Source organism: Colius striatus, chromosome 12 (assembly GCF_028858725.1).
Source record: "Colius striatus isolate bColStr4 chromosome 12, bColStr4.1.hap1, whole genome shotgun sequence".
Lineage (NCBI taxonomy): Eukaryota > Metazoa > Chordata > Aves > Coliiformes > Coliidae > Colius > Colius striatus.
This window is the reverse complement of record NC_084770.1, coordinates 3,820,490-3,964,668: the sequence shown is the minus strand read 5'-3', so window position 1 is coordinate 3,964,668 and position 144,179 is coordinate 3,820,490. Positions and strand designations below refer to the sequence as shown.

At 38.7% G+C, this 144,179-nt stretch overlaps 1 protein-coding gene across 1 annotated transcript; it reads left to right on the top strand.

Moving 5' to 3' along the window:
• The first annotated feature begins 43,118 nt into the window (after positions 1–43,118).
• SPSB4 (splA/ryanodine receptor domain and SOCS box containing 4) lies at positions 43,119–129,123 on the top strand. The gene is made up of 3 exons (XM_062005864.1): positions 43,119–43,324; positions 65,981–66,834; positions 127,839–129,123. Exons 2-3 carry the CDS (start codon positions 66,141–66,143, stop codon positions 127,964–127,966), a joined length of 822 nt encoding a protein of 273 aa, XP_061861848.1. The 5' UTR covers positions 43,119–43,324; positions 65,981–66,140; the 3' UTR covers positions 127,967–129,123.
• Positions 129,124–144,179: the final 15,056 nt, after the last annotated feature.

Genomic DNA, 144,179 nt, shown 5'->3' with positions numbered 1-144,179 from the left:
TTTTACTCTCTCACACATAAGGACAGCTCTTCTCATTCAATCCCTCTTCTGTCCTGAAATTTTTGAAGGCAAAAGTCAATTTCTTCTGTTTGACTATAAGGTAGGACAGTGATTGTTTCTGAGATGTATAAGTGTTGCAGTGTAAATTGGGGGTGATCACAATAGCTCCAAACTGGCTATATAGATACCGGAGGTTAATCGTATTTGAGGTATTTGTTCTTCCCCCTCTGTACTTGTGTTGAAAGGATGACATACTCAGCATTTGTTCACTGTGCCAGTTTCAGCTTTTTGAAAGCCCATTTCTCTCTGGTCTCTTCCTCTCCAGTCTGACCCTTTGCTAGTTGTGACAGCAGCACACAAGGGCTGCCAATCCCCAGAACCTAAATTCATTGATATTTTCCACAGTGGATTGACTTCTGCTAAGCTATATTAGGAATTCAGGATCGTCCCTAATTATCCAAAGTACATTTACCTATGACTAAGAAAGGTGACCAGTATACATTACCTGTAGATAAATATGAAACATTTGGCCAACTCAACTCACCATTTCATATCTATAAAAAAGTAATATATTAGTCATTTTATTTTATGGACATTTGCATAGATATATTTGCATGTATACATTTGTAATTTTTCTTCTTTCTTACAGTAGAATTGCTAGAAAAAATAATTTATTTGCTTTTTTAAAAAAGAAAATTAATGAAGAAAACTCTAGAAAACTGGAAATATTTGATTGGCTTTCAGCTAGAATAAACATGTCAAGTTAAACACCCTAATCTAGGCAATTTAGTTCAGCTCTGACATTTTTGCCTTAGGCAGTGATTGGAAAGTTGTGGTTTATGTCACAATCAACCAGCTAAGCTGCCTAATTTTGATCTTGAAATTTCCATGATCAACATACTTTACTTTGTTTTGCCCTTGAAATTGAAACCTCTTTACTCTGCCTATTTTTTAGCTAATTACTATTTTCCACTCTTCCAAAAACATTTATACTTACCATGAAGTAATGAGGAATTGGCCTTTCTGTAAGATGAATGTAGTTTACAGTGAAGTCTTTGAGATATTTGTATAAGTGCTGTAGGTTTTATTCATGATTCCTCTTCTCAGTTCAAGAACTATTCTGAAAATCTCTCACATATTTTACTAAGCAGTCACAAAGTTCCAAGAAAAACAGTATGCCATCCCTTATGAAGCACCAGGTTTTTCACTGTGGAAGGATGAGAGAGAACAGACATAAATTGAATTTTTAAAAAGTTCAGATTGGAGAAAATAATTTATTTCTCTTATTAAAAATATATGAGGTTAGTGAGGCAGTGGAGTAGGATACTTAGAGAGACTGTGCAGCCTCCATCCGTTGAGGGTTTCAAGATCTGACTTTATAAACCTTGAGTGACCCAATCTGACCTCATAACTTACCCTCCTTGGAGCAGGAGTTTGGACTAGAGACTTCCTGAGGTCCCTCAGTTCCCTTTGAGGGTGATTATTGTGACAAGTCATCCAATTGCTCTGACAAATATGCAGAACAGGCCTTTTTTGTATGCAAGGAATCTGTATGTATGTTAGACATGAAGCATTTGGTCTGAAAATCAAAATCTCTGAAAACAAGGCTGTGCCTAAGATACTTCAATAGAACGAGCAGTTAAAATCATAGCTATTTTAAAAATACTCCTATTAGGCACTTTTTACCCTCTACTGCTGTCTATTATTGGGAGCTTTTCTGCTTTTTTTCCTGCCTTAAAGACCAGCTGTCTTCATCCTCTCTTGTTTGCTTAATCAGATGTGGAAGCACCTGCCTCAGAATTGGTTGCTGTTTGACATCACATTACAACTTGAGGCTCCTTTTTCATTGTATGAATATGTTAAAATTTATATTCTGGAATATGCCTGAGGAATTACATTTATGCATTGAAGCTGTTTCTGTTTTTTTCTGTGAATGTCTCTAAAGGCCTGTTCAGGGTAAAAGAAAGCAGAAGGGAGATTTGACAGTTGTTTGTACAACGCACTGCAACATTTATTGATATAGGACTTACTGAGACATACAGTTATATGCACTCTTTAAGAATGTCCTTTAGTCTCATTTAAGGTTAAACATGTGGAATGAGGAAGAATTTAAGTGTGTACAGACCATTTACCCTGCCATACAAAGCCTGTATCATACGTAAAGCCACTAAATGCTTTGGGGCTTCTGTTAGTGTGAATTGGTTGAAAGCAACAGCAAAAGTCCAACTGAGAATAATCTCATGGGTTGAGTGGTATCCTGCAGGACAGAACTGCTACTGTCTTCCAGCAGCATTTTTCTCCCTTTGCTTTCTTATTTCTTCTCTCCTTTACCAGGCCTCTGGCACAGATCTGAGAACCTGCTGCTTCTGGCACAAGGGTGTCTAAAAAAGAGAGACGGTAGTGTCATGCTGCAGATACATGCGGTGAGGACACCAACATGTGGGAGTGTGATGTGGGGACCAAAAAAGTGAGTCTGAATGTGTGTAAACTAACAAATTGCACACATTATTTGGGGCTCTGAGTGGTCACCAAAATACTGAAAGGAGAGGAATGTAAAGGAGAGGAGTAAAATGTCATTACTTTTGTAGCTGCACGTAATCTCTTGGCATTATAAGTGCAAACAGAGACAATATTTCAGGTTTTTATACTTTGGACACATTTTACTTTCTACACAGGCCATCTGATAACAGTCTTCTCTTTGTTAGTGAACTGTGCAACCAGTAAGGAAAGAATTACCAAACTCAAAGAGAAAGATGAAAGATAAAATTGCTTGGTAGAATGATTACAGAGCAGGAAAGGAAACCAATTGAAACTGAAGAAAGAGCATCTCTTTACTACAAAGGATGTGGTATCACTAGTGTAGAAAGGTTTATTTCTAACTCTCAAAGCTTAGCACTTCTCACCTAGCTTGGAAGAGAATCATATTCTGTTCATATAGACTTTTTTCCCCCCTCCTAACTGGGGATTTGTTCAATCCTTTATCTGTTCATCTGACTGCTGTGTTACTTAAAGTCGGGCTTGTGATTTAAGTTGCACAAAGAAAGTTCAGAGATTTCACTGAGCTTTTAACTTCAACTGGCAAGACAAAAAAAGTGTAGACAGACCAGTTCTTCCCTCATCATTTAATCAGGTGACATAGAGTTTGAAATAAATTTATTCTTGCCTTCTTAAAATTTCATTTAAAAAAAGCCCCAAACACACCTATTCTCTGTTTTGCCCTAGGATCTTTTGGAAAGCTGTGATAATGGTGTTAAAACAGACTAAACTTAATCTGCAGCTTTCTCAGCTCACAGTCAAGGATACAGAATATTTAGTTATGAAAATATACACATGCAAATATATGTATATACACTTTCTTTAAAATATTTTTTCTGAAAAAAAAACCAGTTTCTTTTTATTACTTCTATTTACCAAAGGAAAGAGCTGAAATAAATTACAGTTTACTTACTGGTAAGGTTTCCTGAAAGGGCTTCAGGTGGGTGATGTTATTTTAGGCATTACATATCTCTGATCATTATCTAACAAGTTCTTACTAACTTATTGTTTAGTTGTCTTGATTTTGCTGCTACTAGGAGAGTAGGCTAAGGAGAGTTAAGGAATACTGCTTAAAACTTTCCTATAGGGAAAACTCGTGCATTTGGTAGTAGAAAAGTGATGTTTAAAGCCCCAGAATTTGGTTATTTGCAGTGCATGCTTGACAACATTCTAGTCTCCTAAAAACAAACAAAAAAGTCTGAAAACAATGATTTCTCCAGCAGCCAACACAAAGCCAAGTATCCAAACAACAAGAAAAAAAGACTAATTGAAAACAAGCTGACATTTCTTAGTGCTCATTTGACCCAGAGCAGCTGCAGTGGTAATGGGACAGTTCTGTGGAGGCTTGGCCTCTGATTTGCATGAATGTCATGCTGTACAGGGGGTAGTATCTTGGAGGAAAGTTGTCCTACTTTCTGTTTTGGAGATCTATTGTTTAACTTTACACTAGAGTTTCTTATTTAGATATATATGTCATTTCAAACTCAAAATTCATCCCAAAAAAAAGATGACTCGCCTGGACGTGTTCCTATGCGACCTGATGTAGGTGAACCTGCTTCTGCAGGGGGGTTGGACTAGATGATCTCTAAAGGTCCCTTCCAACCCCTACCACTCTATGATTCTATGATATGGCTCCAAGAATACCCTCAAACAGTGTTGGGATTTTCAGGCAGAGACCCCTGTGTGAGCTGTGTATGGTTCAATTTATATTTACAAGAAGAAAGCATAGAATTTTTATGAGAAGAGTCTCTGTTTATTCACTGTAACTAATGTTTAGGATCTAAACATAGTGACATGTTTTGTAAGTTCAGTTATTACTCTGTCTCCTTCAGATCTAGCACTGGAAAGGAAACATGAACATGTCTTTATTTGTCAGATATGCATGTTCTCATTAACATACACCACGTGGAAATTTATGTTTTAGGACCCAATGCTGTCAAATCAGTCTCACTATAAAATAAAATCATATTATCTATATTAAATAACTGAAGGAGAGAAAATATAATGGGAGATGATCAGAAAAATACCTTCAACTTCATTCTGTGCAGATTACCATCTTTTTAAAAATGTTGTGGTAAATAATGAAAACATAGAACACCTGCAAAAGTAACAGATTTAAAGTGCTTAACCAGATGCTGATAAAAACATTTTTAATTGATTTCAACAAATACGAAAGTCAACCTGTGAAAGGAAGATTAAAGCTTGTGGGAGAACATTCTTTGTGCTCACATTTAACTTGTCAGTAGTGATCAGATGTCTGATGGGATCTGAGCCACACCTTCCATATTTCTGTCACTACTGTGAATGTAACTACATGGAAGTGTGAAGGTAAAAAAAAAATCTTGTGGTGTTTGGTTTGAGAATGACTTGATGAAAACTGATTAAAACACAACTGATGCTGCATTTTTTGTTGAAAACTTCTGTGAAGTGCCCATGATGTTATTTGGGAAACAGAATGCAATGCTGAGTGTGCCTGAAAAAGAAATACAGAAAGGAAATAAACTAATAATCCCAGAAAACTGAGAGAAAAGGACAGAAAACAGACACATTTTTCCATGCCACATCTTCAAAGTGATTTTTCTTTATGCCATCTCTATACCATCTGATATAATTTCTAGCAAACCACTTCATTCTTTGTTTTGTTTCCCTCTTTTTCATAGCTGATTGACAGTCCCACCAAGAAACAACAATGATAAATTCATGAGGTCAATCCCCAAGTGATTCAGAAAGGACTTTCATGGGATTAGACAGAGGCAGTTAAATTTCCTGGGGCACAAGTGTGTTTTGAGGAAAGGGATAAAAGTGTATTATTCTCTGAATAATCCTGGCTGAAATATAAAGATCCTGGCTGAAATATAAAGATCCTGGCTGAAATATAAAGGACCTCTTTTGGTGAATAATTAGAGAAAATGTCCCAAAACTGTTTTTAATTGGTATAGCATAAAAACCTCAGTATTAACAAAAGGGAGAGAAATATCTCGCTTTGACTCCAGATAAGTGAACAGTCTGTCATCTTTTACTCGTATTGCATCATAACTTATGCTATCGATTTGTTTGCATTTCTTTAAAGAGCTGACATCAGAGGTAGAGACTTATTTTGATAATGACCCTGAATCAGAGGCAGAAACTCATTTGGCTAAGAACCCTGAGCCAGGGGCAGTGATCCACTTTAAAGGCCCTGTGCAAGCGACAGTGACCATGGCCAGAGGAGTCTGGGGGAGGGACTCAACCACTTCACTACAGACCCCGAGCCAGGGGCAGTGATTTTCTTCATTAAAACTATGGCTGGAAGAGGCCGTGTCCCAAGGAAGGGACTCAATATTCACAGAGTTGTAACTGTGGGAAAGAACCCATGACAAAGAAGCTCATTAAACTTATGCCCAGAAGAGGCCAAGGGAGGGACCTTGTATCTGCAGAAACTGCAACCATGGTAAGGAATCCGCACCAGAGATATTCACTAAAGACTGTCCTGTGTGAGGGACCCTGTATGGGCAGAAGCTGGAGATATTGGGAACAACCCACACCAGAGAAGTTCGTTAAGGACTGTGGCCCGGGAGAGGGATCCCATGTTGGAGCAGGGGAAGAATGCCAGGAATCATCCTCATCTGAGCAGAGAGAAGAGAGATCTTAAGTGCTGGTTGTAATTTTCTCATCATCCTACTCCCTTTTTGCTTTTATTCCATTCTGTTTCTTGTAGAACAAGCTTTCCTACTTTCCTCTCTAAGTCGAGCACTGGAGTCTGTTTTGCCCAGAACTGCAATTGACAGTGAGCCCTCCCTGCCCTTGTCTTAATCCACAGCAACCTTGCTTATCTTTTTCCTCCCATTTTACTGCAGCCTCTGCCATCCTAATGAGGGTGGAGGTGAATGGGGGCACCAAGTGAGAGACTGTCATGGTGCTTCTTTGCTAGCTGGGCCAAACCACAACAATATATCAAAATAATATGTATGACTGACATGAATTTGTATTTGTGATCTGAATTGCTAGGAGACTAAAAGCTTGGATAGAATTGTTAGGTATCTGTTCCTATCTGCAGAAGTATAGCTACACAAAAACTGAGCAGCATTCACTTCCATCTTATAGCTCAGTATTGTGTGCTGGGAATTAACCATAGGGCTTGACCTAGTAGAAGGTAAACACACTTCAGGAATGGAATACTTCTCTGTGGTGATCTGCTGATACTTTTAGAGGGACTTTGTGAAGATGATGGAGGCAGAATTTCAACTCTTGTGATGACAACCCTGAGAAAAGCTAGTTCATGAGCTCTGAAAATAACCACACTACTTTTTATGATGCATGGGAAAATCGGTTTGTTTTCAGCATCTTAGGATATTGAGAGAACACTAGCACCAAACTATGTATGCCCAAGGCATCTGGTTAGGATCCTTGTGTGCAGCCCACAGGACAAGGGTGCTGGATGTTGAATCCTCACTATATCTTTTGGATTTCACTTGGACTGTGGTACTGAGCTGAGTTTTGGACAGGTCTTTTATGTCCTTTATATGGCAGTAGTTATGGCATAAGACTTGTCTCAATCTTCCTTACATTATCCTGTATGCATGTTAAGCTGCCCATTTTCTTTGTTTCTCTGGTTTGTGGTAACTTTATGACTGCAATATGGCCTGTTGGGTAAGAGAAAGAGAAGTTACATAGTCTGCCTGTTGTTGATGGAAGCAACATGCTCTGATACTTACCAGTTTGATTGCTGCCAGTCAAATCGTGAGCATATGTCACTGTTCTCTCACCCTGTTGTTTCTTCTGGTGCTTTTAAACACGGAGATCCAATATTAATGTCTCTGTTATAGATCTTTACATCAATGTTTGTTGCCCATTGAAGCTATGTTCAACTTTCTGTGATAAAAATACCATTTTTCTCTCAGATGCAGTCACTGGAAGACGGCAAATTAGTAACAATGATTTAGTTGTTATCTTAAGAAGGCATTTTCCTCTTTGGGCATGATCTGTGTTCTTAGTACCTGTTAGAGAAATTGTATTAATTATTAGTATCAGTAGCTTTAGAGAAACTTTTTCCAAACTCTGTTGTTAATGATTTGAGCAACTGCCACCCTGTAGTCTCAGGGGTGTATTTGCGTCTTTAGCTGTAAGCTGCCAATGATAGTAATGCTAGAAGAGGGAAGGAGTGTTAGTAACTGTGAAGAATCACTTCACTGCTGACAAGTTCTTCTTCATCTTCCTTCCTTCATTTATCTCAGTGTCATATTTCATTTTTTACAGTGTGGGTAAGAGCTTTTTGAACAGGAGATTGAGTTTGGTTCTTCAGAATCATTATGCTTGGATAGTTTGTTACCATGATAGCAGTAAACCCTTCACAAACTGCTTTGCCCAAAGCAAAAACAACATTTATATGGAGAATTCGTATGGAAAATTGGTATTTAAAAAAAAACAACCCTGTAATTTTTATGACAGTTGTTTAAAGTAATTTTGGGCAGTCTAGACATGTCGTGGCAAAGTAATTACCTGAAAGTTAGTGCTTTCTTTATGTTTTACTTCTGTGTATATATACATTTACCTATGTGGTTGTTACAACTGAAATAGGTTTTATGTCTTTAAAGGTTTTGTTTGATTAAAGAAAAAATATCTCCCTCTGAAAAAAAGATGTAAATACTGTCACTTCTTCTGATGTTTCAGCAGTGCACATTCTCTATGCATCTGCTTCTCACTGTGAATTTTCCTTGTTCTTCATAGAATCATAGAATGGTAGGGATTGGAAGGGATCCTTAGAGATCATCTAGTCCAATTACTCCTAGTCCTATCACTGGATATGACAGAACAAAGTGTTGCCCCATTCTCTTGACATATACCTTTTAAATACTTGTAAGTGTTAATGAGATTCCCCCTCATTCTCCTCTTGTCTAGAGCTGAGGAGCCCAGAACTGGACACAGAACTGGACTCCAGATGAGGCCTCACCAGGGCAGAGTAGAGTGAGATAAGAACCAACCTCGACCTGCTGGCCACACTCTTCTTGATGCATCCCAGAATGCCATTGGCCTTCTTGGCCACGAGGGCACTTTGGTGCCTCATGTTTAGTTTATTATCAATCAGCACTCCCAGGTCTCTCTCTGCAGAGCTACTCTTCAGTATGTCAACCCCCAGCCTGTACTGGTGCTATGGTGGCTATTTTGGTTCTGCTGAAATTGCCTTACTCTAGTGAATGATTCACAAATAACACAGACCAAGTTTGAAGGATTTAACTTGTTTGGGGAAAATTTTTTAGTTATACTGAAAGAAAAAATTGCTTTGTATTGTCCTTGTTACCACTAACGTGGCACTTAGTATGCACCATTGCTAAATTTAATCAGCTCTACATGTACAGAAAATGATTCATTAGCTCATGATTCTTTAGTGCTCTCAGAATTTTTGGGTTGCCTGTTGCTGTTTTACCCAAGTTAATTTTTTACCTTTCGTCTCGTGCTTCAGCTCATTCATAACAGGGAAGAGCTGAATACATTTACCTTGCTTTAAAACGAAAGGAGGCTGACAGTATGTGTGCTTTGAGAGTATGAGAGCTTTGGTACTTTGAGTATTAACTCAGCAACTTCACAGAAACCCTCTGGAGAGGTGTTGGAGGGACTCTGAGTCTGCAAGGTTCCACAGTTGGGTGGTCTTCAAAACAGCCCACCTAGAGCCTGGGTGAGGTAGGAAAGGAAAGAATGCAATTACAGCCTAATTACAAATCCAGATTCTCTTCTGCAAAATCTGAAGCTTCCTTTTCTGCTGCAAAAGCGAAACAGACTTTTCAAGCACTTGAAAACAAACTCACCAGCAAAGAAATTACACAGTCCAAAATAGCCAGTAACCACTGGTTGGGTTTTTTGCTTGATTCACGTCTGCAATCTCCAACCACTCACTCGCCTGTTGGCTACTCTGATCGGAAAAAAAGCCCAGTCATGACAAATCTCTCCCACAAAACCTCTTTGAGATGGGTATGTTCCAAGAAAAAGGTTATTTTTTCCCCTTTCTCCTCCCTCACCCCTCAAATGAGCATATTCTGACTAATTTTTTGTTCATACCTCTAACACCTATACCTAATGCCTGCTGAGTACTTTTTTTTTTACTGATTTTGCTACACTGCTGAGGGGTGAAATTGTGTGTTCTGTGAAATATGGCAACTGGCCTTTCTAGAGAAAAACCAGTCACTTATGAGTGTGATTAATGACAAATCCATGCTGTGATGGTGACTTGGTACTTGCTTTGGGTGGTGTCTAAGGAATTTATTAGTGGGTAAAAACAGTTTGCAGAAAGATCAGTTTACTAAATGGGTCTAGCAGAGGTTTTTCTTCAAATTTATTACACATTTTAGGATTGTAGGAAAGCACCTCTGTTCAAATGTGTCACTAGATCCCTAGTAGAAATTCTCATCAGATGTTCACAGTCAGATTTCATACTCGATTTAACGTCTATATAAATGTTAACCAAATTGTATTGATTATCTATGTCAATTATGCCATCAATAACCTTTTAAAATGTCAGTTCTCCAACTGCACAGTTCTCATATTATCTAGAAGCTATATTGTTGTCCCATTAAGTTGCAATTTTTTTCCCTTGACTTAGTCGTCTCTGTTGAATCTAACTGAGGAAAGCAGAAAGCAGCAGTATTGCATGGAGCTGTGTGAATCACAAAGACCAACAATATTTGACCTTGGGGTATCTTTCTTTCCCTTGCAATGTCTATTTCACTCTCAAGAGATGAATTATCTATGAGTCCTGTTAGAACCAGGTTGCAGATAATGAATTTCCAGAGCAGAGAATGACTCAATATTTTCCAGTGGCTGATACAAGAAAGGACAAAACAAATGAGAAAGATGTGCTGTAAGGCCCAGTCTCTCAAATCTGAGTCAGATATGTCTGGCTAGGGCTTCAATTTCAGTATCTTTTTAAAGCATCTGCTGAGCACCATTCAGTTGAGATTGTTTAGAGTAATGCAAGCAGATTTTGTGAGCTGGGTTCTCTGAACTAAGCTGAGATGGGGAAAGGTTGCAGATTAATCTGGGATAGGGGTTCCATTTACATCTGTTTCCTTCATAGGTGGTTTTGCAGGAGATAACGGGGATGAAATGAAGTTAAAATATTTTTTACAAAGACAGAGGTGTTTTGCCACCTTGTTGGTAATTGACTGGTTTTGGGGGGAAAAAAAGAAAAGAAGGAAAAAAAAAAAAAGAACAGTTTAACATATTTTAAGGTGGTTAACACACCACAAAAATGAGGATGTCAGCTGAATGCCTCTGGGACAGGTGGGAACAGAGTAGGCAGCAATAGCAGAATCATGAGAAACAGGGCTGTACAGGATTTGCAAGGTGATCTAATCTACTTCTCTGCCCTAGGGCAGCATTAATTTAATCTTGTGGAGTTTTGGACCAAAAGGTCTATAAAATGTTCATTTACACTTCCAGGCAGAACTTCAGTTTGCCTGGATTACTGGTGAATATAGTCTCAAGGAATAGAGAAACTTCTGCTCAGAGTACTAATTTGGGATGTGATACCTGCAAACCTAATTCTGTGATCCATGAAATACTTTTGGCTATTCTTTCCCTGTTGGACTGCAGGCAGTGCTATGAAAAGGACTGAGACATCTGTGGGCACCTCTTGGGTTCACATAGATCAATGGGGCCATACAAAGATACTGGTTTTCATTCTTTGAAAGACAATATAGACTCCTTGGCAAAGTATGTGACTTCCTAAGCTCTGCTGATATGACTGTACTGCTTTCGTTTACATGTTACTTGACACTCCAGTGTCTTTTTACTTTACTACATGAGGCAGGTATATTCTGTGCAGTCTCAGGAAACTCGGTAGGACAAAGTTTATGAAGGATCTTAAGTTAGTTCATACATATAGGCACTTACATGCACAACTATTTGTTCAGCATGTAGATACAGCCCACAGATATATATATGTTATATGTTTTTATATGAAAGAAAAATAGCTTTCTCCTTTCTTACTGTGGTGATTGTGAGGTACATGGTGACAGGGTGTGTAAAATACCTACAGCAGATGAAAGTTCAGAAAGTCTAACAGTGTAAGAAGTCTCTTGTGTTGTTTGTCCTTTTGCTTCTGTGAAGATATTCTCAGTTTTTATTAACATGATAGAATAATCAAGTGTTAACTGAAGAGGTGAATCTATTATGACAGAGTCTTGGAAATTGGAGTTGTGTACACCAACTCTCACAGTTAAATCATAGGCATAATAATACAGATTATGCACAATGTCAGTGTCCTATTTCACTGTTACTTCTAAACGCCATCACTGGTTTTACATTTTGAAATCTCACAGTCAGCTTTGAGGAGTGTTTGATCTTTATTTTTCAATGCTGACACTTTTCCTAAGGCTATCACTAGAAATACATAAAGGCATCTGCTCATCCATAACACACCTGAGCACAGCATGCTGCCTTGCTAGTTAGCACCTGTTAGCAAGGACAAGGCTTATTTGCATTTCTAAGGAAATATGAACAGCTTTGTTTGATGGGTTTTTTTGTGGATTGGGGTAGTTTGTTTTATTTTGAAATCTCTGGACATAGTAGTCTGATTTAGCTTCTTTATGTTGACTTTTTGGCAAAGAAACTAAACCAATATCAAACTATCCACCAGAGTATTTAAACCACTAAGCATCCTTGACTCCTTTTATTGAAGTCTGCTTAATTTGATCTGAATCTGAGGACCTGTATTCATTTGGTTTAGCTTCTTGCTGTTGAAGCATGTTTATATATGTGCTATGTGAGACCCTATAAAAACCTCCTTTTAGAGAGTTTCAGAGTACAGTATAAAATTGTTACCTATAGTATGGCTTAATCACATTTTTCCCTTCTCTTCTTAATCAGCTGTTATGGGTTCTGTCAGATGGCCAGCTTAGTGTCACCATTCATCTGGGAATCTGTCTGTGTTCTTTATCCTCTCTTCCCAAATCAGAGCACCCTAATGGAAGAGCTCCTCTTCTTTTTCATATTTCTATAATGGATGTCCTTTAGAGGTCCTTCATTTTCTGGCATTGTTGTCTGTCTTAAAAACAAACAGAAAAACCCACCAGTGATACTGATGACCCATTAAGCAGTGTGAACACCAGTGAATTCAGTATATGCCAGCAGTTTGCTGCAGTTATTCCTCACTTGCCAGCCTAGTCGATAGATACATTACAGAAAGTCTTCCTGTTACTCACTAGTGCTGAATCTTTTCTCTCCAGCTGAATTTAGCCAAGTTCTTGTGTCTTCTCTCCTTTCATCCTTTTTAAACTGGCATCATAGGGTACATTAGTAAATGGCTCACTTTACCACTTCCATTGTTAATGAGTACAGGGCAGATCAGTGGGTCTTCTAAAAGCTCAGTGGTGAATTGATTGATTTCCATCCTGAGTGAAAAAGACTATTTCATTACTATGCTAAGGAAGGCTTCTCATTCTGACAAATGTGCTGAAGTCTTGTGTGGTTCATGCAAGAGACATATGGACACATTCTCAGCTGGGTATAGATTGGTACTGGCAATAATATCGGTAGGTTCATTTGAAGTAACTTAGATTTGAAGTGGACAGACAAGGATTATGTGTTGCAGCAGTAATTACTGTGGTCTCTTGGGTTTTAAGAAAATATCCTTAGACAGTGGGTATGATTTCTTTTTTTTTACTCGGGAGCAACACATCAACTCCCCCTTACCCCCACCCCCCCCCCCCCAAAAAAAAACCAAACCAAAAAACCCCCAACCAATCTGAAACAACAAAAAAAACCCCAACACCACTAAATAAACAACAAACAAAGACAGAGTTTCAAGATGTTTTATAGGTCTTCAAAAGGTGTGAAAGTTGGATTGTGGTGGGTTTCAGGGGTTTTTTTCCTATTTGATTGGGGCGTTTTTGTTTGTTTAGTTGGAGTCTAGTTTGAAGCCTATCTGAAAACTAGGATGATAACAGCACTTTTTTTAACTATATACCAAAAGCAAATTTTTAAACTGAAAATTTAAGGATTCCCACTGATTTTGCTAGTTGCCTTTGCATTCTAGGAGTTAAACTAATCAGAGTAAGACAAGGAAACCTATAGAGAGCACTGTGCAAATCCTGGCTCTTAATGTTTCTGAGTGAGATTTAAAATATTAAACCTGATTTTTTTTTTCATTGCTGAGTGAAACTTCAAGACTAGTTTACAACAGAAGAAGCTTTGTTTTCTTCTATAGTAATAATATCTTTATTTCTTATATTGTCAGTTTCTTAATTTTCTTCCCCCCTTAACTCAGTATTGGCAATTCATATCTCATTTGTTTGCTTGCAAACCTGAAGAATATACATCCTTTTCTGGAAAACAAGCAAACAAACAAAAAGCTCCAGGCTAATAAGAGTTCTTGGACCTTATCATTAATGTAAAAATAGATTGTAGAAAATAAAAGAACAACTTGCCTGTTTCTCCCTAAGATCTCATGGAATTTGTGACCTGACTTATCATCTCTAAACACTTGGATTTGGTAGTCCTGCATCATCTAAAACTTGTCAGTGAATCAAAAGATAAAAGAAACAAACAAATGAGCCCCTATAAGCTGTTCATTTAGTTTGCAGTCTAAGTTCAAATTTTAAAAGTCACTTTAGTAGTGGTAAAGAAATTGGTCAGGAAAGTTGAGAGAATAGTGGGTCTTGGCAAAAATTGTACTGCTTTCTCTTTCTAATAGACATTGATCCCCAAAAAGGCTAAAACCAACGTAAGCAGTTTTAGAGGATGATCAGCATTCTCGCTGTCCTTATAGCATCTATTATTAGAATGCATATTGCCATTCCATGGAAATTCTCCAGCAATATTCAGATTAGTAAAGAATTTAATAAAAGATGATCTGTCATTCCTAGAAGGCAATGTGTTAGCAGTTAAAATTTCAGCTGTAGCAAATATTTAGGAAATTTTAATTCATGCAAACATATGGAGCAGGTAAAAATATGTTAGTTTGTTTTTTTCATGTGGTGTTCTTTTCATGATATGATATAGTTTTTCATGAACAATTTCTGTAATTCTTACACTTATTTTTAAAAGGAGAAAAAATAGAGACTTTTTCCCTTCAAATTTCTACCCTGAACATTTTGATGTGCAGTTTACTATAGTTTAAACCCCAGTAGCCACCCTTTGTGTGAACTTTTTCATTGGACTCAGATGCAATCATGGAGGAACAATTAAATTCCTGTAAACTACAGATTAATTGTTATTGATTGCTCTAATTTGAGAGTCCCTAAGCATTTACAGTCTTATCCTACAGATGGTTACATCCATGGCTATCTTCACTTTCTGTGAGAAGTCATTTTGTCCTGTGGCTGCAAACAACAGTGATGCTCCTCACCAGCATCACTGGATGGATTCATTTTATCTATATATTTTTTTAAATCTATGTATTTAGCAGAGTGTAGGTTCTGCCCTCTGAACAGGCAAAAAAAATGAGGTTTAAGGGGGCCACACACAAACTGTAAGCATTCACACCTCCCTGTTAATCTGATCCAGATAATGAAGAGACAGGGAGCGGTGTTAGCCTCCTGCCAGAGCTAAACCACAACATACTCCCTCCCCTTGTTGACAGGCTTCAAAGTTGGCTGAGCTGCCAAAGCCAAGAGAGCACAAAAAGACAAACTGCAAACCTGTTGTGGGCAAAGTGGAGGAAATTTGAAGTTAAGGTTTAGGCTTAATTACATTGAGAGCTGTGGAGCAGAATAAAAAGGTTTGGGTGTACTGAGTCAGATCTTACTAATTGGTATTTCTTGATCACATTCTTTCAATTATTCTAATATTGCAAGGTGAGAAAGTAAAGTATCAATAATGTAACCATCTGTGTTACAGCAAATCATCTTACTCATCCCTTTTCAGCATGTTACACCTGCAGACTGCTGCTAGTGGTGGCTGTAGTATGGTTAGTTAGCAAATTGGCTGTCCATATGCTGTTCTGTTTGACTACATGCTGGTCACTGAAGGAATGTTACCATGAACTGTTCATGTGTCACAGGAAAATATATATATTTCATGGAAAGGGTTCAGAGTTACAAAATGTTATCATAATATATAGGGAGATTTTGAATCCCTCACAGGTTTTGCAGTTGTTACTTTCCAGAAAATTGTACATACAGTTCATGACATGTATAAACTAAAGAAAGAAAATAAATAGGTGAGAAGGTACCAATTCTTCAAGTAAGAGAAAAATTGTCCTATTTTTCCTTGTTTACAAACTCTTTTATATTTTTTTCCAGTCCTTTTTGTGACAAGCAGTTTTATAAGGAGTTTATCAGTGACATGTTGCATTGCAGAAACTGAGATGCTCAAGATGTTAGTAAGTAATGAAACACAGTGCAGCTTTGCAGCTGAAATCTTACTGAGCTGAGTAAAAAAAACTGAGCTGTATGCTTTTCTTGGTCTGGCCAGGTGGATGGTTTGGTAGTTATTAACACCAGCCACCAGATAGGACATGCCACATAGCTTGTTTCTTGTTTATAAAGCTTTTCTCCATCAAACAATGTAGTGTCTGTAGTGGTGAATAATGACTTCCCAATTAATTCCACTGGCCAGTTTATCCAGATGTGTATCTGAAAAAAGTTCTAACGCTTCTGTAATTTTTGTGTTACTAAAGCACAGCATCAGCTGGTTCCAGCTGCACCCCCTCCATTTACTCAGTGTTCTTCTGCTTGCAGAATTTTCCATGCAGAAGGAATTCAAGGAAGTGGTGGGTTTTTTTCCTTTTACTAACAGCTGTCTTAAGAGCCTTTTATGCTTAGGAACCACATATTAATTGGAAAGGGAAACAAATACAAGTTTAAAATTGTTTTCGGTAACACTTTTGCAGACACTGGGAATAAACACAAATTCTCCTTGAAAGAGTTTTAAATCTTCATGTTAAATTACTTGGGAAATCTAATTGCTGTAAATGCATAATTGCAGTTGGCTGTGCAATCTGCAACTGATTGACAGAGCATTTAAAGGGACTCTGAAACTGGTAATGGCCACATGCACCTCTTTATGAATGTAAAAGAGGTCTATAATTTTCAACAGGTAGTAGAACACTAGGCTTCTTGCTTTCTGAGAGGACTTAAGAATAAATTTGATGGTAAACTTATGATGTTACTGTGAATTTTCCCAGTAACTGTTAATAAGATATTAAATACAACTAAATAACGTTTGAAATACAAAAACTGATAATTTGTATGTCCTTCAATACAAATTTCTATACTCTTAGTGTTTGCACTTAAGTGGTACACATGTTCTCAGTTTCCTTCTTAATTCCTTTTTCTTCATGCATTGATTGATTGTGTGTAAGATGGTGAGATATGCCATGAGAAACTAATTCTTATGCAGGTTTCTTACAGAGAAATCCTACTGAAAGCAGGGTTTTTTTTTAATTAAATCATTAAAATGAGATTCACATTTAGTAAGAATATCTTATGATTTTAGGAGTCTTTATCTCATAGAAATTTTAAGCTTTTCTGAAGAAAATGCGTTCATGCAGCAAAATCAATTATATTCCACAGGATAGTGTTGAAGTAATAAAAACTACTGTATTTTGAAATTATACTATTCATTAAGTTTTGATAACATAACAACCCTCCAGGATTTCCTGCTGAAAAATTAAGAGAGTTCAGAATTAACCATGTATATGATTGGTCTGCTTGTCTTTTGAATTCAATTTGCTGTTTGATGTCTTTCTTGCTCTTTCACAAAAGAGAATGTTGCTTCAGCCTTAATTTCAGCTGATATTAACAGAAAGGAAGGATTCTGTAAATATCTATACACTTGAGTCCCGCTGGAAATTAATTTGTGTAGAATTACTCAAGTAATGTTAATGCATAAAAAATTCAATGGAAGTGGAAAACAAGTTACCTCCAGGCAGCAATTGTGCCAACAGTGTGATCTTTTTTTAACAGTGCATGATGACCTTAAAAATTGTGGGTGTGGAGTACATGACATCATTTATTGATTAAAGTATATTTTTTAATGAATCTTGTATATTTTTTGTTTTGTGCAATGAGCTTTTTAATTTGTTTATGCAAATGTTGAAGGTTCAGGCTTAGTTCAGCTCAGTTCACCTGGAAGTCATGAAAGTTGTGGGTCTCATAAAGCACTTCCTTAATGGGCTCCTTTTTTGTATGAAGTAGTTACCTTTAAATTATTTAGGAATTTAATTTTAAATGTTTCTTTAAAAAATTGCAAATGATACACTGTGGCACTGATTGTCTAATCTGGGATACTATTGATTGTACACTCATGCTGACAGAACTGTTTTTCTTCCCTTCGTGGCTTTTTCACCTTCAGAGCTTGCACAAGGTGACTCTGATACTGACAGCCACATTCAGTGATATGTAAAATGGATGAATTAAACATCTCCAAGCAGACTATTAACTTCTAATTAAAAATATATGGGTGTTTTTTTTCACCCCAAGTTTGTAGATATTCACAGGCAGTCAAATATGTAGAAATTAAGTTCTCTGAGGTTTGAAGACTCAAAGTCCTGTCTGTGCTGTTAAGAGACCACAAAATAGAATCTCTTCTTTTGTTATTAAGATTCTAAATGAATATTAAAAAAATCAATCACATTTTGCTAAGTCTCACTGAACCCAGTTTTCCCATGTCTCCATCATCTTCTTTTGTACAAGATGAATATCTTAACCTGCTTCCAAGTTTTATAGTGGGACGTTGCGATCCGTGTTCTATGATTCTGTTACTTACCACCACCCTGGCTGGAATAATCCTATCCATTTCCTTGTGTTTAAAGAATAAGAGAGGAAGTAAGCAAATATTCAAACTTTTTCTTAGCCTGGGAGCAAATAGAGATACTACTCCCTGAAAAGTCTTCATTTGGATTTCTTAATAAGTCAAAAGTGGGAAGAGTTCTTTTTAGCCGCATGTTCTGTATTTCCATGATTCCTACACTGTTACAGACACTGAGCGGGTGTTTTACCCAGCAAAATGGCGTATGTCTGTCAGGCCATTTTTATACCATTGACATCATGTCAGCAGTATTTCTTGACTCTGTACTGGCCCCTACAAAGAGATGGAGAAGGAGGACATACTGCATATTGCATCCAGTCCTGGAGGTGCAGAGCTGGATCTGCCCAGACTCACATTTGCCCTTGTGAGCTGGCCAAGGGTGCTGCTCCTCAACGCATGGTAATGGGACCTGCTGCTGCCACAGTTGCCATAGGTAACCAGCCCTGCTGCCCTATTTCAGAACTTTTGCCTCGTATATGAAGATTATTCCACTAGTTTAGCTGTGTGCTTAGACTGTTTTATTAACTGCCCTTCAAGACACAACTCCTTCTAATTCTTTCTTTGTTTTATTTCATTTTGGTTTTTAATCTCTCTTGGATTTTACAGTAACTTGCAATTCACAGAAATGCCAGGTATGGCATGGTATAGAGTATACATAACTTAAAAAAACCCCAAGGTCCAATGGTTCTTTTGAGGCATATGCCAATTACTATGACATAAATACATGCAGTTATTAGCAGACTGTAAGTACACAACTGAAAATGCCTTATCAGGTTGTACTTTTGTGCTTGATTAGGAGTTCATCCAAATTTAAATACAGTGGAATACTATACTTGAAATCTATGTAATTGGAACCACTGGTATTTGCTTTTCAGACTAAAATGCCTTTTAAAGGCAGTGAATAAATTAGTAGTTTTGGATTAGTTAATGAATTGTGACACTTTTTTTTACCTTTCTTTTTATCTTTTTGTTTATTTTTGTGGGATTTTTGTTATTCATGGGTTATTTCAACAAATAATTTGAGTTCTTTGCTGGGAAAATTTGCTGTTCACTTTATGATGGTTTGGTATTCTGTTCCACAGTACATGATATGTATGGAGTCTTCTTTAGTTTGGTGCTCTTAAGGGAAAATTTAGGATGAGTCATATACTAAAGTGAGAATACTAACAAAAATTAACATCTCAAACTGTCTGGACTTAAGTATATTTTAATGTATGTTATGGGACCTTATATACCTATATATGTACCTCTCTACCTATACATGGTTCTGGAAAGAACTGTAGTTCATGTAGCCTGTACAAAATCAGAGGCAGAAGTTGTTAGAACAAAGAAAATGCTGCAATAATTTTTTCTATGCATCATTTTCATTCACTTTTAGTCTGAACACTTTGGAATCATAGGTTATTCGTAACCTTTTTATTTGTAACCTGATAACTTTCACTTCAGGAATGACAAGGGAAGTCTTTGCATTGCTGTTACACAGATTTTACCCATAAGGTTGGCAAAAGGTGGGGCAATTGGTACTACAGGTGTTGAAACATAATGCTCAATATTTTGTAGCTACCACTGCACATTTGGGGATTTGGAAGGAGAAAGTTTGTATAGCATGATGAAGCCTTAGTAACCCTTACTCTCTATATTTCATACTGCACTTACAATCAATGGCTTCCCTTTTTTTTAATTTTTTCTGTAGCAGGTGATGCAGATGTTTAAATTTTCTTTCTCTCTTTCAGGAATTTGTATTTCATGTTTTGATTTGCTTTCTGTTTGCATGAAGCAGAGGAGTTTCACTCACTTTTTTAGATAGAAAAATCAGATCGAAATACTGTGTTGGGTTTTTTCCCCTTTTTAGAGGAGGTACAAATTTTGTTTGGTTAAGATTTGCTTGTTCTAAGGTTTTTACCAACTTATTGCCACCACTTTCAAAAATCATCTGAATTTCTGATGCTTAGGAAAAGTCTTTTAAATTCATAGAGGCATTATATTCCATGCACTAGAAATGATAGGGAAAACACCAGTGTTACAGTGCAGTGGGACTTGATGGAAGGCTTATTGGTTATACATGAAATGTCAAATGAAAAAAATAGAACTTGATTTTCTCACTGCTTTGAAACTATTTTTAGACTTCTACATCCTATACTCAGAGTCTGATACAGAGCATTCTACTCACAGGATGTTTTTAGTGTGGAGGTGGCTGTGTAAATTGCTTGTAATTGTCCTCCGATTAGGCTCTGCAGAGCTGGCGTACTATTTGTTTTACTGCCTGAGTTGTCGTAGGCCTAAATCCTGTGTTTACTTTTCTCAACCAACCAGTGTTATGACATCCTCTGCATGATGTCCTCTCTTGCAGAGGTTTCACACTCCTATCTAGGTGTAACTGGTAGCAGAGTTTTCATGCAAACTATGAAAATGTTTATTTTTCAGGGGATTAAAAAAATGCTTAAGATAAAGTGACAGAAAATAGTCCTCTATGCTTTCTAAACATTTGAGAAATCAGGGTTGTCAGCACTTGCACAGCTGTTAAATAACACATATGATTCATTTGAAGATCAGTGTCAGAGGCAAGGCAGAAACTCAGTTGTTCAGCTAGTCCTTTGCTCTGCCCTTTAGACTCATCTGTTCAGCTAGAGCAGCCAACGAATCCTTCATCTCTGATATTCACACTCACTTACAAATATGAAATTTGTTTCCTTAATATGATTCTATGAAGATGAAGCATCTTGGTAACGTTTTAGAATCTTTTCTTGTTATATATAGTCTTAGTGGTCAGTAGTTAACAGTTATTACTCCTACTTCTTAGTAATAAGCCTTACAATCTTAGTGTATGTGTGCTTTTTTTTTTACAGTATGCATATTTAACACATGATCCAGAACTAAAATTTATTAAATTTATTTACACTAGCAAGTAGCTTCTCTGGAGAACAGCAAACACACAATAATTTCCCATTCCACATAGAACTGCCGTAGCATCAGGTTCTAAGAAATATTTTGGAGCAGAAGTAATCCTCTTTCTCTGACTTGATATTATGAAAGGTAGCTTACTTGGAGCTTGCTTTGCATTTAAAAAAAACAAAGCCTTTAGTCTGCTAGAAATGCCTGTTATTTGTATACATGGACCCTTTCTCATGGAAACACAAATACCTGACTGTCACTAGTTCATGAATTTGAGATGGTGAAGGTGAAACATTTTCAATAGTATCTGGAAATGTTTCCCTTGCCTGCAGGTTATGTTACCATCACCAGATGTGTCCAAATACTTTGTTTCCTCTTCTTTTAGTGTTGATTTTGTATCCCTCTCATGTGTGAGAAGTATCTATCAGCAGTAGAATCATAGAATCATTATGGTTGGAAAAGACCTTTAAAATCGTGGAGTCCAACCACTAACCTCACACTGCCAAGCTCATCACTAAACTAAACCATATCCATCAGCACCTCATCTATGTGTCTTTTGAATGTCTCTAGTGATGGTGACTCCACCACCTTCCTGGGCAGCCTGTTATGCTTAACAACACTATAAGTAAAAAAGTTCTTCCAAATGTCCAATCTAAACCTTCCCTGGCACAACTTGAGCCCATTTCCTCATGTCTTCTCTTTCATAACTGGAGAGAAGAGATTGACCCCACTTCACTATCACTCCCCTTCAGGTAGTTGTAGAGAGTGATCATATCTCCTTTCAGCCTCCTCTATCACAGAATCACAGAAACATAGAAAGGTAGGGGTTGGAAGGGACCTTTAGAGATCATCTAGTCCAATCTCTTTGCCAAAACAGGTCCACCTAGATCAGGTCACACAGGAACGCATCCAAGTGGGTCTTGAAGACCTCCAAGGAAGGAGACTCCCCAACCTCCCTGGGCAGCCTGTTCCAGTGCTCTGTCATCCCTCTAAGCTAAACATCTCCAGCTCCTTCAGCTGCTCCTCATCAGATTTGTTCTCTAGACTCTTCACTAGCTTTGTTGCCTGTCTCTGGATGTGCTCCAGCACCTCCGTGTCCTTCCTGAAATGAGAGGCCCAGAACCGGACACGATATTTGAGGTCCAGCCTCACCAGTGCCGAGTATAGGGGGACAATGACTGTTGGCTCATATTTAGCTGGCTATCAATTAACTTCTTTTCTGCAGGATAGCTTTCCAGCCACTCTGCCCCAAGTCTCTAGCATTGCAAATGTGATATACAGAGGCCTCAGCTACTTCTCAAGTAAACAAGATTGCCAGGTGTCATCTACCTGTGACTTCTATTGGATATGTCAGTTGCACGTGTTAGATTCTCAAACTCTTGTGTGATTATGTGTTTTTGAGCAGAGGGTTAGATTAAGATTAGGGAGAACATCAAAGCTGCAGTTAAAATGAGGAAAGATGAGTTAAAGACAAGTCATTAGAGATCCCTTTGAAGAGTTTACAGATTAAGCCTTGTCTGTTTTAAGTGGGATACTTATCAGCCTTTCAATATTTGAATAATAAGAAATGACAGGCAGTGCTTTCCTCAAGGATTATTGTATGCCTGTGCTGTGCTGTAAGGCATCAGGCCAAGTGAGTTCAGTTGCAAAAAAACTGTAGTAATCCTTTAAATTCACTGCTGGAATATCTTTCTGCTGATATTTAGCAGACTTTTTGAAGGTGAGAAAATCTCACAGTAACTTCCAGATGAGTGTTGTAGATGATAGTATGACATTGGCACTGGCTAGAGTTGCATTTGGCTTTGAATGTGATGTTTATGTTTTAGGATAGGTAATAGATCTTCCTGTAAGATGTTTTCATGGCATTTTACAGGAAACAAATCTATTGCTCGATCAAATTGAAACTACTGATTCTTGCTGCCTGTGCTAATCTAGTTGGGCCTGTCAATGTTAGTACAATAGTTAGAAGAAGCACAGGAGACCTGGTGGACGTATAACCATGTATATGTTAACGCAATCGAAGGCAAACTGAGTCAGAGAGTGCTTTTCTGCATAGAAAATGACAGCTGGCTTTTTGATTCTGCGGGTCATCTGATCTAGCTTCCTAAGATGAAGTATAACAAGAGAGAAAAAAGGGAGACAGAGATGGAATACTTATATATAAATACAAAAAGTGTACCATTTTCAGCCAGGTCAAAATAGGTCCAGTCACTGCCTTTGAGCCAGTGAAAATGACCATGTATCTGAGTATTAGCAAATAGTGGTGAGTTTTGCCAAGTTCTTTGAGGGACAGTTTGATGGGTAGGTGCACTGATAAATGAATTACACTGCTGGAGAAGGTGAGAGAAGTTAGGCCTGTTTCTGCTTTCCACTCTTTCATAAAGTCACATTTACACTCTGTTGAAAGGTTTACATTTACATTCTATTGAAAGATTTCTGTGCTTGGTTTTAAAAGCAAGATGCTACCTGGATTGAGATACACAGTTCTGTGAAGTGATTACATTTATTGGGAAAAAAATATTAATAATAATGGATTTTCATAACTGCAACTACATTTCATGTGAACTTGGAACCCTAGACAAATATCTTCTCTGCAGTCTTATTACAGCATGTGTACTCATCATTTCCCTTGAGAGCTTTTGCCTATAATTTCTACTGAGTCTCTTCACAGACTGGTGTGGGTGTGAGTGTAATAATGACTGCTACTAGTTGGTCTGTCAGTAGGAGACTGGCACTAGATAGGATGTTTTTTTAATCTGACAGTGGAGGGAACAGGTTTCAAAAATAGTAATTGTAAAGTAAAGCTTCCTCTGAAAGAATCTTGAATATGTACACATGCCTATGTACCCATCCTGGACGCTTGTCAGCAGAAACTTGTTGTCTTTCCCATCAGCTCAGTCCTGGTGAGGCCTGTGTCCAGATCTGGGTTTCCCAGCTCAAGAGGGACAGGGAACTGCTGCAGAGAGTCCAGTGCAGGGCCATCAAGATGATCAGGGGAATGGAGCATTTTCCTTGCGAGGAACGGCTGCTGGAACTGAGGCTATTTAGTCTGGAGAAGTCTGGAGAAGAGGAGACTGAGGGGGGATCTCATTAATATTTACAACTATCTAAATGGTGGATGTCAGGAGGTTGAGGCACCACTTTTTTTCCATTGTATCCAGTGACAGGACAAGAGATAATGCAATGAGGCTGGAACACAAGAAGTTCCATTCAAACACAAGGAAAAATTGTTTTATTGTGAGGGTGAGGGAGACCTGGCACAGGCTGCCCAGGGAGATTGTGGAGTCTCCTTCTCTGGAGAGTTTCAAGAGCCACCTGGATAAGTTCCAGTGTGACCTGATCTGTGTGGACCTGCTTTGGCCCATTGCATACATACAGGTTAACTCAGCCCCACTGAAGCAGGACCAGTGGTACCAGTCCCACTCAGGGACTCTCTCCCTAGGGATGTGTCAGTCTCCCTGTGTATGTAGAAGCTGTTCTATAGCACACGTGTATGTTTCTGCTTGTGCTGGAGCTCTGAGCCTGCATGGCTGTAGCCATGGCAGTGTGGGTGTTTTTAGGGTTTTTTGAATATATTTCACTTTTGCTTACAAGTAATGTCTTCAATGTAGCAAATACTCTTTGCTGAAAAATCTCAAATTAAATTCCAAACAAAATTACTGTATCATGATGAAATCCCCTGTGGTTTGTGCTGGCATAACAGGAACTGTACAACTGGAAAATACTTTGTAAGGAAGGTCATTTTTTGATAGTGTGCACATGACAATTTTCAAGTTATTGCAGTTTTCTACATGCAACAATTAAAGGCACACTATTTGGCAGTATTCCTGGTAAGAAACACAACCTTAGAAGAAGACTGTTTGTCAATGATTTTTTATTTTTAATTCAAAGATGTCTTTGGATCACAAGTTAAACAAAATAGTAACTTTATAACATACCTTTGTGATCTATACCCAGACACAAACTGCTAGCTTCTCCCTGTCAAACACAAAGGTGCCATGCAAGAGATTCTGTTACTTGAGGGAAGCAGATACAAGGAAATTACAGAATTCTCACAGATGTTTGAAGGGGAATTGAAAAGTCTCTGCCTTTTCAGAGCCCTATGTGTTTTGGATGTTGGATTGTATCTTGTAGAAAATGTTTTCCCCTAACATGGAGGTAACTATCTGTATCTCATAATATGACGGCTTATTAATCATTCATGAATCTTGTATTGACTATTTCTAAATGTACCTTAATGTATTATCAAGAAGATACAGGATTTGAGAAAAAGCTGTAGACTGACTGAGGCTGATACACTTAGTTGATACAAAAACCTCAAAAAAAATGTCCCAAACCTCCAAGCCCAATCATTTTTATATGCTTTGCTCTTTTTTTTTTCTGAAGTATTTTCTCTTTCTTTTAAAATGTCACTTCTTGTCATCTCTCTGAAAAAAAAAAATCTCCATGATGCTTTACACATAAGAGGATCTCAAAAGAAAATATGACAACAATCTAGTCCTTGTGTCAGACTATCGCAAAAAAAAGGCATGAGAAAATTTAAAGTCAAAGGGTAATTCTTAGCACATAGAAATTTTAATCACATTTTATAAGTCAAGCTTTGTTATAGAAGCACAGCAACACAGATGTCTTTGTTCTAAGTAAATTGAGTGCTCTCTCTAAAATCAACAAACATGAAAACTATTTTTGTACTAATAAAGAAACCTAGATTTGAGATGCTGTGTTAAATCAAGCAGAGCTTGGATCCAAATTCCTAAGCTTGTTTCAGAATTTTTACCACCCCCTTACCTCCACCCTTCTGTCCCAATTGAAACAATGGTAGAGAATATGTCAGTAGCTTTTGTGCTAGAGTGTTACCATTAACATTATCAATCTGCCTTTCTAAGTCCAGTGAACACAGAGTTAAAGGAATTTGAAAGGATATACCAGTCACAAGTGGTATGGTATCACACGAGGTTCCCAACAAATCTCCAACTCTTCTGCAGAGGTGGCATGTCATAACTATGCACTTATGAGTAAAGGCATTCAAATATGTGTTCCAAGATTGTATTAATCTGATTTTATCAAAGATCTTAGACGAATTTGAAACCTCCAAGGGTGTAATTCTTGGAAAGTCTGTTAACTATAGGATGGGCTTTTCCCTTACTTTGTAACCCTTCCATGAGTGGTAGTAGACAAGCAAAACCTTTTGTCATATTTTTGGTAGTAATATAACTTAAAAAAAAAAAATGGGAGGAGGATAGAATCCTTTAAAAACTCCTTTCTGTAAGTTTTTGCTTTTCTTCAGGTACAGAAGGCATCAGTGGTGGTGGAGATAGAAGGCACTGGTGGCAAGCAGAGAGAATAGCCTTTAGGGATTTGGGTTGGTGTTTCTGCATTGTGATGTAAGAGTTTTTATTTCACTCAGCTGTAGAATTTGGTCTGATGAGCAAGTGTGTGTCAAAGACGCATGTTTTGATTGTACACAGCTTGAATTCAGCGTGCTACCAGCAAAACAAAAGAGTTTTGTTGCCTTACTCTTGAGAAACGTATTGTAGAGAACATGGATAAGCGTAGTCTGGTGTCTGCTGAGCACTCATACTCAGGGCTGGATATTAGGCAAGGCTGAATTGCTCCAAGAGATGAGGCTTCTGCTTCTTGCTCTGTCTCTGACCTACATCGGTGAAAGAATTAGTGTAGACTGGTGGGTATGGAACTTAAAAAATGACATTAGAAATGTTTCCATGTAGAACCTGTTATGGTAAAGAATAATACGTTTCCATGTACTTCATTGTTTAGACCTGTGCAGATGGCTAGTCCTTCCACTGATCCTGTGCATGAAGCTAAGGACAGATGTTGCAATTTGTTATCTTGACAGTACAATGAGTGTTGCAGTCTAATTTGCAGCTTTCTGAATTAATGTTGAAGTGATAAGAGATGATAAAGATCATAATCTGTGTGAACTATCAAGGACCAGGACAGAGTTGTGTCATTTGCTTTGATGCAAATCAGTTATTTGTTTAACATAGCTCTGGTACTTCAAACTAGGTTAAACTAGAGAAAAAATCTGGGAAAATATGTTTATAAACAACAAGAATATTTACCATAGATGTCAATTCATCACCAAGTTATGCTAGAGACCAATATATATTTTTTGGTCTGGTTTATATCTTTATATTTGGATATTTCTACAATAACAAAATGAAAATTATTAACTAAAGAAAACGATAGTTATGTAACTTGTTTTCTTTTTTGCTTTCTTCTTTGAAACTTCAAGGTATTTAATGAACCATTATCACAATGACCTTTAGGTTCACAAGTTTGTGTTCATATTAGTGGTAATTAAAAAATACAAGGTGACAGGTTTGTGGCTGCTGTGGTGGTGGCTTGAAAATGAGAAATGCAGCCTTTTTTTTTTAACAAGGAAAGAGTAAAAGCAAACCAAACTCCTGATCATGTGTAAATAATCTAAAACTGGCAGCAATTCCTACAAGAACTTCTCAAATTGTTAAGCATGGATTACAGCCATTTGGCATGTTTTTCCCAGTTGTGCATTATCATGTAGTACAGTAGCTGGATGATTTTACCATATTTTCAGAGACTATGTAAGTACTTGAAAGCTTTCATGTAGTGACTTCAGTCTTTTCAGCCTCTCAGGAAATAGTTCTATTTTTGAGCACTTGAGTTTAATCAGTGTCTGTGAAAATCATTAAGGATTAAAAGTTCTCTGGGTTATGGATTTGGTTCCTTAGTATCTGCAAGGCTGGTGGTGCATTTTGGGACATATTCTGACTTCTTCGGGGGAATGACTGTTCCATAGGTTGAGGATGAAATTACAGAGTATTCATGCTGTTGTACAGAGCTTCTAACTGAGGCTCAGATGTAGCTAAAAGTAAAGCATAGGTACCACCAGTAAATAATTTGTAACTGTAATTGCTCTGTATAGGAGTATGCTCAAATCCTTATAGGAGACACCGTACCTGTGTGGTGTTTTGAGGAGAGGAGACTCCTAAAGATAAACAGCTGAAGTAAGCACTGTGACTACCTCCCTTTGTGCCTAATGGGTATGGTTATACAGGGGCATACAAATCTGGTGCCATGCTGAAAATTCACACCTTTGCTTATTATGCGCTGTCTTCCATGGTGAACACTCAGTAAAAGGACAGGAGTGCTGACTTTCCTGGTTTAGAACACACTCAAACATTGTGGGCTCTGAACTTTCAACCACACCTCTGCAGTTGGGCATCTTCAGAATTTCAGAGCTTTTGATGACCTCATTTTATAAACATAGCTGTTGACGCCTCTCTATCGCGACAATCTGAGAACTTGTTGATGTGGAAAGGTTGCTCCATACAAGATTTTAATCTCAGTGGCATGTTTTAATGTAGATTTTATTTATTCAGTGGTAGCTGGTTGCCCCATGTGTGGTGAGTTATGACTAACTTATGTTTTCTGTGGAACAGAATTTTAATTACGTAATGTTTGAAGAACAATATTTGTGCAAACAAATGTTCCTGGTATTCATTTGCAAATCTGCCACTCATTTCAAAGTCAGCCTACTTATAAAACAAGTCAAGGTGTAATTAAGCAAATAGGTTTAAAAATACTGGTCCTGACAGTTCATAATAGTTTTGTAAACTTCTGCCAAAACTTGAAAATTTGACAGGGAAAACTTGAGTAGGGCATCAGTAGAGCATTTAATCTGGATGTATGTTTGCATGATGGATGTGTGAAAGTGCATGCAAATCTCATTTTTAAAACCCCAAGCAACTTAAAATAACAGATCTTAATCTAAGAGGAAACTTTTCCTGAATATTACTAAAATTAATCTATTTTAGAGTAGGTTCACCAGAATGCTGAATTGTTTTAGTAAATTGATCCTTTTTGCTATTCTAGAAGAAAATCTATGTGGTGAGTTGCTTAAAAAATTGTAGTTAACTCATACATTGAGGATTATTCTAGAAAGAAACTAATCATGCATTTAACCAGTTTCAGGACCATTGCCTTATTTAGAGCAGAACTTTGCTTTTGCAGAAGAGGTCTGGAGGGACAGACTGCAAGGGAAACGGGGAGAGCTTCCTCTAGGTTGTTTTGTTAAGATGTTTTTTCCCTTACAAGACTTTCTCCTCTCAATTGGCTCAAGGTCAGCAGTGACTTTCCTGGCTCCCTTGAAGCACAGTGGTAATGAGAGCACTCTTCTGGAAATGTCTTTGTTGTCTGTTGCCCTTGGAACTGGTCCTTAAAGAGGATTTTGTCCTTAAAAGTGTGGAGGAGCAATATTCAGCCTTAGCAAAATTGTATATCATTAGATTCACAGTTTAGAAGATGGGAGACTGCATATGTTACCTCTGCTCCCTGGTTTCTTCCTCCTCTGTCCTTTCCCATGCTGACCTTGCTGAGGTATTTGGCTGGAGCCAGAGCTGCAGTGGTGCTGGCTGACATACAGGAATGGAAGAGAGGGAGATCCAAGCCTGAGCTGTACAACTATTAAAGCTGCTCTTCAGTTTTTGCCAACTGTAATTCCACTGGAGTTTTACATTAATTAAGACCTTGGCACATTGTCTTGAAGATGAGTTAATCCTGTCATTGTTTTAGTGCTTTTTACTGATACAATTAACAGATATTAATCCCCATGCCTTTCAAGAAATGAACAATAGTAAAATTTCCATATCTGCTCATTTTTTGCAAGCATCTTTCTTGAGCTTTACCTTTATGGCTGCTGTCTGCAGTTCTAAGAAGTTTAAAAAGTCCACCATTTACTTTGAAATGGCTTACAAGGCTCTAAAAATACGTTTATCATCAGTTTCTTAACTTATTTCAGGTAACAGTACAAAATATCAACTTCTTTATTTAATTTTTTAAATATTTCCATATTCTCAAAGCAACACTACTTCAAATTAAAAGTTCAGGTATCAGCAGCATGCAATAATGTTAGCAATCTATCTTCCTTCCTCCAGATATTCATTTCATAGAGCCTGCATTTTGCTATGTTGTAATCAAAATAAAGCTGATGCCTTGTTTGGCTGAATGATGGTTTAGATTTTGTTGTGTACATGGATTGGCTGTTTTTCTGTTTCTTGTGGCTCAAATTGGTTATAATGGGTTCTACAGTTTATGTTTTTTAATTGTTTCCCATCAACATTTTAAGCTACATGTCTCGTTATCTCAGTGTTACATAACCAAATCAGATCTTAATAATAAATTTGATCTTAAAATGATTTAATTCAGTTTTTAATAGGTATGTTTAGCGTCTTCCTTTTAGTAAACTCATAAAGAGATTATCTTTCACTGAGGAATCAAAAATGTTTCTGTTATATTATTTTTAAAAGTCTGTAGATTTGAATTGGACTTTTTCCTTAGCTGGAATTTTTAAGGATGTAATTTTTCATTCTTAGGATATATTTGCTTTTAATGTGGAGAAATATCAACACTTTATGTCGTGACCAAACTTTTTTCTGTAGAGAAAAATCTGTAAATATATGTAGTTGAACTAACATTTCAAAATGTTGGTTGAATTGTATTTCATTTTTGCTATTGTCTGGACCCACTTTCAAGGAAAAAAAGAGAGAATGTTCTCAAAAGTTCCTTATTCAAAGTCCAGTGTAACTATCTGGCAGTCCAGACAGAGAAGCACATTCATGTGGAACCAAGTCTCAATAGCAAGATTGCAAATGTTTCAAAAGCAAACAAGCAATTATTTAAATAACAAAACAAACACCTGCTCCTTACAAGACAAAAGCAAAGAAAATCCAACCCTTTCTGCAAAAGCCCAAATGCAGAAGCAAACTCTTTGGAAGAAAATAAGTTACTGATGTGAAAGATGATTCTAAGCTCGCCAGTTGAACCATGTAGTCATGTTTATGGTGTTTTCTTTAAAGAAATGTTCTTTGGTGAGTACCTTTTTTAGTCAACATGCTTTTTGTTGTTTTTAGTTTTTCTGTAGCATCCTCCTCATATCATCTTCTAGACTTTGAATAATTTTTTTGACAAAGTGTGATTTATTTAAGAAAGAAAAGAAAAAAGCTTTATGCATCTTGTATGTAGGACTTTTTTAACCTAAGAAAATTGCAAAGGATCTTGTCAAAGTTGATTTCTTTGTGTTGATCTAAGAAAACTCAAGTTAAAAGATTTTGAAGTGTGTAGCAACTGCAGCAGCAATTTGTACAGATGCTATATAATAAACAGCTAGCTGCATATATATCATTTCTAAAAGCCTGCTATTTTGGCCATTAAGTAACTTTTTCTTAATTAAAAAACCTCTAAGTAACCATGTGGTAATACCATGGTATGACTAAGAGAAGTTTCATTTGAACTTAGAATTCATTTGCCAACGCAAATAGTTTGGCAACATACTGTTGAACTCCATCTCTGAATTGAGCTTTCTGCATGGTATTAATGTTGTTACAGTTTAGTGATAGAGCTGGCAACTTACAATTTAACTAGCATGCAATTAGAAAGCTTCTTGAGCAGCCTGTTCTCATCCTCAGCTCTGCTATTGAAGATTTCCATGGATGACTGCCCAAGAGATGGCTGTCACTCTGTGGTCATGGGTAACTTCAGCATCCCACAGGAAAATATCTGGGGGAGAGAGGCCTATGTTCCTGAATTATTTCTGGAGAAAAGGATCGAATATTCCACTTCTGCTGTAGTGTATGAGGTTTTAACAGAGGACACTCGGTTCTAAAACTAACAGGTAACAATAAAATCCTCCTCTGCATGATCCACCATTGCCTCCTGTGACTGTGTGCCCAAGCTTTCCTCCTGCACGGCTTAGGGAAAAGGTAACCATGTGACATCATTCCCCTCTCTAGGAACGGGTGGGTGATGAATGTGGTTTCACACTCCTCTGACTTTCCTCAGTGGGCTCTCTCAAGCAACAGTCACCCAACAACGTATCTTTAGTGAGGATGACATGGTTGGGTTTCCTTTTTGTTTCAGTTTCTCTGGGCTGGTGGAATGGAGAAGCTGCACTGATCTGCTGAAGCCCACTGGAGGTTAGTGTCTCATCGACATCAAGTGCCTGCTCCTGCTGGAGACGTTTGGATGTTCCAGGGAGCTTATGCCCTGCCTGTACCAGAAATATTGACTATGTGCTGCTAGAACAATCCCTCAAACTGTCTCTGATGTATAATGTTATGCTACTGAACGTGATGATTTCAAGTCAGATTGAAACATGAGCTGATTTTGTGATAAAGTACCGATGTAGTAAACCTCTGAGCACCATCTGAAATTCAGAGTCACAGTAATTATTTTATGTCTTTTGGAATTGGACTGATTGCTTCAGGATATGAGAGGAAAGCAAATGAAATTAGAATCCTTTTTCTATAAGGTTTGATGCTAAACTTCAATATTCTAGCCCATGATTGAAATAATTGTCTTTAATGCTCTCTTAACGTGAAAGATCTATGGCAAATGTAGTTAAGCATATGATCTCCAGTAATATACAGGCAATATAATTTGATTTGGCTCATGTTGATGATATTCTATCTGCTGTGTGAAAACAAGGAGAAGTGACAAGATGATAATCTGTCCATACGTTTTTCTGAACAAAGAAGATAGTTTTTGCATATGTTTCGTGCTAAACTTTTTAGTTCTCATATCTTTCTCATCAAATGTTTAGTCCTGCTTGTTTTGCATACCTGAAATAGGCTACATCTTTCATTTCTAAGGGATGCCACTGACTATATAGAAGGAGTAAATGACAGAAAATATTTCTGTCAAAAATGCCCTAGAGATTTGGTTTAAAACAGGAAAGTGAAGTTTTAGATGTCCGTATATGTATATATATATATATATATATGTGGTATCATCAGTGATGTATATCTATGCTTTGAAAGATCTCCTATTTTGTTTTGTGTACAATATAGTGGGTAGCTAATGGAGGAGACAGAGATGGCCTTGCTGGCAGAGAGATCCAATGGCAGGCCAAGGCAGAGCCAGGTAAATCAGCACCTTCTATGTGCTGAGATTTTTTTCTAAATAGCCCTTTGTACCCTTCTAATAACAGAAAAAGAGATGGTAAGTAGTATCAGTTATCCCCAAATATGTAGCAGAATGAGTACATTTGCTCTTTTGGAAGGTGGTTCTGATGAGTTTTAGTATTATGCATGTATTCAAGACAGATTTTATTGTTCTGGCAAACTGACAGTATGTCTGACTGCTCGAATATGCTATTATTATCAGTTAACTTTCTGAATTCAGGCACTAAACAACACGAAATTGCAGTTACATTCTTTCTTTCTTTCTTGGCCAAATTGTTGTTCTGTCATGTGACAGAATTGGGAAGAAGTTACTGTTCAAACATATGCATTTTTCTTCACAGAACAATCTGCAAGTGTAGATATTAAATGTTCTATCTTATAACATGTAGAAAGAATGCATAAGATATTTTATGATATATTTTGGAGTACACCCTGAGGTCATAGCATATAAATAGAGTTCAACACTGGCTAATTTGTTTCCATTAAAGATGTCTTTTGACAAGTTTCTGATTAAAAGAAAAAAACCAAAAAAAAGTAGCTTTCTCTGAGAAAGTGCAAAAAGCTGAAATGCATGCTGTTCATCATCATGAAATGCATAATATTATGCAATTTAGATGCATTTTAGATACAAACCAGTTAATCTTTTGAAGGAAAGGAGTTCTTGGCATATCCAATTTCACACCCTGGCTGCACTTCCTTGTGTCATCAAGTGACGCGCGTAACAGCACTTCTTCCAAACAAGTAGTTTTCCTGTTAAATATCTGAATCACAGCATCCGGGAAGAAATCAATTAGAATAGCTGTGTTGCATACAAGGTGTTGATCCAATTAACTGAGGCAGGGGGAAGAAGAAAATCAGAATTTATGAATTCCTTGTTTAACTTTCAGCATAGAAAAGTTTTTCCTCTCTCAGTCTCCACAGTTTCCATTAAATGTCCTTTCCTCTCAGTGAATTCAAGGAAACTCGAGCTGTTAACTACCTTGTAGAATGATGTTTGTTGTAGCAATATTGGAACTAAATGCAGGCTGCAATTTGGGAAGGAGATTCACCTTAGAGAAGAAACAAAGAGTAGCTTTAACTCCTAAGAAAATTAGGTCAATCTAATGGAAATTCTGCCTAGCTCTTAGCTACATCATTATGAACAGGAACATTTGATTTATGGCTTCATGTATAACTCCAAAAGTGAAAAAACAAAGCACATCTCCCACTGCACACACACTTCATTTTAATTTTTGAGGGTTGAAGCTCTGCTGTCATAGAGACAACAGAAATCCTGGGTCTCTGTATGTGCTTTTACACCAAAATTGCAGATTAGAAAAGGGGCTCTATATTAGTCTTGAATAGTTTTTCCTTCGTTCCCTAAATAATCATAGTCTTATTTGATTTCTTTTTTATATCTTCAGACTTACATTTTGTCACCTCTGTGCTGATACAGCAATGACACATTTTTCTATTTGTTTATTTTGATCACATTCAAAATTCACACACTTCCTGAATATTAGGTCTCATTGCTTTACTCCCCATCCTTATTCTTCTGTGACCTGCTATGTTTGTTAGAGCGGCTGTTACTGTGATACTACCTTTTCCCCCATCTGGAAGGCAGATGGGCTAATCCACAAAGAGCCACTATTTGTTCATGGATCAGTTTTCAGAGAGTCTAAAATGAACAACTGACAACCTTCCCAAAGATGCTGAACATGTCCATGCCTGGGCAATGTTCCACAAAACAAGAACATTCTTTCAAGACTTTTCTATATTCCTCTATTTATAGGAATAGGAAGAAAGACAGGCCATGGTATTTTATTATTTTTTTTCATTTAGGAGATTGTTTTGCATTCCTTCTTATGCAAGTGTCTCTGCATTTTAACTACAGTATCTACAGTAAAGTATTTAACAACATCAGCAAGGATTATGTCAAATCAGAAGACTAATACTTGTTTGTATTGACCTATGATCTCTTAGATTTTTCAGTTTTCCTGCTGTTATCCTGCTCTTTAAATATTTGGGCTTTGTTGCCTGGAGAATCACTATACCCTTGCAATTTAAATATAATGTAAGACTATTTACCTCTGGTTTTGGAAATTTTGGAGAAGTACAAGTGGGGCTAGGAGTACACTTAAGTCTTTCAGAGTTTAGTTAGCAGTGGGATGTATGCCATGGTATATCTGACATCATATAAACTGCAGTTATATCACCATGAGAAAAAGCTCTGTTGGAGGGCACCTTATTACTTTATGAATCCTATTTTTAAATCAATCACAGTAGTTTGAAAAACAAGCTAATAATGGTTTTCAGGTGTATTTTTTGGCTGAGTTAAAGGATGAGATTGTTTTCTTTGTCTTCTCAGACCTTGAGTTTCTGTTCTAAAATAGTGACGTGCGTTCTCCTTGACAACTAATTATTCCAGACCAGTATCTCTATGCAGTCAAGGTTGTTTTCCTTCACAGATATTGTATCTCCCATGTAAGCCCTGTGCATTGTCCCAGGTAAGGTAGGCAATACTTGAGAGAAAATATTAGCAGTCTGCATATAATGTAAGTTGCTGCAAAGTGGAACTGTAGATGTTTCAGTCCCATAAAGAAAATGATAAATTTTCACTTCACAAGACAGGATGTTACAAGAATTGTAACACATTTTCATTGAGGAGTGGAACTGCTTTCTTGTATAAGCTGGCCCACGTGTATTGTATACTTCTCACCTTTGTTCACCATCTGTCCTTGCTGGAGCTGACGGCTGCCATCTGAGGGCTGCCTCCCTGATGCTTAATTCTCTGATTAGATGCTTATGGCACCCTCAAAAAAAACCCTCAGAAAACCAAAGACAATTGGTTGTCTTTGTATAGTGCACACTTCCATATCCCCATGGTGCTATTGTGCATACACCCTTACGAACAGCCTTTTGTATGTCCATACCCCAGATGGTTGCCTGCAGTCATAGCCTTTAGTAGAAGAATCATATTTAAATTGTCTAATGGATAATAAACTGTCTGACTTTGCTTTTGATGTGAATGGATGTTTTCAAGTTGAGGAAACAAAAGATCTCCTGGGGAAAATTGCTGAAGATATGTATCATTGTAAATCTTGAAGAGGGGGGGGTGCGGCTGAATAGATTACATCTACTTCTTGCTTTGCTGAGGAAGCAAACACTGCAGAATTTGAAAATTAAAACCCACAAAATGTGATAGAATTAGCAGCATATCTTTGAAATTCTGATGTCTAGATCATTTCAGCTAAGCAACTAACTTTTTTGCATGTTCTGAATACACACAAGCCTTATTTGATACCTGGAATGCCAAGCAGTTTGAAACAAAATGCTTTCAAGAAGAAAACTTTACAGTTGCTAGAGTATTCCCCAAATTTTTCCATGGCAATAACTGAAAACCTTTGAGGCTTTCTTCCCTCCCCTCTGCTGTTCAAATCAAGGAACAGAAAAACATGGCACATACTGGAAGTTTCAAGTATTGGTAATCAGTCTTGGCCAAAAAGAACCAATATGCATACTAATCAGGGTTCATCTTTGAGCAGGTATCCTAGAGCTGGGAAAACAAAATTGTGGGGTTGTTTGTTTGTTTTAATATGATGAAAAATGTATTAGATAATGAAATTTTTTTTTAGCTCTCTGAGGCACGTTGCTAAAAATGTTTTTCTAACAATTAAACAGTTTAAAAACATTTCTTTAGAAGTTTTAATTAGCACCAGGCTCTTTTTTTTTAAACACAGAAAGTAAGACTATGAAACAGTAAACCTCTTAGATATAGCTAATAGTCCTGGATATTATATATATATATATATATATTTAAACCCTGTCAACCAAAGGTGAATGTCTGGAATATGCTGGGTAGCAGTAGTGTATTTATGTAGGGAGGATGTGAGTAAATCCATCTTTGATACAGTTTCCACAAGCTTTGGAAAATGCAGGATTTTTCTTCCAGAAGCAAAGTAGAACGCAGGGTATATTCTGCCTTTTCAAAGAGAAAGATATTTTTTGGATCTAATTCTTCATTTGTCTGATATTGAAACTGAAATTTCATGGAAATTATCCACTAAGCAGTTTAAGAAAACAGTTTGAAAATAAAACCCACTCTGTTTCAGTGACAAAATTTCTACTCACTGTGTATGAGACACATTATTACTTTTATTTCCAGCAATACATCGTGGGGAAATCTGGGTGACAGATCTACCCACATTAGCTCCTCATGACAGGATTTGAAGGAAGTATGGTTTTGCATGCTTAAGTTGACAGTGATCCAAACTACGTGTCTTTCCACAAGAAATTATTTTGTGATGTTGTATTCACATTAAAAGAAAAAGGTAGGAGAGAAAGATATCACAGTCACTTCTTCCTATCTATAAAGTAAACCTTTTCCCACATCAGGCCATAAAGAGCTATTCTGTCCCTTGAATGGCTCAATTGGGCAAGTTCCTAGAATCATAGAATCAGAGAATGGTCAGGTTGGGAGGGACCTTTAGAGATCATCTAGTCCAACCCCCCTGCAGAAGCAGGTTCACCTACATCAGGTCGCATAGGAACATGTTGTAATATCTAATTTGAGTTTTCCTCATGTATGGTAGCTGATATTAACATCAAAAATACACAGTGACATAATGGTCCAGGGCAGTCAGATCAGTCATGATTCAGTCTAAATCAAGCTAAGATGATATTGATGCATTGAAGAGACTTAAGTGAGCTCACGAAGATCCATTTGCACCCCAGACTCATCAGCTTTGCAGAACAAGCACATTATGCACTGCAGTATCATCAGTCTTGTGTTCTGACTTGGATTGAGATGTTCTGTGGCAGTCATCATTCCAGACTCTATATCCACTTCTTCCTACTGAAAATACTGTGTTTGATTTCTCTTCTGAAATGGACCTATCCTATATTTGCATTTGATTGCTGTAATGTACTCTGGGAAGTGCTATGTAGTAATATCTCTTGAAAATTAAAGCTAGTGCAAAATATGATTATATTTGTTATTAGATTTCAAAGCAGAGACCACAGTACCAGTCTTGTGATGCGAAAGAGCTGGCAGTCAAGTTCTGATGGGGTTTGTGGCATTGTAATGACTTGAAAGGGTCTAATGTAGTTTCAAAGCAAGTTCTAGGAAAATGCTTCTTTGTACCAGACTGCAGCAACCAGTGCAGGTATGGGCTCTCTGCTTCCCAAACAGGAACTAGCTCCTCAGAGACTGCTCTCAGATGGAGGTTTCTGTGTTGGAATTTAACCACTGGAATTTGCCCTTTCGGTTGTGCAGAACTCAAAATAAAGAGGCAGAATGAGTTTTGGATTGTTTTTGGTGTGGTAATAACTATTATCATTGCTTAACAATTGATTCTATTGCATTCTCTGAGATGTCTCTACCTTGTTTCTTACTGGTAAAGGCCACGTCATCATTACAGTGTTTTAAGAAAAAGCCCTTTCTTAGAACTTCAAATTTGGCAAGAAGGAAATCCTTGAATGCCAGTTCCACAGAAAAATGAGTTACTTCTGATAATCTTTGAGACCATGAGCTCTGATGACAATAATTACAATAAGTAAAATGAAAGGGGACTTAGCTGCTTTCTTCCTACCTAGGAGTACTGTGTGTGATAGTCTGAGTACCTTTTTCCTTGTCTGGCATGTTTGAGGAAGAGACTTGGCTATGTTATAGGGTATGAAGTATACAGTAAGAGTTGGAAATACATCTGAGAGTGTGGGTAGCTCAGCTTTTGGATAGATGGACTTTCAAAATTTTAAAATAAGCTGCTTTTGCAATTTTAAATATTTCTGAATGTCATCCTTATTTCTCAAATGAGGCATGTAGTATCTTCATCCTCTGTATGGAATCTTTGAACTAATGAAACATTTATGCAAGTACAGATTTCCTAATCTCTGTGGGTTTTCCTCGTTGTGGTTGTAGTGGGATATACTCTTAAGAAAGTAAATTCTAACTTCTAATTCTAACAGCCTATGGGAGCAGGTCTCAGTCTTGGTAGCAATTTCTCCATTCATTAAGAGATGCATGTATTCCTAGTTTCTTGAGTAATGCTTTTGGTAGACTCCAGGTAGCAGTGGTAAAGTTTGAATTTACTGTTATGTGTCCAAGTCAGACTGAAAACACTTGTATAGAGGAGCTCTGTCACCACATAGTGCTTTTTGATGGTTAGAGAAAAGTGCTTCCATATTCCTTTGGGTCCTTTGATACAAACGTTCAGCAGTTATGGAAGCAGAGCTTCAAAACTGGAGTACTTTTAAGGATTAAACATCCTATGTGGGAATTTTGTGAACTTTAGACTATTTTAGATAAGTTTTTGTCTTTTCATGTGGATATCAAAAATTTGTGACAACAGGTTTTTGTCATAATTCTCAACTTTGGTTCCTATATAGGAATGATGATTCTAGTATTGCTGTTCCTAAGAGGGCAGCTGTAAATAATATAGGTTGATCAAGTACTTGAAATAGAAAATACGGTGCAATGAAACATAGTTCTTACAGTCCATAAATCTCAATTGTGTATTTGTTCTGTCTTGTGAACAAGATGGGCTTTGTCCAAACTGTCCATTCTGCCGATGACCTTATGTTTGCAGTCCGACCTTATGTTTGCAGTCCTTCTCAACTCTCTCCTCTGCCCTTTTCTAGAGCTTGCCCAAAATTCAGACCTGCATCCAATCAGGAAGAATTCCAGGGATGTAGATACACAGAATATAGAAGCAGTGCCTAAATGGTCCCTTGTTATAAGCTGCTCTTACTGAAGAACTGGGCAGCTGCAGGGCAGGCAGCCCAGACGTCAGCACAGCAGCTCAGCCTGGTACTGAGAGCCAGAGTAGATGTTGCCACGTCAAGTACAGCAATGCCCAGAAACTGAGTGAATAAAATAATAGTGAATTGATTTGTTCTTTAGATGAATTGTATGGTCAGGGCTCAGTACTTTGTGTAAGAAATGTTTCCTGATTACTTGAGTGGAGTTGAGAGTGGATGAAGGTTCACCATGTGCTAAGCATGGAACTTACCTTGAAGATGAGTCTGTACAAGAAGAGCAAAGTTGGGCAGTTGAAGTAAAATTATTGCTTTCTGTCTTTACACCCCTTACTCTTTCATGGGCAATTTACTCTCAACTGTCTGTCCAGCAATTCCAAGCAGATAGGAGAGGCAGAAGGTTTCTTACCAACACTGGGTGGTGTTTCCCAGTCACGTAGGGAAATGTATATTATTCCTAAGCTTTCTCTTCCGACTGTGATTTTGGTTTCATGAGGTAAACCAAACCAGTGGAAGCTCCAGTGAATTCAAGTGATGCACAATGCTTATGATACAGTCTGGGCTTGGCCTTTTGTGGTGAGCACCTCCAGGAACTGTACCAAATGGTTAGTTTTACTGATTGTACATGTTGCTGAGTTTATCTGAAAGGTTCATAATGTTGTTATTTAAACATGTGCCTCTTTCTCACCTCCTCAGGTATTGTATGAGATCAGCTTGAAAAATCTGCCAGCATCTATACTATGTTTTAAGTATGTTTTAGAATTGTGTAAATATTTTAAAACACATTTGACTCCTGTTCTTTTAATGAGCCCTGTGGAGAGGTGTACACATTCTCAGATATACACAAATAGCAGGTTCTAGCCCTCATTAATCAAAATGATGTTTTTATACCCTCAACTGCTCTCACATTTGCACATGAAATGTGTTCCCAAAACTGTGCTGCCTGAATGATCTCTGCATTGTTCAATTTTTAGACTTAGGTGACTAAAGCTGACTGGAAAGCTACAAAAGTTGACTTCTAATGTGCTTTCTTTAATCTTCTTGTGTGGAATTAGTATTACAGACCATATAGAAAGTCTTTCCAAGTTCTCTTTTTGCATCAAGCTTGGCAGAGGCATGAAGAAGCACATCCCATCTTACACTGAAAAACCTGCCACTTACTGCCAGAAAAAGTGTTAGGAGACACTGCTGCATTGGGAAAGTGTGTAAGAGAAATGAGCCTGTTAAAAACTGAGGAAAAGAAAGTAAAACACCCTTGAAGGCACAGGCTTGTTCAGCCTTAACTCTATTCAAACATTGCCTGTTCTGGGGCTCCTCTCCCAAAGGAGTGCTGTGGAACAGATATTAACTGGTGCTCACATCCAAGAGGAGGATTTAGATTCAGTAACTTGTCTGCTAGTAAAGACACACAGACAACTACTCATTTCAAGACTTCCACATGTATGTATAAACCAGACAAAGACTGCCTGAGGGAATGGGAAGCAGTGGAAAGCTTTTTCTAGGCTTAAAGAATGGTGAAAGGTATAGAAAACTCCCATTCATCCTTTGTTTTCTATTTACTGTACTTTTTTCTACTGGTTATCCCCAAGGCTGGGGGCTGGGTGCAGGGCCTGGAGGGGAATTGTAGTTTAGGTCTGCTTTCTGAAATGTTTCAGTAGAGTTCAGGAGTGTTTGACACCCAGAGGCACCTCTATGTGCCCACTGAAGGGGTGCTGTCATTATCTTTGGCTTTTCTTGCCCACATGGCACGTGTGAAGCACGTGGGAAGTTTTGGTGCAACTTCTGAGGATTTCTGAAGACTCTTAAAAGAATTTGCAGGATTTCCTCCCCATATTCTTTTAACAGTCTAACTGTGGGTATTTCTCTTGTCTGGCTTAGTGCTTTGCTGAAAGCCTGTCTGAAGATTTTAGTAAAATAAATAAAAATAATGTAGAAGTAAATATTGCCATGAAAGTGTGTGTATGAAATCTTGCCCTCTCCATCCTCTGAACTATAAGGTCTATGGAGAGCTGCAGAATTTGAGGAAAAAAGTTACTAAGTTCGTCACCTGTGTCAGTTTTCATTGTCTGGTTTTATAACAGACTTCTAAGGACTAAAGTCTCTGAGAGAGGTCAGTCTAATTTTGGAGTGGGAAGTGCATAGACTGTGAGAAGCAGTATCTGACATTTCTTGCCTTGAATGTGGACCTCAGGACTGTGTGTTGAGAGGGAAAATGCAACATCTGTGTAAACCTATGCTGGTGTTCGTGATGATGGGGGATTTAGAGCTAGGGATTATTAGGATTAGAAAGCACTGTTTTTCAGGTTGGTATTTACTGGTATCAATGAGTAGAGATGTAAGCACTCTCCATTTGACTCTCTTATAATCTGCACTGGTTTGACAGGACTTGCCTTGCCTGTGGCCTTGTAGAAGACTTGAAGCTTACCTAGAAGTGTGGGTTTAGTTTTGGCATCTGAAACTGTAATTACAGCTTCATTTGCATGTGTCTTAGAAATAATGCAACACACCCCCAACTGCCAAGAAAAGATACCCTCAGTTTTTACAGCTGTGTGCCATGCTCAGCCCATGTGCAATCTGTGCCCAAGCCCCCAGGTCCGGCTCCTGGTTGCAGACCATGAGATGCGTGGCGTTTCGCTGGTGCTTCCTCTCCGGAGCGGCAGGCTGGAAGACCGCTTTTGGCGCTACCTTTTCCCGGAGCTGCTGAGCTGCCTCTCGGCCCCCTCACCCGCTCCCTCTCGCCAGAAGGGCTTCGGCTCGGGTACGGAGGGCCACGGCGCCGCGTGCTGTCTTGCCTTAAAAGTTTGTAGGTGCCCGCGGGCGAGTTCCACGCGTGAGCGGCGGGGCGGCCCGAGCGCTCTGCCGCCGCGGGGGCCGGGCCGGGGTGGGGGGAAGGGGCGTCGCCATCTGTTGTTAATTCCCCGGTCATTGGATTAGTAACCCGCGGTGATGAGATCAGCGGGATCGGCTTTCTCGAGGGGGCACGGCGTTCGCCGCGCTCCCCAGCCGCGGCGGCTCTCGCATGAGGCGGTGGCGGACGGCCCAGGGGCAGGCAGCGCGCACACAGCCCGGTAGCCGCCGCAGGCCTCCTCGCCGCCGCCCCCGGGTCACCGGCCACCGGGCGGGGCTCCCGGGCGGCTCAGCCCAGCCGAGCGGAGCGGGGCTGCGCCGCGCCGAGCGCCGGAGCCGCCCGCAGCCCCCGGGCGGCGGCGCCGGCATCGGTGCCGGGCCGCGGCGCCTCCGGCTCTCCCCCCACCCCGCCTCCTCGGGACAGCGGCTCGCCCCGGCGCGGCCGCAGTTGCTGGAAGTCGGCGGCCGGGAGCAGCCGCTCTCCCGGGAGCGCTGCGCGAAGGGGAGACTTGCGCGAGTCACGACGACGCGGGGTACTGGAGTTTATTTACTGGTGATCCGCGTCTCTGCCTCGGGATTCTCCGTGTGCTTGCCTAACGGATCGATAGAGGTGCTCTGGGGGGAGGTTTATGGTAAGTTTGCGAGGAGTGGGTGGTTCTGTTCGTGGGAATTTTGTGTTTTGCTGCACAATGTGTAGAAACGAGTTCGGGTGGGTTTTTTATTATTTTTGTGTTAGGTGAGGGTTTTTTTAAGCAATGCTGGTTGTCGAGCTGATGTTTAAAGAAATACACTTCTCAGTCATTTTCTGTCTTACGATGAAATGTTTTACGATACAAATTAATTTCATGAGTTCTAAAATAGGGTAGCTACCTACAGATTTACGTTTCTTATAAACAGAGTTTGTTTGACTTTGTACTGGTAAAAGCAAAAGGTCTTACCTAAGTGATTGCCGCAAGCCGATGTTTTACAGTGGTTACTTCGTGTTTTCTCAGGCAGTAAAAGCCAGACCTCAGTTCATCTGTTTAGATAGAACTGAAATACTAAACTATCGCCTCAGCGAGGATAAGAGGCAAGCTGAACCTTTGTGAAGTCAAGCCTGAATTTGTATGCGAGACTTGGGTTTCAACAAAGAAAGGTATTGACTGAATTTGCCCTCACGTTACTTGTGAAAGCTCCCAGCCAGGCAGTTGGATTTGCAGCCGCTGGTAGGGAGCGGTTCCTGCAGGAAGACCAAGGGCTGGGGAGTCGAACGCTGCTGCCTTCGGTGTCCCGTTCGTCCCCGAAGAGAGGGCTTCGGCTTCATGCCAGCGAAGGAAGTGGATGTGGCAGCGTCCATGCTGGCAGCAAATCGGTTTTATTTCTTTGCTTGCGTCTAGGATTTAGAGCGTGCACTGATGCAGGGCGAAAGTGTCTTACACAGAGAAATATACTCTTTCAGTTGCTGGCTTGATGTTGGCTCCAGCCCTTCCGTGCCTAAGTCATACCTGATATTTTTGCAGAGCTCTGTTTGCCTTTGGTGACAGAAGCAACCCCTGATAAAGTATCTCCACGTTGCAAAAGAGCTTATTCTCCGGGGGGGGTGAGAAAACAGCCTCAAAGAGTTACTCTTGATGCTAGTAGCTGAAACTGGCCTGGTTTGTGCAGCATATCTCGAAGGATGCTACATTTTTAATGTCGTTTCTGTAACTAAAGCAGCTTGTCAAAGATGTGAATATCAAATTGCCGTGAGATTATTTGGTGGTACTGACAGAGCAATGCCAGATACCATATGTTCCCTCAACAACCAGCGGAAGTTTATAACAGACTTTGGTAATGGAAGTCTGATTTTTTTTTTCTTGATAGCTAATGTGCCTCAGTGTCTTGCTGCTGATTCTGGATGTCCTTGGATGACTGACTGTCGTGTGCCTCAGTGTCCCTGTCAGGGCTGAAGGGAGGGCTGGTGCTTCCCTGCATCATAAGGATGATAAAACTCCTCAGCTATTGCCTTGCTGGGGCCCTTATGTGGGTGTTGCTCTGGAAGTACATATTGGTTCTGTTAGACTATGAGAACCCCGTGTTCACACCGATACCACCTGACCAATGTGCTCCTTAGGCTTCTGTTTGTCTTTGCATATGTCACTTCAGACAGCTTTGAAACACCAGGCTTCCTGCTCAACAGGCTTTGAGGCTTGGGAGTAATGAAGCAGTGCCACCTTTTTGCAAGGAGCTTTTCAGAGTTGTGGGTTTTTACAAGGAAGCATAAACAAACTCTAGTGAAGTACAAATCTCGTGTCTTACTTGTTGAAAGAACTAGAACTTGTGGTTTTTAGTTTGATCAAATCACGGTCACCTTTTACTCATGTTCGTGTAGCACAGAAATTTCTGAATGATGAGCCATCTCTCCTGTGACTCTCCAAGCAGCAGCTCTTTAACTTGTCAGGCTTCATTGCTGCTGTGTAAACTTCTGTAATGGACTTTCCATGTACCAAAGAAGATCAAGCAAGCTATTTTTATATTGTTTTCCTTCACAATCACTGTTTGCCTCTCTTCTGTGTATAGGTCAGCTTCTTTTTGCCTATGCATTTGAGGCATAATGGCATGTTTTTTCAAGATATTAATTGTTAGGAATACTTCATTAAAGTGGTTTAGCAACATAATGTTAGATACTGAGCTGTCCCCAGAATTTTTCTTTGAGTCCTGGGGACTTTGGAGTATTTATTAAGCCAGTATAGATCCATACTCTGTGATGAAGGCAATGCTTAAGACTGGTCACTGAATGGTTAACCTTTTTTTTCTTTATATTTTAAAAACTCACTGTAGGGTTACTATGCATAGCTACAATATTTGCTAATAATTCGGGAAGTTAGTGTTGTTGGACTTACTGTTTGAAAATAAACATGTGCTGTGGGTTGAAACTTGCCAGACCAGATAGCTACCTCACCCATGTGTATTTTTTGTGGGATTGTGTACTCATGTGTACACACAAGTGAATCTGTGTCACTCGCTGCAGCACACACATCCTTCAGGGATGGCTTTAAGCTGTCCTTGTAACATGCAATTTAGGCACCAAGAACTCTGTTAACTGGAGTATCATTGTGCTGTAGGATAAGATGTTAATGAATCACATGCTTCCTGGAAGAGTAGTTTATGTCTTCAGACTTCTTTGACTAGCCTATGCTCAGGTTGTGGGGCATTTTGCCTGTTTGCTTTTTGTTTTGAAAAGATGCATGTAGATCACTAATATGATTGCTAGACCATATCCTACAAATACACTGCAAATACAAATACCCTCTTGGAGTCTGCCACTCCAAGAGGGCTGAATTCAGAGGTTTTTGATGTACAATTGATTATTGTCCTTTGAGAAAGTTATTTTTATTATGCTGTCCAAGTTACTGTGGCTTGAAGACAGCTGTGTGCTTGACCTGTGCATTGTCCTGCATAAAAATACATGAAATCGTGAGTGCTGTCTTGAATCTCAGATGATGTCCAGTATGATGTCAGGAAATGGCTTTGCTTTGCCTCAGCTGCTTGTACAGCTTCACAGACAACATGCCTTTAGACTATATGGTGATAAAATTTGGTTTGGGGTTGTTTTTATGTGTTTGGAAAGCCCACAGCATAATGGGTGGTATTCACAACCTATCAAGGAAAAATCCTTGCCCTGAAGAGATTTCCTTTTAAAGCAAAGCTTAAAGGAAACAGTGTGCTTCAGTAGCCTTGGTGGCAGTGGAAAAATGCATCAAAGAGGAGAGGAAGAAAACGTGGATTATGTTTTGGGAGCAGTGCTGCATAAGAAGGAGGAGTGCTCTTGAAGTATCACAATTTCAGGCTAAGAACTGGAATTGCAATTTGACTGGCAATATTTGATTAAAACCTAGTGGCTATATTTCAGCTACGTCTGCTCCACTAAAGGCTAGGCTTGCCCATCAGGAGTGGTTGGTGGAGCTCGCTACTTTCCTTCCTTTGACTGCCTTTCTTCCAAAAAACGGAGCAGTGAGAGGTACTAGCCTACTTTAAATTTACATGTATGTGTATTTGTATTTTTTGGGGGGTATTTTTAAAAAAATGAATGTTATGTTTGCCTCAGAGTCCAATGTAGTGCAGCTCCTAATTTGTGTAGGAATGAAAATGTAGAAATTTCATGTAACTTACTCTGTTTTGGCCATAGCAAAAAAACACATGAAGGATAGTTTTTATATCTGTTTTCTTCCACGATAAGAGGTGAAGTGCCTAGGCTAAATATGGATGCTCACCTGTGACCTAAATCTGTTTGTACCGAAGTCCCTTGAACTTAGACCAACACTGAGCAGTGTTTTGTATAACTTTTTGCCTCTGTCTGCTTATTTTATGTATATTTGGGTTGAACATCATATAGTAATCCTGCTCATGACTGCTCATGGTGTCAGATGACAAGTTTTATTGTGTTGCACTGCGGAGCGTGGGTGACTTGGCAACTTTATCTTTGAGGATTTGTCAGAGGCTGAAGTGACAAGTAAGCTTTGGTGTGCAGCATGAGGCAAAGCACAGCAGTGTGTGAAATCCATCTATGAAGTGACTGCAAACTAATTCTTTCAGAGCTGTACAGCAGACTCTTTTGTTGAGCTCCCTTTCTTGATTTAAATATATGCATTTCCAAAAGCTTGTTTTAATACTGCTTTTCTCATTTTACCCTGTTGCCGACGTCTGGCATGTCCTTGTCTTCTGTTAAACTGACTTGTTGCTTTCTATGTTAACAATTCCCAAAGAAGAGCTCGCAAAGGGATTTTCAGAGAAAGAAAAGATTGCCAATGTTTACACTGTCTTGTCAGAAGAATGAGAATTTCTTTCCTGCAGAAGTAAGTCTGTGCCTTGGGACCTAACCAGGGTCTGAACTGCAGTAGCTCTGTCTGCCCAAACCTCCCCTCGGTTGGGGTAGCTGCTGAAGCTTCCTGCTAGTGGGCTAGATAGACAGCCTGCAACTCCTCTGTCTTAAGGCTTCAATAAGGGCTACAGTAAGAACTGAAAAAGGTGGGACTTCTCAAAACTGCTGAAAGGTTCTCAGTTGTCATTTAATTTTAGCTGCTCCCCTATCTTCTTCAATGAATGAATGAATGAATGTTGTCTTTAGTAGAAGGACACTTTTTTCCCATTGGGTATACCTCTGGTATATTTCATGCTGAGAATGGGCTGACCATAGCAATCCCTAAGTGGTGAGTGTAGGCATACTCCCGATCCATGTGTTTGGTTTTTCTGGTTTGTTTGTTTGTTTGTTTTTCTTGAAGAGTGTTCTGAAAAATAGTTTTATTAGGGAAGGACAAAAATGGCTTGGAAGAAAGTTGGCTGTTGTTTTTGAACACTGATAATTCCTTAAAATCTTTATTTCTTAGTTAAAGCAACTATTTGTGATAGAAGCCACACAAAATTAAACAATAAATGCACAATATTGTCAAAGGTGACTGTTACTTCACAGATATAAAATGCTGTGACAGTCAAATCTATGTTTAGCCAAGGAAGTAGCAGGATTAAGCATTAGGTATAAGGCATTCTGAATTTGGAGCTTAAAGTATTTTTTAAATTAGTTCAAGAAACCTTGAACAATTAAGCTAATTTAAGCATAGCTTGGACATGCAGAATAGTCTGTTGGCCAGTACTGATGCTTTTGAAACTTTGTTTTCTGAATGTAATATTTTTTACTCCATTTCCAAAATAAGCTCTACTATGTTTCTTGTCAAAGGCTGTCATGAGCTTTTGACAGCAGAATTGTTGTAGTGTTTTGAAGTGAATGGTTGCTTTAAACTTGAAATATTAAAGTATTCCTTGCTCAATGATGTCACTACGTACAATTTAGTAGTGTATCATGTAATTGACTTCATTTACGTGAGTTCTTGGCTAAAGTTAAGAATTATCTCAAAGTTAAGTGTAGATGATCTGGGGATTTAAGAGTTAAGATTGAAACCTGGTATCTGTTGCATTGTTTGTGTTGTATTATTTACTTTTCTGACTGAGACACTTGGTTGAGGTTAGAAAAAAATTAAAGTTTAACTATTCAATTTATTTGCTTAAGAGTTTGTCCTTATTTAACCTATGAAAAGATGTACTTATAGATTTTTTTTTTTAAGGTTGTGTAATATATTTGCCTGGGAAATTGACTGTCTATTGCCCATAGTTTGTCACTAGTCTACTTGGACTTAAACTGAGGATCACAGTGTTTGATAGTAGCATGTGATTAAACATTTTTCAAGGCCCAGGGACTAATTTGGCAGTTCAGCTCATTCACTTGGACAGAGACATTATTATGGAAGCAGCAGCAGTCCACATGTTAAACCTGAGACTATTGATAAATTCTGTGCTTTGATAGCTTCATCTCACGCTTTATTGAGCTCTTTGGTTGTGAGGCACAGCAGCTAGGTGATTATTTTGAACATATGACCCTGCAAGGAGGTTTAGGTGCATCTTGCATAAATGATGATGCAGTATAAAGAAGCCAAAATACTATTTTCCTTGTTGTCATTGGAAACTGTTGTCAAGCATTTCAGAGGTGATTGAAGTTTTTTGAACTGAAATTATGACCTATTAAAGTGTATAAAAGATGGCAAATGCTGCCACTTTGACCTCATTTGGACTGCACTGCTACATATTAGTGTTACACCTTGTTTGTGCTGGCAATTGGCTGTGTCATTGGATTTGGGTATTGTTAGTCTCTGATGCTGTTAACATCTAGGTGATACTGTGATATTGTCACTTCTAATTCAGAGTGTACTGATCATTCACTAAATGTTTACCTAGTCCTTTGGTTTTGATGTTGTAAGATAAAAAGAGTGTGTTTTCTGTCATCTTTTGTATTCAAAGGCAAATAAGACATTGAGGCTGCTGATTATTCGAAATGATACAGATGTACAGTGAAGAAGTTCCTTTGTACTTTGGTCAGTGCTGATTTAGCTGTTTCCAGTAGTCTAGAAAGTTTCACACATAGTTCTTTGATGGTTTGTTTAGACTGAGGTTTAGTCAGTGTTATTAAGTGTGATGATGATATACCAAAGATGCGAGAATGTGCTAGGGAAGGATTTGTTACAACATGTATCTTATCTTTTGAGGTTTAAATATTACAAGATATATCAAACAAGCATGAGCTTGTTTGTACATGGAATATGTACTGATTGTTCTCAGGTTTCCTAGCATTCATATTAAGAGTATTTGAAGCAAAAGATGTGGGTGGAGAAAAGGTAAGGAATCTCGCCTGCACAATGACTTAGAGTAGCTGAATAGTGAAGCAAGTATATAACAGGAGAAGGGAGGAGAGGAACATTCAATAGCACAAGTATTTGGAGGTGCACCTGGAGAAAAGGCGATTAATTTATCTTCTGCAGGGGGGTTGGACTAGATGATCTCTAAAGGTCCCTTCCAACCCTACCATTCTATGATTCTATGAATAAGCTGAAGTATCTGTCAGGAGTTAAAAAAAAAAAAGAAACAGAGAAGTGAAAATAGAATTCATAGGATGCACAGATGAAATTATTGCTGCAACATACTCCTATGATGCTCAAAGTCCTGTAGGGAGTTAGAACTGATGTGGTAGCATACCTTCCCTCAATAAGCTGCATTGGGATGGGTGAAAGTGCCTGAAGCTGCTGTCTTGGAAGTGGTCTTTTTGGTTACTTTATTTTTTTTCCTAGTGAGCCACTTAAAACTTCTGTAATTGGTTTTCATTTTCTACTGTTAGACCATGTAACAAGAGTTAGCAGCTTATTTTTACTTATGTACACCTCTTTCTAATGATGTTGAATGCTAGTGCAAGAGAAGAAAAAAAATCCATATGTGGCAGTCCATCACAGTTTCATTGCTGGAAAAGAGACCAAAGGGAAATTCAAGCTGAAATGTAGCAACACTTCAGGGATGTGAGTGCAACTGATAAGCCAGCCTGTACTGCTGTACTCCATCCACATCCTGCTAATAGAGGACAGTGGAGAAGGTGGTCTTAAGTAATACAGAAGGCAACACTCTCCCTTTACTCCCTTTAGTTTTAGATTTTGTTTTCCCTGTGATAAAATAGTTTGGAACCTGGGGGAGCTATGCTGAAGGTTTGGCAGAAATGTGACTTGATAGCAAATACTGGCTGGTGTACAATTACTTGGGAGATGAGGGGAGGTTATTTCCCTTTCCTTGTAGCTAAATGTTGCTGCCACAGATTGGTTGATTGTTGATGTAACACAATTCCAGAGTGTGGAGGCCTGACATCCTGTTTGCTCCTGTAAATGGATGAAGATAGTTAATGTAGAAGTGTTTTTCTTCTCATTTTGGCTATTGGAAAGATTGAGATAAACCACTGCCTAAATCTGGCATCTAAATTTAGATGTCTGAATTAGCAATTCAGGAAACATAGTAGTGTGTATAGCAAGAAACTCAGTTCCTCTGGGGCACTGCTGACAGTATAGACAACTTGGGCACTTAACTCATGTAGGCATCTAAACTATGCAGAGCAAACACCTCTTTAGACCCATTGTGAAAAATGTATGGGATGCTTCCTCTGGATACCCTTACACCAAGGCTTGATTTTCATCAGAGTTCCCACTGAAGTGGTCTTCACAGGGGATTTTTGGTGTGTACTTGGTTTGATCTGAATATTTGCATGTGGTGGGTTTTGCTTCCACAGCTGTTCTGTATTTGGTTTCCTAAGTGGTGAGAAATGTGGTATGCTGAAATCAAAGCTGAGCCTGATAGTCTATTGTGTAAATATTTTTGTTAGGAAAAAAATCGAACATTTACTGTATTACAGCAAAGATGTGTGGGTTGATGATCTTGGTAGAATTCAATTCTTGCATTTCAGTCTCTAATGATACAAGAAGAAATTTTTATTACATCTAATAATCAGCTTTTGAAATAAAGGGGATTGTCTTTCATTTTAATCACTCTGCCTTAGTAGCAGAGAAGAAAAATCATCATTTTGTGAGAGTCAAAACTTTGTTCTCAGTGTTTTCCTAGAATGACATTTTAATTGAATTTTATCTTTATGGGACTGATACTTCAGACCTGTCATTTGCATGGGTTCTTACCTGTTCCCTCACTGTGTATTAATCAGTTGTACTTTTAAAAAGTCTAAGCTGCTGTCCTGTTCATATTACCAAACAAAAGTTCAGTAAACAATTGTTTATTAAGAGAATTATTGCTTCCATTGCTTATTTTAAAGGTGTAGCTCTAGTGTTCAGCTACACTTCTCTTGTTAACACAAAACATTGCATATCTGCTTCATATCCAGTGTGTGACTAGCTTGTAAACAAATAACAAAAGTAGGTATAAACTTAGTACCTTTACTTAGCAAAAGTAATGGTAGTCAGCATAACAGCTGATGATTGTGCTGTGCCATGGTGGGAACTTGTGCCCAGAAAAAGTAACACAGCATCAGGAATGGCTAGAGACTGGTTGATGAGGGTGTTCTTATCCAGGTGCTTTCTTAATTCCTTCAATTAACTTGATTAAGCAGCTTAGCTTAAATAAGCAGAATTTGTGTCTTGGAAGTTCTTCCATGTAGTGTTTTCTCAGTGCCTTAGGAATTAATTCCTTCAATGTTTTGTCTGTATAAAGCAGGCAGCCTTGGTTTCTCCTGTGTCTTTCATAGGCGTGAGACGGTATATGCTTAGTATGAGAGACACACACAGGAGTGGGAGGAGTTTCCTCTCTGCAATTGGATCTAGGCAGAAGTAATGAATCATAGTGATTTCTGCATGGTGCAATCGAATGGAGACTGACTACCTTGTTTTTTATTAGTATTAAAAGTTGTCCCCTGCTTAGATCACTATGAATCCTTTGTCCATAGAGAAAAGCAAACCCTCTTTTCCTGTTGCCTTTTACTGTGCTTTGGAGCTGTGCTTTGTAGTGCAAAGTTAGCTCCTAATGCCATCCTCTGATGCTAGGTAGCTAGTGTATCTGTGGTAGAGCCTGGCCAAAGCAGTGACAGAGATTTTATATGTGGGATTCTTTATTCAGAGTGCAATGCTCCATGTTCTGATTATAGCATCTTAAGGTGTGTTTTATCGCTGCTCTTGGATGTCTGTGTTGTCTGCAGCAGTTGCAGTTCACCAAATATGTCTCTTCCTACACTCACCACTCAAGTGGCTGCTCTTGTATTCTTCTGATCATTTTAAGGCAGTGGTTCCCAAGCAATGGAATTGCTCTCAGGGAACACTTTGGAGTACAATTAAATTTCCTGATTGTACAACTGTTGTTCTTACCAAACATACCTGGTACATCCCTGTTCCTACCCAAAGGCTGTATCTTCAGTGTGTGTCATTAGGTAGGGAAGAGGAGTAGGTTGTTAGGGAAGTTAGGTGGCAGCACAGGGTTCCTGTCCATCTTTTTCTACTTGCTTTTCTTGGTGATGTCTTCTCCCTTTCCAGTTGTAGTGATTTCATGGGAGCAGGTTTTGGTAGCGGGGGCTACAAACAGAGGTGACTTCTTTAAAGCAGAAAAAAAGCTGTTAGATCCCCCTGTAGCTGACAGGGCTGTTGCTAGTTGAGTCTGAGATGGAGTTACCACTGACCAAGACTGAGACAATTTGTGATGGAGATGATGACCCTGTAAATAACGTATTTGAGAAGGGGAAGAAGTTGCAGCACGGTTGCTAAATGGTAGCAGCAGCAAAAGGGAATGAGAACATCTCCACAGACACCAAGGTCAGTGGAGAAGGAGGTGCCCAGGCACTGGAAGATAAATTCCCCCGTGACCTGTGGTCACTGCCCATGGTGATGCAGCTGTCCCCCTGCAGTCCATGGAGGCCACAGTGGAGCAGAGATCCACTTTCAGCCCATGGAGGACCCCATGCCATAGTAGGTGGATGCCTGAAGGAGACTGTGACCTTGTGGGAAGCCCACACTGGAGCAAGTTCCTGGCAGGACTTGGGAGTCTATGGGGAGAGAGGAGCCCATGCCAGAGCAGGTTTACAGTCAGGACTTGTGATCCCATGGGGAACCCATGCTGGAGCTGTGCATTCCTGAAGGACTGTTTTCCCCATGGATGAGACCCATACTGGGGCAGTGTGTGAAGAGCTGCACCTGGTGGGAAGGACCCATGTTGGGGAAGTTTAAGGAAGACTGTCTTCCATGAGGAGGGACCCCACACTGTAGCAGGGGGAGGTGTGAGGAGGTCTCCCCATGAAAGGAAGCAGCAGCAAAGTCCATCTGTAATGAACTGACCATAACCCCCATTCCCCATCCCCTGCACCGCTGAGAGGGAGGAGGGAGCGTCCCTGGAAGAAGAAAGGGTGGGGGGAGGTGTTTTTAAGATTGTTTTTATTTCTCACTTCCCTACTCTGTTCTGATTGTTCATTAAGAAATCAAACCATGTCTCCCCAAGTTGAATCTCTTTTGCATATAACAGTAATTGCTGAGTGATCTCCCTGTCTTTGACTTATGAGCTCTTTGTTGTATTTCTTTCTCCCCTGTGCCGTTTAGGAGAGGAGTGATAGAATGACTTGGTGGGCGCATGTTACCCAGCCAGGGCTGAACCACCACTCCATTAAGGATGGTGGTTATGTTATAGTATCCTATATTTTTTTTGGAGTACACAAAAGTAGCCTCAGATGGAACAAATTTCTGTGTATCCTATGGACCCTGATGATATTGGGGAATTCACCCACTAGAATCTACTGCAGTGCAAAAAGGATTGACTTCTGGAAATTGTAACCTATAGCACTGTGCCATGTATCTCGTTTTCAAGCTGCTGACCTGGTCCAGCAAATGGTTTATTTTGGAATTATAGGTCTTTCAGTCTGGTTCTGGCCTGCCTTATGAACAGGAATATGTCCCTGGTTCCACTGGTACATTGGAAGTGATGACATGTTTTGATAATTAGTGGTGAGTCTAGATTGAATGTGCTTCCATGATCTTTTTCTTTCCAGCAGGTGGACTGAACTAGCCTTGAGCCTCAGCTGTGGAGCTGGAGGTAAATGTCTTAAAAGGCTAAGACAGAATGGGAGAAATACTAGTGTCTTTTGTGCTCCTCATGCACTTTGGTTTCTTCCTCTTTTTCTGTGGTCATTATGAGGGGAACACTAAGTCAGCGTATGGATTCTGGAAACATCTAAGATGTATTCCTTCCTCTTATTTCTCTTCTAATTTTGGACAATGCTCACTTTTATGTCTATTGCAAAAATGAGTATTTGATGGCCTTAGGTTTATCCCAGTGATGAGCTCATCTGTGTCTTAGAACCTAAATTTAGTCAGGTGAATCCCACCTGTGGGGTCTGGTTAATATTTGTAGCTAGTTTTTATACTTCAGAAATGTGGTCTTTCAAGGATCCAGGAGAGCTAGTGCCCGTGGAGAAAACAGGAGCAGCATCTGCTGGTGATCCGTTGCAATAAGCGAGGCCAAGAAGACTCACCTGGAAAAGGGCTCTAAAAGTGAGGAAGAGTCAAAGCCTCAGTTCTTAAGGGAAAAGCCAACAGGGACACACGAATAAGATCTTTACACATTGTGTCTCAATGACTAATGAAACCCATTAGCTTTTATAAACCTAAGCCTTGCCTAACTAATTATTTTGGGGATGTTTCAGCTGTTTGTGAATAGTTGAATCCTAACATGAGCAGATTTAAGTCTGTCAGGAAGGCTGGATGACTAAGCAAGCCACGTGTGTTTTCCTGGTATTAAAAAGAAGCTGACAATAGGATGTACAGGGAAAGGAGCAGGGGGAGGGGTGGAGACACATACTGGAAAGATCAGGATTGGAACAGAAAGCCTTTTGCTATAAATCAATCTGTAGTGTGATGATGATGTGCAGGAAAATTGAAAATACCTGGTTTTCATTCTCTCCCTTGCTATGGAGGAAGATAGCTGTTCCTGAGAGATTCTTCAGGTAGTTAGAAGCATTAATAAACTTCTGGATGTCAACATTCCATTTACCTTCTGCTCTTCATAAATTTGTTTCTTCTTTGGCTTTATTTTTGACCCATCTTAAAAGAAAATGGTAACAGTTAATGATAAATGTAAAACTGCACAACTGCTCTTGATCCCATGATTCTAGGAGCAATTTCTACACAATGCTTCCAGGACAAGTACCTGTCAGTTTGTCTTTTGAAAGAATGGTTGGAACTTAAAACCTCCCTTATTTCTACTATCATTAGATACTATTTCTTAACCTGTTAACTAAAGGGCTTGCTTTCTTGTACTGAAACAATTTGTGCTGTTTGCGCAGTATCTGACATGGTTTTGCATTCAACAGAGTGGTGTGGTGCACATCTTCTAAGTCTTTTGCAGTAGCAAACCATAGCTTGCTTGATAAATGCAAATTTGCATTTATGTTCATGTGAATACCTTCTTTAGATGTCAGATTATTCTGGAAGGATGTTTATATATATATATTAACAGAATCAATTCTATCCTGCTTATGCTGTGTGGTAATAAAAAGAAGTCTAGCTCTGATAAATTTGAAAAAAAAGAGAAGACTTATTTTCCTAGTGTGTTTTTGGGAATGCAGGCCATATTGAGGGTGTTATGGTTTTATAACTTAATGGCAAAATGATTGATTTAACTTTTTTTTTCCTGGAGGTAGTCCCTTACTTTTAAAGGTATTTCTAAACACTGCTTATATTCTTTATTTAACTGCAAATCGGGGTCACCTGATATCCCAATGCAATCTAGCATTTCTCTTGTTTTTCCCAAATGAAAAACTCTGAGCAATTTTTTAATGTGTATTACGCCTGTTGATGGAGCTCAGCCTGTGTTTACTGATGTGCATTCTCTTTGTGCGTAGTGTTGCTGATCCAAATTTAGACTGAATATATTTTCCTCTAGGGCAAAGCCGGGACCTGCCTGTGTTACGGGAGAATCAGTGACTGGCAAATTTACATGATGTCTTGAAGATTCTTAATATCACATGTGGGGTTTTTTTGGTGTGTGCAAAGAGTAATTAAAGCACGCTCATTTTTATAAAGCATTTGCAAGTCTTCCAAAATGTTGATGGTAGTTACTTTATTGCAGTGACAGTATACCTAGAGATTGAGTATTAATATCTTTTTACTACGATCAAAACTTTCATTCTGGTATGATTTCCTTCCACATAGCCTAATTTTTTTTTCCCTTCCCCACCATTGCATTAAACTGTAAAATATTTGATAACTATTTAGTAGTTATAAAATACTGCTTGAAAGAAAATTCTCTGTGGAAGACTGCTTAGCAGTGGGAACGAAAGTGTGAAGTTAATTTTGTGGAAGACAACTTCTTTCACTATAGCTTTTCCTAGGTGAGAACCCTATCTGGTTCTACACTGGAAACAATCTGGACTACTCTTTCTCTACAGAACAGTATTTGTTTGAAGAGGCAGCCTTTTTTCTTCATTCATTTCTAGGACAGTGAAAGATCCATGATGAAAATGACGTTCCATGTAGCCTTCAGCACTGAGACACCCATCCTGGGCTCTCACTAAGGTATCTCCTGTGTCTTCAGGAGGAGTCACACTTTAACTCCTTAAAGCCCTTGGCAGTGCCAAGTGCCCTATTTCTTAAATTAATAGCAAACACAAATGGAAATACTGTTTTGTAAAATGAGAAAGATTTTATGTGCATAAGGGAAAGCAATTTTGTTGCTTAGAGCTCAGGCGACTCGTTTCTATGATATTACTGTCTTCATTTGTCTGTGCAATCACTCTCTGCTGACAGATGGGCTCTAGCACAGGCGTATGTTTAAGGCAGATGAAATTCATTGCTGTTGTTTAAAAAAATGTGTTGAGTGTTTTTGAGAAAACATTTATTTAAAAGGAAGTTGTTTTGTCTTTTTGTAAATGCTCAAAAGCTGTATGCAACTTAATTTGTCACCTCACCTGGGAAATACAAAATCATCTGCACAATCTGAATTTGTGATGGTGCTTCCTTAACATATGTAGAGTATATTTACTTCATTTCTGTTCCTTAGAAGAAGTCACTTCAGAGAACTACTGATGAAGCATTGCTTCCTGGATTTGTTGTGTCTTGTGACTGACTTGATGTGAAATCTTAAGAACTCTTTGTCTGCAGTTACAGCTTTGAAGTGAGCTCATTCTCTTCTGGGTTCTTTGGCAAGATGTGAACTCGCAGCCCAGCCTCATCTTCCATGTGGTCACTTCCAGGATGCCTGTTCTCTCCCCAGTTGCCTCTCCTGTAGCAACATACTTATCTTCAGGCCTGTTGCTGTTCTGTCAGATTTGACTGATGGTGGCTATTGGCTGAAATAGTTAAGGGGGAAGGGTTAGGAGGGATGCAGATGGTGTGATTGTGTAAGACTATTTTCCTATTAAGTAAAAGAATACGCTTTTGTTCAGGATCAAACTTGTTCTCATGTATTCATCTCCTACATGTTTGTGCAAGTACAATGGCTGGGTTTCCTCCAACCCTGCCCTCCCCCTCTCCCAGTGCTATCCTGATTGGAGGGATTGGGCCTGAGCCCCATGTGCCTTGGTGGCTTCCCTAGAACAGATCACCCATGGTTTGCCCAAGACAGCCTTATTGGGTATCTCTTTTGCATCAGTCTGTTCAACTCGCTATGGGGAAGAATAGCTTCTGTTCTTGTCTGTTGTGTTTGGCCAGAGGCATGGTAAACTGTCATCACTGGAATTTGGAAACCCTATTGGTAGTAAAGTCATCCAGGTCAGATTAGGAGCTGCCTCTACTGGACTGCTTCAGCAAGAGCATCTGATGGATTTGCTTCTGGCTCACCAACAGTGAGAGCATCTGATAGATATTGTCTGTGTGCTGCTGCTTCAGTTGAAATAAGAAGTAGACAAAGTAAGGCTTAGAAGCAAAAGACGACAACAAAATTATATTAGCTGTTTGAGGAGCACTGCAAATGTTAAGCCATTAGTGAATGTCTTTTCATAAAAATGTCATAGAGGCTAAGTGCTAGAATCATCCATTGCAAAATGTGTATATAGACACTGTGAGAATGGAACCATCTTTTATGGAGTCTGGTAAGTCTACAACAGCCTTGTGATGATGTAGATGCCTAGAGAGCTGCTATTAGTGTTCCTCCTTATCACCATCCTAGAGAGCTGGTTGAAGACCTGGACTCTGTCACAATTTATGAAGGCTCACCAGGACTGGAAAACTGACACATGTGAAATACTAAGACTGAAGCTTGAGCTAAGGGCCAGATTTTCACTGGAGAATGTCATTACAGTTTCCACAGTTGCAGTAAAGTTCTGATGAGCAATTGTGTCAAGGTAGAGGAGCTCTTGTCTATCTGATTGTCACTTCATGTTACCTTTAGACCTTTCCTCAGTCCAGTGAGAGGTCATCTTTGACATGTCCCTTGAGATCTGCTGATGGCTGGACTGAGGAGTGATATTTCTCAGGAGTCTTCTCGTCTATGTTTTTCTCACTTTTTGCTTTTTAAAGACCTCCTGGTCCCCTGTAGATTACAGCAAAAAAAGAATTGCAGAGAAGGAAAGGTAGTGGGAAGGTGTTCAGACACATGTGAGGTCATTGTTAAATGAATGTTCTGGTTTTGAAATTGAAGCTGTAGGGGTATTGATCCTCTACAAATTTGTAGAGGTAGAAAGTAAAATAAATTGTCTGGAAAAAAAAAGTGTTAGGCTGGTGAAAAGTAATGATGACTGGAGAGAAATGGCAATATCACAACTTAATTAGTCCTTTGGCTTTAGGTCTGATGTGATCTGACACCTATTGATATTACTGACTTGGTGAAGCATGGCTTAGTAGAAATCTGAAATGGCAAATGATCCAGAAAAAAAAGCAAAGTGGAGCTGAAAACATAGTTCTTAATGTTAAGCCTTTTTCATGTGTTAATTTGCTCTTTTAATATAATCCTGATGCTTGAATGTTCAAAATGGCTAAGTCAGTCATTCAGGAAAGACAGGAAGGTATTCACTGCAACAGAAGGATGGCTGAAGAATTAAACGTGTGGGTTTGTGCCAGAAGAGTGAGGAAAGTTTTAAGCAGAAGCTCATAACTACTGAATTTAGACATGAAGTTCACCTGTGCCCCTTGAAGTGACCATGGAAATTTGTTCCACAATTTGGGCTACTGCCTAAATAAATGGTTCTGCCTTTCAGCTTTGTGTTGTTTTTCTCTCTTTCATTATGCCAGAGCAAGTGTTTACCTGACTGTCTGATGTGCCAGATCAGAGGGCTTATCCGCTTGAAAATAACCTGGCAAAAATTTTATCTGAGTTACTTTTCCAAGGCAGACCCATCTCAAACCCATTTGAGTGCAAGTGGCTTCAAGATAAAAGACATGAATGAATAGGAAGGAGTGGCAGGAGTGATATAGGAGCTTGAACATCTATAAGTTTATGGTAATTGTGGAGTCACATGGGTATTCCTGCTAAGTACTCTGAAAAGAAAGTAAATGCTTCCTTTCAGAAACTTTAGAACTCCAATGTAGTCGTTTTAAAACCTACTTGCATAGTAAAAAAGTAGTTTTTATTGTATTATGCTAATATATTTGTTTTTCAAACTATATTGCTGTATTCTGAAATTGTTACACAAAAACCCCCTGTTTATGGAAATAGTGTGGCACTTTTTTGGGTCAGATTTCATGTTTTTTCAAAATGTAAATACTTGCATCTGAAACCAACTTTTAAGTATCACAGGGCCAAATTCCAGAAACACATGCAGAGCCATGGAGGGCATAAAATCAACCCCAAACCCCACATCAGCTCAGTTCCAAAGTACAGTAAATGGAAGTATTTAAAAATATACATTCCACTGTGTTCATAGCTACTCAAGATTCTTTCTGAATTCTTCATCATATGACTAAACTGCTTCAAACTCTGGTGGTACAGATGGTATGGTATTTTAGATTATTCTAATTCCAAGCAGCTAAATGCACAGTCTATTCGAATAACAAGATTATCTTGAATTTTGAAACAATTACATTTTTGTAACATTACAAAACAAGTTACTCTTTACAGAGGAATGTCCTTGGGATTTTCAGGATTTGCATTCCTTTCAGGAATTGAAGAATTCATAACTTAGTGCTGCATTGTTCATCCTACATATTAAATGTCATTTGCTAAGTGTGCATGCAGCATAATTTATTTCTCTGTAGTACAGGATAATTTAGAGTATCCAAGCATTTTTGTCTGCTTGCATTGTTACTGTATATTCCCAGTTTGACAAAGGAAGCCAACATTGTTCAAAATAGTCTATAAATCAGCAACGTTGGATACCAGGATCTATAGTTGAATCCAAGCTGGCCAGTCTCTTTAGGGTGCCAAAAATGTGCTTAATTCATTATCACCCTCAAACAGTGTTGTCATGGTTATATAGCTGTTTGCATGCTGGGAGCATATTTGACAGACAGTGGGCCTCATGCCTTTATATTGTCTGGAGGTAAATGTTCTAGCTCTTGAACTTCTAAACTCTTTCAACATCTTAGCACAGCTGCTGTTTTACTTCTTCCTATTCCTCCTGTGGAGATGTTAGGATCAAGGTTAGATTCAGGATACTGAAGCACTAAGCATTCATTTATCTGGGAACAAACAGTTTTGATGCCCATGGAAAGGAGACTTTGGTTCAGTCTCCTGTTGCAATTTTCGTTACTGTTCAAGAGTCCTTGCTTGCTGGTGACAAAGCCCAGGTTGGCAGGTGAGGTGACAGTGAAGTCTGGCTGTGGGAAGGAAAAAACCACCAAAACTAGGATCAATAGCAAAAAGAGTGTACGAACTGCTGTGTGGAAGTTGGAAGTGCTGGTAGATAGAGGCATCACCTTCTCTGCTTTTTCTCTCAGACAGTTTCACTGATCACTATCATTAGTTGGGACTCAGCTTCTCACTTTTTTTTGTGTCAATTTGTCAGGATTAACCTAAGCCTTAACAAGTTTTTACTGTAGTTTTGAATTGTGTTCATGTGGTGTCATTTATTATGAATATTTTTGAAGCTTTCATAACTATAAATGTTGGAAGCTGACTTTGCAGAAAGCATATTTCTTTTATCAGTGTTTATGTTCTACCGATGATAATGTACTAAATTGTTAAAAAATGCACCCTATTTAATTACAGCAAAGGGATATCCCAGCAAGCCCTTCTCTGGTAAGTATAATTTGTGTTTTTATTGTGAATAATTTCCCTAAGTATTTTAGCAGTCTGCATGAGGACACTGTGAAGCAATGTCGACACCCTTTTCCTGTTTGGACTTGGCTTGTCCTTGTACAGTATGTTTAATCTATATCATCATATTCTGACAGTGTGGCATGAATGTGAAACTGAGACAAATCATTGAAGTTACAAAGACTAACAGTCTTATCAACAAGAGATTTCCATTTGCTGAAGGAGTGTACTAATGCAGTTCCTCTCTTTTCATGAAAACAGTGCTTTATTTTCCACAAAATAACTTTTATAACAGGAATAACTGAAATTTAGTGTTCCAGTTGTAGAATGTGTACAATATACATACAATATACAATATTGTATAGGTCATATATTAAGCCAGACTTAAATATTTTCTTATTTCCTAACTCTTGTAGTGTTTTGGAATTACTGGAAAAGCAAAGCTTTGGGAAACCCTTCAGAGCTGTACAGTGAAAATGCTTACTCCTTTAATTTCAGAATATTTATGTGTCTAGTGAGAAGATACAGGCAAGGAAATCTAAGTTTCTCTAAGTACTATAAGATTACAGAAAGTCACAGCAGTTGGATGATGGTGCTGTCTTTTGGCAAGTTCTTATTAGTTCAGGAGACGTTAAGAAGGCTTTAGAACCCAATATTTCTGTAAATGGTTTCAATGGTACATAATCTGAAAGGAATAATCCTCTGTCCTTTCAGATTGGCCCACAGCTTTTATTGACCCCATGTGGTGTGACCATCCAGTGCTGCAGAGAGGAAGCCAGTTTGAGGTGCTGTTGCCAGATGACTTAATAGTCCAATTCCCCTTATGAGCATTGTGCTTGGCTTTCCCAATGGCCTCTGGTGTGCAATAGTTGCACAACTCCAAGGAGAGAAGCTGCCTGGAGATGCTGACAGTAACAATGTGTTATTCCTGAGGCTTCTGCGTCGGAAGTTTGATGTTACCTGTGGAAGCAGGGAGGGGATGTATGTCAGTGGAAATGGGCTGGGCCCTGGTGAGCTGTGCTCCTCCAACAGCAGCTTCTGACAAAGTGAAGGACAGGGTGATGCCTCTTCTGCCATTCCTCACCTAAATGTGGATCTCTGCCATCAGTTTGGTGCAAACGGACAGGATACAGACAAGAAAAGGGAATAGATGACCTTGGCTTTGAGACATGTTCCTCCTGCAAGCAACCAATGAGACTGTTTTGAAGTTACCAGGAGGACTTTCTGCATGAGTCACTCCCTGTGGAGCTCAAGTTAATGTTTCATGGGTTGTGATCAGGAGGCATGCATTGCAACCCCTCACTGCCTCCTCACATAGAGTTTTTATGTCTGCTATTACTAAGCACCAGCAATCAGAGCTGTTAGATCATAGCAGCACAGGGCTACACCTTTATTGCTATACTGGTACAAATTATTAAATGTTGACTTTCTTTTTCATTTGCTTGTTCAAGTCTACTGATGTTTGAATGAAATTAGTAGGGCTATAGTTGGCCTTCTAGTAGAAACAGAGAACAGCTATCAGCTACAAAGAACTAGAATGAGAGAGTATGGTATGATGGATGGGAGAAAAACTGGATGAAAGGCAGTTTTTGAGCAGTACTGCTGCTTAGGAACTACTACATCTTGAACACATCAGAGTATGATTTTTACACTATTGTTCAGTCCTATGCCCATGCAATGCTATTTTGCAAAATGTTAGTTATGTAATTAAATTCCATGGTAATGTCTGTATGTGGACAAAGACCTAATATTGTAAGATTGAGTTTCAAACAAAAGTACTTAGTGAGCACACCTCAGAATGAAGGCACAGTTGTGCCTATAGCAAGGTACTTAAAATGATGCATTTTACTCCTCTGAATTACTGATCTATTTATTTGCAGCCTATTTATGTTACAGTTTGGGGCATATTAGGAAGAATATCTGTAGCTTGCCAAGAGAGTCGCTTCAGTGTTTATAATATCTTGGTGTTTTGCCAGGTAAACATCTGTGCCAAGTTTAGTTTCTCATCTGATCAGGAAGTGATACAAGAGGATGCAGTGAGGACTTCCCCAGCTGTCTCCCCATAGCACCCTGACAGGAATGTGCAATTGTCTTGTGCTTTAAAGAGAAATTTTCAAAGGCACGTAGAGCAAAATCTCTGAGGTTCCCTTTGAACATCTGACGTTTCCCCTTTTCATATCCTGTCAAGATCAAATAATCAAGCACCTTTTTAAAAGGAGCTACCCAATTCTTGAGCATGTATCCTCCTAGGCAAGCTTGCTTACCTGATTACATTCACTCCCTGTTGCTTTGTTGTGTGTGTATTGGCATCACTATTTCATTCCCCCAGGATTATTAGTGTGGAATGAAGTATTGAACTTGCTTCAGTGAGCCAAATTTGCCATCATAGCTTTGAAACAATTTAGGAGTGCTGCGACAGTGGATGTGACAAGTGTCAACTTTTAATGTAGTTACTGTTTCAACTTTCAGGTTCTTTTTATATGGCTTGGAAACAAAGAGAGGAGATTGTTCAAGCTGATGTCATGGGGAGCTGCTGTGAATTGCTCTGAATCCTGCAAGCATGATACGAGGGGCTTGAGGGCTTATGTTTAATTTAGATTTTTAAAGAAGATTAGTTGCAAAATTGTGGTTGTTTTATGCTCAGGTATGTGCATATACCCACATGGCACCACCCACCAGAACGTAATATTTTTGTACAGTACCTTAACTATCATATGGATTTGAAAATAAACTTTTAAATTTTGTTTGGAAAGGAAACTTTAACGTAACACAGGTGTTATTTTATTTCTGTATTTAATACACACAGAAAACACTTTACATGATATTAGCCACTGTAAATAACATAAGACTTCATGCACTTTGAAAACGTGGTTGGATGGTAAATTTTGTAGTTGTTCTTTTCCTAGATTTCTCTTTTTATTTCCTTATTTTGTCCATACATGTTTCTTACTCGTGTTCTCCCAGAAAGAATCTTTGCAGTGAGACAGTCTATCTGGGGTAGATGTTCTTTAAAAGGAAGAAGATGGACATGTGACTTAACAAGTAAAGTCTTGCAGGATGTTTTTTTGCAAGACATTTATGCCCATGTCTTCTGTTTGGTGCTTTATGAAAACCAGCTGTCACCTAGGCTCTTCAGACTTTTGAGAGTGTGGTGATTTTTGCTGCTTCTTGGAACACTTCATCACTCCCAGTACATACGCAGAGCGGGTATACTCAGCTCTATTTGAGCGTTCCCGGGCTTGGTACTTATTTTGCTAGAAGACAGAGGTATGTCTCCTGGTGCAGATACTTTATTTAATCCCATGTCAATCATGTACTTGAGTTTATAGGTCTTTGTTTTGATTCCTCTAGTATATCTACAGGTTCTGACTTTCCTTATACACTCTACCTGAGTTCTAAAATGTGATTTAATCTAACTTATACAGGCTGCAAAGAATCTTTCCTGGGTGCTTTTTACCACTTCAAGCTAAATTACAATAATGACTATGGAAGCACAGGAAAAAAAACATTTCAAAATCATATATTTCTCTGAATGTCTATTACTGTTTTAAATATATAAAACATGGTTTAGGCTGCCATCCAGTAGCATGAAGAACATACCTAGTGGTGGTAGCTACCCATTAGCAGGCTTTTCAGAAGAACTGAAATTGACAGTCTTTTTGTCCTTCCATGATTTCTCTTCCCTCATTCCCACTTTCTTTAGAACCTTTCTAAAAAGCTAAAGCTTGATGAAATTTTGTGTTTTCTCATCTTTAAGAACAGGGTGTATTAAAAGGAAACATTTAATTTTTGCAGCCCTTTGGTGTTGGCTGCATTTGTTTTAATAATGGCACAGAAGCTGGAAGCCCTCTGTCGTACCCCTCTGCTCAGGGAAGAGAACAGCTAGAAATAAAAGGAGGTTCTGACATAATACATAATGCTGGCATACTACAAAACAAAAGCCTAAGTGAAAGTGAAGCTACCACTGGACATAAAGTTTGTCACTGTTGCTGGGGAATAGCGTATGCCTTCTTCAGGACTGCTGTGAACTTGGCCAGACAAAATAGGTGGAAGGGCAGAAGGTGGGGAATGTCTGCATCCTATTATGAATTGGAGGAAATGACTGTCTGTACTCTGTACACTGGTGGGCTCAGTATCCTGCCGGCAGGCTGGTTAGCACTGTAGGATACTGAAAAAAAAGTGGTGAATTGTCAGCTTTCGTGTTTAAAATAACTACTAGCGATGAGAAGTTCTTTAAAAATGTGCTGTGGGTTTTTTGTTGGCTTTCTTAAACTAACTGGAAACTTTCTGTTTTCTTTCAGGAGTTTATTCTCTGAAAACGTTGCTGCTAAAAAGCTCCAAACAGGACACGTAAATCCACTCAGCTTGTCAGGTCACTGGCTCAGTGTAAAAGTGCTTTCATGAGGTAACATTGGGCCAAAGACAACTTTTCTTTCTCCTTTGTAAATCTGAAGCCAAGCAATGGGCCAGAAAATCTCAGGGAGCATAAAGTCTGTGGATGTGAGGGAGCCGCCTTATAGACCTGTTAAACGAGAGCTGAGAGGCCCGGATTTTTGCAAACCGGCACGACTGGACATGCTATTGGATATGCCCCCTGCCAAACTGGAGGTCCAGTATAAACATGCTTGGAACAACGAAGATCGCTCCTTAAATATATTTGTAAAGGAAGATGATAAGCTGACTTTTCATAGACACCCAGTTGCCCAAAGCACAGATTGTATTCGAGGCAAAGTCGGCTACACAAGAGGCCTACATGTCTGGCAAATCCACTGGCCCACGAGGCAACGGGGAACTCATGCTGTGGTGGGTGTCTCTACAGCCGAAGCGCCACTGCACTCAGTGGGATACACATCGTTGGTTGGTAGCAATAGTGAATCATGGGGCTGGGATCTGGGACGCAACAAACTCTACCACAATTGTAAAAACCAGCCTGGGATCACATATCCTGTCTTTTTGGAACCGGATGAGTCTTTTGTACTCCCAGACTCTTTACTGGTGGTTTTGGATATGGATGAAGGGACGCTTAGCTTCATGGTAGATGGACAATATCTTGGAGTGGCCTTCAGGGGACTAAAAGGGAAAAAACTTTACCCCATAGTCAGTGCAGTTTGGGGGCACTGTGAAATTACAATGAGATACATCAATGGACTTGACCGTAAGTGTTTCCATGTTTCTTTTTTATGCAGTCTTTCAGCTTTTCTCATGCAGGATTTTTTCCTTTATCCTTTTGTAGTGAACAGAGTGTGCTAGGGAGAGGAAGAGCGGACTGTGTAATGAGTGAATCGCATCCCATACTTACTGCCCACAAGTAATATTTATCAGTTGTGTCTTGTAATGATGGCATGGATTTGGCAAGCAGAGTGGCAAGCGATCTGTGTCCAAATCAAGTGAACAGGCTGAGAAAAAAAGATCTTGAGAAATTTCCTGGGTGTATTTAAGAGTAAAGCCTTTGTTTACTGGAGGATGTGTTTTAAATGTGTGGTTTTCAAATAGAATTTGTGAATCCTGTAAAAATTTCCTGTAGTAGTGGGAGCTCTTAAATGGTGTGCATAAACATACTTGAATTCAGGGCAGTAGGCTTCCTTTCCAGAGTTGCCTTTCCAGGACCTTCAGAAGCAGCTGTGGATCTCCCAAGATTCTGGGAGCTCAGGTGAACTCTTCCTTTAAGCAGTTTTTCTGAAAGAGAGCTCTGTTGCTTAATTCCTTTCAGAAGGTGCTCTCTCAGGGCAGTTTCTTCTCCAGAATTCTGGGATTTTGGATTAGCATTTGCTGTTCTTGTTCTGAAGGGGTAATAGCAAATTAAATTGTTATGTAGTAAGAAGCATTGTGTTGCTGCTTGTGACCTTGAAGTAGTAACCCACCAGAAGATGAGTTGCAGAACTCGATCTTGTCCAATTCTTCTCCCTCCTTAGGAAGACAGCTCTGCCAGGTCCATGCACAGCACACATTTGATCATGCCCAGTTATATGCAATCAGTTTATTGGCTGCTGTGAATTGGGGAATGGAAGGCTGAATGAGGTAGTAACTGGGAGTTTGTTCAAGACCTTATTATCTGAGCCATTGGAGGAACCATGAATGAAAACATACAGATTTACAAAAATGGATTATTTTTCATGGTTTTGGGGCTTTGAATGGAGCTTGGTCTTGTACTCTTGTTATTATTCTTTATTTACAATGCCTGCCTTCCAATTAGCAATTTCTATAAGAATTTAATGTTCCTTTCAATTGAGATGGGATTGTATAATTTTTTTCCTGTCAAAAATTAATCCTCCGCTCATTAGACTTGTATCTGACATACCAAGTAGAAACATAATTAATTAATTTGACCCTGTTTAGTATAGCATTTCATAAATATCTGCCATAAGCACTGGGAAGAAGTATCTGTATCCACAGAAATCCTGCAGACTATTACAGCCAGATGTTGAATGGCAGCTCCCTGAGTGGTTTCATACAGGGGAGCATCAGAGGATCATAAGTATTTTGCAATTACTCATACATGGCTGAGAGTAACGTGCTGACAGCTTGCCCCTCTTTTTTTTGGTGTGTGTGGTTTGGTGGTTGTTTTTTGTCTGCAGGATGATGGGGGAGATACTTTGCAAGCTGAGTAATTGTGTGTGAAACATCTCAAAATACCTGCCAAACTAAGTGAAGTACAACTCAATTTGGTCCACCATGTCCACACAAGGAATTGTTCTACATTCCTTTTGTAGCCTTCACAGGGCTGCTCAGGGGAGCTCCATAGAAAGATGAAAACACAAGAGGAGAACATTAATGAGTTTGGTAGAAATTATAAACTGAGAGGGGCTAAGTGGAGAAGGATAGCTGTGGTCTGTGAGATGGCAGAGAGAAAAATTCCCATCCGGTTTCCCGTGGGATAATTCTGCTGGAAGAGGCGGGATAGCTTCCTAAACTATCCCTGAGAAAGCCAAAGTAGTCTTTTTTAAAAAAGCTTGAAGCCAGGGCTAAAAGTAAACTTGTAAACTGAACTTCTTTGTAGGCCTGGGCATTAACCTGATCATGTGAAGAGGAAGTTTAAAGGAACTTTGCTGTGGGGCAATTTGACATCCTGGAATCACATCATTTATTATCACATATTCACTGATATATTACTGTCCTGCAACAAAAACAGCATTCAAGAAACCAAAGTAGCTTGTTTAGTTGGTGCTCTAAAGCAAACACATTCTCTCCTACGTTAAAAGCGTTTTGTCTGACCAACTCTTGTGTAGGAGTGTGAGTTGGATCACAGCACTCTTCATGTTCTCTCCTGTAGCACTTAATATTACGAATTTTTGTAGTTTTTAATTCTTGTGAAAACTGAGTAGATCTTGAACAGTGAGCATTTGAGCATATATATGTGTGGGACTTCTGAGGATTTTTTTTGTGTTTTTTTGTGACTATTTTCTTGTTTTTTAATCTTAAAAAATATCTTTTTTTTCTTTCCTGGAAATATCATACCTCTCATTGCAGTTTTTTAGTAGATCTGGCAATACTAATATAGCTGTTCTTGAAGCTGTGCTGTCAGTGACTTGTAACTTGCAACTCAGTGATTGATTGTTACTGCTCAGAATGCATACCACAGCTTGTGCTGGTTGGTTTTGTGGGGTCTTACAGAGCAAATGGAGACCTCGACTGCAGGGATTTCTAGTGTTTTCAATACTTGCTGTTTAAATAGAAGACCTTGGAATACTTTAAAGGCCTGTGTATTTCAGTTGCCTGGCAAAGAGTGAAAGGATCAAATGATGGGCTTGTGCAGCTGCAGTGAACTTAAAGATATGTTGCAGGGGTAAATAGACAATGCAGACTTTGAAGTATGTTAATTACTGCATAGATGGCAGAATGGTAGAAGGATAGGGCTGTAGGTCAAAGATCAAGAACTTGTGTGCCCTCTGTGTGCTCCTAGAATAGTGCTGTAGTTAAAATCAATCATAGTTCTTACAGCTGCATCTGATACTCAGAGTGTTCTGCCTCAGAAGGTACGGCACATCATCATGCAGTCCTCAAAGTAACTTTCACAAGCTGGTTTTTCACTTGTGTTTGAGAGACTTGGAGTTGCAAATATTTGTGAGGATTTGCAAGGGGAGGCAGGAGACAGGACGGAGAGTGCTCATCATAAGCACATTTAGTTCTTACCAGGACAAAGTTCTTTGATCAAATTCAATCAGTATTTACCAGGCTGATGTTTGCCTGGTTGTACAGAGTTGTATGTCGGGCTTCTGACTCATTGCCTATTGCAATAATTAAAACCTCAAATAACATAAACGTAGTGTATGTTATTTTTCAGATGCTTTTTTTCATCAGCATATGTACATGTTTATGAAAGGCTAGGCTATTTATATCTGTTGTCTGATGAGGAGTCCTGAAGACTATTTATAGACTGGAACAGAAAAGTAGCGAAACACCTTTGTGTAAATGTACTTTGGAGATCATGGCTGATACATTGGTACTGATGTGTTTAAACATAGCGGTGGGGAGACAATAAAACTGTTCTGCTGTGGTAAACTTGGTTATTGAGTAGGTGAGTTGGATGCAAGTAATTTTAAGGGTCAGAGTAAATCACTACATTCAGCTTACCTACTCAATGATGAAGCTTTCCACCACAGCACTGTTATGTTGTCCTTCCACAGCATTCTTTGATAATGCCACTCATAGAATTAGAATTTAATGTCTTCCTAGGTGGGGGGGGAAGCAGGAGGAGAACACAAAGTGGTGGGTCTTCTGTTATGTTGTTTGGTTTGTTTTTTTTCCCCAAGCCATCTTTGTGTGAGAGTGTAGAGTTGGTTGAAATGTAATAGCAAGTGCTGACAGGAGAGTTTATGGTGCTCTGCTGGTCTTGGGAGCCATCCCATGTGCATATTTCAGCCCAGCAGACTCTCACTAGTGTCGTGAAAAAACATCTGCAGGTGTGCATCAGCCTTGGATTTCTGACTCTGTCTAAAAAAATGCCTGCTGTTAGAACTTTCATATTTATTCATCCTGTAATGTGCATGCTTACTGAAAGTGCAGTGCTGGCTGCTACAGCTGCTGCTGTGGAGTGAAGCATCTGCTGGGGATATCTTGTGGGATCATGAATGGTTTTAAATAAAGCTACAACTTGACAAACTCTTGCCTAAACACTTGAATGTTGTGCATTTGCATGAGGGAAGGATAAGTCAATGTTTAAATGACCTCTAACATCCTTGAAATAGCATGTGAAAGGAAAGAATTCTGAATTCTGTATTATGACACATAGGAAACTGCAATAACTGAAGATTAAAAAATTACACCTCACTGCCATCAGTTAATATATATTTTTATGTCTATATATATATAATTATAAACCCTGAAGCTATTTCTCAGATATGACTAAATTTGACAAGAATTTGGGATAATGCTGCCCAACCAACTTTTCAGTAATAGTGTCTGATGTCCATCACAGCCATATTTTACTCTTAGAATTGCTGTTGCCTTTTGAAGCTCCCAAAAGAATAACTCCTGTTTTGGTTGAAAACAGATTGTAAGCATCCCATCAGCTTCCTTATTCTCTTCCATTGAGGAGATTAGCCATCTTGTCTTCAACTGATTTTTTTTTTTCAATCCAAGAATTACTTTTCTGAGACATTTGGGAGAGCTGATCTTTGTGCTTGAGTCTCCTTCTTCTAAAATTAGCAATCAATGTTGAATTCAAAATAATAACTTCCGATTTCCCTTAATAGTACAATAGTACAAGTACTTTGAAATATTCCAGAGCAGACTAGTTACTTCCTTTTGTGTGATGTTTATGGTTATTCTTGCCAATTAGGTGTGAAAGAATGCTTCTTGAGCTTGATATTGACATCCCATTGTGGTTACTGTGCTAAACCTTGCATAGCCTTTAACATAAATTTGAAAATAAGTCTAATTTGTCAAGTTCTGGGAGCTGGAAGCATTTGTCTCAAAAGAGAAGATGACATTACTTAGAAATGAAATTTATGGAAAAGGCTGAGAGAGCTGGGGCTCTTTAGCTTGGAGAAGAGGAGACTGAGGGGTGATCTCATTAATGTTTACAGATACATAAAGGATGGGTGTCAGGAGGATGGAGACAGGTTCTCAGTGATGTCCAATGATAGGACAAGGGACACTGGGTACAAGCTGGAGCATAAGAAGTTCCAAAGAACCACAAGGAATAATTTCTTCACTGTGAGGGTGATGGAGCACTGGCACAGGCTGCCCAGATGGGTTGTTGAGTCTCCTTCTCTGAAGACATTCAAACACACCAGGATGAGTTCCTGTGTGATCTACTCTAGGTGGTCCTGCTCTGGCTGGGGATTTGCACATAGATGGTCTTTCGAGGTCCCTTCTAGTCCATGAGATGCTGTGATCCTGTGTACCAGTTCATATTTTTTACCTACACATCTTTCTTGTAGTATTTGAGACTTATGAACAAGGATCCCTAGGCCCTCCTTCAGCAGTTACTGACCAATGTCCTGCAGCATATTGCCAATTTTTAGCTTCTCTGATTACTTCTATTTCATTTGGGGATACAAATATAATTGAGAGTACATGCTTTGAAATCACTTAAAACAAGCAAATAGGTGGATTAAAGCAATCATCCAAACAGAAATTCTGGGGTCCTGTTTTTATGTGCCAGCAATCTGTTTGCTTTGCCTACAGTGAGCTGATGCAAACATGAAACTGAGGATATTTGGCGAACATTGAGTTGTTCCTTCGTTCAAAGAATAGTAGCTCATATTTCTGGATCTTGCACTCCCTTGTTTGCCTGGCCTCTCCCAGGTTTGGCTGCTGCTGGGGCTTCCTCTGCATCTATAGGCTACTGGGAAGAACCTTTGGGCTTGTCCTACATTTTAAGTGTGGGTAAGAAGGGAGCTCAAGGTGCATCTCCTCTGTTTACTGATACAAAAGTTTTTGGATGTGTGGTCTATTTGAACCTTTCACTCTTAGCCTTCAGAAGGCCACAGCTTAACCCTTGAATCACTTTCAGAACTGTTATGGTTTGACATGACAGCCTTTTCTGGTAGGGGGGAAGGGACTGTAAAGATGGCTCCTATAAGAAGTTGCTCGAAACTCTCCCCAGCTCTGAGCCAGACCCACTTCTGGGTCTGAGCCAATTACATGCCTCCATGATCACTTTTTTAAGAAGCTGGAAGAGGAAGATTCTTCCTGTTTAATCCTCCTTCTGTCCCTTCTTTTTTGGCTGGTGGTGGTGTGAGGAGTGGGAAGAGAGAGAAGCAACTATGCAGACTTTACAGCCCCTTCCCAGAGAAGGCTGTCATGTCAAACCATGACAAGATCTTAATCTTCACGAGTCAGATATTGTGAAGGCTGACGTTTAAGCCCCAATAACAAATTTGGAGCTATGTAGCTAATAATAGCGGAAATGCTACTTATAAATACAGACTCTTCCCCTTGGAGGCCTTTTAACCATAAAGAAATCTAAGTCAAAATCAGAGAATTATTAAGTACCAGGAGAAATACATAATCTCTCATCAGACTCTGGGTTTCCCACAAATGATTTTAAATGAAAATTTTTAAGTGGATGTTTTTTTGTTTAAACCTGTTTGATTTGGATGATATTTGTATAATACATTACTCGGGAGATTGCAACAGAAATAATGTAGTTTGAAAATCCAGTATTGCTAAACTTTAGGAATAATTTTCTCTACAGTCATGTAATCAGAGGATGAAGCGGTAGTAATTAAGCAGCTAATGCTGTGAAGAAGCAATCTTTAGCTTTGAAGCTAATTTAACAGGAAACAGCATCTTCGTTGCTACTGCGGGAATAGGCTCATTCTTGGGTGTTTTTTAGTCTTCCTCAATGTGCATCCCCCTTCCCTGGGTTAAATGCATTCCTTGTCCTTCAATCCTAGTTTGTTGACACTTTCTAATGTATTTTCAGCCTTTTCTCAGCAGGTTGAAACCACTACATCATCACTAGAATATTCCACTCAGTTAATTGGCTTTTTGCCTCAGCCACCCCCTGTCCCTTCCTGGTGGTCTGTGCATTATACCTCTCCAAGATACTCTTTTTTTCTTTTTAATCCTCCCACTTTCCTGTCTTCCCCAGCTGTTTCTTTTCTTTTTTTGTACCTATGCTTTTATCAATAATAAATTCTTACCTAACTTTTTTCCTCATCACTAACTTCAAATAGGCAGGTTTTGTTATAGTAACAGCAAAACATTAGGTGCAGCGTCACCCTTTGAGAGGAAGAACATTTCATTTTTGTGGTTTAGCCCCAGCCAGTATCTAAGCACCATGCAGCTTCTCACACATTCTCCCTTCCCCCCACCACCATGGGCTGGGGAGGAGAATTGGGAGACAAAAACCCCCAGAATTTGGGGATTGAGACAGGACTGGTTTAGTAACTAAAATATAGTAATAACTGTACTATATGGTAATTGTAAACAAAAGGAATATAACAGAAAAAATTAAAAAACCCAAAAAATCTAAACCAAAACAAACCCCAACCTAAGTGCTGCCCAGTGCAATTGTTCACCACCTGCTGACCAATGCTTGAGCAGTAATCCTCCCCTTGTACCAACTCCCCCAGTTTCTGTACTGGTCGTGATGTTCTGTGGTATGAAATAGCCCTGTAGCTAGTTCAGGTCAGCTGTCCTGGCCATGCTCCCTCGCAGCTTTTTGTGCAACCCCAGTCTGCTTGCTGGCATGGCAGGCAGAGGAGCAGAAAAGGATACTGCACAAGCACTACACAGCAATAACCAAAACATTCCTGTGTTAACAACTTTGTTCTTAGCCTAAATCCAAGCCAGAGCTCTGTGCCAGCTACTAGGAAGAAAATTAACTCTTACCTCAGCTGGAACGAGAACATTTTGCAGAGAATCATCTGATTATCTCAGGCTTATAGCAAATAGTTGCTTATGGAAGTATGTATCTAAAAAGAGCTGCTCAAGCTCCTACATATGTCAAGTTAGCCTTGTCTTGTTTTAAAAAACTTTGACCTATTAAGACACCAAATGGTGAAGCCTCCTCGTGCAGTGTAAGGCACTCATTAACTTTACACATAACTGGGTTGGTTTGTTTTTCCATATTATGATCTAGTCTTGTTTGTTTGTTTAGAAGAGAATGCAGTTATCATTGACTTAAAACATAAGAAGGTGCTGGTGTACTTTAAGTTCAGTAGCTCCTAAGGCTAAGAACAAACATTTGTAGTTCACAGCTGTGTTAGTGTTTATTTGCATCCTAACATACCTATGTATTTTCTTTCTGCTCTGGTTCATAATGGTGCCGTGGCAACTGCCGAGAAAAAACCCATGTTAGTGTGTTGGATCATGTTTCCACTGATGTCTCATGTATTCTCTTTTTAAGAAATAAGAGCCTTGAAGAGCAATGACTACACTTCTCAAATTTGAAGTGAGTGTTGTAATCTCAAGTTATACTTTTGTTATCATATTTACTACTCAAAGATAGCAATTACAAATTTGATGGCCTTGCTTTAATCCTTTCGTGTACTTGCACGAGCTACAATGCTGGAATTGCTCAGCAGTGTGAACTAATTCTCACAGGTTTCTATTAGAAGGGGAAATTTGTAAAGGGTATTTATTTTTGAATTTGCTCTATCTTTATTGCTGTTGGGCATTGTACAGCATAAATCCAAGCTTCAGTGCAAATAGTGATGCTTCTGCAATACATTATCCAGTGATATTTTAACTTCATTGCAAAAAAAGTGTGCCATGTCCATTTTGACTATGATTTCATAAAAGTTTCCTCCTAAGTTGTGTTTTACTTATGATAATACTTTATTTTTCTCCATAGCCGTGAAAATTTCTTCCCTTCTTTCTCCTAGATAGTGTTTCACTCCGGTAAAAAGTGATCAGTTCTGCTACAAATCATCCTTTTGTGTTCTTTTGCTGCCAGCATTTTTTTCCTTGAATCATTTTCTCCCCAGTCCTCTGTGGATGTGAGCTGGAGTTCCTGTGATTCCCTGAGATAGCCAGTGGGGAAACCTGACAGAGCATGACAGTTCTCAGATTCATTTTTCTGTGGCATTTTGAAGATAACAAATAAGTCCTGCTGGTGAAGACAGGACTGGATCAAAGCTACTCGGCTTCTTGTTGGATTTGTGCATGTACAGAGAGGTTAAATAACTTCAGTCTTTCACTTTAAACTGTTTTGGAGTGGGACTGATGATCAGATCTGTCTTCAGGCCTGTTATCGAGCCTTGTTAAAAAACTTCAACACTAGAAGTGTGGGATGGGGCATTTCAATCCTCAGTGCTGAAACTCAGGGTTGAGGCAGAGGAGATGTTACGTTAAGAAGTTATTGACGCAATTGAGCTTTCTGTATAAGGGCTGTGAGGTCTCTTTCAGTTCAAATATTTTTAAATATTAGTCAGTAGTGAAATACAGAAGGTAGAATGATGATGCTCCTAAGATGATTTCTGTTTGTAAATGGAAACAAACTGAGCATTTCATATAGCTGTCTGTGCATTGGTCAGGATTCTGCATCGCTGGTTTGCAGTTGCACATCTTCAACCTTGCTGCTAACAGGATCCGTTGCGATGGGAAGATTATTCGCTAGTAACATCAGACTACTCTAGTAGTGCTTGTTCAGAGTGGACTTAGCAAGCTTAACTGAGGCAGGTGTCCAGTGTTACCTCAGACCAGTAAGTCAAAACTATACCTAGATTTTTGATTTGACATGCCTAAGAAAACAGAATTTTCGTCAATGTATCACCCTGGTATGAGGGGTAACAATGTAGTAGGATCTTGCTGCCTTATGTCAACATTTCTTTTTGCAAGTAATGAACTTCCAGACCTAGCATATCTTCAGACTGTTTTTTGGGCTTTTGTGGGATTTTTTTTTGTTTTTTTAAAATTTTTTTTATTTTAATAGGGGAGATTATTTATTACCTCTGTCTTTGTCACTTTCTTATTCCTGGTTGGTCAAACAAATGATCTTTTTCCAGAAAAGTGAATTTTACTAAACCAAAATGAATTTCGAGCAAGGAAGTAGTTAACATTAAAAAAGAATATTGAGATTCACTGTTGCATTTTCTCACAACAGCTGTTTTTATTTATATGCATATTGCATCTCCATTGCAAATAGGAATTCATGTCTGTGTGTATTGTAAGTTTAAAGAAGCTAAAGATGGGCTTCTGCTTTTCAATAAAGAGTACCTAGAAGTGTTTAATAATATTCTTGTGTATGCCACTGAATAGGCCACAAAGCCTTGATACAGTATCTTGAAGGTAAAAAAAAAATTGCTTCCTCTGTGGTTTCAGCAAGTTTGACAGCTACAGTATATTTAAGCAAGAGAGTGATTAGTTTCTTTTAGATCCTGGTGCTTTTCCTTATTTCTTGTAGTGTTTACCTTTTTTTTATATATCCTCTTGAGCAGACAGCCTGTAATTGCTCTTCTGTTCATCACAACGAAACAGAACATGGGGTTATACTTCCTCACACTTCAGAGTTGAAATGCTTAAAACTTCTGAAAATGCCTTCTTTCCAAGTAATTCATGTTATGTAAAAACTGCTGTTTGGAGAGAGGCTTTTTAGAAGAGCTTTCTCTATAAAGGTTAAAATAATTTTTAAAAGTGTAGGAATCAGGGTTTTTTAAGCACTTGATTTTTTTTTTTAATAAGTAGCAAATTTTAGTTTTAAAGCTGGCATAACTATGATGGGAATAATAGATTTTCACTAAAAAGAAGAACTTGGCCCAGGTAAGTTGCATTTGGTAAAACACATCATGCAGCCACAAGCACCGTACCAGAACCTGGTGTTCAGACAGCTGCAGCCTGGCAGAGTGCTTGGAGTTTTGTGTACCTTCAGTGTGAGCTTCTCTTCCAGACTCACTTTAAATTAACACTTGCACTTAAAAGTTTGCAAGATTTTGATGCTGATGATGTCAAAAGCTGCTCTTCTAAAGAAAGAAGCACTGTTAATGAGTGACTTGAGTTGGACTGGACTGGAACCTACCTGTGTATTGGCTTCTGAAGAAATGCCATTTAATTTCTTAATTCATTCTGAGTTTCATTGCACTGGAAGGTCTCCTCATCACCTATGTGGACTCACTGTATCTTTGTTATTTTAACTAAAGCAATTGCTTTAATGGACTGTGTATGGCTGTAGCCATGACTACATTACTGCTCCTTGTGTGCTTGCCATATGTGTAAACAATTTGCTGATTTTAGTGGTATGACCTATTGGCCTTTGCCTGTATAAACAAATGAAGGCCAAAGTTCAGAGAGATCAGAGGGGGAAACTTTAAACATCCTGCAAAATCTGCAGTTCATTAAGTGTACATTAGTATTTGGTTCCAGCCAATCCTTTTCTACTTCTAAATAATTTGTTCATGACACGTTTAGGAAGATAGCTTTACCTAGTGCATGGAGGCTTCAGGGAATGTAATTGCCTTGGTTTTACATTAAGAAAACAGCTTCAGTGGCATTGTCTTGGGAAGGGAAGTAATACTAAGACATACTTTTAATTTACATTGAGATTTAAACGTTCAAGTTGTGGGGACAGGCTATTGGAGAAAGGGCTGTAGATACAAAGAGTGAACTGTGTCATGAGAGGCAGATAACCCAGAGGCAACAGGATGTAATGTGTGTCAAGGGAGGGGGAAAGGTAAGAGGTAAAGTGAGAAGTCACAGGAATATATATCCGAATGAACAAATGTGAAGAAAGCTTAAAGAGAGGGGACAGAGAAGTAATGTAAGGGGGTTAAAAAAGGAAAAATGCTGAGGTTCTAACAGAAGGAAATAGGTCTTGATGTAGTAAGCCAAGCAGCACTTAGTAAAGAAAGGTCAGGGCTATCCAAGCTCCTGAATGACCAAACTTCCCTATTTACTTTCTTTATCATCAGTTTTTCTGGCAGGAGCACAGTAGCTCAGATTTCAACCCCTAGTTGCATAGGGAGGATTGAAAATTCACCTGGCTCCTCCTGGTGTTAAGCACAGCCATGCAGGGCTTTCCTGAACACCGGTAACTGCTTGTTTTGCAAGTCAAATTAAAAAGTCTGTGTAAGTCAAAAAACTTGATAAATATTTTCTGTCTTTTCAGTAGGATAGCTGTGGTGGTGTTGGCATCTCACAGGTTCCTTTGTTGTTTGTGACTTTACAACTGAACTTTTCAGTTTGAGTAGAAATGAATGAACTCTACTATTTCTGGGTTGGAGAGGCTGAATAAATCCTTCAGGTTTTTCTGACTGAACTATTCTTAATTTCTGATGGACTTCTGTGTTTGTAAAATTATTTTCGTGCTTTTGTGAAGACATAGTAAAATTTAAGATCTGTTATTTCTACAAAACAGATCTTGTATCCTCAAAAAATAATTCTATTGCTTTCTAGGTATAAGTGGTTACCAGTAAGAAGTTTAGAGCATTGTATTATTTCATAGGCCAAATATGAAGCAGAAGCTAAATTGTCTATAATACAAATATTTTTAAAATCCCTCATATAACTTGCTGTATCTGAAATTCTGGAGTTACAGCCCTTTATCCTGGACAACATTTCTGAATTGAAACTGGTAAATTGGCAGCATGAACAATGTTAGCATCTGTATGCAAACAACAGTGTCCTGAGAATGCAATTTTTTTCCTAAATCGCTTATGCATAGAAACTTCCAGGTTTCCTCTGGTCAACTTTTTCAAACACCTTTAATACATAATCATATATAAGATATAATCTTCAAATATTCATGATTCTAAGTTTGTCTTGAAAACATAATGGAGATGGAACAAAACAGAACAACATTTTAGACTTTGTATCAATGGGAGTTAACGCCTACTACAGCTTCTCTGGATATGGAGGAGCAGCAGTTCTGCTTCTTAGCCACATGCTGCTACTCTGGTTCTTGAGATATCCAAGGTTTAGTGTGGTGTTGAGATAGTAGATGTGAGAACCTTCCTGGGTGGAGGTATACATAAGATGCTGCACACATGAGCAGTTGGTGAGTGAAAGCTCACCTCTGAGAAGGAGTTGCAGTGGAAACTGACTGGAGAGTGGCCATTTCCAAAACTATCTAAAAAAGTGTGCCTTTTGGGGCAGGGAAGTGTGTATGTATATCTGTCCACTTAAGAGGGACCTCCCTTGCAATGTTTTACTGTTGTTCTTACAGATTTTCCTATTGGGCAATATAGTATTGTGGAAGTAGCCTGTCATTTTGTGTGCAGTGCTACTTTCAGAACAACAAAAACCTTTACACCATTGCGGAGGTTGAGTTTCTCAGCAACCCGCTTGTATAAGCTCATCAACAAATCTCAGAGCTCCAAGTAACTTCTCCTAAGACTAGTCATCTGAAACCACCGTATGCTTTCTGTTCCCCAGATTTCTGTGTTGATAGAAACTTCCTTAAATTGCAAGTATGAAGAATCATTTTGTGTAGGAAACACGAGTGAGCGTAAAATCTGAACGTCACTTTTACCCCACAGTATATACTACATCACTTATTGCACATTATTTTGAATTATTGTCATTTTGGTGAACAGAAATTCACTTTTAAGTGTACCTCTTAAATTTATAAGATGTCTTAACTTGTTTACTGTTAACAGTTTATTACTTCAAATAGGGAGTATTTTATATCTTTCCTATGTAGATAATAACAAAATACTGTATCTGGTAAACAACTTTCAGTTTTCCTCCTATCTTTTGAAGAGAACAACTTACTTGCAAATGTAAATATTCAAACTCAGCAGGAGCTCTGCCATTAAGTGGTATTTATATATGTGCATTTTATATTCACAGATCCTAACTCACCCACAGATAGCATTCTGATTTCAAGGACTTTTGGTGTCGTGGTGAAGTCCTTTGCAGATGGAAGGGAAACTACTACATGAAAATAGAAAAAATGTGTTAATAGTTATTAGACAGAAGGGAGCTGAATTAACGTTTTGTACAATTGATTTTCCATCAGTGACAATTACTTTCAATAACAAATGTTATTATTTGTGGTTAGTCATCTTATAGAGAAGATAAGATACAAACCTCATGGATTTTAATGTAGTCTTAGGTGCATTCTGTCTTCAATGCACAACTGCTTTTGCAATGTTAATTGTTAAAAAATGTTAGACTTTAAAAATAGACCTTATGAGTAACTCTACTTGAAGTAACACATGAAAGTAGGTGTTTGGTAAGTGAAAATGGTAATAAAATGTTCCCTCTATATGGGATGTTGCTCAGTATTAAGAAAAGGAAAAAAAAAAACCCACAGAAGAAACCCCTCTGCTTTTTTCAAGCTTTTAGGATTAAGATTTTTGAGCCAAAAAGGCAGATGGTAAATCCATTTCCCAATGCTAATCTGACAATGATGTTCTGATCCTCTGCGGAGCTCAGTAAAGCTGTGTGCTTGTCTGAAATCCACTGGCTGCCAGTAAAAGGTATCTCCTCATGTAAAAAGTCTTATCTGTTGATTTAGCTGGTGATAGAGGAGTGTCTGAAGCAAGTATGGGTAATGCTATTTGTCTAATTTCTTTGCACTAAGTATTATAAAATTATTCTTTTTCTTTTCAGGAGGCAGGGAAGAAAAGTGCTATAATGTCCTATAATGTCCTTTTCTTGACTGGACAGCTGTAAGCCATCGTTTACTCTATTTTTTTTTCCCCCTTTGTGATATTTTCAGTATTTCTACAGATTTGAAAAATGGTCCAGCTGATTCAGCCAGTTTTTTTTCTGCTTTTTGCAGAAACAATATTTTAGGATAGTCTTTTGAGGTAAAAAGTGAGAAATGACCTTTGAAGAAGTTGATGTAAGCCAAGGGAGTGAGTCATAAAAAAATGCAGATGTGCAAACCTCTCTAGATGTATCTTGAACACATCTAAATTTGAATTCTTCCTCTGAAAAAGCTCTTAAAGTTTTGTGGTTTTTTTAGAACAATTTTCTTTGACTGTCAAGAAGTCATTAGTTTTGTTCAGTGTTGAAAATCAGGATAAAACCAATTCAGTTGTAGAGCAATCCTTTAACTGTAACCTTGCAGAATATGAAGATGGATTTAAAGCTGATGGGTAGGGGGTGCACTGACTAAAGTCCCTTCTGGACCCTTGTTACTGGTGATGTTGGGAAGAGCCTGTTTTGCATCTCTTTATCAAAGTTTATCTCAGTTGCAGGGTTTCTTAAGGTCTCTTTGACAGTTTGGCATCTTGCTTCTGTATTTTACTCCGAGTATAATAAATTGGTGAGCAAATGGAGCCTTTTTTCATGTAAGGGACTATATTTGGTATTACATGACACTTTCAAAGAATGAAATCTTCTGGATTAAGCAGGATTAGACCTATCTTTTTTTTCCAGATCTTTATCTGTTTTTTAAAGTACCGATTTGGCTGCATTATAATTGAAAAAATACGCTTCTGCAGACAGAGATGAAGTATCTATGCCACATATGGGCCATCCAAGATGAATTAATACATCTATTTTTTTCTTATCCATTTTAGGGTCTATATAGAAATTCCCAACACATTCAGTTATTTTTGAAAAAGTGTAACCAGTTGCTTCATTAAAGATAATTGTGTGGTGCAGACAGCAGTCTCTGAAGATGTCACTACCCTTTTTGCTAGGTAATTGTAGTAGGGAATTTGGTGCCCTCTGGGGTACTTCTGCCATCAGTCTCTGGTTCGTTCCTGCTTCACAGGAAAACCAACGAACAGTAAATGATTTCTGGTTTTAATTAGGCTGACAAATGTGCATGCCCTGAAGTACATTAGGAGGTGCAGTCATTAAGTGTGGTGTCTTTAGAGACATTGCCTGGATGTCCCTTACAGTTGTGTGTGTCCAGGAGTTTGCTGTTAGCAGGCTGTGAGAGCAGACGTGTCTCTTCACTTGTTTCTCAAGCTTGCACTAAATAGCCAGCTCTGGTCTCTGTTGCCTGGTGCTGGTTGTCACTCCACAGTTTGATTGCTGAATCGCCCCTCATGCCTCTGCCTGTGTTGCTCTCTGCCTCTACTCCTCCTTGCCGTTCAGGAGCAGCCAGCCAAGCCTCTGAACTCAGTGCAGCTGCAGAAAATCAGAGACAGTGCAACACATGGCTCTAACAGGCTCTGCAGTGCTTGGCTTACTAGCAGCAGTGTGCTGTTGGTCCTGAATGTAGGGCTAAATTGACCTCTTTTTGGCTATTCAGAGACCAGGGATTCATTCTTATTGCCTATTTGCTGCTGTGACTTGTATTAAAATGATGGTTTTAAACCAAATAAATGGTAACAGTGGTGGTCTTGACAAATGCTTATTTAGACACTGCATACAGAGGGATTTAGGTGTATTTTCAGCCATTGCAATTTGAGATCAGTCCCTCTTAATGAGTGTATGAAACTAGAACTTCCACCACTGGAATGGTGATGCTGCAGCTATTCAACTATTATTTTTCTGCTACAGAAATTTTCATGTCACTTCCATTTTAGCCTCAGTGCTTCTGCAGTGCATTTCAACTTACCTAGAAGTTCCAGTTGAGAAAATAGGTATATTTTCAATTATCTAGTTAACACTGGAACATCTTTCATACGAGGAAAAACTGTGGGAACTGGGGCTGTTTAGTCTAGAAAAGAGAAGATTGAGGGGGGATCTTATTAATATTTACAAATAGCTAAATGATGGGTGTCAGGAGGTTGAGACATCCCTTTTTTTCCTGTTGTTACCTAGCAACAGGACAAGGGGAAATGGGATGAAGCTGGAACACAAAAAGTTCCACTTATATTTAAGAAAAAACTATTTCACTGTTCAGGTGATGGAGCCCTGGCACAGGCTGCCCAGGGAGGGTGTGGAGGCTCCTTCCTTGGAGATCTTCAAGACTCCTCTGGACATATTCCTATGCAACCTGATCTAGGTTCTGTAGGGGAGTTGAACTAGATGATCTCTAAAGGTCTGTTCCAACCCTACCATTCTATGGTTATATACAATAGATCACATTGCAGAGGAATACTCTTATAGTTTTTGTCTCTCATTGATCCAGGCTGGAGATCTAGTGTTCAGATAAAGAGTTCATTGCAATTTTGAGAACTTGGGCCTCTGCTATTAGAAACTGTACAAAAGAACAGAATTATTAGACAGGTGAATATATGATGACAATTGTCATTGTTTCATGGAGTTAGTGTAATGCTTTTCAGAGTTCTCTGAAGGTAGTAACATACATGGGAGTAAGGATGTTATGCACTACGTTTTGAAATGCCAGATACTTCAGAGAAGCTGGCAAAAGCATCCCCTAAGAAAACTTGTACATTGTTGAAGTTGGACAGTTCTTTAGGGACTTCTTTGTTGTTGTTGTTGAAGAGGCAACAAAAAATAAGAGCAAACAGATTTTAAGTTGGAAGGAGGTTGTTAGTAGGATCTCTCCTGGTATCTACTCTGCATCAATGTGTTAATGATGAACTGAAAAATTGGGTGAAGCAATAATTTACAAGAAATTTTTCAAGATGGATAAATCTAAATTGAGCTCCAAAAAGAATTGTGGAAGAGCCTGGCAGTATTTAATAGCTGGATAATAAAGCGTAAGTGAAATTTAGCAGTGTTATGTGCCCAGTAAGGTGTAGTGGAGGACAGAGATGAATGGAGCAAATCTGCCTGTTTGTGGTGTGCGAATAGATCCTGTGCACAATTGTACTGTTGCCCTCTAGAAAGAGATCCTGGATGCATTATGCATAATGCTGTCCAATTATCAATAATAAGTGACCCAAAAGCTGAATATGATGTCAATTTGAACAGAACAGGAAACTAGAGTACTGTGTGCCCTTGTTGTCTTCCCTCTACTATTTCCCCTACATACCTGTCTTCCTCTACTCCTCCCCAGGTGTAAGAATAAGTAAATAAGTACTAAACTAAGTAGGTACTGAATAGACTGGATAAGAATGAAAATGTGTTTTCTGCATAAGTAAAGAATTATTAAAACAATTAATAGCTGGCTAAGGGAGAGCATGGGAACTGAATAAAGCTTTTTTTGATTCCTATGAAGCTTACTTCATCTACATAATCTTTTAGCCTCTAATCATCTGGATTTCAGTGACTTGGCCAGATGTATATGTGCATAGTAACCCTTCATAGTTTCCTAAACTCTCTAGTCTCCTTTTGTGGACTCATGTAAACTTTTTGTATCCATTGCACATTGTGGCACCTATTATGTGTTGTGACAAACCACATCCTTCGGTTTAACCCTTCAACCTGAAAAAGGACTGACTGTGGAGAATATTTAAAAGAAACCCCACAACATTCTATGCATTTGTAAATGGCACAGAAAATGTTACTATGGAAGGTATTATGCCAAAATCTGACGACTGAGGTGTTTCATTAAAATATTGGGTGGCTTATTTAAATAAAAGTAAAATAAGATTTTTATACATTAAAAAAAATTAATGCTATGAATCCTTGCAGTGGAATTATGTGGAAATCAAAAGCATAAATGGGTTAAAAGAGGGATTAAATATATTCATAAAGGATCTACTGATATTGGTTGAATGTGGCAGTCCAGTTACACCTTCAGCACAGGAAATGTCAGAAAATGGGGAAAAAAGGCATTTAGTAAGCTATAATAAAATTATCTGTTCATAAAAAAGTTTGAATTTCTTGTATGGTGCTTCCCTGTGTATTAATATAAATACAAGATTTAGCTATATATTTATTAAAACTAAAGTACTGAAAGACAATAGAAGTTATTTATGTTAGGGGAGAAGGCATAATGTGATTTTTAGTACTATGTCAAGTAATTTTGAAGCCCATTGAAGCTGTTACGAGTTGCAGCAAGGATTAGAGGACTGGTTTGTCCGCTCATACAAGGTAAATTTCATTTCCACTTCACCTCTATAAATAAGATTAAAATAAATTATTGAAATACTACTCTGAGAATTATTTGATATTCCGATTCTTGCATATGTTTTCCATTACTAGCTAAATGCTTAAAATAGCTCCAGGAGACTAAAAACAAGTTTTCATCAGACACAGTTTATAAAAGAATTTCAACAACTTAAAATGGAAACAGCTTAAACTGGATTATTATAGGTAAGCCTAAAAACTGCCCTAAATAAAGATTAGACCATAGCAGAATTCCTCCTGTTGCTTGATAATGAAGTTAATTCCACTTTTTTCCTTGAGCTTAATATGGGCATTTGTTCACATTTAGGTAACCTTTAAACCTAGAAGGAAGCTGTACTTGTTGCTTGTAAGTGTCCTTATAGTCACTCACTGCTCGCTTATTCAGAACAGTCATTGTGAACACCTTGTAAATGTGAAAACCTTCCCTGCTGAGGAAAAGCAGCAATTATTTTGCCTTCCCTCTACGGGAAGGAGATGCAACCCAGTCTGTGAAGAAGGAAAATGTTCTGTTTGGAGTGTACTTAGTCTGGTCTAAAAAAAATCCAGCTTTACTGAAACCTATCACTAGTGCTTCAGGACAGCAAGGGAAGCAGATGTCTCCTCCTGACTAATTTTATACTGCTTAATTAGAAACAACTTTGAGAATTATGTGAGAAGGTTATCACTGATAAGTAACTGGTATGGTATCTGAAATAGGAGTTGTATTCAGAAAATAGGCAAAAACTGATATTGCTAAAACACCTAATATGGATAGTTCAGGTGAATTTTGCTGAGTTCATGGCAAATTTGCGCTTTCTGATTTGTTTCATCTATATATTTATATATTTATATAGCTATGTGTTGTTTGTGTGTTTATATGTTTGTGTGTTTATATGTTTGTGTGTTTATATGTTTGTGTGTTTATATGTTTGTGTGTTTATATGTTTGTGTGTTTATATGTTTGTGTGTTTATATGTTTGTGTGTTTGTATTTATACACAATCATGTGTTTATCCTAAGCATTTGACAACTGAACTGTCTTGTTTCTGCTTACACTTGGAGAGCGATGCTCTATAATGTATCCTTAAAATGTTATGCAGCATATGACAAAAGCTGTCTCTTGCCTGATGTTATTGCATGGTGTTACTATAAGTATTGGTGCAAGTTTGATCTCAGTGAACTAGTTGTGGAATATCATTTCTGCTCATTCTGAAGGCAGGGAGTAAAACATCAGAATACCTTTTTGGCAGTTAGTAAAGTTGGTATGGCTGCCTTTGTTGCAAATCTTCACCTCCCTCAAAACATCACTAAAATACATCACTGAAGTGGCCCAATCAAGTTATTTATTAGCAACAATTTACTATCTAAAAAAAATGGATTATAACAAGAAAAAGATATTAGTTTTAAACTTCACCTTTTTTAACTCTGAGAAATTTGTTAAAAAAATACTGATTTTTAAGAAAAATTGGTTACAAATACCTTGAATCATTGAACAACCTTGGAGAAGTTCATTTGCAGATTGATTTATCTGCCAGCAAGCTTAATCTATTTGACATACATTGATCCAGTCCATTAAAGAAGGTCACTTTCTCATTATTTACTGAATTAGAGCTTAAGATCCCATACTGCCCAGCTTTGGCAAGGTCTTAGGCAGCTGAGTCTTCTCCTAGTCCAGAATGACACCACTACCACTTCTTGCCTTTTTTCCTCCATATTTTATCCTTCAGTAGCCCCAAATGTCCGTTCAGTTTGTTTTCAGCAAATCTCCTACACCTGTTTATTGTTGGACATTTGCACTGGAGAGTATTGTGAAGCAGTTGACCTAGTAAAAAAATGCAAACAATTGATTTCAAAGGAAAATGGAATGCCATAACTGGCATATGAAAGTAGTGGGCATTTTTAATGTTTAATGAGTGAATCAGGACTGTTTTTTTTGTGGGCACCTGGTGAGAAGTTCCTAACAAAAAAACCCACTCAAAACACCAAGCTGTAGCTCTTAATTCATTGGACAGGAAAACTTGTAGTAGCTTCCTCACAGTGGTTTAAAACCATAGTAGAAGCTTGGTATTTCTGGTTTATTTTTTTAAAAAATCAGTGCTCTCTGCACTTAAGAGGCTTTCTGTTTCTGAATTACAGATGCAGTGGACCACCTCCTCAGTTGCTGCAAATCAATGTGATAGTATGGTCAGTTTTGGAGATGGGCTTATTAAATGTGATTTCATTAAGAAAATTATTTGAGCTTCATATTGGGATTGACTCCAATTCAAATGGGCATCAGCATATTCAGAAAGAAGCCACATAAGGACATAAGGTTCTTTTGTATAAGAATCATTTTATCAAATGCTTATTCTTGGTGGTGTGCATTCAGGTACTTTAAAAAATGTCTGAAGCATTTGTTTGTTGCATAAGCTCCTAGTACAATTTTTTGGTTTACTATTTTGTTACAAAAATCTTTTGACTAGAGTACTACTGAGTTAGATACACAGACTCTATTATTTCGCTTCCTGCTTGATGTTGCTCTATTACAAAGAAACTTTTTGTGGAGAAAATGGTTCCGTCTGTTTTCCTTTAGGTAGCTATGATTACTGGAGAGTTAATGTGGCCATGTGCTCCTAGAAAGTTCATAAGGCAAGGAAAAAAGCTTGGCACTTCTTTAGCTACAAAGCTTGTGTTGGGATGAAGCCAAAGTAAACACCAGTACCCCTCTGGGTTTGATTTGCATCTCTCTTTTCAGCTGTTGGACTTCTTTGGGATTTGTGTCATTGCTCAGGGTTTGCCTGCGGGCACCATGGATCACATTATCCTATGGAACAAATAATATGGAGTGTATCAAGGGAGAAATGAAATTTTATTGCATGTCCATTGACAAGCAGTTCCTGTAGGTGAGTGATTACTGTTTTCCATGAGGGAAGACATTGGAAAACTTGTGGGTGAATCCACGTGTTTTCCCATTACATTTTAAATGTGTGCCTTCAGTGTTAGATTTCAAAAGTATGTGGAAAGCAATCAGTAAACCATAAATCCTCATTAAACTTACTGAAATTATTGAAATGCATCTTTTTCTTAATCACACTCAGGCCTTGTTTTTTTTTTCATTTTTATTTAGAAAAGTTCAGAAACATTTGTTATTCAGTAAGTTCCACATCAATTCCTGTATCAGATTTTTCTCTTCCTCTCTGTACAATTACTTTGAACCATAGAATGGTAGGAGTTGGAATGGACCTCTAGAGATCATCCAGTCCAACCTGCTGCTAAAGTAGGTTCACCTTGATCAGGTCACACAGGAATGTGTTCAGGTGGGTTTGGAAACCTCCAGAGAAGGAGACTCCACACCATCCCTGGGCAGTCTGTGCCAGGGCTCCCTCACCCCTACAGTAAAGAAGTTTTCCTCATGTTTAGGTGAAACTTTTTGTGTTTCAACTATGTCCATTACCTCTTGTCCAGTCACTGGAGACAACAGAAAAAAGTGTTGACCTGTCTTCTTGACATACACTTTTTAAATACTTGTATTAATGAGATCATAGGATCATTTCAGCTAGAAGAGACCTTTAAGATCATTGAGTCCAGCCTTTGTCCCAGCCATATCAACCAGTAGTGCAACATCCACCCATCTCCTAAACACCTCCAGGGATGGTGACTACAGCACCTCTCTGGGCAGCCCGTTTCAGTAAAGAAATTCCTCCTAATATCCAGCCTGAACCTGCCCTGATGCAACTTGAGGCCGTATCTTCTTGTTCTATTGCTTGTCACTAGGGAGAACAGACCAACCCCCATCTCGCTACAACTTCCTTTCAGGTAGTTGTAGACAGCGATAAGGTCTCCCCTGAGCATTCTTTTCTCCAGGCTAAACAGCCCCAGATAATTCAGCCGTTCTTCATATCAGATGGGCTCTGAATCCTTCTGAATCCTCTGAATCTGAGTCATTCTGTCTCTGCAGAAGCAGATGCTAATTTGTCTTTGTTCTGCCACAGCCAGGACAGCTCCACTCCTGATTTTTCTGTGGGAGTACAATTGAGTACCTTTGCAAATGCCATCCATAGTCACTGCCATAGTTCGTAGCTATGGCAGCCAAGGTTACTTTCCTGTTGCTGCTCAGAGTAGGTTTATAACTGTGACAGGTAATGTAACATAGCCATTGCATTCCTAGTTTCAGAGCTGGAAAATCTGTGCAGACTGATGCTCTTTGTCCCGTAGGCACAGTGAGGCAGCCACTAGCCTTTCCCTCCATATGAGGTTTGAAGTCAAAGGTTTTTTGGAACATATGTCGCAAAGCGACCTTTAATACAAGTCATTTACATCACTGGCTGGATAAGACACAAAAGATGTGACAGTTTTTTGGTCTCCAAAGCCTACAATTCCTCTGAATAATGCATGACAGACTGACCAACCGACAGCTGGTTTAGTAGCCTCCTTGCCAGGAATAGGGGCTGGCCATTGTGGGTAAACCCATCCTCGAGAGTGACACCACAGGAGTCTTGTCCTTTTGTCACTAAATATCCTGTACTTACTAACATTTCTTTTATGCAGCAACTAATGGAAGTATGGATATTTTGTGTCATCTCTGCATCAATAATGCAATAAGGGCCACATAAAGAATTGATTCTTTTTGTTATTGTTCTTGTTTGGGAAGGGAAGCAGAAAGATAATTTAACTCTTGGCAGTAAGAGATTTCTTTTAGTAATTCCAGTTTGATGTATATTCTACTTGTGACCTTGAAGTCACATCTAAAAGCAAGGAGGCTAATTAGCAACATTTTATAATTACTTTGGATGACTTTCCAAATTAAAGCCATGCAATAAAATCAATATCTCCTGGAGCAAAGCAATTTGTACTGCAAAGACAGGGTAGTGCTGAGGCCCATACTGGTTGTATTGTTATGCAAAATAGTTTGGAATATCAGTAGTTTATTGTGTCTGGGAAGTAGATTCTTAGTGGTTCGGTGTTTTTTGTGGGTTTTCTTGTGATTTTTTACATTATTTTCTCCCTTTCTACATGGATAGTCAGTGAGAAGAATTGTTAGGTTTTGATGTGCCATTTCCATGCCTGTTCTCCTTCAGTCAGAGAAAAGCAGCACTTTTTTTTGCTGATGCTAGGTTTGCAATGTCCTTTTAGAGGATCAGTGGAGTCCTCTAAGCTGTCTTCAGGAAGGATAAATAACTTCAGCTTGCCTGTGCCTTTGCAGGTGGCAGGAAATGCTGTGACTTAACAGCCACAATCCACATCTGGAGCATATTCAAAAGGAGATGGTGATTCCATGGTGCTGTAGAAAGTGTTGGGAATATTTTCCACTTGTACATAATCATGGATTGGACTTTGAGGTGCAGTTTTGGTTCACACAACTTCCCCTGAAGGCTGACAGTAAGCATTTAGTTGGATATTCAAATTTCAGAAGTCTGGATTTTGTGTGCATGACTTAACATACACCTGCTTGATTTTTGTTTATCCTGAGTATTAAGTACTGAAAGAATTGATATTGGTGTGTTTATTTCTACGAATTTACTTCTTTTTCTTTTGCACACTATAGAACTATATTAAAATAGTTGTAATCATAGTTGCATTTGGTGAGGTGATGTTCAGGAACTGGAGTTTTTAACATGTCATTGCTAAAAGAAAAAAGGTTTCAGATGAAGCCGTTTCTCATCTCTAGTGCTGGAAGCTTTCTGTTTGAGATGCAGCATTCTTATGTAGCTTATGCTTCAGAAGTGTTATTGCTTTTGCTGTTAATCCATAGTTGTAACACAGATTAATCTAGAATAGTTGTTTGTTCATAAAGGATAAGGATTTATAGATGTGATCTTCTTCACCTAAAACTGCTGAAGTGAAGCCCTTCATTCTCTTCAGTTTTCTAATTTTGATAAAAATATTTTCTTTTTTCTTAGACTGAAAATGAAACATTTTTTTTTTCTTTGCTGTTTGAGTTCCTTACAGTGTGAAGGAAAGAGTTTATGAAGTCTTCTTTCATGTTAGGCTTCTAGAGTAGGACAACACTCATTTATCACATTGTGGGATTCCTACAGGTGATGAAGTGTGAGTGTAGTTTTGTTGTGCAAAACACAAGGACAAGTGGAGAATGAGTTGGGAAAAAGTTCTAGCATGTTGTTCTATCAGCAGGTCGTTGTGGAATGTATGAAAAAATGTGAGATGACCAAATATGTATTTAAACTCCATTTTGTTGATGGAAAGTGTTCTTCGAGTAGCTTTTAGAGATTTAGTAGCTTGCTGCCTTCTCTTTTTTATATGGCAAGATGATAAAGGTAAGTGAGATTTCTCTTCTGTGTTATTTTCTAGTGGTTTGGGAGTAATTCCTTGAACTGGTAGATGGAATACTAAGAAGTAAGGAAAGCCACTTTTGGTGTTGAAGGTCCCCCCACATTTATCATTCATTTCAAGAGAAGTTTTTTTTGATAGGCTAGATTGTGTCTTGGTGAAGTAGCTTAGCACTGCTGTGTTGACTTCAGACAATGGCTTGAACTATAAACAAGCAAACTATGACTGAAGAACCATTCAATCAATACAAATGTGTTGGCTATCTTTTTACATAGCACACTATTATGTTTTGTTCAATATTAGATTCTAGTTCTGTATTATGCTACAAACCACTCCATGGTTTCCTTGTATGCCTCACGAAGTTCATACAGAAACTATTTGTATGATTACCCAGAAGCTATTTAACTTCATGTTTAATTCAGCAAGGACATGCTTGTGTCATGAGAAAAGCCGAAAGTGCTAATGCTGTGGCTGTGTGTTGAGCACCAGTCCCAGCTCAGGGAATCATCTCTATTTAGCAAATTTTTCAAATGTGTGCCTAAATTAATTTGAAATCAGTGGCATGTAGGCACATGCTTAACTGTACTCAAGGACTTTCTGGTGCCTGGTCCAAATCTATAAAAGAGACCAGCTTGCCAGTGGCGGAAGCTGGTTACATACACATCTTACTGAGCCAGCTGATTCATTAGTACTGACAGAGCTTATGAAAGACTCACTCTTCTGTTGATACACCATACATTAAGATAATCAGCTATGATTATAAACTGACTTACTCCATTTTAAAAAAAGCAAACCCACAAATTCTTTTCCATCTTTCATCAAAATATTCTTTTGCTGATGTTTACAGAAATGAGGCAGGCATGCTATGAGTACACTTTTAAATTACTCTGTGATAATGAAAACTCACATCCTTCCCCACTGACACAGAGACCAGTCATGCTTTTTGCCTACAGACAGTCTCTGTCACTCAGTCTATGCTATCAACCCATCGTCTGGTCATATTTTTATTGTGCTGGCAAATCTGCACCATCTAGGTAGTAGATGGAACAAAGTCTAGTTTTTGTTTCTACTAACAGTCTTCCTGTGATATATTTATGTTTCTGATAATGGATTTTTCTTTTTTTTGTGTTTTTGATTAATGTGCATAACGAGGATGTACACTCATATGGTACTGGGATATCAGTCTTTGCAAGCACACAGGTACTGGAACTTGGAAATGTTTTGTTGATGGGTTTGTGTATAGTGAAATCTTAACAGTGATAAATTTTTCGGATTATTTTTGTCATTCGATACACAGGTAAAGACTTATGTTCTAATGTATTTTAAACACTGAGAAAGACATTTGCAGATCATCTCTCTTGTGTCAGGAGAGGAGCAGGGGCAGGCGGGAAGGGACCCTTGCTTCCTGCTGCCTGTCACTGCCTCTCTTGTAGTGATTTCAGCTGAAGGGGGAAAAAAGATGAGTCATCCATCAGCTTATTGTAAGACAGTGTAGACAGCTGTAAATATATCCTGTCTGGAGATTTGATTCCAGTAATCAGCACAGAATAACCGTTGACATCATACAGGGTAACTCTGAGCCTGTCTCACTGGAAAAACGCTGAGGGGATTAATGGTGCCAAAATAGCAAAGGGTAATATTCCTTCATGTGTAGACCTTGTGTATGTGTTCCTCTGGTGTTTGTTGCCTTCACAAACTACATAGAAACAATTAACTTGTAGACTGTTGCTCTGAGCCTGTGTCTTAATATGCCTTTAAAAAAAAAATAACAATAATAAAAATCTAAATATGAGGGTACACCAGTTTCAGTGCCTGAGGCTAAACTGGTGGCATGAGGAATGGGTTTCTTAGAGTATGTTTCTTAATTGTAGACAACTTGGTTAAAATCTTGAATTTAGCTTGCAGAAACAGTTGAGAAACATGTGGCTGAAATAGGATGTGTATTTATTTTTTATGAGCATGGCTTTTGTATTTCTGTGGTTAGAAGCTTAGGAATTACATGTCTCCATTTGAACTTTGAAATAAGTGGAAGTGTGTGAAGTGAACCAGTTTCCCCTGAGTACCCTGAGTTTGTTTGTTTGGAGTGCTTAAATCTACTAAGGCATTAAAGCAATATAGCTGCTTCCAAAGGCAGATTAGAAACGTGGCCAGAAGCGAGCAATAGCATCAAGGCTTGACATTTATTTTTTTTGTCTAGCTGCACAGCAGCCATACAGATAACAAATGTCCAGGACAGATTGAGTGAGGAAGAGATTGCATTCTCTCAGAGTACCTATGGACAGCTGTAGCTTTCCTTCAGGAATAGTACTTCATCAGTATGAACATTTATTAAAGCCCTTTTCTTTCTGAAGCTACTAGTATGGTTAGGATCACTCCATAACAACCTTGTTCAAAGCAGCAGTTACAATTGATATATTTTCTTTTATCAATATTATGAATTTAATAATCTGTTAAATACATGCACACAGTAAATTAGGGATTTTGCATTAATTTGAAAAAAGGCTAATTTGTAATGCCTCATGCAAATCAACCCTTTAGCAAAAAGCCCCAGGGAGCATATGTATACTTTGTTTTCGTGCCTTTCTAAGATGGATCTGTAGGTTGGATGCTTTTACAGTGCAGAACAGAAGAAGCAGGTTACTTCTCTGCTTGGCATATGGAAATGAGATTTAAGAAATCATTCAAACAGCGATGTCTAGATTTGCTGCTTTGAAATGGAAATTGGTTGCAAAACAAAGATGTTGCTTTTATGTGGGTCTCATAGTCTTGCTAGTGCTGCTACAGGAGGCAGGAATGAAGTGTAAGACATTAAAATAACAAAACCACCAAATCCTCTTTTTTCCTTTCAACCTAGCTGTATGTAGTCCATGTTCAAAGAGTTATTACTTCTGTCAAAAACTTCTCAAATTAACATAAAATCTACAATTCTACTTGAAAAAAAAATGTTTAAAATGTTCACATCAAACGTATGCACATTAGGATCCACCCACATGGGTCTGGAACTGAGTAACCTGAGTATCCTGACTAGCTTGTAGCTCCCAAGGCTTCTGTGCCTTCACAGGATGCTGAATACAGTGTACAAATACTGACAGTCTTGAGCCTCAGGTTCTGTGTGTGGTTTGAGACAAGCAGGAAACCCCAGTCCTAGACTGGGATTTTAAGCTGCTTCATGACCTGAAAGTAATAAGTGTCTATTGAAGCATTTATAAGTTAATCATTGCTAGGATAGTTTAGCATTTTTTTTCTTGTTTTCCTCTCAAGTTTTTGAAATCTACTATCATAAAATGTAATTTTACATGTCTAAAGTGTGCATGTTCTGCCTTGAAGCCGGAGCAGATCTGAAGCAGCTCTGCTGTACATCTGTTGCAGGGAACAAAGTGCAGATGACTGCAGCCAACAGAATGCTGTTAATAAAAGACAGGACATGAACTGGCCAGAGCATCAGTCTCCTCTCATATGTAAAGTACAAATAATGAGAAGTTTCCTTTCTGATTCATGACTCGGTACTTTTCATGCATTGGTGATTACGTGTCATCTGAGGAAAGAGATTCACCAGCTTAATATTGAAAGATGTGCATTAACTGCTGAATCATCCTCTTGGGATCTTCTTTGAACTTTAATGCAGGTGAAATGAAGTGAACACATCAATTTTTTCTGTACAGTATGGCATAAGTGTGGTATCTTTCTTTAAGGACTTCATATTTAACATTAATTTTGTTATTAGCTTTTAAAAATATATTTAGAAATTTATAAGTAAGCAGTACCTACCAGTTAATGTTTGCAATTAGCATGTGAAAAATGTATACTCTTTCCCAGAGGGAATTCTAGATGAGCATGTTGAAGTTTATTCTTTGTGCAGCTACTTATTTTTTTTTCAGATGACTTGAAAGGCTGCCAGCCATTCTGCTGATTCAGAACAAGCTGATAGTGTTCTCCCTCTCTGCTGCACTTATCTGTGTCTTTGGTGACTGGCCTGAATGAATTAATGCAATGTTTATGGGGTTGAGTCATGAATCCAATGCAGAATAATTTTTAGAAAGCAATGGTCTCTTTTTGTGTCAAATCAAACAAAATAGAAGTATATTTCATTTGTGTCTAATTAGGAAGTTACAGTGGAGTGTTGGTGAGGAGTACCATTAAGAAAGGTTGTAACTGAGTGGAGATCAAGACCTTAGCATTTGTTTGTGTTTTCCAGTACTTCATACATCAGCTTGAGCTGTCAGCAAAACAAGTGGTGTCATGGCATGTGCTTCTTACGGCTGTCGATAGAATCAGTGTTCTTGCATAAACAATTTTCTAATGAAAAAGCTTTGAATCAGTAGCATTCAAGTTTATTGAAGGTCATGGGGAATATGCAAAAAGTTATGATAAACAACTCAATGCAATTTGCAACATTCAGTTCTTCCTCCTACTTATTCCTTTTTCTGGGCTGGCTGTTTACTGCATTGTAGTCTACCTATTTTAAAAACTTGGGTGTGAGTTACAGTCAAAAGCACAGCAAAATTTATGTGGGTTTGATTTGTAGTAGTGTAACATGGGAGGTAATCCTGCTCTTGTTGGTGTCAGTAGGATTTGAACTAAGTGCAGTGGTCTTATTTCAAAGCTACTTCTGTTACTTATTTCACTGGCTCTGGGCCTGGCATCTACTCTTCCTTTGAGGACATGTTGCCCTTTTTCTTATTATTTCCAACTTTTCAACCTTTTAGTTTCAGCTGATGTGTTGTGGCTTCTGTTATTTGCAGTGATTATTTTTTAGCTTTCTGGATGTGTTGTCACAGTTCAGAAACTTGAAACCGTTATCACCTTGCAATTTACAGAGAAATGATCATATTAGATTTTACACTATGTTTTTTAAACACATTTCTTTCCATTTTATTTCTCCTTGATTAGAAATGATTTATCACCATAAGAATCTTCCTGACAACTTCACATTTAATTGTTATAGGTTTTAAAATGGTATGAGTACACAGGTCATATTAAAATGTCTAACGTTTAATTTGTTGTCAGTAAGCAATTGTGTGCATCTAATATAGGTGAGATACATTTAGTGTAGAGATACGTTGGATTTTTACTTTAAGTATTGCAAAATAACATTTTCTTCAACAGAAGAACTATGCCATGGAAAATGCTTTGGTATAAATATAAAATACAGAGTGATAGAGTTTTTGCAAAATTTGTGTTCCATTTCTCTCTGTTAAAATCCTGTAACATTCTATTGACTCAGTCTGGTAATGATCCAGGATACTTTTGCAGCAAGTTTGAGGAAAGAAAGTAATTGAATTTCAACAGATGAAAACGCAAATGCAGTCTGTACAGAGAAGTTGTGCTGCTTTCCAGAGAGAGTGGTGTTCTTGGAGGCTGTGTCCATCCCTGGCTAGTCTTGATCCAAGGTGGTGAAAGCCCATTGCCATATGGTTGTGGATGAGCAGATTTTTTTTCATCTTAAAATCCTGGGAATGAGAGTATGAGGAGAGGGAATCCAATCCAGGCCACATGTGTATCTGTGGATAATGGTCCTGAGGAAGGCAATCTCTGAGAATAAATCTGGGTTTTATGAGCAAGCACCTGTTGCTTTTCATGGAAGTGATAATCCTGGACCAGCTGCTGGTTAGGACTGATACTATCAGCTCTCAGGCCTCACTGTTAGCACAATGTGCTTAAGACCCCATGTGTTGACTCACTGATCTGCTTTATCATAAACACAGGCAGTACTTGGACTGCAAGGACTGACAAATGGAAAGTTACAGAAGGCTCCTTGTTGCAGCTTGACCTTAGTTTCTTTGCCCACTTGAAGAGGCAACATTAGTCCTCTGCCAAGTGTTAGATGCCATGGGCCTGTAATTGCTTTTCTTTGATGCTGCAGGGTGCAAAAGATCTCCTACCCTGCCCTAGCCACTCCCTACTTGTGTTCTTTCCTTCCAGCCTCTCTAGAGGATAAAAAGCCCCCCTTTGTTTTAAAGTGAAGAGATGTGTATATTTCTGTGTCTTCAATCTGATTTTTTTAAAATATTGCAGCATAGAATATACCCAAATTGGGAAAGACTTCATGTTGCAGATTGTGCTGCTTCTCTCATGGGCTGAACTGGCACTGGCAGGAAGACAGGACTTCAGGAAATCTTTATGTAACAGGAGCTTGAAAGCCTGGTGTCCCTGATAAGCCATTTAAAACCTATTTTTAGACGAGAAATACTGGGAGAAGACCTACACTGTAGTTTTTGAGGGTCAATTGTTTCCAGTCTTTCTCTTTATGCCAGCCCAACAGCTGTTTTGTTTGGTGAATAATTGCATAAAATGAGGGGAAAAAACCCAACTCCACAACATTTTAAGCTTTTATAAAATCCAATGAAGCACAGAGTTGTTTCTGTGTCATTGTAGGGAGCATGGTTCTGAAATGAGTCATGTTTTCCCCTGTACCTCTTTTTCTACTCCTTAAAGTGCCTGGAGAGGACATTTTAAATGCGTAGTTATCCTTGCAAAGGTTGTGCAACTTCTTGTTAATGTCATTTGTATAAACTCTCATGGCTGCTATATCTTGTTTTACTTGAAAGAATTGGACTGAATCTCTGTTCCAGGTCAGATCCACCAGCTGGGGTCAACCCTGGTCAGCTTTCCATGGTCACTGCTCCTTAGCAAAATGCAATAGGAGGAAGAGGCAGTGGGTCATCACATCTGCTGCCACTGATTGCTTGGATTTCCCAAGAGCTGATATTTGGCTGCTATTGTGAAGCTTTTCTTATGGGATGCTGTTCTTATAGCTACATGGTCTGTCTCTCTTCTGTTCCTCTACCTGTGCAGAGGGCTAAAATTGTGTGGCTTATGTGAACAGACACACTTACAAGCCAAAACCAGAGGATAGGATACCACTTCATAATTGACCACTGCCTTTTTTTAATGTGCCTTGTATAGATAATTTCATATGCATATGTGCAAAGACACAAAGATTGTCTATTTGTATGTATTCATATTACACCTTCTCAGTATCTCTGAGGCACGGGATGAGCAGCGATATCCTGTAGTTGCCCCTAGAAGAGATAGCTCTGGTATAGCTCACGAGGAAGCAGTTCTTACTAATAAGAGAGCTGTGGCTTTCTGAGTCGTCTAAAGATCAGAAAGCATATCACAGTCATGTGAAAGAGCTTAAAAACGCCTTTCTCATTCTCCCTCCCCACTGTCTCTTCTTTTTTGGCTGTTTTGATGTTTATCTGTGTAACCAGGATTTATTTAAAACTTTTGAGAAGTGAGGAAGTTTGGGTTTTAGATTGGTCAGAATATTCATAAATGTCTTAGGAATTACCTTTTCTACTCTACATTTATCACAATGTTTCTTGGAAGCTGAGAGACAGAAAAGACAAGAGGAGCAGGAGTTGCATGTTTGATGGATACGACCTACAGCTCTTAAAACAACACTTATTCATGCTTCAACTTCTTTCTGTTTTAATGACAAAAGACATTTCAAGAAATAATTGTGTTTCTGTTTTATTGTTGTTTCAGAAGTATCATTTTCCAAGGTCAAGCATGCATTGTAGATGCATTGACAGTGGTTTGTACTGCTGTGCAGTGCCTGCTGTATGCTGAACCCTGGGCCCAGGCCTGCTCACCCAAGTTCATACATCTTAATAATGCAATGGACAGTGGGTCAGCCTTCTGCAGTTGTCAAGGCATTAAACATGTTTATGGAAGAAAAAGTAACTACAGCATTTTTAGGCATACAATACTTACAACCAGTTGTACTAATTTTCTAATTATGCTGCATTTGCTTGTTTTGCAGACTGTCAGAGGAAACCATGACAGGTTTCACAGCAGGGTAAATTGGGCTTTTTAAAATTGAGACATGACTAAATTCCCTACATTGCTTTGAACATGGAGTGATCAACAGTCTGATGTTTTGGATTTTGTGTTTTTCTTTTGATTAGCAAGCATAGGGAACCATAAATAGAACTGTGTAAATACTGTTTAGATAGCCAAGGAATATGTAGCAGCTCCAGAAAGAAATACACTTCACATGGTGGTTTGTTTTTTTCAATGCCAAATTTCCTTTGTTTGTTTCATGTGAGCTTCTAACATGCAGATGTATGTCTCAGAGGAGGAATATTCATTGATCCTCAAGTTTAATGAATGTTGTGACTGTTCCACTGCAAGAATGAGGATTTGCATTAAAAAAAAATATGGAGCGGTGTGTGGCTTTCCTACAGAATTCAGAACTGTTTCCTTCCACACTGGAGCACATGGGTGATGCTGTCTCAGAAGGCTCCTTATTTTTTAAAATATGAGTTCAAAACTGTTGCCTAGTCTATCCCATCTGTTGTGCAGGTCCATCCCCAAGGATGGGTTGTGTCCTAGCAGAGCTGCTGACTCTGCATTTATCTCTACCAGTGACATGTATTGAAATGAAGAGTGTTTTCTGTTGAGGGTTTTCATTCATCCAAAGTCAATGATTACTCTGAAGAATAAGCAGAAGGTTTCTAAGTACTGTTTGAAGAAACAGTGTGTTTATTTCTTTCTAAGTTTGATGGACATCCTCATGTGGATATTTTCCATTGGTCCTTTCAGAAGTTATGGTGAATCAGTGTTTCTGTAACTTTGGATAGAACATGTTTGTGTATTTTTCAAGATAAAACATTTATCACAGTATCATTAGCCTCAGTAACTGAAACGGTACATGTTGGAATATGCATAGATGGATAATTGTAAGAAGTGATCAGATTATGTGAGCAGGGGGAAAAGAAAAAAGGTTGATGGTTCAGCAAATGGAGTACCTGTTATATAGTACATAGACTTTCAGGAGTGATCTGTGTGTGTCTCATCCTGCCCAGTATGAGAACACCTGACTTCTGCAGAAAGGATATTTCTTGTTGGATGGAGTAAGGTAAGCTGGTGGATGCATCCTGAGCCTGAGAAGTGATGGAAAGATGAGACTGTTTTTCAGAGAGCCTTTTTTAGGGCGTTCTCGATGTTTGCCTGCAGACAATAAGCCTTTATCAGTAAGATCTGCTGCCGTGAAACACAGTGTCATTCTTCCTCTGACTGGAATAGCAGCAGATCAAATCCTGTCATGATTATAACTTCCCAGTTTAGTAGCCTCTGGTGAGCATCTATGTCCTAAAGGTTAGAACCACAACAATGAGGTTTTTTCTGCATTAAATATTTTGAGGTAGTAGGAGGCTGTGTGAAAGTTAGTTTTGGATATTATCTTGTCACTTTTAGCATGTGTCCTGTCACCCTTCAGTTGATGCTGCCAATGTAGTGATATGTTGGTGAGGAAAACGTGAGCAACTTCTTCACAATGAGAATTTAACCATGGAACAGAAATAACTCTCTGGAGTTTCTTGTGATCTCCTTAAAGAGTCGGAGTTGGGATTTGGGCAAACTATAAAAATAGGTAATGGAGTTTTTTGCATACAGGTGTCTCATTGGGTCTCCTCCTGCAGCCAGGTTTGGAGATGGGCTGATTACATTAGTTAGAAATAGATTTGAAGCACTCACATCAAATTTACAAGCAGCCACTCAAATTTACAAGAATAATAAAGAAGTCAAATATTATTCTGGGTCGGAAATAGTATGTTGAGTAGACAACTCATTATAATGAGCTCTTACAACTTTCTCGGAATTGGGGGAAGAGAGGTAGTTTGGAAACAAAACCTCCTAAATGTTAAGTTTATTATTGTCACCCTCTAATTGTGCTATTCAGTCAGGCTCTTTTTTTTTCTAATGAAGAAAAAATGTTTAGTATCTGTAGGCATCAAAAAGCACGGCACAAAAGCAATGTGTTTGTGTGCTTTCTCTCTGTTCCTTTTTACAGAGATGGTCCAAAGCTGAGATAGTTTGAGAGGTGGGTTAGGTGGTTTTTTGTTGTTGTTTTTTCCAAATCTTATAGTTGAAGTGTCTTTATTTGAAGTGTCTTTTGACTGAAGGTGGGAATCCTGTCACTGGCTTGCCAGAGGGCCTTTCTTTTCTGCTGGTTGTACTTCTGTCTCCTGTCCTCCCTCAATGTCCCCATACATGATAGAGGAGTGAGCACTGTCTATGCCCACCTCATCTCCTCCTAGTCCAGTGCTTAGTTACAGGTTTCTTTTTTCATGCATGCCAAAACTTACTCTTAATTCACCTTTTAGGCAAATCAATAAGATTTTGACATTTAAATGTTTTTAACAAAGTCAGAATGGATAAATATTGGTTTTATGGTGAAGACTGAGCAAATTCTACCCAAAGCTGGGAAGGTACAAGTTATGAAACTTCTTAGTGCATTTATTCCCTATTTACCGAATGTGAACAGATGTTTTAGGGTTTTTTTTAAAGAGGGGAGTGACTGGGCAGCCAGCATGGAGACTGTTTTGTTTGATCCTGGAGTTATATCCTACCCCAGGGATGAAAGGAGTGACCATTCCTTCCTAGAAAGCATCCCCAGCTGCGCAGCTAAGAAGATTGAGAGACAGAAGCCCAGTGGTGAGCTTAAGCTGTGCAGGACTTGAGCAGCTTCTAGGAGGAGCAGGAAGCTGAATGCACAGCCAGGGCTGTGTCACCGACGTAATGGAAAACATAGTTTTTGCTCGCATGTGTTAGGAGGAATTTGTTCCAACCTCCAGAATTGCTGGGTTGATTAGTGAAAGACTAGCCAGAAAGAAAGGATGTCCACTGCAGACCATGGCAGGAGGCTTTTTTAAAAACCTTTCACTCTAATTGTTTTGCTTATGGGAGCCAAATTTATTTATTCTAGTTTGTTCCAATGAAGTGAAGCTTTGAGTTTCTGTGATGTTTCTCAGGTGCTTACTTAAAAGTAAAGATTTGGAAAGATTTTTTCCCAAAATATTTTTGGACTTGAACATGTGTTTCTGTGGGTGACTGTACCCATGCTAGTGTACCTGTCCAAGAGTTTTATCCATTTAGTTTTGAAATTAATTGCATGATGGAGGGGGAGCTTCTGAGTTGTATCTGAAAAGTGCCTGAATGATGTCCTCATGCTGTTAAGCTCTGTGGGAGTTATTCTGAGGCTATAACTTGTCCCCCTGTTTTATTTTTTTTCCTATAAGATTTTTTTTCTCTTTCACACACTGTGTCACACAACCCAGTACTTTGGTAATGTTAAATGCCTTTTCCCGAGGTTAATTGAATTTTTTCCCATAATTTTTTTCTTCTAAATAGTAGTGAAAGATGAACTGTGAGCTAGTGGTGGATAGTCCCATCCAGTTAAAACTATCCTATACTGCCTTTCTACTCCTTTTAACATTCCATCAATTGATATGAGTAGGCATTCAAGAGGAAAATTTGAGATATAAGCAGATGTATTTCTGTAGTTCTTACAGAAAGGATGAAGATATACTGTCTGCTACACTATACAATATATGGCCAAGTATAACTTTACTCCATTTTACAACTTAACTCCATTACCACTTCTGTGAGACCATGTTAGCATGTAGTATTTATCATGTGATAAAATCAGAGCTTAAACAAAATAAGTAACAGAGCTTAGGAATGACTGGTGTTTTACTGTTATCATGACAGGAATATTTTTGAGATAAAAGCGGCCAGTGAGGAACCAGCTAGTATTTTCATCTCTCCAAAAAAAAGAGGATTTTTTCAGGCTTAATTGCCAATATTTGGGCATTAAAGTTTACTCAGATTCATTAAGGAAAGATTATGTTCCATATAGATACTAAATCTCCAAGAATTAAGGAACAAGTAATTTCTTACAATGCAATTGAAAAGTAATGCTTTTGTACCACCAATGATAGCAACTTCTTGTTTCATATTTAAACTCTATTTAATAACCCAAAAATTATATACTCCCAAATATTTCAGACCTGCAAAACCGGTGTTTGTATGTGATGAGACAGTTGGCTTCAGTTGGTTTCTGATGAATATTATGGAAGATACTGCAAGTGTGGTATTTGATTGAGATCCCACTCATTAATGAGTTCAAAGCAGAGCTTTGTCATAGGATTTAATGTCTGTATCCTCTAGAGGGGAGAGTAGGGATTTGTGGAAGTAAAGTAGGAGCAGTGAAAATGTTTGTAATGGTGCTGTAATGAAGTAGTACTTAAACTTAAAATGCAAATTTGCCTGAAAAAGTCAAGTCCATTGGTCTTTTCTCTCCCCACCTCTGTGCTGTGCAGGACTGGAGAGACTCTCTCCTCACGTACCCTGCCTGCGGAGGAACTGTCAATGGTAAAGGAAAGGAGTCAGTGGAGGGAAAGTACAGCTAAACCTCTTGTAAACAATGAAACTACAAATACCTCTGTCATGAGATTCTGGAGGTTAAAGCCATAACCCGTCATGGGAAGCAGCAGCCAGCACTGGTGGCTGTGTTATGCCCTTGTGTGGCTGTGCTGTACCGGACAGGGTATGGGGCTGGAGCTGTGGGGAACTCATAGAGCAGGAACTGGATTGAAGTTTTCCACAGCAGCTGAACTGTCTCTGGGATATCTGGGTTGTGCCAGCCCTCTCAGAAATCAAGGAGAGTCCTCATGTGTCCAACTGTCTGGAAGGGGTGAGAAGCAAGTGCTTCACTGGCAACATTGCCGCGGGGCAGTACAATGGCTTTCATGGCTACAAGATAAAGCCTCGTAGAGGGCAGGTGAGAGGTGCAGAGCTCTAGTGGGCAGTAAGACAATGGACAGTGGAGAACCCTTTGCAATGCTCATCCTTTGCTGAGCACAGCTCAGCGTGCAATCCTATGTCTCTGACTTGAGAATTCTACTCTCTGATACCCACTGTGGGACAGATGAGCAGTATTCAGGTATAGAAAGACACAACTGAAATGAAGGAGGATGAGCTTGTGGCCTGCCTAAGGCTGTACAGAAAAGATGATTTAGAAAGTGGAGGAAGGACATGCATAGTCAAAGTAGAAAAGGGGGAAAGGAGGGGAGAATCGATAGTTCATTGACTTTGTAGGGTAGAAGAAGGAAAAAAAAAGGATTGATAATTCATCAGATCTGGAGACTCAGCTTCTGACATGTGGTTTGGTTGACACAGGAATTGTTTAGTGCAGTCATTTTTCATGTTCAGTGTTTCAGCTAGTGCACATCATGTAACAGCTCACATCAGTATATGTATAGAATAAAGGAGAAGTGGAAATGAAGGGCAGTCGGCTTGCAAAGCCTAGCTTAGGGGAAGGCACCACCTTAAAGAGAACTTGTTGACAAATAAGAAATCATTCTTTGAGGTTCTCCAGCCCTCCTTCACTGTCTTCACATTCCTCAGAATTCTGTAGTTTCCAATTAGGATTTCATTGAATGTGAGTTTTGTCTGCAAGATTTGGTGTTGTGGTTTTAATAGTTTATAGCCCAGGTGAAAAGTAAATACTGTATTATATCAGACAGATTTCAGACATGGGTGTGAAATTTTCTACAAAATGAGCTCACTTATTTAACACATACAGGCTAGAAGTAATGCAGTCATGTGGTTTCCATGATTATACTGTAGAGAAATAAAAGCTTCTGTACTATAAAGGTATATTTTTAGAAAGGTTGCATGCACACAATGTTAGTTTGGACTGGTACTTCACAGTAGATACAAGTAATTTAGGTGAGAAGGGCTACTTTTAGTACAAAGTAGCTATTTTCTGTGGTTTTATTAATTTAAAAGATTGTGTATTGATTGACATTAAATACTGATGATCTTGTTAAGGCCCATGAAACTATGCTGTTTAATAGCCACATGCTCTGACAACTTCTAGTAAATCGAGAATTCTTTCCCATGTTTAGGAATAGCAGTTGACTTAAACATTCCTCCATGTTCCTTTGCTGAGTCCAAGGGAGAACAGTCCAGTTTTCGTGTTAGCTCTGCAACTGGAGCTCCAGCAGTGTCTGTGAAGCCTGGAAGCAATTCCTTTGCCTGCTTGTGGCTCTGTAAAAAATGCAGCAGTTACCTATCATTTGCTTTCAGCTAAAATAATGCAGATAGCCTCTTTAATGGCTACAAATTACAAGAGCTTCAGATTCAGAGTCCCCTATAGCCCTCTAAGCTGATGAGTGTACTCCTGTCTTCCATGCGTGAATAATGCATGACCGTGCTAGCATTAATAAGATACAGTTAATTCTCTTGGCCTTTAAGAGTTTTTTTTCTCCCCCTGTTATTACTTAGCTGCCATCCCATTTGAAGGGAACAGATTAACTGCAACTCTACAAACGCTGATGAATTTAGGTGGCAATTACATTATATAGATAAAGCAGCTCCAGTGTTATATTCTTCGACAGAGGTGTGTCTCTCTAGACTTACTGAACATGACCCTTCTGCCATGGACATCATTGGTATACCAATATTCAAATAATTTTGTCTGGAGAGCTTTATTAGGTCTCAGTGAAACCCCATGGGTGTTGCTGTATGAGGTAGAGGCGCGACAGGCAGGGTAGTTTGGAAAGTGCACGCTCTGCGGTAGGTGGCATGCTGGGAAACATCTGCAGCTGGTTTCACGTGTGCTCCCACTTGGGCCTGATCCTGCCAGTTAGCATGGCACAGAGGAAGAGATAGGGTTTGCTGTTTGCAGTCCTTCCTGTATTTGCATTTTGTGTTTTTTGATACCATTCATGAAGGTCAGAAGGCCATGTTGAAACACAGACGCATCCTTCCTAGGATGGTTACAAATAGCGACTTGCTTTTCTGTCTTTATTTATCTGGATGGGACATCCTTTTCAATGTCTTAATTAAAGCTTAAGTCTACTCTCTGCTTTACCCAGCACAGCTGTGGAGAGATTTTTGCCATGCTCTGTTAATTTTAGCAACGTTTTCTCTTGGCGTTCAGTAGGTAAGGCAAAACTTGAGAATGGCAGGGATTGACAGTGCACCTGCTAAAACAGACTGTTCTTTATAATCTGTAATTCAAATGTTTATTTTAAAAGGAAATACTTTTGTTGGCAGGCTATGGAGTGTGTGATGATAGCTGAGTAAGCCTAAGCCTATATGGATAGCAGGAGGTAGAACCAGGTTTTGACACATCATGCTTCTCAAGGTGCTACGTTCAGCAGTTTTTCAGCTAGTTAACTTCATTTGCTGACCCCCATAAAGAATAACCGAACTCTAACAAAATGACTTTCGATTCATGAAAAGCCATAGCTGGAGTGGAACATTAAAATTGTTTTGTAGTATCTAGTGACGTTTACATATAGTCTTAAAATAGTTGAGAGTAGGTGAGATTTATTGGTGTAACATGCTAACAGCTCAGTGCTGGATCTCAGGTTTTATTCATTATATACTGTATTGCATTGATTTATTGCTATTACTGTTATTGGCAGGCTGGAAGCGGAGGGCTGGACTCTGCTGGTGTGCAGCAACCCAGCTTTAGCTTGATCACACTGCTATAACGAATGCTTAGGCACTAAAACTAAGGAGTTCATGCCACATAGTCAGACTTTCTCTGTTGCATCCAGTTGGTCTGAGTAGTTTTCTTGCTAAGAAATTGTTCCACCTGTATCACTGCTGCCTTCTCTTCCACTGCCACATTTCCATTACTTCCAGAAATTGCTCATTTCCAGTTTGCTCTCAAGTTGAGAAATATTTATAGACATGGCTCTGTGCAGAAGGGCCAGGTTACATAGGAGTGCACACAGCTTTTTATTAAGAGCTCTGAATGAGAGAAACTGACGTAGAGGGGTGCAGTGCTGCCTAAACCTCCTGTGCCTGTGTGGTGCCAGGGATCTGTGCAGGCAGAAAGCCCTTCAGAAAGCAGGTACAACAACCAGCTGAATTGGGATTGCTCTATTGGATTCCTTAGTTTATTGGTTTTCAGTTGGAACAGGCATGCTTCTTCCAGACTTGTTTTGTATTGAAGTTCAAAAATATTTGTTATAAGTCATTTTTTAGCAAGGTGAGAATCTTCCAGGCATTTGTACATTTTTTACATATACATACATGTATATACAGAAAAATAATCACAGTTATCAAAATAAGCTTCTAAATGTGTGTTATAATTCGGTCACTTTGCAGTATTCATCACTGTCATGGTAATAACATGGAAATGGCAAGAAGTTGTGGCACCAGCTAATTTAATGGTTCATAGGTGATTTATTCCTTGGACACCTGGCTCACTTTATTAAGCATTGCCATAGATAAAATGAGAAAGGGAGGTCATTTACATTATTTCATAGTACAGGAGAGACATTGGAGAAAGGCATTTGGTAATGGTAGAATTGCTAATTTAAGCTGACAAAATTGTGTATTTGCTATGCTTAGCTGAATTGATAGTTTTATTGAGGAAAAGTGGTATTGTTAGATAAGATTATAAAGCCACAGGTGCTGCATGTTATATGCTGTATTAATCTGGTTTAAATTTTCACCAGTTCTAGCAATTGTGGAATTGTGGTGCATAAATTACTTATGTTTCTTGTTCTTCTTTCTGATGATGTTCCACTGAATTCTGTAAAGAGTAATTACTGTAATCCCCAGTAGAGTTGCTCTTTTAGATCAGTAATCATTCACAACTTGCTAGATGCCTGCAGCAACCCTGGGAAATGTTTTGTAGTTTGTTTTCCACATTATACAGCCCATCTGGTAATGGAAGAAGCTAGTAGTTACAAGCATATTATCAACTTGAAATCAAGCCATTTCTGGAGCACTGTAGTTACCCGTTACTTCAGCCACTGAGTTGACTCAGAGCGTGCACACATGCGCTTCTGTGTGTGTATTGAGGATGAGGGCTTTTGCCTTTCTTTTCTACTGAACACAAGATGTCCAGGTGGACACAAAAAAAAATCTCCTAATGCTGTCCATCCCACACTTTGGCAATGCAGTGTCACTTTCTTGCTGTGCCCATCGTGGTTTGGACCTGCAGCCTCTCACAGACCATTGATGATGCCTTGTGATGGGATCTGGGGCTTCCGTTTGTGCCCCCAGAGCGGGCAGGGACTGCCAGTGGGCTCACACCAGCACTCAGAGGGGCTGCACTATGTGATGTGCCATCATCCACTGCAGTGCTCCTGCAGCCTCACCTTTCAGAGGAATAGAAATGGTTCTTTGAGAGTTGAAGAGGGGTAACATGCAAAATTTAAACCAAAAGCTACAGCTTTGTTTACCTGACCAGGCAATTTCTGAAGGGATTTAAAGATTCCCAAGAAAAAAAGTTTATACCTTGAGACCTGCCTTTTCTGACTGTCCTTTCTCTCTGGAACACAGTAGCAAGCTTTAATCTGGGATGTCATCACTCATCCATAATTGTAAGAGCCAGGGGAAGAGCAATGGAGTTGACTTCCCACACCTGGAGTTGGATCTGGCTGGGAAGGGGAGCTGGCTCTGCGGGCAGCCCTGCATCACCTACCCTGCTCTGCCTTCATCTGCGCTCCCATCAGTGGTCAAGGGTGCTGCCAACCACACAAACACAACAGCAAACCTGGTTGAAAGGCATGTTTTGTATTGGTCCCTGGTAATACAACAGGAGTAAATATGAAAGTAAAAAAAAAAAAACCAAAATGAAAAAGGTGTTTGTTAGGTTCAGCTGTTCAGCAGCGATCTTTTAAAAAAAGAGTTTAATTTAAGTGGACTTTGAACAGAAGCCAGCCAGCAGTTTACTGCAGAAATTTGGGGTAACTTTTCTGTCAGATGATATTTCTCTTTAGATTATAGCTGTATATTTGGTGTTTCATTTTCTAGTGCCTGAATGCTGAAAAAAGATAGAAAATAAACATTTTTGGTTGTCTTTTCCAATTTACCCAGTTTAATTATGAATATTAGAGCTGACCCTTTAATACTTAGTACAAGGGAAAGAGACCTAGGCTACTCAAAGATAAAGCTTAACTAGTTAATGAAACAGTTTATATGGCATTAGTTAAAGTAGCAAGATAGTAAAATCAGTGACACAATGGTGTTTGTTTTGGCTTTGGATTGTTTTTTAAATGGCTTCTGTTCATCTGCCAGAAGACTCAGTTGTTCTGGGCTGAATGGTTTTAGCACGTTTCTCCCCATATACCTTTTCTATTCTACAAGTTTTAAATGATGAAACTCCCATTCTCTGGCTTGTGAAGTTACCCCACAGCTCATTTAAAATATTCATTTTAGACCTCTTTTGTTACCAAAGTTGTAAAATCTCCTAAGCAGTTGCTCTGCATGATGAAAGCTGTGACATTCAAGTTTTGTCTGTCCCATCATCTCCTGATTACTGTTTTCATTTTAACAAGTTCTGTAGTGTGAATTCTTCTAATCTCTCCTTTGAAGATAAATTTAGTGAATCTTAAATCAGACTTAAACATCGAGTTATTGCATACAAATGTTAGAACATTAGAAGTGCACTGATGCAATCCATTCATATAGCATATACTACAGTTAAATGGTTCTGCACTAGAAAACTGGATTAGGGATTTCACATTACACCAAATAAGAGAAACTGAAGGCTGGTTTTTCTTTGTTACATACTGCAAGGAACTAGGGCTAGGGCTGAGCTTTGCCTTTGACTCACGCTCCATAATTCACTGCTGAAAGACACTTTCTGTGTCCATCCCTTTGACATGTTTTGTTGCTTGTTTTCAGAACAAGCCATCTGTTATGCTCTCAGTGTATTTCACAATCACATTTATTCAAATATGTTGAAAGCTGCTGAAGGAAGTTGTGGATTGGTGTTTTTTTTCTGGCACTTTTGTCTGACTAAATGGAATGAGTGACGTGTAGCCTTGCTTCTCAAGACTGAATGGTTTAATAATGGATTTAGGCTGGGCACATCTGAAACAGACCACTCTGTTGCTCCTGCCTGCATGAACAGCCACTAAGATTCTTTCCAGCTTGTGCTGATAGACCAAACTAGGAAGAGAGTATTCATCATACAAAAAATTAATTTGACAGGCATTTGAGCTACCAAGTAAACACTAAAATATTTGCCAGTAGTACTCAGGAAGGCTCTTGGTGCTGGCAAGTGAGTAACCCCATGTCTGGAATGGTTTGCAGGAACTATTGACACTTAGATGAGCCCTTTCCTCTTGATCTACTTCAGAAGAATGCTCCAAAGGCATTCTTGTCTATTGCCTCCTGTCTGAACTCTCCCCAGTTGGGTGGTTGTGCTTCAAAGACAGGGATGCTGACAGGGTAATGAAGCACTATTGGTAAATAATTTAGACTGTAGTTGCCACTGACTTGTTGAATACTGTCTTCATGTTTTAGTTTTCATGAGCAGGGATTAAGTGCAAATGGGTGAAGCTTTACTTTAGAGACCCTCACAGTGTGTCAAGCTGTGGTGCTTGGTAGTTCTGTTCCCAGCTTTCCATCATGGTTCTGCAGGACAGACAGGGCATGTGTGTTGCTGGAGAAGGAGGGAAGCAAGGGTGTGTTCCTAGGCTTTGCACCTGAAACGTTCCTGGAGACCTCACTTGCTCTGTGCTGAACAGGGTGATTCTGTGTTATCCTCATGGTGATCATGTCACTTCTGTCCCAGTAACCTGTTTTGTGTAACCCACATAAAGTGACCACAGGATAAGCCTGGTAAACTCTGTAGCTCTCCAAGAGGCGATTGCATGTTACAGTTCTTTTATCTGGCTTAGGTATGACAGCATCCCTTCTATGTTCTTGAAAAGCGATATATTTGGGTCTCAGATACTCATTTTTATTGGTCAAAAGAAAGAAACAAGTGTGAAATTTAATGTATTAAGTGCCTCTATCCCTGTTTCTCCTGAGTGGCACAGCTGGTTTCTTTTCCTTCTTTCCTTTGTATTTTTTTTTTAACTGAGCAAACTTCATTTCATGGAGGAGGAACTTGCACATGCTCATTCTGTTAATATCATTAGAGATTTTCCTCACTGTGAAAACTGCTGTAACGGAAGCCAGTCTGGCAGAAAGGTCACCTCCTTTTAACGATTTGCTTTTTACTTTCCTTTCTTGGTAATTGCAGCAGGAGAAGCTAAAAGTCTTTGAGTATTGGTCTTTAACATATGTGCTTTAGAAAGGAAATGATTTTGTTTCCAGTGAAGAAGACAGATAATGGTGATGCTTTGTTAAATGCTGTTAACAGGACAGAGATCCTCTCTGAGCTGTGCTTGGCTCCTGCCAGAATCCATTATACTGTATTGCTGTACCACAGGATGAATTTTTGGGAAAAAAACCCTCAATAACTAAGCTCTAAAATTGAAAGTTCAAGGTTTAGTTTGGTAAAATGTGGCTTTCTGATGTAAAAATTGTGTTAAGACCAAGATTGAGGCATGAAGACTAGTACAGCTCTCACATTGTCATCTCTTCACTGTTATCATTTATCAGGAAGAGGAGCTGCACATAGGAGGGTTACCTCCTTGGCATGTGAGTGTTGGCTTGCCTGAATCAAACAGATTACCAGTGCTAGAGGCAAACACCCATGGCTTTTCTGGTGTGTGTGTGTGTGTGTTGGGCAAAAGATTCGCCAGACTCTTTGCATGGTTTTGTGAGGGTGTTTGCTTCTGGACAAGATTCTGGACCCCATTTCATATCAGTGGAGGTTATTGTGGTAATATGCTCTTATGGCCTTTCATTTGCACAGGGTAATTTCTTGGGTATTCAGGCCTATATTATGCACACACAGTATCTGGCAGGATTATCTGCCAGTTTTTACCACATCTCATGTCCAGCACATTCCAAACACAATCTGTGGCAAGACAACCATTGCACCTAACTCAACCTCTTGTGCTGGATCTTTGCTGCTTCAGAAACAGAGCACATGGGCAGAAGCCTACATCTAAATGTTCTCTTACAAAATGCTTTTAAGACACAGCAAAGTGATGTAGCACTGCTCTAAATCCCAAAGCAGAAGGCCCTGCAGGGACATATCAGATCTAAGTACAACACAAATATGTCAGTTCAGAAATGGCTCTATGTTGCTGGGCAGCAGGGAGAACACAGCTCCTCTCTGTACGTATGTGCACAATTGATAACTCCATTGCAGTAACCCAAGTGTTTTGGCCAACGTCATATAGGAAATAGGTCAGTGCTAGGAGTAAGTCTTCTGTGACTGCTGTGTTTTCACGTGTGTTGTGGTTTGGTATTAAAAAAGCCTTCAGATTCCCACAAAACACCGTGGTCCTTTATACAGTGTTAAAAAAGTGGTCTTTATCTTTTTTTGGTAGTGTTTTGTGGGCCCTAGCTAACCAACCCACAAGATGCCCACAACATTGAAGTGATGCAAGGTGATAATTTCTTTCTCTGATGTTGTTTTTTATCAGTTAGATGTGCAGTTTTAGGTTGATGATACTGTATTTTTTTTTTCTCCCTGCAGATCTGAGGAATAACTTCTCAGTGCTATTTCATTATTCATCTAATATCTAAAGTTAGGTACTTGAAAATTTGCTGAAGTGCAAATAAAGTGAATGTAGCACACTCTGGCCTGTGCCTTTCAAGTTAGTTTCATAATTTCTGTCAACATTTTCAGGAAACTAAAGTGCCCCTTGGATGTGTAAATCATCTTTTAGTCGTAAAGAAGGCCAGTCCATCAGTTGATGACAGGTGAGAGCATTTGTTGTTGGCTGGTTCTTCCATTTGTTTATGTGCATGCTGGTTTAGGAACTCTGCTGCCAGGCTGATGTCCAGCCAAAGCTCCCAACTTTTGCAGGAACTCCTATCAGTGGTGCACAGTCTCAGTGTATGTATAGTTTTACTATTCTTTCCTTTCTACAACATCTTTTATACAACATTTATAAATACTTTGAGAGCATTTTAAGGAATTATTCTTAACCTACAGTGACCCTCCTGGAATGCAATATTTGATTAGGAGATTGTTAATGAATAAATGAATACACACAGGTCAAAACTGGGGGAGGTACATGTAGGAGAAGCTATTGTAGGGAAGAGACTATACCTGCTGTCTTGTTCCAGGCTCCAGCATTTTGGAAGGCACTCCCTGTTGTGTGACTACAGGTCAGACTCTCTTATATTTGAACTTTAGAAAGTATTTAGCAGTTATTTGACAAGCCATTTTGGAGCCAAGTGAATTAATCTTTGCATAACATTTTAATGCATTCCCCAAACTTTTGTACAGCCTTTGTGATATTTGTTCTGTTTCAGACATGGAAATCTGCCTTCCATAGTAAGGGTTAGTTTAACTTCTGGTTACTTAATATGACTGTTAATCCATGTAACACAGAATTAATATGGAAAAAGAAAGATATAATTTGCTTCTACTAATAGATTGCACTGCTTTGAAGAGCCTAGTAAAACTTGATGGTTTACCACTTAGGAACACAACTTAAACATTCAGAGTCCATGGTGCTTCCCCAGAGTGATTTATAATACAGCAAGAAACGGAGGGCTTAAGAAAAGGGAGGAGGCTTTGGATGGGAACATTTACATTTCTTGGCAGATGCTTATGGCTGGGGAGGCTTAGTTTTCTCTTTCCTTTTGGGAATGAGAGATTTCAAGGAGGAAATGGCAGATCTGGGTTCCTGAGAGTGCTTTTCTGAAGGTAAACTTAGAGAGCAACCCCACTTACATCACAGACTACATCCCATGTGAAAAATGTAGCATGTGCTCCTCACTGCTGGGGTTGGCTTGGTACTTCTGGGAATGCAGCCCCAGCATCTGATGAAGGCGGCTGCACCAACGGAATCCAGGAGATGCAGGTGATGGAGGGCTTCAGATTACTGACAGTGTTGGATATACTGAGTGAGCAGCACATACAAGAGCTGGATGCCTGAGTTCCTAGGGAAGTACACTGGGTGGTCACTGCCACTCTCTCCTTGTCGCTTGAGTTGGGAGATACTGATTTTGAAAGGACAAGGAAAAGATGCAAAACAGCATAGGGACTTCAGGAGATGGGATGCATGAGTGGGTCAGGGAAATTTTTCTTGCCACTAGTACTTGACTACAGGCTTCTTTAGGGTTGTGATTTTGATTCCATATACAATTGAATAAGATTTAAACCAAGCACAAGATCTTGGTCAGTCCTCCACAGCAGGGGAATAAAAGCATAACCAAAGTGAACAACTAATGTGATGCATTTAGAGGATGGGTTAAACTGGATGCTCTTCAAGAAGTCTGGTCTGGGTGGCTGTTCCCATCCCTACAAGGGATGATTTTGGAAAGCTATGTGTAGCTGTTCACCCAGTCATTGTTTACATTATTAACTTAATTAGTTAAGAAATATCATAGAGTCATAGAATCATTATGGTTGGAAACAACCTTTAAGATCAAGTCCAACCAGTAACTTCACACTACCAGGCCTGTCACTAACCCATGTCCCTCAGCACCTCATCTATACATCTTTTAAACATCCCCAGGGATGGTGACTCCACTACCTCCCTGGGCAGCCCGTTCCAATGCTTAATAACCCTCTCAGTGAAAAAGTTCTTCCTAATGTCCAATGTAAACTTCCCCTGGCACAACCTGAACCCATTTCCTTGTGCCCTGTTGTTACTATAGAGAAGAGACTGACGTCGACCTCCTTACAACTCCCCTTCAGGTAGTTGTAGAAGAGTGATCATATCTCCTCTCAGCCTCTTCTTCTTTAGGCTATGCATCCAAGAAATCCAAATGGCATGGGCAGATTCTTATACCCAAGGGATCAGTGTTTATCCTCAAGACTGTGAGTATTTAGAAAAAAAAATCCATTTCATTTTACAGGCAGATTGACATAAGAAATGACTTGGCAACAGGGGAAAAGCAAAGTATCTACGGATGGGGAACCCCATTTAGCAGTATTTACCCTGGCAAAATTCCCTTTGGCTTTGTTGACAACGCTGGTGGAGTGAAAAAGGCTGAGTCGACAGGGAGCACGAGGAATTTGATGGGAAGCATTCTTTGGGGCTATGGGTAATTCTGAATGTGCTTTTAATATTTGAGGGGTTAGTACTTTGGATTAAGCATTGAGTTAAATAATTTGTTTCAATAACTTAGCATTTCATCCATTACAGCAATGTCACTTAGATTTAAGATTTACAAAAGCAAAATGCATTGTGCTTGTTTACAGACCCACAGGTAGAAGGGTTTTTATCATTTTGTACCTCAGTTCACTGTGTGACATTGCTTTGAGAATGCAAGCATAGAAGAAAGGGAAGGAGACAACTGATAAGAGGAGAAAGTAAGGTAAACCTAAATAGTTTGATAGGTCATAAGTTCTGATTGAAAAATCACAGTGGAGTTATTATTTTTATTTTTCATGTATATAAAGGTTTATACACACCACAGAAGCGTAAAATGGGATTGAAATTTGTCTTGACTTCTTTCTTTGAAAAAGATTAAAAACTACCATTCAAAATATGAGGCTATGATACTATGAGTCTGTGCAGAATCTGTTAAAATGTAATAGGAATTCAAAATCAAACTGGTATTCCAGTAACTTAAAAAAACAATCCTAACCCCTCCCCCAACAACAAAAAAAAAGACAAATCCCCCCACAATTCTTCCCATTAAAGAACTTACCATGTAATTTTGAAGCTGTCATATCCCAAACTGTAATTAAAATATGAAATAAAAGGTTGACAAAACATGCTATCCCTTTTTGTGCACTGGAAATGTCCTCCTTGTCTTCACTCAGCTCTGCTGACTGCTTGAAACTTGTATGAGTTAGGTCATTGACTGTGATATCTGAGTATGGGCTTCAGTAAATGCACTTATTCTTGAAAAGCTTAACCTGCCCAGATATTTACCAATGCCCAGATATTTACCAATGCCCAGATAAGAAAGGTATCCTTTTGTAGCTAAAACCATGTTTATAATTTGTACTAAGAGATCATTGTACCGCTGCCCAAACTGTAGAATTCTAGAAGTATTTTTTTCTATGCTATTAATCACAGCAGTGTCCTTAAGCAGAAAAGTATTAATTGCAGCTCATAGCTTCGTCTGTTTTTCCCCTTTCCCTTTGTTTAAACCTAAAATCAACTAGTAATATCTGTTTTGTGTCACTAAGCTCCACGATGTGTTACTGCTGGTAAAATAAGTAAATAAAGCATCTCTGTAGGAAGGAGAGTCTGGTTCAAATGTTTTCCTCATATTCCTACCTTTATTTTCTTGTGTATGTGTGTGTATGTATGTTTTATATATGTACGTGTATATATGCACACACACACACAGTAGTGAGCTGAGTGTCTCAAGCTACTACCTAAATCTCTTCAAGAATCTGAAAACACATGTAGAGGCTGTTACAAGGATTTTAGTACACATTAAATTTCTTTCATTCTAGTTTTTTTTAATTTGAAATAATCTGTACTAGTGGGTAAATGGGATTTCCTTTGCTACAGAAATAAGGCATGCAAGTACAGGCAAGAGATGAGTGAATTGCTCAGCTTTTCTTTACTGTTCCCAGATGAAATTTTTTAATTACCAGCCTTACAGATTGACTTTGGGATTTGAAAACCTAGATAAATCTTTGTTTGTTATAGCTTTTTCTGCAGGCCAAATGATGCTTTCATTTACACCTGTGCAACTGCATTAGCCAGCTGGCAGCTGGGGTGGAGGAAGCTCGAAAAGGCTGTTTCTGGACAAAGTGTATTTGGTAATGAATCAGTAAGAAGCAATAAACCCAGGCCCTTTGTGGTGTTTTATAGTTCCTTCCAGAGCACAGCCACACTGCTTGGTGGTTCAGCTGCACTTGCTTTTCTCCTCATCTTGTTTGACATCAATGACATCCTGTGCAGATGGTGGCCATAAAACCATGAGTGGATAACAAAGCTCGAGGACAGAAGGACCGACTGTGAAGCTGGGAGGTGTGCAAGGAGGAGAGGGCTGGGATAACTGCTCCCCTGGTTGATTCTTGCTGTCTTCCCCTTTGTATCTGAATTCATTGGAACAGCAAGTGTGTGCCATCGCAGGAAGAGTTGTCTTGTGTAGCCTGAGAAGTCTAGAGGAAATGTTTTAGTTGGATCTGGTGAGCTGGAGGAGGACAGTGAAGCTGTGAGTGGTGTGCTGCTGCAGGCGTAGTTCTCCAAATATATTAAACAGCGTTGTGAGGAGTAGGGTAAGGGGTGGATGAAGAATGGCAGCAGGTTCCACCCCAACTGCCACCTCCCCTTTCAGAGTCTTCAAGCCTGAGAAGAAAACTTGGAGAAGGTTCCCACTGTCCATGCAACCAGTACTATCAAGCACAGGAAGGTTTTGGCCAGTGGTGCTGCCCTGGAGGTGAAAAAGTTCAGTGTGAGCAAAACTCAGATTAGTGATAGGATCCTATTCTTGTGAAACTCAAGATATTTCATTTGTGAGCTGTAATGTTTGTTGTCTTGTTGGGTCCTGCCCCCACACCCCAGAACAGAAAAAGTCACTTCAGTGACAAATCACTCTCTTGAGCTCACCTACTCCCTCACCTCTCCCTTCCCATCTGTGGGTTTTATGCTCATGCCTCAGAGGCTCAGGGTACGTTAACACACCACATACAGTGGCTGTAGGAATATTTATATGGAAATAATCTTTCTGCACTGTTTCTCACCAAACGACCAGACCATTGGTAAGTTAACATGCCAGGAGTGCCAGTTGTAGGCATCAGCACAGCAGTGTGAAATTTCAGACAGAGCTTTGCCAAGGTTGAGAGATGGCAACAGGAGCTTGTGATGGGAAGAGCTGAGCAGCAGTGACTACAGGCAGCCCTCTTGAGCTCTACTTGAGATAGGAGAGTGCATTTGTGTTCAAAATGAATGCTTTAGAAATCATTGTCTTCAGAGATCATCATCTGTGCCTGTATACCAGGAACAATGATGAATCCTAAATTCAGTAGGAAAATAATTCAGTTCATCTCTGGTTCCCATTTCCTGCTGATAAAGATTATGGTACTTAAGAAAAAAATTGCTTTCAAGAAATTGAAAATATAAATGGTACTAAACTAATGGGATCGAGTTCATTATATTGAGACTAACTGCAACTTTATTGCTCCAAATTTATTCCAATGCAATTCTATTAATATCAAAACAAGAGTAACAAAGTGATGAGTCAGGTCTGTTTGCAAATCTCCCCTAGAGATCATGAACTTGTATACAACTGCATTAAAATTTAAATGAGATGCTGCTGCCATTTTTTCGCTTGGTTTGAGAAAATTTGCATATGTTGGAGCCTCTAGGTAATTTAAACTGAAGAAGTTGAGGAAATGTCATGTTACAATAAAATGAGAAATGTAATAAAATATGTATTGTCTTAAAGAGCTCAGCACAATTTTTCCTAATTTAAGTAGAGGAGTCATTGTTTCTGTTGCCCTGGCAATGAAATGATGAAACTTTGAAGAAAGCTGCAATGAGGTAGAATGTGATGTAGAAGATACTTTGAATCAATTTAATTGCTAACTAGAGTAAATAACTTTGTTATTTAGTATAACACTAAACACTCATACAGAAAACTACTGTGATATGTTCCAACTGAGAATATGGGTTATGAGCAATGGAAATCTTTAATGAGCATGTGTTATTTTGGTATGATAGCATTTAGAATTTCTTGTGAGGCTCCAGCATGCTGGGCATAGTACAAGAAAAGATAACAGGGTGTACTTCATTGTCCCACACAATGAGCATATCCTACACAAAGCAACAGGTAGATGAAATAGGCTAGTGGGAGATGGGCAGATGGGGCAGTCAGGCAACCAGGTACCCCTCTGGTTCCAACATTTTGTCTTTTTGTGTGCGTTTAGTTCATATTCATTCATTCATTCTCTCTCAGGTTAACTCAAAAAATGTGGAAGATGCGAACACTTGCAGTTTTAAGAATATTCTAATCAGTACAATTAGGTTTCCCACCAACAAATCAGCTGTAATACTGTTAAGACAGAAATGTGCCAATGAATTGAGAGGTAGGAAGAGATTCACCCAACATCTCTCAGACACAACTTCCCCTGCCTCCCCTGAGAGTTTTTCACAGCCATAAAGGTTGTTAAAGGTGTGTGCTTGTGAATGGGTGTTTTATTTGCACATTTTGTGGAGAGATAAAATGGAAGAAATTGTTTCATTATATACCAGTCATGTTGTGTATTGTTTGCAGTGTGTGAATTCCTGTTGCAATGGTTGTCTGCAGTGGTTCATCCTTGAAACCTGAACTTTCTTTCAACTTACTCAGTTATTATGTTGCTATAAATCCATCCGTAACCTCCGAACAACATTGTCTTTGAACTCCAATGCATCTACAGTGAAATTCTCATCCCAGCTTTAGTGCTCTCCCACCTTGATGTATTTTTACTTCCTTCTTTATGGCCTGGCATACAAGCTGAATTTAATGGTGATAAATGTGTTTCTAAGAATAAAAGCTATAAAGTATACATTAGAGATTAATCTAAGCCAAATCTTCATTCTCAATGTGTTAAACTTGCAGAAGTTTGAGCTGGGAGGAGCGAGGGAGCCAATGGTTGCAGCTTGGGCTCATGTCTAACATCAAGTACTTGTTTTTAATTTCTTTTGTTGGTTTTAAAAAGAGCATGTATTTATATTAAGTGTCTTTAATACGTAACATTTAGATAATCACTGGAACAACTGTCTCAACTTACCTTCATACCGTATTCAGGAACAAAGAGATGAGCTGTTCTGTGGAAGGGAGCTCTTTTTGAGGGTAGGGGAAAAAACAAATCAAGAGCAGAAAGCAAATCTTTCCAGCTCATCCTTCCAATTTGCATTTTCCGAGTGCACCCAGAGAATGAAATGATACGTACGCTTCCTCTTTCAGAAGGGAAGTGGCCACAGTTCTTGCTTGTGGTCTCCTGCAGCATGCAAATCTGTCAGGCAGTTACAAAACAAGCTCAGAGCTTTACTCCTTTTTTACACTTGTTTGCTAGTAAATAAATTGTTATTAACTGGCTCTGATTTGCAACATGTAGAGCAGTGCAATTAGTTTTCTGTAAATTGAAAAATTAGTGTGTTAAATTTTCCAATATCTGTCATTTTTTTGTTACAGGAAATTGAATTATTATAATGTCCATCTAAATTGGCTGTTGTATGTAATTAATAAAATAAAGGTTTTCAGGAAAGTTTCCATGATGAAGATTTGGCCTGGGCCCAACATATGTTCTACATATTAGATATGCTTGATCTGGAGTGCTTTTTGAGTTGATGATAAATCCATGTAGAGAGTAAGAACTGTAGAGCACAGTGACCTTCTCAGAAGAGGATTCCTACAGAAAAAAAATATGTATATGACTCTATATGTACAGCCTTTTTGCAAATGTACACAAACAAATTGCTTTTTAGAAGAAACACTCCCACAAGCAATATGATTTAGGAAAAAAAAAATTAAGTTGAATTCACTGGATTCAGGCATTTACTATGGTGCTTACGAGTCAGGACTAGTTGTCTGGTGTCTTTATAGGAGATTGCAGACACTGAAGTGCAAAAAAAGAAATTGCAAGGACATAGGTACTTGTGCTCAAATGACAGATTCTTTACCGAGCCCCTAACAAGAGGCCACAGGCTTTTAGGATTGGTTTTGGTTTGTTTTCATTCTGTTCTGCTTTTCAACTCTTTTCCTTTCAAGACAGCACAGCTGGAGAGCATTAGCTGGAAACAAATGATGCTGCAGAATATCTGCTTGTTCATTGCTGCTTTTTCAGTGTAATTCTGCCAAATGATGCCTGATTGAAGTTTTAAGCTGTGCCTAGCTTCATTTAACACTTAAAAGCCAAAGATATCTATAAAATAGCCACCCCCCCACCCCCCCCCCCTTGCTCAGCACAAGGCATGCACTTAAGGAGGGATCTTTAACCCCGAGTCCTCCCTCTATTCAAGCTTTCTTGCCTTCCTTTCTCCCTTTAACATATTTAATTTTAAATAGCAAATTTTTTTGTGAAGTATGTGTTAGCTCAGAATCAGGGGTCTCCTTTTGTTATTTTGGTATTTTCACTCTCCTTCTGCCAGTCTGCTGTGAAGCTGATACTGTGTGAAGCAGCATTTGTCCTAGTAGACAACTGCTGGAGACAGTGGCTGTTTATCAGCCTTGACTGATAACAACAAAAAAAAATCTCACCATCTGCCACCCGTTGTGCTTTTGAGGAAGTGAGTGGGATAGCTTCCAGCTGTATGTGAATGAGCTGCGTGGGTGGGAGGGTGATGTGGAGGGGCTGAAAGAGAGAGGGAGGGAGGGCCAGCGTGATGGCATCAGCTGCTACAGATGAGCTTGGAGCTTTGTACCACACAACTTTGCAAAGCCGGCATAAGTTCACTAGTTGTCTGCTAGAGCCTTATGCTCTTGCATACATAAACATCGGAGTTGGAGAAGAATGACAGAGCTCTTTTGAAAAGCTGTGATGTTCCCTTCTAAATTGCAGAATTCTTGAGAGTGGTGATTCTTCTGGATAACCTGACCTGAAATGAAAATGTGATGTTCTAAGGTGCTTCGTTTGTACAGTTTGCTGGGTTAGACTGCAGAGCTTAAAGACATCAGTGGCAAAATAGATAAGCAATTTCTTTTTATCTCATTATCCTTTGACTCAATTTTCATTTCTGTTAGGAGATTTATTAGCATTTTTTATGACTGGTCATAGCCTGTGTTCTTTAATATATTATTTGCAATTTCCTTTCTCTAGATTGTGCCATTTAAGGAACACAAGTAAAATTTTCCATCAGCTGCATCAGGGAAGCCATAAATATGTCACAGGGGGTGTATTTATGTACCATATTATGTGGGGGAAAGAATTTGGTCTGTACTGTGTAAAATTAAAACAATAATTAAGCTTTGGCTGAAAGATTAGAAGGAAAAATCAAGGCTTACATATGTTTGTATGTTTATTGTATTGGATAATTAAATGGTAGTTACAGATTTCTGTGTCTCTTAAATCACCCAAAAGGAAACACTTAGGCCATGTTATCCTTTAGCAGGTGTTTTAGTACCTGGAGGAAGGGGGAAAAAATCAGGAAAGGGGATTTTAAAAAGCATGTTGCAGTCCTGAGGGTGACAGGCTTCGGGTGCCCTGATGGGGGACAGAGAATTGTCCATCAGGATAGGTGGCAAAGTGGTGAGAATCCGTGGAGAGAGCTGTTTTCCTACCCATTTAGGGGAGGCTTACCAGAACAGAGAATATCAAAGAATGTCAGATCATGTCTATGTTGGATCCTCTTTCCATGACAAAGGGTTATTCTTTTTGGGATATCGGCACTCTAAAGATGACTGTTGTTCTTAGCAAAGTAGGAGACTAAAGTTGAGTGGTGAAGAGAGGTGTAGGGCAGGAAGCTGAGTGATGCTGGCTTACTGGTGGCAAAATAGTGGGCAGAAAGGGACACTAGACAGTAGCTACCAAGTACTGAACATATTTGGAAAACCTTGTACCTAGTTAGGGAACACAGGCATCTTGCTCGTTTCCAAGACTCCCCTCTGTGCTCCAGGCATGTATTGCTTTTGGAAGAAGTTACTTTCTTTCCTTTTCTTGAGGCGATACTGCTTCATCTCAAGCCTCTGCCAAGTGATGGATGTGCTGGGGCAGGAAAAGTCATGCTGCAGTTGTTTCATGAATGAGATGGCCCTTCCTTAGTGGTACTGTTAGTGCAGCAAAGTTAGGACTGAGGAGGTGTTGTCTACTTATTTAAAGATGTGTGATTGCATCTCTGTCTTGTAACACTGTATTTTATTTTAAATCTTACTTTTAAGCTGCCTTACAGCAGTTGGAAACAGTAACAGGAATCACTGTGTGTAAGTGCTTTTTAGTAAGTTTTAGGCCAGAAAGTAGCAGAATATAAGATAAACTTTTTTTTTCATTAGGTAGGCTAATGAAATAAGTTTTAAAACTTTATGAATTTTTGGTGACAATGATTCTCTCAAAAACTTCTGAGGTTTTTTTAATCAGCTTTAACTTTGGTTTTGTGGGGGGTTTTTTCCTCCAGACAACTCTGATTTTCTGAGATAAAAATGTGTTCTTCAGAGACTAATGAAAGCCAGAAACATTATGTGCTGTTAGAGCTTTAAAATGTCTTTTAAAAATGCATATTTTCATTTGGCAAGTAACTGTTTTGTGCCAAAAGCTGCTCTTTTGTATGAGCCTTATGTAACATTGCAGTTAATAACATTCAGTGTTATTAGATGCTAAATGACTTTAGTATCTCAACTATAAAAGCCTGTTTACAAAGATGAGGCAGTCTTGTTGGAGTGCCAGATTGTTAAATAACTACAGGTTGCCAAAATTAAACGAACCTTTCTACTGGTAATGATGTGCAAATTGCAATTGAAAATGCATAGTTGTGGGAGAAATGCTCACAAGCACATAGCTGTTTCTAGTTACAAATGTTTCTTTGCTTTTGTCCTTAAACCGCCAGTGATACTGTTAGACTGGATATGTCTAGATATGTAAACACAGATATTTTGTTCTTAATAGCTAAATAGCTATTAAATATTTTCATTTGATTAATTTAATGTATGTAATAGCTATTTGAGCTGGTTTTAGGGTATTAGCTCTTATGCTGATGTTTAAGATATTGTGTACACTTCTGGCTGAGATGCAGCACTCTATAAGGAGAGCAGTGGTCATTGTGCCTCCGTTCCAGCTTCCAGGTGTTCGGGTGTTGACGGGCACGTAACTGTGGTGTAGGGAAAAGAAGGTTTGAGACACAGTACTCTGTGCTGTGACCCATGGTGAGCCTGTTGCAGATGTGTTTCTGAGGAGTGGAAACAAAGGTCTGTTTCTTAGTTGTGATTTTTTTTTCCAGTAGACTTTCTTGTAAAGTACTGGTACAAAATTGTGAGGCAGGAGAATTAAACTCTTGACACATAAATGAAGCAGTATTATTTTTTCACTTCCCCTTCCTCCCCCCTCCCCAGTTGGGTGAGGAGGCTTCATAGTAAACTTTACACAAGCAAGTGATTCCTGAAAGCTTTTTTAGGGGAAGGTGAGAGAAGTTGGCCCAAGGCTCAGTGCATGTGTGACCCAACAAACTGTAGCTGCACTTTTCTCTGTGAGTTCTGCCGGAGCCTGAGAGGAAGCTCTGAGTTTCCTGTGCAAAGCTTGCTCCCTTGCCCTGGAGTGTCTTGCTTTGGATTTCTTAGCCTGGTTGGGAATTTAATACAAAGAGCCATTCTTGTGAATCATGTTTTCTTTACAATTTTGCATTCCAGCTCAGCAATTCATTCCTCCTTTTTCTAATGGCAGGAACACTGCTGGAGTTCACATAACTTTGGCAAAGTGGCTGGTTTGTGTTTTTCCTGGGGACTTGAAAGCTCCCAGTCCCATTTGCTATGTGTTACTCTAAAAATACAACACACAAAATGCATAGTAGGTGTACTAAGTAGAGAGATGATCTGACAATCAGTTGATATCCCTGAATTAAAAGTTTCAAAAGGTAAATATTTAATGCTGTGAAAGAAAGAGTTTTTCAGCAACTAAACTTACAGCTAGTCATGTGGCTTCAGAATATTTGTCTTCTTGTATCACACGTTATTAGGGTATTCTATTTTCAGCATTATTTTCATCATCTCAAATGAGAGTTGCATTTTGGAAACACTGTTTTGAACATTTGAATGTGCTGTTGAGTGCTTTGGATACGTCAGGTCTGTGTGTCTGTTTTACACAGGATGCGTAGAAATGTGTACTCAGGCTGGTCAAAAACTGTTCCCTTCTGAAAGGTCCAAGTTAATTGTGATACTTTTATTTCAGTGTTGCATGTGTGTCAAAGAGACAGTTCAGCCATTGCAGCAGATGAACAACTTCTCTGCAGATCCATTCCTTGCTGTCGTACTGTGTTAGAACATCATCCCAATTCCCTCTCCCCGAGCTCTGGTGTAAGAAGGGCCTCAATCATGGGAGCAGCAGAGGGGGTACAACAGGAGCTGGGCTTGGCACCTAGGGGGAACAGCAGGTAGCAGCAGCCAGGCTGTATGCCAGATATTGGCACCTGATGAATGTTAAAGCATCTCTGAAATCAACACTTGCGTGTGTCTAGGCATCAGGGCTGTGGCACTCAGGTGTGTCTTTGCTCTGCTCATTCCTAAAGTGGGGACCTACTGGGGCACAGCAGCCCTGGGCCTGGTGTACTGGAGCAGGGAGCATGGCTGAATTGTGAAGCACTTCCAGCTGCTGAAAAGCACAGGAGCAAAGCTCTATGCGATCTTTATATGAGTTTTCTTTTGGCTCTTCACACTATTATTACAATTTTTCCTGAAGTTCTTACAGCCACCATCCCAGAAAACAGAAGTTTTATTTAGAAGTGTAGGAGAAACCTGTTATAATTTTGTTGTGGATTTGAACTGTGATTGGATAAATAAAAAGGAGAATAAAAAGAGTAGAGTTAAATTTTCAAGTTGCAAAACCTCATCTAGTATGGGTCATTTAGCAGCTGTTGCAAATACTTGGGGATATTTCTTTAGCATTTGAAAATTCCCTGTAGAAGTGAGACAGGAGACATTCATTTAGCATTTCAGACTCAAAAAAATATTTCAGCTTTTCCTTCAATTATGTTTTGAAGTTCAGGATTGACCCCGTGCCTGAATTCACAGACGACTGTGTTTTACATATTCCCTTGTCTAGGGAAAAAAAAAGACTGCATGGTCAGTTAATGGCTTTAAACACTTTTAGTCTTTATTTTACATCTTCTTAATGGGACTTTAGAGATTTGAGGAAGGTACTCAGAAAATTGCTTTTTATAGTGTAAGACTGATAGGATGTGTTGTTTTCTGTCTTCTAACTCATAAGCTATTTTTGCTCCTAATTATATTAATTCTGGTTAATGAATTTTACAGCTTCATCCCTTAAGATTTAATGTTCCTAATTCTGGTATTTAAAAATAAAAACCTAGATCACCAATGTATTGAAAACCTTACTTTATCACTGGAATGTGAAAGCTCTTGTTTTTTAATCTTTTAATTGCCAAAATTATAGATCGAAGTGTTTTTTAATGAGAAGTAGACTCTACATCTAAGTCACTGAAGTATTTATAAAGTTAAATAAACTTTTTAGTCTTTCAGCATAGAAAAGAATGCTTTCTAAACTTTTTCCCTAGGCACTTTTGGAAAATACCATCTTGAACTGTGAACCATAGAAATAAAACGTGATGCTGGGATAAATGATGGAAAAACCATTAGGCCAGTAGTGTATCACCAGAGCAGACAGTTAAAGCATATAAAACCAATCCTTAAATTGAGTATTTTATGCTTTGTAGTGGTTTTGTGTTTTTGGGGTTTTTTTCAAGTAGATTTTAAAATACTATCAGCTAAAGAGTTTGTGGCTTAACATAGTTTGTGTAAATCTACATGTGGCACATGAAAGAACTCGTGATAAAGCGTCTGAGTCCTGCACAGTGTTGAGCTATTGTAAAGTCAACTGTCAAGTTTATAAAAGATTTTCACTAGCAAGTTGCAACATGACTTTTTTTTCTCCTCCATTCAAAGTACTAGTAAGGTTTTAAAGGCTATTACTGTTTTATCACATAAAGGGGAAGGGTTTCCTGTAGTCTTTAGCTTTTAGCCTTTTAAAGCAATGTATGCAACTAAATCCACCTGGTTCGAGTTCTTCATGAAGATAGCTGTAACCAGTTAAAGACACTACTGCTTTACTCTAGTTCCTGCTGCAAAAAGATTTCCGTTGAAAACTCTGCAATCACAGAGGTCATTCGTGCTACTCTTGAATGGAAATTCTATTATGATCCTACAATTCTGTGCAAGTCTTGCGGGCCATGATGGGAAATAGGGATGAGATGGTTTGAAATGCTGTAGATTTCTGTTATCAGCCAGGCGTCTCTGGCAGATACTTAATTTGCTTCTATGAAATTAAACTAAGGGCATTTGCTGATGTTGTTTGTATGTTTTAGGGCTATATGTGTATAAATATATCAGAACACTCACTCTGCCTTCTAGTCAGCTGAGTCCTCCTCCCCTAATTTATTTGTGAAGGAAATGACTAAATTTTCTCAAGATTTTTGAGGGTGTTTTGTTTAGGTTTTTGCTTCCAATGACCTTCCTAGAAAGAAAGGGTAAGAGAGTGTTGCAGGAAAAGCAGAGTTGTTTGCTGAGGAGTTTGGTCACCCTTAAGTACCATTTCCAGTTCCTAAGACACAGAAGCAACTGATTCATAAAGGTCAGAAGTTGCCAGCGTAGTTCACATTAACATGACATAACAAATGTTGTGTTACAAACAGTTGAAGCTCCTTGTCTTGTTAGAAACCTGGAAATGTTGCTACTTATGCAGCAACTCGGTAAGCCTGAAGAGTGCTTTTGGGTTATTAAGCCTTATGCATAAGGAAGCTCAGTCTGAAACATTGCAGTTGCCTACTATGAGTGAAATGCACAAGTTCTATCTTGACTTCTATTGATTATCTTAATTGCTTCATGGTTGTAAGGTTTTTCACAATACCATTACTGTCTTTATGACTGTTTCATACAGTCCATGTTAATAAATAAAACATTGTCTGTAAATGGAGACGCTAAAAAACTAACTCTTGTCTGTCTTCTGTTTTTTCAGCTGAACCCTTGCCTTTAATGGACTTGTGCCGAAGATCAATTCGTTTTGCTCTTGGCAGAGACCGCCTGCATGGCATAGAAATTCTACCTTTGCCTCTATCTCTGAAAAATTATTTACAGTACCAATAAGACGTCTAGATCCCTTTGGCCTCACATTGGACTACATCAATGCAAGTGGCAGAAAATTGTTTACAGCAAAATAGAGATTTTCGTGATGGACACTTAAGTGTTATTTAATTTTTAATATATGTTGGGTTTTTTTTCTGAACCAGTGAAAGCAGATCAGTGTGGGGGACTACTAAAGAATGTGAAAACATTGATTTGATTGAGATTCATGTATTGTCTGTTGCTGGTTTTGTTTACAGTCCTGAAGGCTGTTATTCTCATCTCTCATATACTGGTTTATTTTTGTTGCCTCCAGTCAATGCCAATAGAAAGTCTGACCTGCGTAATCCATTGTCACGCAGGACAGAGCATTCTTCAATAATGTGATCTTTTTCCCCCCTCCTTACACCTCACCCCAAGAGGTAAAACCAAATTAGTAAAGAAGAAATCTTGACAGTAAGTTTTCAAAAATATTTAAGCCTTACCTTTAATATCCAGAGCTGTTGACAGTTTTGAGTGTTCAGCACTCAGCATAATCAGGCCTATGATATCTAAAACTTCTAACATTCAAAAAACCAGATTATTATATAGAAAAATAGAATGTGATTTAAAACATGAGAGGAAAAAAATCTGGTATATGTGTCAAATCAATTTTTGGGCATGATAACAGTAAGATACAATCCATTGTTTACAAGACCACATCTAGTCCCTCCAAAGTTCTGCAGTTTATAATAAAGTGTTCACTATCTCAAGAATTTAGGATAATTGTATTTTAGAAAGCTTGTCACTTTTTTATTTGAACAAATTTATAATTTTTATGTGATATGAACTCTAAGTACTTGGTTCTCTTTTTAATGTATGTGTGGTTATAATGTTTATTTATCTGTTTAGAGTCTGTGGAGTTCTCATTGAACTATTTTCATCTTGGGGTGACTGATTTTGGCTTTTTCCCCAACTCCACCTGAAATGTATTAATTTTTCAGGCTTATCCCATTTTTTAAGATGCTGCTTTCTATTTGCATTTCTTACATGATTCAAGTTATCTGCCTGATCAGTTATCTAGTTTTTAAACTGGAAGTTGTTGTTATGGCAGGATGTCAAATGTTTAGACTACACTGCCTTCAGCATATTTTAATGTGAATTTAATGATGAATGAGGAGAAAATTTCTAATAAAGTCTACTGTCCAAAATAAGACTCATGTCTCCTTTGATGAAGAGTTAAATAACATAGCACTGTACAGAATTGAAGCTCAATTCCTCCTGCAGCTTTGCAAATGTTTCTGTTCAGTACTTCTTTGGAGGTGCTGCTTTGGTTCACATGAGGAAGACACTGCAGGCAGCATCATGTCTTATACCTGATAGTTGTATTCTTGCTTTTAACACAATTCTGGCCAGATTCCTCTGAAGAAAACCTCAGCTTTGTGTGAAGTTGCTCTTTGAGACTCTGCTTTTCAGGTAGATTGATGTTTGTGTACAAACCCACTGTACTGTAGATGATTGCCTCTTTGTCAGTCATCTCAAGGAAAAGCATTATAGTTTCAGGTGGAAAACAGAAATGTGAGATAAACAAGATACAATAACATGAGCAGGAGCGGAAGAAACAAGGGCAAGATAACACTGGGATGTCCAAAATTAATGAAATAACAATTATTTGCTTCTCTAAGCTTAACTGTGTAAGCTTATTAGTCTTGTACTTGCTTTCACTTAGATGAGAGGATACGTACTATATTCCTGACCTTAGTCTTGCAAAGGGAAAGAAATTACAGCTGTGATTTGTATTTCTTACTTTCCCTGTTGCTTGGTTCAATTTAAACCTTTTGTCTCGATAGGTGTCTAGCAAGAAGGACATGTAAAGATATAGTAACTCACTCAAAAGGAAAAGTATAGCTGTGTCAAGTGATCTTTCATAAGCAAGGTAGGTAGCTGTTCAGGAATGGCATAGTAATCCTGGTAGACTTTCTTTTCCACCACTGAAGTCCATTTTAGCTAAGCATTTGCTGAAGTTAGTCTTTTACTGCATGTAACTAAACTTCATGTTCCTTTGAATAACTGCAGTGACACAACTGTTAAGCGTTGCCTCTGTCACTTGACACCTTTTTAATGTGACAGTAAAGTGGGAACTGGTATCATGAGACAAGTTAGTGATGGCTTTGTATGTTAATTAACTTAAATATTTTATAGTTGGTTTAGAATCTCAATCCATGGCTCTCTGTGGTGATTGTTCTAAACCAAATATCCTTATTTTAATGTTTAAATGCTTTTTTCTAACACTTAACTGTCTTCCAGGAGTGCTGGTTTTACAAGAATGTCAGTTTTTGTCTATTACTATTCCCTAATTGCATGTTATGATACTGTGGATGGTAAACACACCCCTTCATGTGTGATTAGGGCCCTGTTTTCTGAGGTCAGTCTTTTTGATACTGCTTTCTTGGTCAACAGAAGCCTTGTAAGGAGGATGTACCATGGAGAATATTAACAATACATCAGTGTTCCAGCTAACCGTCCCATCACAAATAGATTCTCTTCCAAGAGGATGTATAGGGAACCGCAGTGCCCATCTGTATTGCTGAATCAGGCATTGAGGCTAAGTCAGAGCACCTCTGCACAAAATACACCAAAAAAAGTGTCTTCTTGTTGCTGAAGTCCAGCATGGGTGGCATGTTCCTCACATTGATTCTCAAGGTTCACTTTACTGGAATGCAAACATTGTTTACTGGCTGCTTTGATTCAGTGAGCAACCTTAATTTGTAAGGTAGCAATGCATTGGCTTTTGCCCAAAAAAGAGGTCAAACACTAAGTTATGATCACTCTTTAACCAAGACAGTGGAAACTTCTTAATCTCTCTATCCTGGAAGCCTAAATGCAGAAAGATATCTAACCTAGAAGTCTATTCTCAGGCATATCTTAAAGTACATGATAATTGCTTATTACAAAGCTGTACTACTTTGAGATTTGCAGGAAGATCTCTGTGTTTTTAATTTCCAAGTACTTTTGATTGGCTTTCATCACACAAAGAAACAGACAATAGGTGTGACACTTTTCAGCTTTTGTGTCCCTATGTCTGTGCAAAAGAAGTGTAGATTTTCTAGACTTGATCTGAAAGTGTTCCCATGGCTGGTAAACTAGGGCTGGTAGAAACTCTTTAAATCAAAACCCATGAGTCTTTACTGTAGTATTTCAAGGCAAAAGGCACTTGCTTCGAAGCGGCAACCAAGTTACAGCCTTTGTGATGAGTGCATCAATTAGTGGGTTGCATTAAGAAGTGTTTTACCTAGTCTTTGGAATTTAGATCTCTAATATGGCCCCTTCCTGGGAGTTATGAAAGGTTCAGAATCCCTTCTGTTAACACTGTGGTTAAAACTGTGGATACATGCATCTTAATTTATCTTCAGTATTTTCTCAATGTTACCATTCTTCATCTTTCTGCAACTCTTGTGAGGGGTTCTGCCTTTGTGATCACAGTTCCAAAGTGCTATACTCAGTGACACTCTTACCTTTTAGAGTAACTAAAACTATAATTTTATAAAGCCTTAATTTTGGGGTCAGATTTGAGAAGTCATTGTCTTTTGGTATAGCAGCTGTCAGACACCTGTCCCTATTATCAGACTGACAAAATCAGTGCAATGAATGCTTGATTTCTACTCCAGGTTGATCCAAGATAAACATATTGAGATGTCCAGAGGTACTGTAATACAATCTGTAGAGAAATTATGAAGTCTTGTTTTAGACTTCACATGCCATCTTTCTGGTGTTTAAGTCCTTGTCTCAACAGATTGACTCAAACTGTTCCTGTTGAGATAGGATCTCATTTTGCAAGTTTCTCAGTGTTCACTTTAAGCTGGGAAAAAACTGTCACAGAAGCAGATATGTACGAGCCATTTAAGTGTTTTTGATAGTTTTATAAGAGCAGCAAGCCAGAAATGCTGTAAAATTTCCTTCTCATCTCCATTACAGTTGATATTGTTAAACTATAACCATATGTTCTCACGTCAGTCAGCGGTGATTGCTACGCAGCAAGCATTATATCGGATCCAGCAGTACTCTTTCAGGTACATTTCCCACTGACATCAACAGGAGATCTGCCTGAGTCAGCACTGCTGCCTTTGGTTCCCATGTAAAGATCTCCAAACATTTCCAATACATTTATTGAGCAATGCTTTATTATATGTCAAGCAGATGGTTTCTGCAGCAGTTTTTCTAATCTGGCAAAACCTGCTGGCAAGTGTAGTGAGGTAACTGTTGTGGGAAAGTTGAACGAAAAAATGTGTCTAGTGGAGGCTAAGAGCAATATTCAAAGGGGAAGCTAGACTTTTTGGCTCCTTGATGGTGATTTTCAAAAGCCTTTTTAGTTTATAAACCTTTAAAATCTCACAGTGGGTTTGTTCTGTATACTTAAAGGAATGGAGGATCTTTATTCATTCCTGTTTATCTCACAAAAGAATGTCTGGCGATCATGAAGTGGAAATCCTTTGTTTGCATGATTCGAAAAGACACCAAAAACTCCTTCCTCCTTGGGAAGTGTTCTCTATACACATAGAACCATGAGAAATACACAACTCACATCAGGCTGAATGTCTCCCCACCTTCTTTTGTAAAACCTGAGGTTGCCACTGATGCTTCAGAGAACAATTGCGGTGTGATCTGCTGGTAGTGTCCAAAATGTTTTGTAGCATCTGCTACAAAGTTGCACCCTACTGAGGGTACAATGAAGAAAATTTGAATGAGTTATGGTGGGAGCAGAGAACAAAGGACCAGACCTCTAGAGAATAGTGTTCACCTGAGGATTTAACTTCCTTTTTTTTTATCTCCACTATTGAGAACAAGTAAATTCTGGAGGGGAAGAAAAAAAAGAAAAGCTGTTCATGCTTCTGCCACTACCAAGTGTTTAGTGTTGATGTTTAAGCAATAGCACCTTTTTCCCCACTAAACTCCTGTTGCACAGCCTTAATGTCCTAAAACTGTACCACGGAGTGCAAGTACTTCAAAAGCCTCTGCCCTGGGCTCTGCTATCATATGAAATAGCACCCTATTCCATATGTTGTCCAGTTGGAACTTAATGAATTAACTTCTAGGCAAAGAACACAGCTGCTCTGTTGTTATTGCCACAACTGCAGTAACATATGGAGGTACCCAAACTAGCTTAAACACTAGCCAAATAGAAGCCAAGGAACTGACAGAACAGAGCTCAGTATGGGGTAGGTTATGATGCCAAAGAGCAGTGAGACAGCAGTGTCAGCATATCTGAAGCAGTTAATAAATGACTGAGTTTAAAGGTCTGCACTTCAATTTGGAGGAGTCTATGCAAATCCTGTTTAAAGTAGGTGCCGGGATTGGATAGTTTCTAGTTTCATTTGTGCAACTGTGAAAATTTGAAAGCCCCATAGCCTCTAACCTCTCCAGGTGATGTAAAAGTCAGATGTAGATGTAGAAGTAAAGCTCATGTTTTTAATACCTTTAACATATTAGGGGTACTTAGAGTTGAGACAGCTATATTCCTGGATTTTAATATAGTATTTCTCTGGCTTTTGAAAGCTACAGCACAAAAGGTAGGTGTCATCAGACTTCAAAGGAACAGCAAACAAAACACGAAAATGAGATGATGTTTCTGACAGTCCTCATGTACAGTGAGTTCCACTGACAATTTCAAATACCAGTCATAAGCCATCATTGCAGAGGCACTTGGTTGAAGTCAGCATCTGTACAGTGGTGTCTGGATCAGTTTGGGTTTGGGTTTTTTTTTAATAGAAAAAAAGTATTAATGTAATTTCGATTGTAAGCTCTGCTTGGAAAGACAGTCTTTTAACAAATAAAGTGTTCATATTACACTTAAGGCCTTAACAGAGAAACAAGTGACTGCTGCACATGTACCTGGGAAACTAAAGCATGTTTTTAATGGCAAAACATTCTGAGTCTTTTTTTCTATTCACTAGGGAAATTACTTTGGCAAGTGCATTGTTTCTCAGGTAGCAAAATGTGGACAGCTCTAAGGCATGACACCAGAATTCCAATGTACACATTTGGAAGGGACTTCTCAAGCACAGTGAAGGTACCTGTGGCATTATTTTGAGGGCTGGAGTGTTGTCTTACATACAGGTAAATTTTAACTGCATGTTATTCTTGGAAATTAATAAGATATGGATCCTCTTGAGCTAAGTGTTCTATCAGGTCTTGTCTGGAGATGGAACAAACCAAAACTCTCACAAATCTACTGGGATGAACATAACTTAGCATCAGGTGCTGCTACCACCAAGATGTTTTTCCTCTAAAAAGGCAAAGTTTCATAGTTGCTGGTACTAAATAACTATGAACTTGGTTTATTTGTAGTTGGCAGAACAAAGACTTCTCTTTCCATGACAGTTGCTATGTAGGACCAGGCTCATTGCTAGTCTTGGCAGGGGTTAACAGTACGAGCTATGGACAACGTAGCTCTATGGATGACTTTTCTCTTTCAGAAAATTTGCACCAGAGTGTAAATGGCTTTGTGTGCAAGAAATAAATGACCCCCCTAACCCAGTTTAGTTTCCATGTGCCTAATGCAGGAACTGTGATAATGGCCAGTACCTTGCCTTTTAGGTAGAAGAGTTGGATCTCTTTTGTAGACAGACAGAATTTAATCCACCAATGGCCTTCTAGTTGATAATAAAGACTTGACTCTTCTACAAGGGCCTGACTCAGAGAAAAACACTGTGAGTGCTTTGATCTAAAACTTTGAAATAGTGCTGATCTTTCTGAGAAGAAGAATTAAACTAAATTCATTGAAGGTTGAAGTTCTTTGAGCTATCACAAGTGCATGGCAGAAGATTGGACTAAATACGAATTTTAATAAAAGCTGCTTATGGTTGTGGTTTAAAACCCCACACTTAAATTCCTCTGACATCTTTAACTCTCCTTCACTAAGGAATGATATACTTTACTATCAATGATCACTTCAACATGAAAAGAAAATAATTAAATCTATATTTGTAATTCCTACTCTTTGTGATCCATGACCTTCAGCTTCTTGCTGAATATGAGCTAGAAAATAGAGATCTGGAGAGCCTGGTTTCTTGCATTACTTGGTATTCCCATAGAAGTGGGAACAAAGGTTTTTACTTGTCAAATAATGGGTAATAAATGGATGCCAGTGACAGAAAGTTCTTCTAGGGTACTGTGTCTTCTGCATTGAAAGCTGAGTGGGGTTTTTCTCAAAAGCTTTATCTCCTCAGGAAGATCTAAGGACTTCTAAACACGTAAATCTTGTTAAACACAAAGAGATGCTCCCAATTTTTAAATGCTAGCCTTTTGGATCAGAGAAGTTTTTGACTTTGGTAAAAGGAAGGACACATTAGATTATACCTTCTTTATTTCATTTTTAACTAAGGCTTTAAAGTTTTGCTTACTTTCTGGTTTTGCAGTTCCTTCTTTTGTGAGTTTCCTTACTGGATCTGTATTTTTTTGTGTTCTTGCTATAATTAAGGAATCCAGCGAGACAAATAATGTATTTTTGGGATGAACTGATTGAAATGCAAAAGAAGAGGCACTTTCAGGCACAGAAACACTTCCACCGAAATGCCAGTTTTAAAAGTTAAATTCAGATTAAGAACTATTTAAACTTGGTTTTGCTACACAGAAATTTTAGAGTCAGTAAGTAGATTGGTTCTAAGCCCTATTATAGTTTTTCACATTCCTGAACCAGCAGCAATTCCTTTTTCTTTTTCTGACAAACCTGCCTTTGTCCTCTCTAAAAGAACTAATGGCTTACTGAGTTTCTTTATAACATTCTTCCCTCTCCACAGTTGCAGGTACAAACTTCTTTGGTGATGTAATTGATTAACTTGCATAAGTTAAATCTGTATCACTAGTTTCAAGTTGTGTTTTGCTTTGAGGATCAAAGCTTCAACCTGCATATCCTTAAAGCTGGTCTGGTTTTTGGAGTGTAGCGTTAGTCTCATTAAAGACATTATCTTTGTCTGTAAATTTGTTCCTGTTTCTATCCTGTAGTAATCATGCCTAGATTCACACCATTACTTCTACACAGAAGATAACTAAAAAGAGCAGATGTCATATATTTAATCAAGATCTTTCCATTTCATGATTTTCCTGTTTAAAGAAGACAAAGATAAATGAGTTCTGAGAATTTAAATTCTCTGCTGTTTGCACAGAGCTCTCTTTTGAATGTTTTCCTGGGTCTACACATACTCTGCTGTCATGGAAAAAAAATGGTAGGAGCTTGTCATGAATTTCTATAATGGAGTAAAAAGAAGAAAAAAAAGACTTCCAAAGCTCTCTTTTATATGTAGTTGAGAGGAGGAAAAATAAACAAAGCAAAATTGTTCCTCTTCTGTTTTTAGCAGTTAGAAAGCTAATAATTAATTTAACATTTGAGTGCTATAGTTTTATTTTCTGTTCTTACAGGCATCTCATCCAAACACTTCCAGCTTGCTTGTTACACAGCTCCCTGGTATGCCCACAGGTTTAAAAACAGTCTGTTAAAGGTGCTTTTCTACACAGCAGTTCCTGCTAAAGCACAGTCTGAAGTTTTGACTTCCTTTGTCCTGCATAGGCTGACACCATCAACCTGTGACTCTGTTTCTTGGCTCTCTCTGTTGGTCTGTAGTGGAAATGGGAACCCTCTGCCTATAGGTCCTTGAGAATAGAGGTAAGTTCTGATTCAATGAAGTCTCCAGAACCTGTTCCTGAATTGTATCTGGGAGATACATCTTAGTTTTTAGTGAGAAACTGTGTCTCCTGGCACAGAAGTATGCCCTCTGTGTTCCTCTCTTATGCTGTGAGTTCCTGGAATGTATAAGTTATTTCACAATTACTTGTTTTCTTTTGTTCTGGAGAAACTCCTTTGCTCTAATCCTTTCCTGCAAGAAAGCTTTGCAAAACTGTTGCCTCCAGGCTTATCTGGAAGTGCTACTCCCTCTATTAGCAGAAGAGGTGTGGAATGGTAGGGAGAATTCAAATAACCTAGAATTTATAAGTTACAGAGATGGGTTACTCAAATCAAAAAAGCTACATGTCTTGGCAGGCTGAGTTGGATCAAAAGTCCAATTTCACTCTGTAGGAATTGCTAAGCAATGCATGGGAAACACAGCTCCAGCACATGTCTCTCAGTTCCTCTGTCAAACTCAAAGCAGATTTTTAGCTGTCAGTGGTTCCTAACTCAAGAAAATCTAGGCAGGCAAAGCTGCTCTTGGCCACCTGTAGCTCTCCCAAGGTCACTATGCCAGATGTTTGCTTTGCCTCTGCAGCACAAGCAGAGCAAGGAGGTCCCAGAACATCATTATCCACAATACATATTAAGTGATGTAAAGAAAATCTTTGGCAAGAAGGAAAATGATGAAGGAAGGGTTTCTTTGAGAATAGTTTGTACTTCTTTTTTCTGTAGTACCCACATAGGAATAGAAGAGGGAAAGAAATCAGATGTTTTTGCAGATTTTTTTATCTAGAAGACATTGTTAACTCATTTAATCTAATAAGTCTATAAAGAAGGTCATAACATCTCACAGTTTAGCAAGTCAAAATCCTCATATTGGACCATGATGCTTAATTAGGAGACATTAAATGTGTTTCTCATTCACCATTTCTTATTACAGCTTGTTCCAATTGTGCATAACAACAACAATCAATGCTGAGAATGAAGGTTCTTGCCCCCTGCCTACGATTACCTACTTTAGGCTGCTACCCACTGGTGGTTCTTTCTGTATGAAATGAAAGAACATTGTCACACTCCATTGTCTTACAAGGCTGATACATACACATTGTAAATGAGCAGCAACTTGATCATCTTTTGACAATCCAACCATACAGTTAAATCTTAAATTGTAAAGAAGTGTGTCTTTTGATAAAAGACATTCTACCTCATTCTGCCTCATTCTACCTTCTCTTAAAACTGGTTTTGTCAGTCGGTGATCTATAGCCAGGTAAAATACTTGATTCTAGCCCCATCTCCCACTTCATTATTGATCTGAGGAACAGATTATCCTTCCTATCCTTCACTTGCTTACCTCTTTGTGTTTCATTCGTCGTGGCATTGCTTTGAAAACATATTTTAGCTGCATGTCAATTGTGACCCTCGTGTTTTAGCTGCTACTTCCTGAAACAGTCTCCTCTCTCATAATTAAAACCTGATGTCTTATTCTTTGATACCTAACTTTGCTTGGCTTTTTCATCAGCATTGTATTTGGGTTTAATTCTTCAAATAATCAAAATTTTTCCACACAACTGCCCTTTTTCCTCTCTTTATCTATCACTTCATCAGTCCTTTTGTAGTCTGCAAATTTCATAAACCACTATTTGATAGTTGCAACCGAATCACCAAGGAAAGTTCAAAAAGCACTGAACTCAACAGGAAATACTTTTCAGTAATGATCTTCTGTGGATAACGTCTTCAGGAGTTGTCAGCAGCCAGTGTTTATCCATGCATTGTGCACTTCATTGAGGGTGCTGTTAGTTTCTAAAATAAGACATAAAGTACTAGGTCCAATTAGTCACCAAAGGAAAAATAGTGCTTTGTCTTTTGCAGATTAAAACAAACTTGAGAAGAAGTATGTGAGGGAGAGGTGGAGAAGACTAGCTAACAAAAGTGCATAGTTGAAGAAAGAGGGAGAATGTAAGGGGTGTAAAAAAGAGAACAGGAACTTTGCTATGACATAAAGTCTGCTGACCCAATGATTTAATGCAGTCGTTATGACAGTCTCTAAAAAATATTGAGCAGATTCTTCAAGGCTAAACAGTAGCTTAAAAATTCTGGTTTCCTAGTAGCTTGGCTTTTACTAATTTTGTTTCAATTATTATCTTGCTGTTACTGTGCACTCGTTTGGTTTTTATTTTTTTTTTATAGAGACACTGTCAATTCACTTAGAATCACAGAATCATAGAATCACTTCAACTGGAAGAGACCTTTAAGATCATTGAGTCCCGCCTTTGTCCCAGCCCTAGCAACCAGTAGACCATTTGCCCAAGTGCAACATCCACCCATCTCTTAAACCCCTCCAGGGACAGTGACTCCAGCACCTCCTTGGGCAGCCCATTCCAATGCCTGACAACCCTTTCAGTAAAGAAATTCCTTCTCAGATCCAGCCTGAGCCTCCCCTGGCACAACTTGAGGCCACTTCCTCTTGTTCTATTGCTTATTACTAAGGAGAACAGACCGATCCCCACTTTGTTACAACTTCCTTTCAGGTAGTTATAGAGAGCAATAAGGTCTCCCCTGAGCCTTCTTTTCTCCAGGCTAGACAGATAAATAGAAATACATATATTTTGTAAATACATTTGCAAGCACTACACCAGAAAGCTAATCATTACTACTCTAATTTTGCCCTGTCATTATCAAGTCTAAAGGGTGATGCAGGTGGGAACGATCATTGTAAAGAGTTAATGCTTTGCAAGTGGTCACTTTGAAAGATAGTGTGCTGAACAGAAAAAGAGAAAATGTGATGCATGTCATATTGAAAGCATAATCACTTGCTACAAACACAGTGACACAAGTTTGCTTCCTAATTTTGTCACAGTTTTTGTACCTGTGTCGAGCCTGTACCTTGGCTGTTCCTTCATTTAGTGGTGTTTGTACTCAGTCATTGTTTCAAAAGAATTAATAGGTGAAAACAGTTGTTGTTTGTAGCAATCTTCAGAGGCCCAAAACTACTTTGGAAGGTAAAAGGATGGCTAGTGAACACGTTAATGACATACTTGTGGTTACAGAGTACTCCTGGGGTAGCTTCCATTAAGCATCAGTTTTTTGTTTTGTAAGTCAAAGGGGAAATTCCAAAGTCATTCTCTACCCTTCAGCACAGGAGAGCCAGAGTTTTCATCTGTCCTTTTCCACAGCTCTATTTTCTTTCTGCTCAGCTTCTTCTGGCCTTAGCTGCATTGTAAGGGAGTGAGAAGGAAGCAATTATTTCGGTACGCTTCATGTTACTGCTGTATTTCTCTGGCATTGTATATATATAAAGTCATGTCTGTAGATATTTAAACCCATGAATCCAACTTGGATTGTGGCCAGTGGTACTGTCTCCAGACTTTTTTTTCCTGAGTGAAATTATGAGTTATGGTTAAATAATTCAAGCCTTACTCAGATTGATCCATTTTTAGTGTATCAGACCTGAACAGATCATATGATCTGGCAAGAGACCGTGAGCTCATTGATTACTACAGAGAGAAGATACCCAGTGTTGGCACATAGTGACAGCTGTCAGCAGTTCTAATAATCCAGCAGAGCTCGCTCAGGCCAACTGATAAATATTTTGGGTTTTCTTCTTTATTTTTTTTTCTTCTAATGTCCTTTTCCATTTTCACTTCAGAGGCTATGATAATTATGTCTTATTAAATTTTTCCTAATTGCATCAATATCCTGTATTTGACTTCATATTTTAAAAGACTTTGCATATAAATTATTGCATTGTGATTCATGTCTTGTTATGTCTGTCATTTAATTAACTTCAAGGAGTGAAATACAGCCTATATTCAGCGCTTTTTGTACAGTAAGTTTGTGCATGCACTGAGCTGCCTGTCTTGGGAGACTGTCTCCTGGTGCTAGTGGCTTGTGGTGTACTTCATTGCAGCTCCTCCAGCTGGGTGTTTCTGGTTTCTCATAATTCAGAATAATAGGAAAGATTAGAAAAATGTGGTTATTCTATGATCTTACTTTCCCAGGTTAACTGTTGTAAATCACCCAAAGAGCCTGTAGATGCTGCTGAAAAGGGCAAGGCAATCTTTTCCTCTCATCCTCAGAAGTGATTGTGCACTGCCTTCCCTGTCTTGGTGCTAGCAGTTGTGTGGCCATGCAGGCAGAAAAAGAGGAAGAAAACAAATTAACCTACAGCTGTATCAGCAAGTTGGTCTGACTTGCCATGTACCAATGATTGGTGGTGGTGACACAAAAAAGGGCAGGAACACACAGACGTGAGTGTGGATTCTGATGGTTTTAAGATGAAACCACATCTTAAGAAGCAGTATAAAGGGAGGAAACATTCATCTTTTGTGCAGATATACCGTAACTTGAAAGAGACTTCTGTGTTTTTTTCATCTTTCTAGCCTATGGACCGTTGCACCCAGCCATCTGTTAGCACTGCAATGCAATGCAAATCTCTTCCTCACTTTCCCACTTAATTTTTTCTTTACAAATTAGTTATCTATTTTTCTCACTTTTTATCTGCAATTTTTAAAGCATCCTCTTGAGCTGCTTATCCCACATTCCTCAAAATAGCAGAGTGTTTACTGAGAAGAAAGAAGTGCACTAACTGAGGAATCAGGAGATTGTATGTCAAACCCTTTCGGTAACACTAGTATTTCATCACGGTGTGGTTTTGGTTTCTTTCTGACTTTTGTTGATCTAAAACAGTAGGTAGACAGTTGTTACTGGGTTATGAATGGTAGCCCATTATGTATTTTTTGAACTCTCAGAAATCAATCTTGGCTGTGTTGAAAGGGGTTTTTTTTTACTTTATTTTTTTTACTTGAAGTTTGCTCTATGTCTCAGGTTTTTATGGAATTCTCTGTTTCAGAAAACTTATTGATATGTTTGGGTTTTTTCTGCAGTGTTATTGGAAAGGTTACTGTTTTAAGCAAATGTTCTTATTAGTGTTGTGTAAGTCTGGAATTCTGCAATTCCAGATCCTTCCCCAGGAAACTTTTATTTTCATTAATTTCTGAGTATTCACTTGATATTAAACACAGTGGGTTGGGGTTTTGTTTGGTTGGGTTTTGTTTTAACAGTATCCATCTTACTGACAAATTGATTTATAGTCCTGTTTTTAGGGCAAAGTCCTATATGAGCTATCAGAAAACCACAAACTTTCTCTTAAATTTTTCAAAGAAGCCTTGGGATTTTCTAACCCTCTCTTAAACATGGTATGCATTTGAGATACAGATGCAGAATCCTTACTAAATACTTCATACATGAAATAGTGTAAACATCTTACATGACCAGGATGCAGTATTATACATGAGTGTTCTCTGATAAAATTTCTCTCTCCTAACAGGAATATCTTGAGTGAATCTTCAGGTAGTTTCTGTGACGATGTGATTCCAGTGAAAGACCGCAGGGATTTTCACTATGATTTTTGGCTGTATTTTCCTTACACTGCCACTCAGTGGTCAGTAATGTTCCATCATCAGGAGACTCTAGCTTCTGATAGCTGAAAATCTACTATCCCAGATATTCAGCTCTTTGTTTTGTGAGTTCTTATTTCACGGTGGCATCACACTAGGACTAAGTCCCAGTGTTCAGAGTAAGATGAAATCTTGTTTAACCTCAATGTTTTTGAGCAATGCGATTGATTCCAGTGCCAAGAACTTGCTGTTTTGCTGTAGAGAAAGAATCATTTAAGAGAAAAAAAGTTTTGCTTCATTTTTTAATATTCCTATGGAGTTTGTATATATAGTTGGAGACCTTGTCTAACTTGGATGATTAATCTCTCCAAAGACCCGTAAAGAAATGGGAACATCTAGAGGGCAACACTGCAATTGTGATATAATAAAATGTAAAAGTTTTCTAATTGCCTCTAGGGAACTCTATACATTTAAATGTGAAGTACTTTACAGATAAACTAATTATTTCAATTGTAATGCTTTCTCAAATGTATTAATTTTTTCATTACATGATGAATGTGAATAGTTTTGATCAAGAAACCACCTGGAAAATGTTGCTGCTTTTTGTTTTCAAGAACCATTCCATCTTCTATGTGCATTTGGTATTTAATGGACTCTTTCAGAGGATGCTGGAATACAGATATAGCAAATTGTGTTTTAAGGCAAAAATCACAAGTGAGACACAAAAAGTTCCACTTAAACAAAAGGAAAAACTATTTCACTGTGAGGCTGACAGAGCAGTGGAACGGGCTGCCCAGAGGGGTTGTGGAGTCTCCTTCCTTGAAGATCTTCAAGACCCACCTGGACATGTTCCTATGTGACCTGATCTAGATGAACCTGCTTCTGCAGGGGAGTTGGACTAGACGATCTCTAAAGGTCCCTTCCAACCCCATCATTCTATGACTCCATGATTCTATGGTATAGTGTCTTGAATTAGGGCCTAGCTTAGCAAGAAGAAACTGCTGAATCAAGTGTGATATATTAATTTAAGACATCTAGAAATTGTTTTGGGAGGAACAAGGCTGAAAATCAGGAAGATAGGTTTAAACTAAATTGAAAAGGATTCTGATATAAAGAAAATATGTTAATTCAACATTTTTTCTTTACTTTCTCTCATGTGTCATGAGCAGCTATTAAAAAAGCCCAATTTTGCAGCTATGAAGTAGGAAATACAGAGGTTTTGAAGGATAATGAGCAGTCCTTGGAAAATAAGCTTCTTGAGATGGGAATATCTAACAGAGATGAGTGAGTCTTGATGTTTAGTGTCTTAAAATGCTGGTGGCGCTCTCCGTTAAAAACTTTCTGACCTGTTAATCATCCAAATCAGTACAAGCTATCTTCTCACAGATTTTAAGCTTTCACAGTTCACAAAAATGTGAGGTTAGTCAAGCAAATTAATTCTGTCACCACTCTGTAACAAATCTTTAAGGTTTTTTGAACATATTTGAAAATAGTCCAGGAGAACAGCTGCATGAGATTAATCATTCTTAGGACAAAAGCTGATTTTTGCAGACCTTTGCATATACTTCACAGTCTCTCTCAAATAAAAAAGCCTTTTTCTATGAAAAAGCTGAAACAAACAGATCAAAATTAGTTTTAACAAATTTTTCCTCTTGACAAAGAAGTCAACTAACAAGCAACTGAATTATGCCTCGAGTGTGGGCTTTCATTAAATTGCAGCCCTATCACTGCACCTTCTGATGGCCGTTCAGTCCCCACGTGAATTTAGGTCTTTGTATGGCAGTTGGAATCTCCAAGCCTACAAGACTGGTTTTTTGTGTTATATTTGGTGGTAACCCCTGGCTTGAAGCGTATGAGGACTGAAGGGTCTCTGAAGAGGTCTAGAGCATAGTTTCATGGGGTTGTGTAAGAGGCATACGTTGTCACTACTTACCTTATGTCAACTGCATGAATTTAACAGATGCCCACTGTCTGTCTCCTGGGTTACTGACTGAGTATTTCTAAGTTTGTAAACATGCCAAAAACCTCAGAAGTTGCAATTTATTTTTATTTCATATGTTTTTGTTTTCTTTAAGTAACGAGAAACAAATACTTTATTGATGACACAAGGAAATAATCTGTATGCAAAAATTCCATGGTCTGTATTACCCTCTGGCTTTACCACATCCACTTCAGGATGAGACTTTTCTGTCTGCTCTCC

Bases quoted from the DNA above. Each gene is read 5' to 3' on its own strand.
- SPSB4 (XM_062005864.1), top strand. From the start codon at position 66,141: ATGGGCCAGAAAATCTCAGGGAGCATAAAGTCTGTGGATGTGAGGGAG. The intron at 66,835-127,838 runs GTAAGTGTTTCC...CTGTTTTTTCAG, and splicing joins ATACATCAATGGACTTGACC to CTGAACCCTTGCCTTTAATG.